Source organism: Capricornis sumatraensis, chromosome 1 (genome assembly GCF_032405125.1).
Source record: "Capricornis sumatraensis isolate serow.1 chromosome 1, serow.2, whole genome shotgun sequence".
Taxonomy (NCBI): domain Eukaryota; kingdom Metazoa; phylum Chordata; class Mammalia; order Artiodactyla; family Bovidae; genus Capricornis; species Capricornis sumatraensis.
In genome coordinates, this window is record NC_091069.1 from 77,369,091 (window position 1) to 77,513,269 (window position 144,179).

Consider the following 144,179-nt stretch of genomic DNA (forward strand, 5'->3'; position numbering starts at 1 on the left):
AACTGCTTTCAAAACTGCCCCATTTTCTGCTCTCAATACTTTATACAAGTGGGTGGTGACCCACTGAACAGGTAAGGACATGGAGAAATGTTACATGACTTATTCTCCATCACACATAAATTGGTGGCAGGGCTGCGACATTTGCTTAATGCCTTTAGCCCTGGTCCCGCCATCCTCACCAGCCTCAGAGGACTCACAGCTGGAGCCCTAGAAACCCCAAGTTCCTCAGTAATAATCCTTAAGGTATGAGTTGGAGTGTATACACCTGTTATGACCCAAGCTTTTAATTTTTTTTTTATTTTTAAATTTTTTGGCTGCACTGGGTCTTCACTGCTACTCAAGGGCTTTCTCTGTTTGTGGCGAGTGGGGGCTTCTCTTCATTACGGCGTGTAGGCTGTCACTGCAGTGGCTTCTCTCGTTGCAGAGCATGAGCTCTAGCTGCACGGGCTTCAGGAGTTGTGGCACATGGGCTTAATGGCCCTGAGGCATGTGGGATCTTCCACCACCAGGGATTAAACCCACGTCCTCTGTATTGGCAGGTGGATTCCTAACCATTAGACCACCTAGAGAAGTCCTCGGAGAAGGCGATGGCACCCTACTCCAGTGTTCTTGCCTGGAGAATCCCATGGACAGAGGAGCCAGGTAGGCTGCAGTCCATGGGGTTGCCAAGAGTCGGACACGACTGAGCGACTTCACTTTCACTTTTCCGTTTCATGCATTGGAGAAGGAAATGGCAACCCACTCCAGTGTTCTTGCCTGGAGAATCCCAGGGATGGGGGCGCCTGTTGGGCTGCTGTCCATGGGGTTGCACAGAGTAGGACATGACTGAAGCGACTTTAGCAGCAGCAGCAGCAGACAAGTCCTAGAATTGCATTTTAAGATCTGAGATAATACAGCCTTTCAGTCATTCATTCAGGAAGCATTTATTCTATTCCGAGTTCTGTATTCTAGGAGACACCAAAGAATTACGTGTCTCGCCTCTACAGCAGTCAGTTATTCAGGGGAAAGGACCCAGAGAATGAGAATGGGGATCAGGATATGGTAAAAGGCAGCCAGATAAGTGCGGAAGTCTGGAAGGCCCTGGGGAAGAATGCATGAAGTCATTCCCCTGGGGAAGAGGGGTGAGGGCAGGGGAAGAGTGGGAATGAGGAGCAGGGAAGGGCAGGGGCGGTGGAAGTGGAGGCAGCCCAGGAGGGTTGTGAGGGCGCCTTCAGGAAACTCGCTTCTGGGGACTTAAGATGGTCTCCCTGGGTGTCTTGTCCATAAGTCAAGCATTTCTCTTCTTCAGTTGCCAGAGACAATTTTAGGAAAACAAACTCAATCTCTGCCTAGAACGGATGCCTCGGCCCAAGGGATTCTGAGAGCAGGATCTGTCTTTCCAACTCCACTTAGCTCGGCTCAGCCCAGTACAACCTGCTCTTCACACTACCTACCTGTCCTAGGTCAGCCCTCCCTATCTTCAGCTGGCTGAGCTAGTGAAGTAGTTGAGAAACAAGCAGAATTTTTCTCTCTCTTCTCTGCACCACTCACAACTCACAACATCCCTTCCCCTTTACTTCACCTACCCCCATGCCAGTCCCTCCCAACAGGAACCAAAGGCCCAGCTCCTTTAGTGAACTGGCCCTGGGGGTGGTTGGCGGTCCCCAGCACTGGTGGGAGAGCCTCTGGAGGACACAGCTGAGCCTAGAATGTGACTCTTCTCCCCTCACAAACAACCCACAGTGAAATGGGCAGAAGGACAGAAGGGGTCATTGTAGGTACATGCACCCACCAGACCTGGCCACTGGGGCTGTGCTGGCATGCCAGTGAAGCTGTCAAGTGCCCTAGGTTGGCTTTAAAGGTGCCAGGAGGTTCTAGAAGACCCGGTGCATGAAAGCCTCATGAGAGAGCAGGTCTAGCAGGCCCGTTCCCTATTACCTCTTTCAGACTCAGGCCTCAGGGCTGGCTGGGTTACCAGGCAGGGATCTACTTCTTTCGTTGTATCCTTGGGTAGCACTAATGCATCTCAGCAGCTCTGTAACTTCAAAGACCCGTGGGTCTCTGTGGAGCAGATCACACACAGAGCATCTCTGACTGAGCCCACTGGCCTCATCACAGTTTCCTTGAGCTATTCGTGGCCGGTCGAGGCCATTAAGTAAAAGCTCATATGGACCCATATGGGTCACCACAGGAGCCAGTCACTGATGAAAACACCTATATATTCCAACAGATTTCCTGGGGAAAGTTCACCATCTCTTTTCATAACTTTTTTCTTTGTTCAGCTTGAACTCAAATCTAATCTACTACAACACAAGCCTGTTCTTTTGGTTTGATCTTTAGAGACAGCCCATTGAGTGAGAAAATCCATACACTGCCGTTATACTGGGAGGGAGAGTGGGGAAAAAAGAGACAAGAGAGGAAATTCCTACAGCCATTCCAAAAAACCAACAAGCAGAATTGGGGTAGATATAACAATAACCATGATCACTGTCATTTAGTGAGCAATCTCTCTGTATTAGGTACCCTTTATGGAGTTAACAGACATCTCCTTTAACCATTTCTACCTTAAAAATAAGACAGCCAGTTATTTTTACTAGCAAAATTGGTTTATTTGGGAATAGCAGAAGAATTGCAATGCAGGACCTGCAAGCTATGGCAAACCATGCGCAAGTCTGGAGAAAAAAGGAGAGGAGTGTAACTTTTAGAGATAAAGGAGGAAGTTGAGGGGGGCTTCTTTGAATGAAAGTCCATCCAAGGAAAGTGAGGGGTCAGGATGGTGACAGTTTCTCGTTGGCTGAGTTATCGGACTTTTTCATTGGCTGGGCTGTTATTGGGTGAAGAGAAAACCTTACTTCCTTCTAATGGAGTGGTAAGGTAAGCTTCTTCCTGCCCAGAATTGTAAATAAAATGCAACTGGTGGTTTGCATGTGAAAGATCCCCCTTCAGGACTTCTCAAGTCCATTTAAAATGAGGGTTTCCTGTTTTAATTTTCACAGTCATCATGTGTAGACCTCATTATCTGTTCTACAAATGAGGAAACTGGAGCCCAGAGATGAAGTTGCTTGATGTCACAATAATTGAGGGCAAAGTGCATATCTAAATAGAGGCTTACAATTTCAACCTTATAGCATTCATCTGTTTAAAAAACATGTGTGAAGTGTCTGCTACATGCCAAGCACATAATTGGCATTGAGAACATGGACAGATACAAACACATAGACAAATACCTCTGTCTCATTTCAGAGACATTCACAAAATCACAGCTGCAGTGGAGACATAAGTGATTATGCACAGATGGGTAGCAGAGACCCACAGACACTGAGCAACATGCTCTTGGTCACTCGGGAAATCTAAAGGCAGAACCAGGTGTCCTGTCTCTTGACTTCTCCTTGCTACTCCTCCCATCTTTGGAAGTAAACCTTTACTAGATGGTCAAAAGAACGTCTTGTTTTCTGGATTCCTTGCCCTAGAAGTCCTCCTCACTGCTTTGGAGGGGTTTTCCTAGCCGAAGATGACTAGATTGGAGAAGGAAATGGCAATCCACTCCAGTATTCTTGTCTGCAGACACCCATGGACAGAGGAGCCCAGTGGGCTACAGTCCATGTGGTCGCAGTCGGATACGACTGAGTGACTAACACCACCACCACCACCAGCAAGACCACTAGATTCAAGTCCCAGGGATGCTGGTGTGCCAGCCCCTGGTGTGCAGAGCTGTCCATGTGCCTGCCGCTTACAGAGGGCTATGCTTCTTGTCCTAGACATCCTTTTTTGGAAGGATGTAAATGCATGGCATTCATTTTTCTAATGCATGGTATTTACGAGTTTTTCCCCCTTGGGGCTGCACCATGTTCAGAAATGTGAACATGGCAAGAAGGATGGATACATTTTTAGATCAGTAAGTGCAACCAGATGTGTGGATGGGACTAAAGAAATACAATAAGCTTTTGTGAGGGATGCAGAGCTCTTAGACACAGCCTGGGGAAATGAGTTCATGACACAGCCTGGGGAAATGAGTTCATAGCTGGCACAAAAATTCACAAGTCTAGGTGTTCTCTGAATGCCTACCAGCTCCATGTACCCCATGAAAGACTGGAACCCTGTGCTACATTCATGAATCCAGCTCTCATGACAGCAGGTAATAGCCAGGGACTTGACACAAGTCTCTGTTTTACTCCATCACATCCATGAAACTGATAAGGAAACTGGGACTCAGTCTGGCTAAGTAACTTGGCCACAGTTATATAGAAGGAAGCAGGCAGGGTTGAGATTTCCACCAGGATGGTTGGTCTCCAGAGTCCTTTTTCCTTCAGAACACCACAGTGTCACTTGGGAGCAATTTCTTTCCCCAGGGAGCTGGCTGGCCAGGGGCAGGAGGTCTTTGGTGCTCCAGGATGCTTGGGAGGCTCTGTCACAAGTGATTCACAATGAGAAACACTTCTTGGCACTGTTGGAGCAGGCGGTGATGATGTTGCAGGAGGAAAAAGTATTATAGTACTCATTCCTGAGGAATTCAAAATCAAAGGTGAGGCAAGACACAGAAGCACCCTTGCACTGTGAAAGACGCGTGTCAATATACAATAATGCTTAATTCTGGGGAGGCAGAAGGTGAATGCTTAGACCTGAACTGTGACCTAAAGTAACCTGGAAAATGTTCAGGGTGGAGGGATTCAAACTGTGCCTTGAAGGATGGGAGGAATTTGGAGAGGCAGAGGGGTGTGAGAAGCGAAAGAGGCAGAAGTGTGTAAACTGGATAAAAAGAGCAGGAGCACAGAGAGAAATTAAAGAGGTGAGGTTGGGGAGATGAAAAACAGTATTTATTAATCACCTATTGTGTGCCATAAATGGTGCTGGGTCTTGTATATAGTCTCATTGATTTAAATCAACTATATTTGGTTTTAATTTATATATAAGAAAATGCATACATTTAAAAAGTGCAGAGCACAGTTCCAATCACCTGTGCAATAATATCAAGCAGTCTGGTGTCCATGGAATTGGACTTCCAGAAAGATGGAAAAGAGGAGTAAACAGATAAAGTATTTGAAGAAATTATCGCCAAAAAATTTCCCCAAATTCGTTGAGAACTATAAATCTACAGATAGAAATGTCTTACACCATGACACAATATGATCAAGTTTCTGAAAAACAGTGACAAAAGAACATCTTTAAACCATCCAGAGAAAAAGACACATTTTGTACAGAGGAACAAAGATAAAACTTGTCACAGATTTATTATAAGAAACAGTGCAACCCAGAACACAGTGGAATGCATCTTAAAGTGTTGAAAAAAAAAGTCAACCCAGAATTTTAAATCTAGCAAAGATGCAATTGCAAAATGAAGGTGAAATGATGACTTTTTCAGACAGACAAAAGATGCAAGCATTTGTTGCCAATAGGCCTGAACTTAAAAAATATTAAAGTTCTTCAGGCAGCAGGAAAATAATGCCAGATGGAAAGTTGGATCAACACAAAGGCCTGGAGAGATTGGGAAATGGTAAATAATGTGGGTAAAAATAAAAGACATTTTTTACCCTTACTAAAAAAATTTAAAAGACTAATGACTTAAAGCAAAAGAATGTATTGTGGTGTTAATAGCATATACAGCAGTGAAATATATGCCAACAGCAGCACAAAGTACAGGAGCGGGGCACAGGAGCGTACTGTCGGAAAGCTCTATATGGGAAGGAGTATAATATTTGAAGATACCCTGTGATACATTAATTACGCATATTTTAAATCCCAGAGCAACTATTGAAAAAATAAGACCAGGTGATATAGTTAGCAAACCAATATTGGAGGTAAATGGACTACTAAAAAATGCAAAATTAATGCAAAACAAGACTAAAAGATTAAAAAGAGAACACAATAAAAGGAGCAAGTAGAAAGTAAGCAGCAAGATAGCATAGAAACATGACTCTAGCAATAATTACATTAAGTGTAAATGATCTAAACACTTTTTCTGGTTTCAGAGAGAGACCTCCCCACCCACCTTGAGCTGGCTCAGGGAAGAGGAATTTAGTGCAAGGATCTGTGAGGAAGGGATGGTGACCCCTGGAAAAGAAGCCTTGACCCAGCTGGCTCCCACGGAGCAGGAACTGAGGTGGGAAAGCCGTCCCAAGCTAAGGCCACACTCCCGGTCTTTCCAGGAACTCAGGGCCTCTAGTTGCTGCTGTGGTCTGCTCCAATCTCCTGCCTCTGCCCCTGGCTCCTCTTTGCCCTCCTCTGGTATGTGACCATCTCGGCGATCACCTCCTTCTCTCCCCTTTCTGCACCACAACCGGCTGCTTTGGTTTCCATTTCCAAAATGTCAGCAGCCTCTCTGTCTCCCCTACTTACGGCCTGAAGAAGGCATCTTAGAGGATCTTTTTTTTTTTTTTTTTTTTTAACCAGGCCACAAGTCAGTGGCCTTGGGAAAGGTAACCTGAGGTCAAAGCCCCCCCCCCCGCCCCTCCCCCCCAGTCTAGGCAGCTGTACCTGAGATGGGCAGAAGGGCAGGTTCTCATAGGTTGAGGGTGAAGGGTGAAACAAGATTGGCTTCCCAGCTTACATCTTTTTCCTTAGTGGAAACACGAGAGACAAAAGCTATTCTTTTGAGCATTCAGGGTTGCCCTTCTCATAGTATTCTCCAAAGAGAAGAAAAATGTCATCTCTAAACTCCAGATTAATCCCATGGCAATTGGGATGTTAAAAAATTCACAGAGAAAAAAATTTCTGTGTAATATGATGAAAGCAATCATAATAAAGTGTGGTCAGTTAACTACACTCAGATCTTGAAGGTTTGAAAAGCACCTGAGAGAACAAGAAGGGGAGCTGACTGTGGCTCAGATCATGAGCTCCTTATTGCCAAATTCAGACTTAAATTGAAGAAAGTAGGGAAAACCACTAGACCATTCAGGTATGACCTGAATAAAATCCCTTACAATTGTACAGTGGAAGTGACAAGTAGAATCAAGGGACTAGATCTGATAGACAGAGTGCCTGAGGAACTATGGATGGAGGTTTGTGACATTGTACAGGAGGCAGTGATCAAGACCATCCCCAAGAAAAAGAAATGCAAAAAGGCAAAATGGTTGCCTGAGGAGGCCTTACAAATAGCTGAGAAAAGAAGGGAAGCTAAAGGCAAAGGAGAAAAGGAAAGATATATCCATTTGAATGCGGAGTTCCAAAGAACAGCAAGGAGAGATAAGAAAGCCTTCCTCAGTGATCAATGGAAAGAAATAGAGGCAAATAATAAATGGGAAAGACTAGAGATCTCTTCAAGAAAATTAGAGATAATAAGGGAACATTTCATGCAAAAATGGGCACAATAAAGGACAGAAATGGTATGGACCTAACCGAAGCAGAAGATATTAAGAGGTGGCAAGAATACACAGAAGTGAAGTGAAGTGAAGTGAAGTCGCTCAGTCGTGTCCGACTCTTTGTGACCCCATGGACTGTAGCCCACCAGGTTCCTCCTTCCATGGGATTCTCCAGGCAAGAATACTGGAGTAGGTTGCCATTTCCTTCTCCAGGGGATCTTCCCGACCCAGGGATCAAACCCTGGTCTCTCGCCTTGCAGGCAGACGCTTTAACCTCTGAGCCACCAGGGAAGCCCCAGAATACACAGAAGACCTATATAAAAAAGATCTTCATAACTCAGATAACCATGATGGTGTGATCACTCACCTAGAGCCAGACATCCTGGAATGCATAGTCAAGTGGGCCTTAGGAAGCATCACTATGAACAAAGCTGGAGGAGGTGATGGAATTCCAGTTGAGCTATTTCAAATCCTGAAAGATGATGCTGTGAAAGTGCTGCTCTCAATATGCCAGCAAATTTGGAAAACTCAGCAGTGGCCACAGGACTGGAAAAGGTCAGTTTTCATTCCAATCCCAAAGAAGGGCAATGCCAAAGAATGTTCAGACTACTGCACAATTGTACTCATCTCACAGGCTGGCAAAGTAATGCTCAAAATTCTCCAAGCTAGGCTTCAGCAATACATGACCTGTGAACTTCCAGATGTTCAAGCTGGACTTAGAAAAGGCAGAGGAACCAGAGATCAAATTGCCAACATCTGCTGGATTATCGAAAAAGCAAGAGAGTTCCAGAAAAACATCTATTTCTGCTTTATTGACTATGCCAAAGCCTTTGACTGTGTGGATCACAATAAACTGTGGAAAATTCTGAAAGAGATGGGAATACAGATCACCTGACCTGCCTCCTGAGAAATCTGTATGCAAGTCAGGAAGCAACAGTTCGAACTAGACATTGGAACAACAGACTGGTTCCAAACTGGGAAAAGAGTGTGTCAAGGCTGTATACTGTCACCTGCTTATTTAACTTCTATGCAGAGTACATCATGAGAAACGCTGGGCTGGAGGAAGCACAAGCTGGAATCAAGATTGCCGGGAGAAATATCAATAACCTCAGATGTGCAGATGACACCACCCTTATGGCAGAAAGTGAAAAAGAACTAGAGAGCCTCTTGATGAAAGTGAAAGAGGAGAGTGAAAAAGGTGGCTTAAAGCTCAGCATTCAGAAAACTAAGGTTACGGCATCCACTGTTCCCATCACTTCATGACAAATAGATGGGGAAACAAAGGAAAGAGTGACAGATTTTATTTTCTTGTGCCCCAAAATCACTGCAGATGGTGACTGCAGCCATGAAATTAAAAGACGCTTGATCCTTGGAAGGTAAGCTATATCCAACCTAGACATCATATTAAAAAGCAGAGACATTACTTTGTCAACAAAGGTCCGTCTAGTCAAAGCTGTGGTTTTTCCAGTAGTCACCTATGGATGTGAGAGTTGGACTATAAAGAAAACTGAGCACTGAAGAATTGATGCTTTTGAACTGTGGTGTTGGAGAAGACTCTTGAGTCCCTTGGACTGCAAGGAGATCTAACCAGTCCATCCTAAAGGAAATCAGTCCTGAGTGTTCATTGGAAGGACTGATGCTGAAGCTGAAACTCCAATACCTTGGTCATCTGATGCGAAGAACTGACTCACTGATGCTGGGAAACATTGAAGGTGGGAGGAGAAGGGGATGACAGAGGATGAGATGGTTGGATGGCATCACTGACTCGATGGACATGCGTTTGAGCAAGCTCCGGGAGTTGGTGAAGGATAGGGAAACTTGGCGTGTTGCAGTCCACAGGGTCGCAGAGTCAGACACAACTGAGCGACTGAACTGAACTGAGAGAACAGTAGTTCTCATGTCATCTGTGCCCTGATGGAAAATTAGGCTTAATGGTGTAACATCCATTATTGATTCTTTTATTAAAGATCTTCCTTTTTGTCTGATTCCAGCAAAGGAGTTTCATAGTTTCCTTTGTTAAATCCTCACTTTTCTAGAAAGAAATTGAGAAGGTTACAGGAAAATATTGATCAAGACAGGTTGTAATTCCCTGAAGGTTTCAGCAGAAAGGATATCAATCAATTCCCACCCCTGGCCCTCAGTCCCCAAAGCAGGAGACCTCAGGCCACCTCTGGGGTTCTTAGTTCTCCTATCCAGGAGGCAGGCCCCACGCCACGTGGCCAGACCTGGAAGGACTTGGAGTCAGCAGGGATGGGGCAGGGTCCCTGCTTCTGGCTCCACTGCCAGTCCTGCCAAGAAGGCTTGGAGCTGCTCCTTGATCTGGGACCACCCCTGGGAGGGGTACAGAATTCTGCCAGAGTTTTACATGGCTGCAGGGCAGCCTATCTCACCGAGGTCAGGAGGGCAGGGAGCCCAGCCCTGTTCACAGAGCCTCTGGGAGACTGACCCTACTTTATTATTATTACTTTCATCATATTAACACAAAGAATAACAAGTGTTTTCAATATCCTAAACACATACTTGGAAGCTGCAATGCGCCATAAAAATGCAAAACCTACAAAGAGTTGGCTACTTGTCTGTGCTCTGGGAGGCTCAGATGGACTTGAGACTGGTCACCCTTGACCCTGAGCTGGCCACTGAGTCACCAGGTTGCCCACCCTTGGCAAGGACTGACAGTGGTCAGGTGCTAGTGTTCTAGACAAAGGTTGCCATCTGCAGAACCGCTTGCAAGAACTAGGACTTGGAAAGCTTGGTAAAGAGAACTTTCTGTTAGAAAGTCTAGCCAGTTGCAGTGGGAGCCTGAAAGGACAGATGTTATATAAGCAGGGTGGCCAGCACTGTCCAGACCTCTGATGTCTGCATTCAGGCACTGGTTCTCCATCCCCGGGGAGACCGCCCTGCCCACGATTGTCATAGTGCTGACTGGGCCCAGTGGAGGGGCCACACTCACAGGGTCCTGCTGAGCTCCCCACTCCGTCTTGCAGGAGTGAAGCCAGGCTCTAGGAGCTCCCTCCCACTTTGGTAGGTGTTGCCACTTACAGCTGGGTCACACTGGGGACATTAGCCAGCATCTCAGAAATGGAAATTCTAGCCTCTGCCTTTCTGACCTCAAAGGGCTATTTTATCAGTGCAAAATGAAAGAGCTATGTAAATGGCCAGGCGCTGAAAAATGTGATGATGGCACTTGGTGAAATGACATTTAACTTACAGGACATATTTTACTACCCACAAAAGTCTAGTCTCCTCTAAGGAGCAAGGACAATGGAAATTCCAGAGGAAAAAAATGTAAAACAAGAAATACTGGGCCAATAGCAAACCAGAAAATGGCATTTCCAATTCCAGCGCTTAAAAGCCTTGACTGAGTCAAGGGTGACTGCGGCCTCCCTGGCATCTGCTTGGAGGCCTGTGGGTTCAGTCCGCTTTGCTGGAAGATTCAGGGTCTCATCCCTGATTTCCTTCCTGCCACCCCTAGACTCCCATTGCCCATCCCCCCCCCCCCACCATCACATTACATCCCACATACCCTCCAGAGTAGGCTCATGCCCGACCCCTTACCTGAAATGCCATCTGACCTCACAGTCCTTCCCTATCCCTCCTTGAGCCACCTGAAGGGGTCTCCCAACTCCTCTGGGCAGAGGGGTCCAGCACTTTTGGATGGGATTGCTGTCTGTCCCAGTGTGGGTGCCCCCCCCCCAAAGCAGACTCTAGACAAGGATTTAGGTACAAGTTGTTTATTTGGCCTGGAGAATTCCATGGACTGTATAGGCCATGGGGTTACAAATAGTCTGACAGGACCAAGCAACTTGTTTATTTGGAGATGATTCCCAGAAGCATGGAAAAGGCCAGAAGGAAAGAGACAGGGAAGGGAGGAGACCACTCAGGGTTACGTCAGTGAGTTCTGGGCCTTGAGCTTGGGCAACTGAGAGGCAGTCCTGCTGAGGATCTGCTGAAGTTCAGTGTACAATTCACCTTGAGTCACCCTATTGAGGGCGAGGAGGCTGGAGCAGAGAGGAAGCTAGGGTATCTCTGCCTACTCTGGTTCTTTGTATTTTGAGTGGGTGCCCCTAAAAAAGCATTAACTCCCTCAAACTTTCAGTCTGACCTGTTCACAGGCAAAGAGTGCTCAGGGTTCAAGACAAAACCCTTGGGCAGAGTCTCAGGTGTTTGAGGCAAGAAGTTATCTGCACATACTGTTCTCTGAGCCTGCAAGGAACTTCCCCGTGGGCTGGGGGGTCACAGACAGTGCAACCTTGAGTGACCAAGGCTCAGAGGTGGGCTCTCGCTGCCTGTGCTGACATTGTTGCTATTGACTTGAAAGCTGGCCCTGCCCCCAGAGCCAACCCTGAGCAGCTACCCCCACCTCTAAGCCTCACACTCCTCTTCAGTCGTAATGGAGGTACTTGTAGTCCCCCTCAAGAATGCTGTAGAGTCCAAGAGGGAACGGATGGGGATACTGGAGGGGATTTTAGAAACATGAATGGTCATGGAGAATAAGCAAGTCCCCAGCACCGGAAATAAACAGCAAGGTGTCTGCCACCCTCCAGGCTGTACTCTTCCCCCAGCTCTAAACTCCCCTGCCCAAACCAGACAAATATTTTGAAATGGCATTGTTGTGTGGTTTTGGAGATAAATGACACATGCTGAAATGTATATTGTTCATTTACCACAAGCTGCAGTTACTATTACACTCTTGATCAATCATTATGGAAGTTTTAGTAATAATAATAACTGGCCTGGCAATACTAGCATATTCCTGCTGATTATCCCACCAACATCTTGCCTGGCCGATTCCAAATGTTTTCCTGGCCTCCAGCTCATCTTGTTCCTTGTCTTTGCCCCCTTTCCTACCAGCACATCCTGTACCCTCCCAATAGGAGGCTTTCCTAAGATGTAGTTTCACCTTAACATTTACTTGCTGGTAAATCAAGAGAGTTTTCTTCATTCTTCTCTTATTGAACGAAATACCAAATGAGCTGCCTTTCTGCCTACTTTGTAGAAACTGCCTCCCATCAACTCATTTGGTAAAAGCAATTGGTCCTGGTAGCTCTTTTATGCACTTATGCATGGTTATGGCTAATTGTTTCAAGGGTAGACAAATTGGGGGTGGCAGGAGATGAGATGGTTAGATGGACATGAGTTTGAGCAAACTCTGGGAGACAGTGAAGGGCAGGGAAGCCTGGAGTGCTGTAGTCCAAGGGTTCGCAGAGTCAGACATGACTTAGCAACTGAACAGCTTAGAATATGGACTGAGCAAGAGAGAAGTCAGACTGTTTCTCGGTGGCTGGATGTGTAACCCCACTCGAGAGCCAGTCTGAGGCCCACGGTTCCCACCCTGCTCCCTGCTCTAAATTGGGGCACTAGACCACCAAGGCAGAACTTGCAGAGGGGCTGGGACAGACGTGCTCCACCAGCACAGTCTCCTCCTCGCTTTTACTCTCTGCCCCCAGCAGTCTTGTAGGTTTCAGTTTTCCCTGAACATTTTTTGTTAGATTTATTCCTAAGTACTTGATGTTTTTCATCCTACTAAAAATGGTATTTAGTTTTCACAGAATGTTGTGGGTTGTTTGGAAACCTGGAAGTCTTGTCTCTGACTTTTGGGCTACTGGAGGGGTTTGGGCCAAAAAAGAGGAAGCAGGTTCTAATGCTGCCTAATCACTTCTTCTGCTTCATTCCTTTCTGATGATTCGAATTTCATGCCGGTATCATTTACCTTGTTCTGAAAAACTTCCATTAGCATTTCTATGTGCAGGTCTGCTGGTGTCAAATTCTCTTAGTTTTATCTGAAAATTTCCTTATTTGACCTTCATTCTTGGAGGATATTTTTGCTAGATATAGAATTCAGGGCTGATAGATTTCCTTTCCTTTCAGCACTTCAGGAATATTCTTCTATTCTCTCTTGGACTTCATAATTTCTGATAAGGAGTCAGCCATTTATTGAACTGTTCTTTGAACGTAGTATGTTTTTCTTTTCTTGCTACCTCAGCAATGTTTACTGTTTGTATTTGGCTTTCAATATCTTGACTATAAAATGTGCCTTAGCATGCTTGATATTCTTTGAATACTTTGAATCTATAAATTCAAGTTTTCAACACATTCATGAGATTTCCAGTGATTATTTCTTCAAATATTTTTTTCTGCCTTATTTTCTTTCTTTTCCCCTTCAACTACATATATTTTTGACTGATATTACCTAAAAGGTGTCTGAGGCTTTTGTTTTTTCAGTTGTTAAACTCTGTTCTTCATATTGGATTATTTCTACTGATCTATCTTCAAGTTCACTTACCTTTTTCTCTGTTTTCTCCATTCCGTTAAATTTATCCAGTAGATTTTGTAAAACTTCAGCCATTATACAGTTTTTATATATCATACACATATAATTTTAAAGAATATCTTAAAATTTTTTATTTGCTGAAATTTTCTGTCTTCATTGTGAACATTTTCTTTTACTTCATGGAGGATAGTTATGATAGCTGCTTTAAAATCGGTCTGCTAATTCCATATTTCATTCATCTCAGGCTTTTTCCTCAGTGGATATTCTTTTCTCTTGAAAATAGGTTCCATTTTCTTGGATCTTTTTATGTTGAGTAATTTTGGACTGTATCCTGGGCATTATGAATTTTAATTTATGACTGCAAGGAGATCCAACCAGGCCATTCTGAAGGAGATCAGCCCTGGGATTTCTTTGGAAGGAATATGCTAAAGCTGAAACTCCAGTACTTTGGCCACCTCATGAAAAGAGTTGACTCATTGGAAAAGACTCTGATGCTGGGAGGGATTGGGGGCAGGAGGAGAAGGGGACGACCGAGGGTGAGATGGCTGGATGGCATCACGGACTCGATGGACGTGAGTCTGAGTGAACTCCGGGAGTTGGTGATGGATGGGGAGGCCTGGTGTGCTGCGATTCATGGGGTTGCAAAGAGTCGGACATGACTGAGCGACTGAACTGAACTGAACTGAGGATTATGTTATTTTACCCTGATAAACATTCTTTCTTTTCTTTAAAAATTGTTTTCTTTCTCCTTTCTCTTTTCTTTTTGAAGCAGGCAATCATCTTTGTTGAACTCAAACTGCAACACATCCTTTTTTGGCCACTACCTCCAAATCAGATTGTCTGCCCTCAGCAGAGTGCTTTCAGTTTGTTCTGTGTATGTGTGATTCAAAGCCAATAGCGATGTGAACAGACAGAATTGGGGGATCTCTTCTCCAGCTCTCTCTCTTCCGGAGCCCCTTCTAGCAGCTGTGGTTCCCCCATATCTAGTCTTCTGGTTCCCCAGAAAGACAGCAGTTGTTCCATCAGCACTCCCACTGCCCCATGTGCTACAGTGAGTGACTGCCTGGCTCTAGTCTAAAATGGCAGCTCACTCCGTACAACTCCTCTCCTCCAAGCATGGACCCCTCACCAGAATTTGCCTGCTTTTGTTCACTCTCCAGTGCCTGCTGCTGCTGCTGCTAAGTCGCTTCAGTCGTGTCCGACTCTGTGCGACACCAGAGATGGCAGCCCACCAGGCTCCCCTGTCCCTGGGATTCTCCAGGCAAGAACACTGGAGTAGGTTGCCATTTCTTTCCCCAATGCATGAAAGTGAAAAGTGAAAGTGAAATCGCTCAGTCGTGTCCGACTCTTAGCGACCCCATGGACTGCAGCCCACCAGGCTCCTCCGTCCATGTGATTTTCTAGGCAAGAGTACTGGGGTTGGGTGCCATTGCCTTCTTTGCTCCAGTGCCTGCAGATAGCTGTTTTACTTTAGTTATCACCTGCATTCTGTTGAGAGTTTATAGTTATTATAGAAGCTCATATCCTAGCTGAAACTCAGGACAGAGAGCAGCACAGGGTCTTAGGAAACACAGATACTAAGTACAGGGGAGGAGAGGAGGCAGGGGTCTACACCTGAGCACATATGTTCCTTCCAGAGGTGCGTAAGGCTCTCTTTTCTGCTTCAGCAGGCAATTTTACCATGATGTTTTAAGTAACAGTCTTGTGTGGTATAAATTTAACAATTTCACAGTTTGGCAGCAAATATGTTTGTGCTGGATGAGCTTCTCAGACACATTTTCCCACACCTCCTTTTTTCTTAGTCTAGTCAAAGGCCCGTCTTGGAACCTCCCTGTAGCCCTCCTTGACAAGAGTCAAACATTAATCATACCCATGAAACATGTGGATGAGGGAGACCCTACCAACCTCAGCTTCACACAAGCATTCAACCCCAGTTCCCAGGGTTTGCTAACATATTTCACTTTAGTTTACTAAACTAATACCTGCAGAGCCCAGACCATACTACGTCCTGGAGAAGAGCTGAATTTCCTTTTTAAGCCTCCAGGAACCATATTTAGCCAGGTGTATGAGCAGGTGGTCCCCTGCCTCAGTCCACTGAGGCTGTTTTAACAAAGTGCCAGAGACCGGATAGCTTATAAACAGCTGAAATGCATTGCTTGTTGTTCTGGAGGCTGGACGTCTGAGACCAGGGTGCCAGTGTAGTCAGGTAAGGGTCCCTTCTGGCTTGCAGACTTACAGCTGTATCCTCACTAGCACTCAACTCCAATTTCCAGGGTTCACGAACACATCTTACTTTAGTTAACTAAACTAATACTGCTATCCTCAGAAGGTGCTAGGGCTCTCTCTGGTGTCTCTTTTATAAGGGCATGAATCTCATTCATGAGGATTCCACTGTCATCACTTACACACCGCCTAAAGGCCCCACCTCCTAATACCATCATCTTGCGGGTTAGATCTCAGCATAGGAACCTGAAGGGGACACAAGCGTTTAGACCACGGTAACCCCCACAGGCCATGACTTGAGGCCACTGAGAGGCCTGCTTCTCCCTCCACTGTATCCCTTCCTGTTAGCCTGCAACTGAATTACCAATGAGTTAGAAAAGAGAGGCATAGCGTTGCCTATCAATGGGGGTCTCCAGTCATTAATTTAGTGACATTTTAGTCCCTGTTTATTAGATGCTGGGCATTGTGGTTAGCGCATGGTTTGTCTGGAAGTCACTCTTTAGACTTCTCCCGTTGGTTGGAGATGCTTTGGCCAGAAGGAAAGAAAATAGGCAAACAACACAAGACCAAAACAATTCTTTCAACAGAGCTGGATGGGGGATTCAGTGGCAGGAAGCCATTAATTCAACTTTCTATGTGAAACAGTGCCTGAGGCCCAGTGTGTATCAGGCCCTGTGATGGCGCTGGTGATGCAAGGGTGAACTGGATTCTGCTTTTGCTCCTCAGGCATCACATTCAAGTGAGGTGTCTGGTGTGAAAAATAAACGGTTTCGAATGCAAAAAGCCTGGTTGCAGTGAACTTATAAACAGAGTAGATGGGTATCCAGGAAGAGTCAGAGGAAATAACAGAGGGAGGCATGGGGCAGGGCTTTGCCAGGCAGGTGAGGGTGGCAGGACAGAGGGCAGGGCCAAGTGAGGAGAAAGAGGAACGTGTGCAGAGAGGCAGAGCTGAGAGTGAGCAGTGTGTTCATGGACTGTGAGGATTCCAGAGCCACTAGAGAGAGTGCATGGGTAGGAGGGGGCCTCCAGGGCAGTTAGAAAGGTGGCCACTGGTCAGACCACAGAGGGCGTGTATGCCAGCCTATGGGATCTGGCTTGTGTCTTATGGCCTCGGGGAGTCAGTGGAGCAGCGACTGTAGAAGTGATACTGGGGAGCTGTGGTGAGAGGAGCAGGCTGGCAGGAGTCACCAGGCAGGGCAGAGAAGAGACTGGGAAGAAAGATGCTTCTGCTGGGCTTCCAGTCCAGCCCAGGGCTGCCCTCCCACCTGGGCTTCATGAAAGAAAGGCTTATTTCTCATGACAAATTTTAGGGCTGCCACAAATGCTTGTTGTTGCTTTATATAAAAAGTCTTGCCTAAAATAAAAATTTTAAATCATAGTTTAATCTGCTTCTCAGGACTCCAAATAACCTATGTGACAACACAGCACAGAACTTGGGGCCTGGGATGTTAAGAAAAGAACCACCTTAGGGGTCCTCTAGCCCATCACCTTCGGTGGAAGGTTTTTCAGAAAGGGCATGACTTTGCTTGAGTTTCCTGCAAACAGATTGAGTGCAATCAGACCTTGGTCCTCTGCCCTGCACACGAGGCTGAAGGACCTCAGAGTGTGCTACTAAATAGAGGTGTCAAGACTAAGGCTTACACCCCACACTGCTTAGAAAGTGACTTTCAACCTTCCACGTCATATTTTTGAAGTTACAGCTGGAATATTTTTCCTTCTTACTGGGAATTACTCTCAGTTGTTGACTGTGCTCGCGCTCAGCCATGTCTGACTCTTTTGTGACCCCGTGGACTGTAGCTCACCAGGCTCCTCTGTCCATTGGGTTTTCCAGGCAAGAATACTGGAGTGGGTTGCCATTTCCTTCTCCAGGGGATCTTCCCAACCCAAGAGTAAACAGATAAAATGCCCACTGTTCTGAACAAATTATGTATATTTAGTATCTTAATATCTCCAAAATGGGCCAAAATTACACAGGGATTAGTGGGAAAATAAATAATTTTGCCATTATAAAAATTTTTTGGCAACAAACATTTTCATTAGAGGGAAATAATGGCTATATTTAGAATAAATAAGCCAACAGATTGAAAACACAGTTTGCTGATAATTTGTGGGTAGTATACTGTATGAATGGAGAAAGTAATTTAAAAATAATATGTATACATAGACATATGTATATATACTTAAACATGTACATGTGTAGGAGATGTGGGTTTGATCCCTGGGTCAGGAAGATCCCCTGGAGGAGGAAATAGCAATCCATTCCAGTATTCTTGCTGGAAAATGCCATGGTCAGAGGAGCCAGGCAAGCTACAGTCCATGAGGCCACAAAAAGTCAGACACGACTGAGCGACAGAGCACACACACACGTATACATAAACATATGCATATATATACATATATATGTACTGATGAGCAAGAGAGAATGTCACAGGTTAGATTTTCCAGAATCAGGTACCGAGGCAGAATTTGGAGTGCAAGAATTCTCACAGGGGATCCCACCTGTGAGAAGAAGGAAAAGGAAGGATGGATCAGAAGGAGTTGATTTGCATTAAGCCCTCAGCCAATGTAGCAGGGAGCTTTGGAGGGAATACCGTCTGCAGAGTTGTCTAGAATGGCTATGCTTTTACATCCCTGCCCCTGTCTGTTAATGGATATTGACTGTCCTGGGAAGGGTATGACCTTGAGCAAGGTAGCTTTTTTGCAGAGAAGTGGCTTTTTGCACCTGAGGCCGACCCTAAAGGGACTGACAGTTGGAAGTTGATTGCCAACACTTCCTATAGATGGATACCTGGTTCTTTCTAGGATGGCGATCTAAGCAGTGCATCTGGTCTACAACAGACAATGGTGCCCTGATAATCTGGGTCATTAAAAAAATTTTTGTTCTTAGTCTTTATTGAATTTGTTACGATCGTGTTTCCATTCTGTGTTGCTTTTTGGCCCCGAGGTGTGCAGGACCTTAGCTCCCCAACCAGGACTGAGCCTGTGCTGCCTGCACTGGAAGTCTTAATCACTGGACCACCAGGGAAGTCTCACTCTGTCCCTTTGACAACCCCTTTTGGCTGTGACTCACTCTAGAGTTGCCTCCCCCATGTCTTGGTTTACTTAATAGTCTCCTTGCTCAACTAAAGGCAATTGGAGGGTAGGAGGGTGAAGAAGAAAGAGCTATTCCAGCCCTTTCTCTTCACCTCTCCAGCTCTGGATGTGGCTGTGTACAAATATTTACAGTCCCGATTACCTCCAACCCCTCAGGACTGGCTCCAGTTTCCAGCTTCAGTGTGTGTGTGTGTTTGTGTGTGTGTGTGTTTGTGTGTGTGTGTGTGTTAGTCACTCAGTCATGTCCAACTCTTTGCAACACCATGGATTGTAGCCCACCAGGTTCTTCTGTCCATGGAATTGTCCAGGCAAGAATACTGGAGTAGGTTGCCATTCCTTTCTCCAGGGGATCTTCCTGACCCAGGGATTGAACCCAGGTCTCCTGCATTGCAGGCAGATTTTTTACTGTCTGAGCCACCAGGGAAGCCCCAGCTTCAGTACCTTTGTCCAAACCATGGATTCCTTGGAGTAGCTCCTCTATCCATCAGCTTCTCTTTGAAATCCCTAAATCTCTATTTTTTATTACTTATAACCTACATCTGAGGCAACATTTAACCATACAGCCTTTGTTTCATGCAGTAAGCCTTTGCAAAAATTAATAATTGAGGAGTAGGAATGTGTACTTGTTTTATTCCCTAAAGTGCCTAGTTAGTACTGAGTGCATGATAGGTACTCATTATTTTGTATTGAATTAGAGGAAATTTCTTTTAAAAGGAATGTTCCAAATGTAAAGTGTAAATTTAACTGTATACAGATGGTTTTAGCTTTTGTAGTTTCTTATTTGAAAGAAAATTAATGATTATGAAGGAGTCTGGAGGAATAGCATGTGGGAAGTTAAATTCACTAATTTATCAAATAGCAAAAAGTTATTTCTAGCTTCTTTACCAGAACTGACTAGGCTTCCAGAGTCATACTGCAAAGGTGGAAGGAGTTGCTGGATCCAAGTTTGAATCCATGGCTCTTGGACTGTTAACCTTGGGAGCCACTGATTATTTCATTTGAGGCATCAGTAAATCCTTGACCTAATTTTAGGATTTTAAAGGTATTTTTCAAATCTCATGGTTTATTCTATACAACTGTGTCAAAATTTGCATTGATGGTGCAAAAGCCATGGTGGGCAAAAATGGTGCCCTTGCGTGAATCAAGGCGTTGATACCAAACTGCACTAGAAATGATTGTGTTCTGTACTGCTATGCACTGGCGAAACAAAAAGAGCCAGCTCCACCTAAGAAAGTCCTTGATAAAGCAGTAGAAAGGATGTTTTATTCAATTTCAACTCTTAAGTACACATCTTTTTAATATTATGCGTGCCAACAGAGGAAGTGAAAAAAAAAAAAAAACATTCTGTTGCTTCTCGAAGTAAATGGTTGTTTCCATGAAAAGCACTTGTGTGACTGAGTTTCAAGTTGAACTAGTCACTTCTTAATGAAACACCATTTTTATTTGAAAGAATGGCAGACAAACTGTGGTGACTCAGATCTCTATCTGGCTGACATTTTCTTGAAAGTGTTACTTCAAGGTAAATAATTGAAACGATTTGTTGCTAATGATAAAATTTGTTTTCAATCAAAATTTTGAATATCAAATATTATAAGTTTCCTAGTTATTTATCAATGAGATTAGGGGTGCTGTTATCAAATGTGATTTTATAGTATTATATATTAAAATGCATAAATATTTGGAAGAACTGCATAATTCAGTGAATTAAGACTTTCCAAATGACCAATGTATGATGCTGCAAAACTCATTCAAAGTGGAAGACAGACCATTAGTTCACTGATACAGTTGCAGACTCTGCTTTGTAACCCGCCTTTAAGAAACTATCATCTGCTGAGTTTTACTCTAGTATTATTGAGGAATATCCACAATTATTTGAAAAGGCTGTTAAAATACTCCTATTCCAACTACATATCTATGTAAGGCCAGAGTTTCTTCAAATTCTTTAACCAAAGCAACATATTGCAATAAATTGAGTGGAGATAAGAATATTCAGCTGTCTTCTATTAAGCCGGAAATTTAGGAGACGTTCAAAATTAAAACAATTTGGCTCTTCTCACCAATTTCTCCAAAATATGTTATTTTTCAAAAAATGTTATGTATTTAACGTATAATGAATTTTTTAAAAGAAACAAACATTTTATGTTTCAATTTGTAAAATGGTAACTATTGATAGATAAATCAGTAAACAAAACTTTTGGGTGGGTCATCAATAATTTGATAGAGTGTAATAAAGTCTTGAGACCAAAAGTTTGAGAACTGCTGCCGTAAACTGATGGGAACTTAGGATTTCAGGGAAATGGGCTCAAATGATGTGAGGGAGCTGACTGTGGCTCAGATCATGAACTTATTGCCAAATTCAGACTTAAATTGAAGAAAGTAGGGAAAACCACTAAACCATTCAGGTATGACCTAAATCAAATCCCTTATGATTATACAGTGGAAGTGAGAAATAGAGTGCCTGATGAACTATGGATGGAGGTTCGTGACATTGTACAGGAGACAGGGATCGACCATCCCCATGGAAAAGAAATACAAAAAAGCAAAATGGCTGTCTGAGGAGGCCTTACATACAGCTGTGAAAAGAAGAGAAGCAAAAAGCAAAGGAGAAAAGGAAAGATATAAGCATCTGAATGCAGAGTTCCAAAGAACAGCAAGGAAAGATAAGAAAGCCTTCCTCAGCAATCAATGCAAAGGAATAGAGGAGAACAACAGAATGGGAAAGACTAGATTGCCAGGAGAAATATCAATAACCTCAGATATGCAGATGACACCACCCTTATGGCAGAAAGTGAAGAGGAACTAAAAAGCCTCTTGATGAAAGTGAAAGAGGAGAGTGAAAAAGTTGGCTTAAAGCTCAACATTCAGAAAACTAAGATCATGGCATCTGGTCCTATCACTTCATGGGAAATAGATGGGGAAACAGTGGAAACAGTGTCAGACTTTATTTTGGGGGGCTCCAAAATCACTGCAGATGGTGACTGTAGCTTTGAAATTAAAAGACACTCCTTGGAAGGAAAGTTATAGCCAACCTAGACAGCATATTCAAAAGCAGAGACATTACTTTGCCAACAAAGGTTCGTCTAGTCAGGGCTATGGTTTTTCCAGTGCTCATGTATGGATGTGAGAGTTGGACTGTGAAGAAAGCTGAGCGCCAAAGAATTGATGCTTTTGAACTGTGGTGTTGGAGAAGACTCTTGAGAGTCCCTTGGACTGCAAGGAGATCCAACCAGTCCATTCTAAAGGAGACCGGTCCTGGGTGTTCATTGGAAGGAATGATGCTAAAGCTGAAACTCCACTACTTGGGCCACCTCATGTGAAGAGCTGACTCATTGGAAAAGACTCTGATGCTGGGAGGGATTGGGGGCAGGAGGAAGAGGGGACAACAGAGGATGAGATGGCTGGATGGCATCACTGACTCGATGGATGTGAGTTTGAGTGAACTCCAGGAGTTGGTGATGGACAGGGAGGCCTGGTGCGCTGCGATTCATGGGATCACAAAGAGTTGGACACGACTGAACGACTGAACTGAACTGAACTGAACGCATCAGTTAGAGGAAGGAAGCGTTTCTGATTTCAGAAAGAGACAACAGAACAGAGACACAAGTAAAAGTCCAAACAACTGCCACTCCGAAATGTCTGGTGGAGACTGGAGCTGAGCTTCTGTGAGGGTGGGCGCTGTATCATTTCTTGAAGGAGTCACTTATTGGACACAGAGACTTCTGGTAAGCATGGAGATATTCTTTTTCCAAGATGTGAGGTTGAGAGATCCAGGCAATTATTATTTTTAAACACTTAAATTTAACCAAAACTTACAAATTAACATACATTTTGAATCATTCAGCATTATTCTTTCATTCAATAACACAATAAAAATAATCATAGGATCAAACAATATAAAGTTTTTAAACTGAAAGTACTAGAATCACTCAAAGAGATTGGAACTATTCTCTCCTGAAAAATGTTTCTGGTTTGATTATGTATTATTAGCTTTCCTGAACTCAGCTGACTTAAGGTAGAATTTAGAATCAATGAACTTAAGGTAGAATTTAGCTTGAATATACGGATATGGTCAAAGTGGTTCGTTTCACCTGTCTTCACCTTGACTTTCCTTCCCAAGCTGACAGACATAGAGAAACAAATGCCTCTGCAGTGAAGCCTACACACAATGTCACAGCAGCCAGGACCCAAGGACAGGACACACAGTAGAAGTCACAAACCATTAAAATCAAAACCGTGCTTTCTTTGGCTTGGTCTGCATAATGGCTTTCAGACATTCCTTAAAGTGTCATAGAGTTTTCAAAATTTTCCGTTAGAAACTGCTCCAGCGTAGGTCCCAAGATTCTAAACATTTTGCCTTAGAGAATGAAAGCACCACTGTGATAGCCATGTGTAAACAGACACGTTCAGGAGGGGCAGCTCTATGGCTGTATCTATGTCCCCGCCTCGTCTCTCTTTCAGGAAATACTTGATGTTAATTGGGTGGGAGCGCTTTCTGCCTTTTACTGATGCATTGCAGGGCCTCTGAGACTCACTTCTCAACAGATGGTAGGCACTGCAACCTCAAAGCAAAACTGGCTTCTAAACCTCCAGCCGTTGGAGAATCAAAAGATGTGAGTTTACAGTTTCAAAGAGTTACCTCACCTGAGTTACTCTACGGTTTCAAAGAGTTACCTAAGCAGCAGAAAGATGCAATAAAGCCTAAAAAGGTGAAGTCTCAATTTCAAAATTAAGAGACTTTTAACTATAAGACAGTAAACTAATTAAGTCATTGGGTTAGAATAAAGTACAATGACTTATTAATGTTTTGACATGTTAAAACTAGCAATTACACGATGCTAGCTTGCTTTTTAATTCCTTCATGTTTTATAAATGCATCCACAATAGATATTAAACTACTTAATTTTGGGGAATCCACTCTTTGAACAAATATCTCCTGAGCACCTGCCATGAGCCACGAGGAGAGCTAGGTTCTAGGGATCTAGCTAGGAACTTGGTGGTATGGTCTCTACGTCCACAAACCCACAGGGATACACTGCAATGACTCTGTGTAAGGGTTTCCCTGGTAGCTCAGCTGGTAAGGAATCTGCCTGCAATGCAGAAGATCCTAGTTTGATTCCTGGGTCGGGAAGATCCCCTGGAGAAGGGGTAGGCTACCCACTCCAGTATTCCTGGGCCTCCCCGATGGCTCAGTGGGTAAAGAATCTGCCTGCAATGCGGGAGACCTGGGTTCGATCCCTGGGCTGGCAAGATCCCCTGGCAGAGGGCATGGCAACCCATTCCAGTATTCTTGCCTGGAGACTCCCCATGGACAGAGGAGCCTGGCGGGCTACAGTCCATAGGGTCACAAAGAGTTGGACACGACTGAGCGTCTAAGCACAGCACCGTGTGTCAAGTGGGGAGGCAACAAACTAGGTGAGAAAGGACAGGGAGATTTCCCCGGAAGCCTCAGTCACGAAGCAGCCACACGTTTCAACATTTGGATTATGTCCATCAGCAAAACTCCACATTAAGCCAACAGTATATAAGAGAACTACTGGTTGAATTTACATTTCAGTCAAGCCTTTAACAGAGAAAAAGAAAGACTGGTTTTGATCAGAAGCTCCAGATTCCAGTTCTGCACATCTGCTAATGTAATCAACGATGGATGGAAGGATAAGAAAACAGTATTTACCGAAAACTTACTATGTGCCAGGCACTGTGCTTTGTGTTTCTCAAGGATTAGTAAATGTATTTCCACACCACAATGGGGGTAGAGATGAGCCTGAAATGAGGAAACGGAGCCTGAGAGGCAGCTTACCAGCTAGTAGGCAGCTGAACTGAAGCACAACCCAGGCAGTCTGACAACAGCTACTCAGCTAAAGTAAACTTGAGTTCTTCCAAAGAAAAACATTCTATAGAGGACTTCTCTCTTAATTGTTTTAGGTACATCTCTGTCTTTATATTAAGTCACATATTACAAATTTTTTTCAACTGCCAGAGTTCTGAAAATTAATGGTTAGTGCCTTTCCTATCATTTCTTATCTGAGATAATTTCCAAAATGTGATTCTGTGAAATGGGCAGATAATTCCTTTACAATGAGAAGAAGCAAAAGCCAAGAGAAACTGTAATTTGACTGAGGTGACGTGAGGGGTCATCTCTGAACCTGAACCCAAGTCTTCTAACTCCATCACATCCCACCTCTCTGGTTGGTGGTTTAGTCGTGTCTGAATCTTACTCCCCATGGACTGCAGCCTGCCGGGCTCCTCTATCTCTGGGATTCTCCAGGCAAGAATACTGGAGGGGGAAGCCATTTCCTTCTCGAGGGGATCTTCCCGACCCAGGAATCGAACCTGGGTCTCCTGCATTGCAGGCAGATTCTTTACCGACTGAGCTGTGAGGGAAGCCCAATCACATCAGACCTCTCTAAGATCTCATAAACTGTCGTACAGTTTTTCTTCAAGGACACCGTTTTCTAGTTTTTAAAAAGATGACTTTCAATGCCATAAAACTTAGGGTGGGTGGTTTCACAGATAGAGTTACCTCCAACCATGTGAAACAACTGCCTTAGTTTTCCTAGCATTCATTTGTTCTGTGTATTACCTGTGGGTTTTACCATTCACCACAGGAGGGTCATCATATTAGTTACCTCATCTTTTTTTTGGTATTTTTTTAATTGAAAGTATTAGTTGATTTACAATGATTTACATGATTTACAATGTATGATTTACATAGTTGATTTACAATGTTTCAGGTATATTTTAATAAAGTGTTTAGTTAAACATCTGTAACTATTCTTTTTCAGATTCTTTTCCATTATGGGTTATTAGAAGATACTGAATATAGTTCCCTGTGGTATACAGTAGATCTTTCTTGTTTATTTATTTTATATTTAGTAGTGTGTATCTGTTGATCCCAAGCTCCTAAATTATCCCTTCTCTTGCTTTTGGCAGCCATAAGTTTGTATTCTATGTCTGAGTCTATCTCTGTTTTGTAAATAGGTTCATTTGTATCATTATTTTTAATTCTGCTTATAAGTGATATCATATAATATTTGTCTTTATCCATCTGACTTAGTATGATAACCTCTAGGTCCATCCATGTGCTGCAAAAGGCATTATTTCATTCTTGCTATGGCTGAGTAATATTCCATCACACACAACCCCCCCGCCCCGACATATTCTCTGTCCCTTCACCTGTTGATGGACATTTCGGTTGCTTCCATGTCTTGGATATTATAAATAGTGGTGCTGTGAACAGGTTGCTTCCATGTCTTGGATATTATAAATAGTGGTGCTGTGAACAGTGGGATGCATCCATCTTTTCAATGAGAACAGCTTTGTCTTTTCTGGATGTATGCCCAGACTGGATCATATGGTAACTCTACTTTTAGTTTTTTTTTTTTTAAGGAACCTCTATACTATTCACGGAGAAGGCAATGGCATCCCACTCCAGTACTCTTGCCTGGAAAATCCTATGGACGGAGGAGCCTGGTAGGCTGCAGTCCATGGGGTCGCTAAGAGTGGGCACGACTGAGCGACTTTACTTTCACTTTTCACTTTCATGCATTGGAGAAGGCAATGGCAACCCACTCCAGTGTTCTTGCCTGGAGAATCCCAGCGATGGTGGAGCCTGGTGGGCTGCCATCTATGGGGTCGCACAGAATCGGACACGACTGAAACGACTTAGCAGCAGTAGCAGCAGCTATACTATTCAATGGCTATATTGAATAGCCATTCAGTGGCTATATCAATTTACATTTCCACCTACAGAGCAAGAGGATTCCCTTTTCTCCATATTCTTTCTGACATTTATTATTTGTAGATTTTTTGATGATAGCCGTTCTGATCAATATGAGGTGATACACTTCATTAGAGTTTTGATTTGCATTTCTCTAATAATTAGCAACATTGAGCATCTTTCCATGTGCTTTCTGGCCATTTTTATGTCTTTAGAGAAACGTGTATTTGATCTTCTGTGCATTTTTTTTTTTTGATTGGGTTGTTTGCTTTTTTTGATATTGAGCTGCAAGTGCTGTTTGTATATTTTGGAGATCAATCTCATGTTGGTCTTATCATTTGCAAATATTTTCTCCCATTCTGTGAGCTGTCTTTTTGTTTATGGTTTCCTTTGCTGTGCAAAAGTTTTTAATTATGTGCAATTTGTTTATTTTTGTTATTTTCATTACTCTAGGAGGTGTATCCAAAATTGCTGTGATCCATGTTGAAAAATGTTTTGCCTATGTTTTCCTCTAAAAGTTTTATAATATCCAGTCTTACATTTAGGTAGTCTGTTTTATTTTTGGTTATGGTGTTAGAGAATGCTCTAACTTTATTCTTTTACATGTAGCTGTCCAGGCTTCCCAGCACTACTCACAGAGGCTGTCTTTTCTTCACTGTATCTTTGTGCTTCCTTTGTAGTAGACTGGGTGACTGTAAGTGTGAGCGTCATTTCTGGACTTGCTATCCTGTGCCATTGCTCTGTACTTCTGCTTTGTGTGCCAATACCACACTGTTTTGATTACTGCATCTTTGCAGTTTAGTCTGAGGTCAGGGAGAATGATTCCTCCATCTGTTTTCTTTCTCAAGATTGTTGTGGTTATGTTTTCACACAAATTTAGAAGATTTTTGTTCTGGTTCTGTGAAAAATGTCATTGCTAACTTGGTAGGTATTGCACTGAATCGGTAGATTGCCCTGGGTAGTATAGTGACTTTGACAGTATTGATTCTTCCAACCCAGACCACAGTGTGTCCTTTCACCTGTTTGTGTTACCTTTGATTTCTGTCATCAGCATCTTACAGGTTTCAGAGTACAGGTGCTTTGTTTCCTGTGCCTTGCTCTCTGCCTTTACCAGTGAGCTTTCCCATTCATAATTTACCAGTGAGTTTTCCCATTCATAATTTACCAGTGAGCTCTCCCATTCACAATTTTCCTGTTTCCAGTCGTGGCCTTCTCTTTTCCATCTGGAGGAGTTCCTGCAGCATTTCTTGTAAAGCTGGTTTGGTGGTGCTGAATTCCCTCTTTTGCTTGTCTATAAACATTTGATTTCTCCATCGAATCTGAACAAGAGACTTGCTGGGAAGAGTATTCTTGGTTGTAGGTTTTTCCCTTTCATCACTCTAAATACATGATGCCACTCCCTTCTGGCCTACAGAGTTTCAGCTGAAGATCAGCTGATAACCTCATGGGGATTCCCTTGTATCTTTTCTCTTGTTGCTTCTTTAAGATTCTTTCTCTTTAGTATTTGTCCATTTAATGTCTCAGCATGTTCCTCCTTGGATTTATCCTGTATGGGACTCTCCACACTTCCTGGACTTGAGTGTTTCCTTTCCCATATTAGGGAAATTTTCAGCTATTATCTCCTCAAATATTTTCTTGGGTCCTTTTTCTCTTTTCCTTCTTAGAACCCTAGAATGCAAATGTTGGTACATTTAATGTTTTCCATAGGTCTTAGATTGTCCTCATTTCTTTCCATTTTTAAAAAATTCTCTTCTGCAGCAGTGATTTCTACCAATCTGTCTTCAAGCTCACTTATTTTTCTGCCTCATTTATTCTGCTCTTGATTCCTTCTCTTTTTCATTTCAGATATTGTATTATTCAGCTCTGACGATGATGCTGACTTCATAAAGTTCAGTAGTTTTCCTTCCTCTGCAATTTTTTGGAGTAGTTTCAGAAGGATAGGCATTTAACTCTTCTCTAAATGGTAGAATTCACCTGCAAAGCCATCTGGTCCTGGACTTTTGTTTGTTGGGAGTTTTTAAATTATTGATTCAATTTCAGTAATGGTAACTGGTCTGTTCATATTTTCTGTTTCTTCCTGGTTCAGTCTTGGGGAGATTGTAACCTAAGAATTTGTCCATGACTTCCAGGTTGTCCATTCTATTGGTGTATAGTTATTTGTAGGTAGTCTCTTATAATTCTTTGTATTTCTGTGACAGCAGTTGTACTTTCTTCATTTTCACTTCTGATTTTATGGATTTGGGTCCTCTCCTTTTTTTCTTGATGAATCTGGCTAAAGACTTATCAGTTTTATCTGTTCAATGAACTAGCTTTTGGTTTCATTGGGTTTTGTTTTTTGTCTCTGGGTGTGATCTCCTTTAAATGACATAATCAGGTCTCTCTGAGGAGGTGACATTTAAGCTTAAGAGATAAAGAATGAAAAGAACCTATCTTGCTATGTGGAAGACAGTGAAGGTGAGAATTTCAGGAGGGAGGAACCAGTGCAAAAGTCCTGAGGTTGGAAAGATGTTGGAGTGTTGAGGCCACTATAAGAAGCCAGCATGACAGCAGAGGAGGGAGCAAGGGGGGCAGCAGTGCTAGAAACAGTTGGAGAAACAGAAGACTCCCTAGATAATGAACTGGAGTAGGAATTAAGGGATTCTTAAAAGACGCTTACTCCTTGGAAGAAAAGTTATGACCAACCTAGATAGCATATTTAAAAGCAGAGACATTACTTTGCCGACTAAGGTCCATCTAGTCAAGGGTATGGTTTTTCCTGTGGTCATGTATGGATGTGAGAGTTGGACTGTGAAGAAGGCTGAGTGCCAAAGAATTGATGCTTTTGAACTGTGGTGTTGGAGAAGACTCTTGAGAGTCCCTTGGACTGCAAGGAGATCCAACCAGTCCATTCTAAAGGAGATCAACCCTGGGATTTCTTTGGAAGGAATGATGCTGAAGCTGAAACTCCAGTACTTTGGCCACCTCATGCGAAGAGTTGACTCATTGGAAAAGACTTTGATGCTGGGAGGGATTGGGGGCAGGAGGAGAAGGGGACGACAGAGGATGAGATGGCTGGATGGCATCACTGACTCGATGGACGTGAGTCTGAGTGAACTCCAGGAGTTGGTGATGAACAGGGAGGCCTGGCATGCTGTGATTCATGAGGTCACAAAGAGTCAGACACGACTGAGCGACTGAACTGAACTGAGGGGCCTGCTGCCTGGACAATCCCATGGGCCGAGGAGCCTGGTGGGCTGCAGTCCATGGGGTCGCTGAGGGTCGGGCGTGACTGAGCGACTTCACTTTCACTTTCATGCATTGGAGAAGGACACAGCAACCCACTCCAGTGTTCTTGCCTGGAGAATCCCAGGGACAGGGAAGCCTGGTGGGCTGCCGTCTGTGGGGGTGCACAGAGTCAGACACGATTGAAGTGACTTAGCAGCAGCAGCAGCAGCAGCAGCAGCAGGGGCCTATTACCTCAACACTTTTATGAATGGTTTAGAATCTATTTTTATCAGTTGTTGAAAATCTATTGTCCCCTTGACATGAAAATAAGGGACAGAGTACTGAAACTTGGTTCACAAAATTAGGATCCAGAAAATTAAGGTATCACTGATAAGCGCTTAGGTTCTGGCCTCAACCCAGGTTTGACACCTAGCTCCAACATTCACTCTCTCTGTGACTCTGGACAAGTTCTTAACCCCTCTAAGTCAAGTATCAAGACAAGCAGAGGATTAGACACAGCAGCTCAAGTAAATCTTATGTATTACACAATAATTCATCTGCTGCATCAGGTTATATATGGCTTGTTTCTTGGGCCAGGAGGCTGTTCTGATGGCTTCCCCTCTAGGATTATTTTAGGTACATCACCCAGCCTCTGACAGAATTCATAGATTAAATGTAGACCCTTAACATTTATTTTGTTCATGTCACCAATATACTGCCTCTCAGATTACCTACTTGAAGGATGGAAATTTAGTATAGCCAAATTTTAGAAATTAATTTTAGTTTTCTAATCCTATTACTCAGATAGAAATTGCTAAAAGATATTTTACAATACAGTTTGCAAATTTTATCATTCAGTCTTGTAACTACTACTATATACTGAAATTTTTTTCTATTCCTATATAATGTCATTAAAATTCAACACTTCCTCTATTACACTCAAGGGCATCTTAAAATATTTATAAAATTAGATAAATTATTCCAGTTCAATTTTAAAAATATATTCAAGTGTTTACAAAAAACTATAAAGTAATTCATCTTTAACAGAAGCCAATAAAAAGTAGGATTAAGTGCATAATTGTATGTATTTTAAGACAGATGAGAACATATTAGACTGTTCAGTGTAATGCTAAGTTGTAGTGTTTAAAAAATACCCTAAACTCTCGGGTTCTAGTTAAAAATAAGAAATATTTTCTTAGAGAAAAAAGTATCAGAAAGTGCGTGCTATACATTTATAAATATAACCCTGAGTACTAAAATAAGAACTTGATGCAGTCTTCACTTACTAAAATTAAAAATGAGAAAAATTCCATCAATTAGAATAGCTTTTGGGGGGTTTAAATTCAGTAACTCCCTCTTAAATCTTATTTTGACGCCTGTTCTCAGCATTTTTGTCAGGCTGAAAAAAATTTTTGATGTTTAGATTTTCCATAATTTTCCTATTCTCTATATAAAGCTGAGTGATGACCTTTCCCCTAAATATTACTTCTTTGCATTAAAAATGTGCCTTTCAAAAATACACTATCCATATTTTATTTTAAAACAGGATACATATTCATATTAAATGGGAGATACTAGCTTGGCTTTCCTATAATTTGCTTACATTTGGAGAAATTATGACATACCTAACAATCTTCTAGGCAAGCAAAAATGGTGGGGTTCCGTGCCCCTTTGCCAGTTTCTTTCAGATGTGCTCCTCAGCTTAATTCCAGTGGTATTAAGGGACCCAGGCAAATTTCACAGGGCATCCTTTCTCCAGTCTCTCTAGGTTATAGTCCATTTTATGGCTGCTGGCATAATCTCTTAATCTTTAATTCTACCTTGCTATGAACCTAGATAAATTCAGACTCTTCAGTCTAGTATATTCAAAAGTTACACTCAACAGATTCTTCTACCTCACCCTGCTTTCATCAGTTGCCACTTACCACTACACCATCACACCTAACTTCTCCACTATCTGCTAATCAATTTCTTAGACATTCTTGTGATGAAATAAACCTAAGACACCAAATCACCCTACCTCCAAGTGGGTCACTTTTCTATTTTTCCTTATCAAGCATGCAACGTTTCTGCTGAATTACTTTTTCATTAGTCTATTTTCATCACTCCATATTTATATACTTGCCTCTGTCCCCATTAGTTTAAAAGTTCTATGAGATGAAGATTCTCATGTTCTACTGACATTTTATTTCAAGAAACCATCATGACTTGAATTCAATTCATACCATTGAATGACCTGTCTCAAAAATCTGAAGAAAGTTAGGTCCACACTGAATCAGGACCTAAAATTTGGACCATATCTGAGTATGCCCTAAAAGTGATTCAAGGTCCACAGCTCTCTTCCTCTCTTGGTATGTTACCATCTATCTTTATCCATATTTCAAAAACTTTCATCTTTTGTTAGAAATGCATGGATAATATTGGAAGAGAAAAATAATAAATGTTAATAGCAGTTACCTCTACAAAATGGGAGTTGGGAGGGTCAAGGTCAGGGTTGATGGTAGAGGAAATGGTAGTATGGGTTTTGGTGGGGTCCTGATTATTTTTAAAAGTTTTTAGACTACACTGTGCAGCATGTGGGATCTTAGTGCCCCAACCAGGGATTAAACCTGTGCCCACCCTGCATTGGGAACATGGAGTCTTAACCACTGAACTGCCAGGGAGGTCCCATCTGAGGTACCAATTCTTTATAATCTTAGTATTTTCTAAGTATTCCATAATGAACTTGCTTTTTCATATAAACACTTGTACTAAAAAAAGACATATTAACTTGACATGGAAAACATGACAATTTGACATGGATGAAGTTTTAAAACTGGATACAAGGCTTATGATTCCAGTATTTGAGAAGTTTTTGAAGCACAAGTCCTCTATTGAAAGTAGATGGCTTAAAAAACAAAAGTTAATGATACAGAATCTTGAATTGACAAATTAAGGTAAGTACTGCCATCATTACTTCTTCCAAAGAAACTCTTGCTTCCCTGGTGGGTCTGCCCTGGTGGCTCAGATGGTAAAGAATCAGCCTGTAATGCAGGAGACCTGGGTTCGATCCCTGGGTTGGGAAGATCCCTGGAGAAGGGGAAGGCTACCCACTCCAGTATTCTTGCCTTGAGAACTCCATGGACAGATGAGCCTGATGGGCTATAGTCAATAGGGTCTCAAAGAGTCGGCCATGACTGAGCAACTAACACTTTCACTTTTTCCAAAGAAACACTTAACCCCTGCAGAATTCCTAGCTCTTGCCATCCTGTCCTGTAGTTTTAAGTATTATTCATATAGCAATGCCCCATATTTTCTTTTCCCCCTTAACTCTACATTCAGACATCCCAATGTCTCCACTGAGATAACTAATAGTAATTCATACATCCCAATGTCTCCCCTAAGATAATTAATAGTAATTTCAAAATCAACATACCCAAGGTCAAGATTTGACTTATACTCTCCAATTTGCTCCTCCAATGTTATTCTAAAATCACAGCATCACCATCCTTTGCTCAAAATCAGTCATCTTTGATTTCTTCTTTCTTCACATCCAACCTATCACCAAATCCTGTTATCTTTTTCCAGCAAAAGACTCCTCCCTATGACTACCACTCCAATCTAGGCTCTCACCGTCTCTCACCTAGATGACTACAATTTTGCTCCACTGCAGCTTGTTCTCCATCTATTAAAGGAATATAAGGCAGAACATGTCACCTCCTTATTACCATCAGACTCAGAATAAAATTTAGATTCCTTAGTTTGGACCCATAGCCCTAAGTGGTCAGGCCCCTGTCCATCTCTGCAACGTTATCACCTATCATTTCCCACCATACTCACTGGGCTTGGCTTACTAGCATTCTTTTTCAGTATAAAAGCTCATTCCTGCTTTCAGATCTTTAGTTTTATTGTTCATCAAAATACTTTTCTTTGATATTGTTGATTTTCTTCTCATCACTCAAGGTCACCATTCCCCAATGACCCTATAACTTTGTCTGATAACCCAGTGTGTACCCATCACTAAAATGGTGATGGGCGCACATGGGTCTTCAATGAGTATTTGTTGAATGAATAGCTGAAATGAGTCTTAATAGTTAATCAAGCTTCCTGGGTATGGAAAGTTGTTCCAACTGATCCTTACTTTGTAAGGACAATTCATCCACACCCCGCCCTCCCCGCCCCAAACCACCAACCACCTCCCACAAAAACTCCATCCCAAACCTCCTTAGAAATATACCACAATGTGAAAGTCTATGTTCTGTATTTGGCTACTGCAAAAATATGAAATAAAACATGAGCCTAGATATGCAGTTTTTATGCACCAAGCACTATTGCTTCCTTTGGAAATAATATTTCCCATCTTTAAGTCAGCCTTTAGTGTGCTTGTTTATCTAATTTCATCTAGGTTACACTGTACGTGTTGTGGTATGGAATATGAAGGAACTCATGTGATCTGCCCTGTGTTAACTCTTAACACACTCCCGGAGATGAACATAGGCTCTGCATCTTTCCAAGGAGAGTTCTGACTCATCCAGACTCTTTGCCACTACCAAAAAGCAACTTTATAGCTTTCTTTGTTATAAAAATAAGGGATCTAAGGGAAATTGCAATAAAACTTACCAAACTAATATTTACTGATATGGAGCAAGAGAAAACTTAGGATGAAAATGAACAGCAACAAGGTCAAAATGTCAAATTGAAATGTTCATAAACTCTGAATTTTGTCAAAATGAGTCTTAGAATTCAAGTATCAATTTTTATGGCTCAAGCCACTATAAATCTTATATAAATCTTCTCATGGACCATAAGAATACAAGTCAGTTTGTGAGGTGTGATTATTTGGGCTCAACTTTTGTCTAAGAAATATAAATTTAATTATGACTCTTAATAACTATATTTAAACCAAGCTGTTTCTTCAAAGAATCTTTACTGTGTTTAGCCAGTAAAGAAAATTCTAATGAATGCTTTCTCTTTACAAGGTATTACAAATAAGATTATGGTTATAAGTCTAAACTTCAGGTGCAGATAATCAAATCTGAATGGTACAAGGATAGAGTGTGTGTATGTATATATATATATATATATATATAAAGCCTTTAAATGATTTTGAATCAGATGTCAATATTAATGTTGAAAGTAATATTAACATCATAAACACATATGTATGTATGTGTATATGTATACAGAGAATATGAATGAATGGATAATGAACTTAATGAGAATGTATATGAACCAGAGCAATCTTTCTTTGGGTTAATTATAATTACTTCTATATGAAGTCCCTAAACTTCTAAGGAATTTCCCAGTTTGTATTAAAATGCACTTGAAAAAAGCCATGAAAACATAAATTTAGTTGACAGACTACAGCGGGATTCAGAGAAAGACACAGTGAATATAGACTTAGGTGCAGTTTCATGCTGGTGGTTTTTCTTTTTTTAAAATGTAAGCCACTAATTTTTTTAAGAAAAAAATTTAAACCCAAAGTTGCATATGAATATTACACACAAACTGAAACATAAGTGACTTTTAGCACAGTGTATACATGCTTACATAAACTCAAATATTTACACATTTAAAACAATTTCCATTTAACATAAGACATTTCTGAAATACATAAAAGCATTAATACTTTCTATAAAACTACAATTAAAACATCAATTTCCTACCAGCATATAAAACATCAAGTGCTTTCTTGGAGTTTCAAGTTATCTCTTTAAAACAAGATCTTGCTTGCATATATAGTCTTTCTCCAATTATCAGTATGAACTCTTTATTTCCCCAAGAGATTTATTTTTCAGGTACATTATAAGTTCAAGAAAACGGACCCAACAATTATGCAATGTAATTATGTCATAACAACTTAATTGCACATAATGCTTTAAAGTAGGTTTGGATGACGTTCTCAAACACTTTGGTATTTGTTCTTCAGGGACTTGTATTAGAAATGACAGGAATTATAAGTCCCTTCAATCCCCATTTTGCTTTAAAATGGACAAGTCTTTGGTTAAAGTTTCTACATCTTGGGCATTTATCGTTAATTAAAATGGTCCCCAAACCAATAAATGGTGCTACTGTTATTAATTCACAAGACTTCATTTAACTTGCTTCTGATGCAGGAGGCTACAGATATTCATTTACTATAACATGTCATTGATAGTTTCAATCTTTCACTTATAAGCAGAGAAATCAATAGGCTTAGTCAGTATTTCTCTGTTCATTTTCTGTTATAACCTAGACTATACAGTAATTTTCAGTAACTAGAGAGATACTGTTCCACAGTATATGTGAGTATGATTGGAAAGATGTACAGAATTAAATTTAGAATTAGCTTACTTGGAATAAGTCAATATTAGACTGTTCAGTAATTCTGCATTAACTATAGTAGGTTGCCAGGTAATGCTTATTTAAAAACCCCAAACCATTCCATTTACAAGAGAAATTGTTGCAAATGTATAAAACAGCAGATATACAAGGAGAACACCAAACATACTTTATTAGCACAAAAAAGCAGCCGTAACAAGGCACAGCAAGCAGAAACATACATTAGCAGTCAAAGGGTTAGTGTTGCATACAAATATAGCTTTTCTTTTTTGTGGCCTTGGCAACAGCCATTGGGATGTAAAATAACTTTCTGTAGCAGCAGGTAAGGAAACTAGGGAGCACTCACCAGTGGTACAGAGCACGTTAACAGAAAGACACAAGAACGGATTTGACTACTTTAGTGCAAAATGTCTAAGACGGACTGTAAATTCGGTTCAATACTAAGAAGCAAACACTAGAACTTGGTATTACGTCCAAAATAGCTCACTCAAGTAGTACTGCATACTATTCTAAGTGACAAAAAGGTGCTAAGTAAAGTTATTTACAGATACAATGGTTGTACAGTACCTTTTAAATCAGCAATTTAGTTTTCAGATTTTCCATTGAAAATTAAGTGCACTGAAATTCTGTAACTTGCACTTAAGCAATTCAGCTATGAGAGTTTACAACAAAGAGATAAATACTGCCATCCAAATTATGAGTTACAGTTTAACAATAACTTCAAAGACCAGCAACCACTGTAGTTAGTATCACCTGACTTGTCTAGGTATCTTCTCGTCTCACTTTCTTCATGGTTCACAAACTCATCATGGGCATAGAAAAAGATCCAACTTTAACAATCCAGCAGATCGACTGCACATGTCAACTTTAAAAAATCACACGCAGGCCTACCTTGCAGCAGCTATTTCCAAGGCGTTTTAAGTTAAAGCACTCATTAAAAAATGAATACCTAAGACCTTAAATAAAATTCTACTACCAACTTTTTATAAGTCTGAAATTTTAAGAACTACTACTTAGAAAACCTGGTTTACTTAACAGTACCTTTTGCAGAAGAGAAAAGGAGACTGACTATAAACTATATCAACACTTGCGTGAACTGCACTATGCCCTTGTGGCCAGAAAATTGCATTTTTTTTTTTTTTCTAAAAGGAAGGCAGTCTTTATTTTTTTGGACTTCCAAACTTGACTTACAGTAACTATAAACATCACTACTTTTGGAAGGTTATAGAAAAATTCTTAGAAAAAATAATAATTTCAAACAGTCATACTGTTCAAATACTCATTCAATATTAATAATTTGTTCTTCAGTAAGAAATAGAATTCTTCATAGCAAATGCTCCAGAGTTGCTTCACTCAGTTATTACTACAGCCATTAAAAACCAAACTGTCAGCTAAATCGGCAGAGTGTTTTTGCAGCCTTACTGAATACCTGTGGCTCTATCCCCTGTTGTCTCAATAGGCACCACATTTACTGAGTAAAAGTAACAGCAGATTGCGCCTGACAGATACTAACACTAAGCTTACATACTGTACTGGAAAAACCTAACACTGATATGTGTGCTTGCTATAGGTATACTGCCCGATGCACATAAAAGCAGATCTAGTTAATGCCCTTTGGGGACAGGAGGGTTTACTTTGCTTTGACTGGTTCTCGTTCTAGCCAGCGAACTCTAACTTTCTGTTTATAATGATACTCTTTTAAAAAATCCTGTAACATCGATGGTAAAGGGAGCCCATCAATTCCATCATACGTCGTGCATCTGCAGATGACTGCACGGCAGATGTACTGCAGGCTAAAAGGGAAAGTCCTGTTGAGTGATATTGTAAGCAATGGTTCAAAAAACATGCAAGAGCTGGGGTCTTTGTAATGTTCCAAAAGTCCTGTTACAGTGGAGGAGTGAAACACACATGGGTCATGGGCATCAAAACTAAAGTTGTGATTCCACTGTTCAATTCGGGCATGCAGGGACCTGTTGTAGCGACGGAAGCTCACAGAGAAGAGGTAGTCCTCTTGTGCAGAGTCCCTGAGCAAAAATGTCCCTTCAGGTTTCCCTTCCAGGAGGGCTTCTGCTTCGTAGCGGTCCATCACTCCCCAGTAACAGGGATTACCTGTGATCTGGAGCAAGTCCGGCACGAGGCAGTGTATGTAATCGATCTGCGTGTGGACTTTCCAGGCTCCCTGTCTGCTAACGTGGGCATGGCTGTCTCCAGATACCTGACGTTGCTTCTGCCTCCGTGACTGCAAACACAGCGTGGTTGTGTCCTCTTCTGAGTCACAATTAGCCTGTGGAATTGCAGAACTGTCCCCATTTACTTCAGTCATTCCAGGAGCTAACTTTGGTCCCAGTTTATATAACGGGTTAACCTGTGCAGTGGCTTCGAATGTATGTATTTGTGCGTTGGGAGGGGGGTCTACCCCTTCTTCAATACTAAGCCGCCTTCTCTCTCGAAGCCGATCTTCTTCATCTTCTGTAGAAACCAAGGATGGGTCAAATGTATCAAAAAATGTTGAATGTGGGCTCACAGGGGCCGTATGCTGCTTAATCAAATGCCATTTTTGGGCCAAATCTGAGCCAGCAGGAAAAGGGCATTTCTCAAGCATTAATTCAGAAAGATGTATTTTTCTTTTATTAGAAAATAGGGGCTTTGACTGCTTGGTGTAAGTTCTCATGGGAAAACATAAGCCCACAGTATCCTGCAACCTCTGTTTCAGAGAGCGACTTCCTACAGTCCTGCTGGACATGCTGTCCATGTCGTGCACGGAGCTGACACCGTACCGCCGCTCTCTCCTTTGAAGTCCATTTCGAGTTCTACCAAACTTTTTATCCGTATCCAGGGAACTCTGTGTCTTTGTAGAACAGGAATGTTTCTTCTTCCCACCCCAAGGAGCATGTCGAGAGTAGGAATCTCTTCTTGCAAGTCTTGTTCCTGGGGTGACACATGAGTCATTATCCTTTTCAATGCTTATTTCAACAATCTGAGGAATTTCAGCGGCACAGTTTTGGTTTCTCCTTGAAGAATTCTTTGAAGGGCTTAACCCTAGTTGTAAGGCAACGTTTTCTCTTAAGGGGCTGCTTTGCTGCTGAGGAGCTGAGTCTCCTAAACTGATGGTTTTCTCTTTGACAGACAAACATCTGTTGGAGTTCATATCCACATTTTCACTACGGTTTCCGCCCTCGTGACTGAAGAGATTCTGACATCTGTACTTGAAGTTATTCCACATTTTCCCCACTTTATCCATTGATTATAAGACCTACAGACAAAAAATAGAAGAAAATAAGTTAATCAAAGGAGTGTGTGAAAACAAAAAAGGCAGTGAGTACCCACCCCTCTTTTTCTCATGGGAAACATCAGTGGTTCTGGTCAGAAATTTACATCACATCACCCCATTACTGTGGTAAGGGCTATGAGATCCTACTGTGGCACCGTTATTCAAGCAAGTCCTCACCTTCTACTTCCCTTCAAATAGAATACAGAACTCAGAGGAAAGGAAACAAACCCTTTCCATTAAACTCTGGTGGCTTTTTCACATGTGTTGTTGGTAATCACTAAGTTGTGTCCGACACTTTGCAACCCTATGGACTGTAGGCCACCAGGCTCCTCTGTCCATGGGATTTCCCAGGAAAGAATACTGGAGTGGGTTGCCATTTCCTTTTCCAGGGGATCTTCCTGATCCATGGGATCTCCAGGAATCAAACATATATCTCCTGCATTACAGGTGGATTCTTTGCCACTGAGTCATCAGGCCATTTTGACATTGGTTTCTGTCTCCTTACTTTGAATAATTTAGGTACTGCCTCAAGTATTATAAAGGGAAAATATGTTCTGCATTGTTGAAACACATCTTCATTCAACTTCTTAAAAGTGATAATCAGGACCACATTTGTGTAATACATCAAAATTAATTAAAAAAACCTCTAAGCAGTAATCTAATTTCACTTACCAACTAACTCTACTCCACTCATTAACAATCTAAGCCTTACAGGTCAATCACTTGTAAAAATCCCTAATCTGCCCTCCTCACCCTATGACATAACTTTTTTCTGTGATTTTAAAGTAGTTTGAGTGTAAGAGAAAACAGGAAAAAAGAAAGATAATACAGTGTTTAAATAGAAGTTAAGTGTCTCGATTCTTAATCCTGGAAAAACTTGGAAATAACAGAGTAATAGAAAAAAAGTTATGATACTATAGTAATTTAAAAACAAAAACTATGCAGTTTGGGTTTTTTATTCTTGCTCCTTTAAAAAAAATCTAAAGCAGTTCATGGCGCTTTACAAGTAAATTATTGTAAGACTATGACATTTATAGGCACACTGTCTCCTTTAGTAACCTAAAAATCAACATTAGATGAAGTAGAAAAGCCTAAACTTAAACTTCAACCAGTTTTATCACAATATGACAGCAGAATCTTTTTCTTCTTCTATTTTGACATGTAATATTTATGGTACTTTATCCCCAGAATTTTTTGTTCATGTTTATTTACTATCTCATTGTGTACTATTCTGTGCAGTTCAGAAGCAGTATTGGAAAACTGAGTTTTAACAGTGATAAGAGTCATTAGAGCTGATCTTTCCATAAGTGACTAAATCTCTTGGTCAGAAATACTTCCATTTTCAAGAAGCTGACTAGGAGCAAGAGAAATAAACTTTCTTAGGAAGAATTATGTATCTTCCCTTTAGTTTCCTACAGAAAGGGTCTTGAACTAACAGTGCTCTTGGAATAATGACAATGCCAACATAGATAATTAATGTCTCTGAAATCGTAAAATGTATGGTGAGAGTCCTCTTTATTAAAAGTATACTGTTAAGTACATAGAAATTTGCATGATAGGTGGTATATGTTCTAATAAAATGTTAGATGGGACTGTTAAATCTATCAAACTCTGTCAGAACATTTTGCTTCCTCCTCCTTGCAAAGAAAATCTTTTGTAAGCATTTTTTGAGTCTTACACCATTTGAACATGTTTTGTTTTTATTATTTATTCTTTATATATTAAGATTTCACTTTTGACCCTATTATTTTTAGGGCTAATTCCTGCTCCATTTTTGTTGACTCTAGAATTTGTAGATATACTCTTCCAAAATCCTAGCCCCTTTTAGCCTGGCTTCCGTCTCATTTCTTAAAGTTGCTTTTTATTTTTACCTAATTCATATATTTACAGTTTCAAAGGTCAAACACTACTACAAGGCTTGTATCAAAAAGGAGTACTGCCTGATACACTCTCTCCATTCTTGATTTCCACTCCCAGGGGTCAAGGAGAGTTACTCTGAATTTTGTTAAGCTGTTTCTGCTGCTATTTTCCTCACTGTTTCTAGATAATGTATTCATATCAGTTGATAACATTCTAGGATGGAAATAATTCACCCTCAGAATTTTGAGGGCCTTATTCTACTATTCTAATGGCTTCAATTTGGCTGTTGAAAAGTCTAATGTTATACCAGTTCCCAGTCTTCTGCATGTGACCTGTTTTTATTTCGTGAAACATTGCAGCTTCTTTATCCACACTTTATCCATAGTGTGGGACCTTTTTCACACTCATTGTGCCAGGCCCTTTCAATTTCTTTTTACTCCATCATCTTCCCTCCCTCCCTCCTTAAAGTTCATTAGACACTACACCACTTAGATTCCTCTTCTGATTATCATATATCTCCTTTTTAAGATTGTCTTTCTTTTCATTTTCTACTGGTAGATTTCTTTGACATCACTATCCAACAGTTCTAGTGCGGCTACAGTTCTCTGTATTACAGTTTTAATTTTCAAGACGAATTTTCTTGTTCTCTGAATGTTCTTTTTAATAGCATCCTGTTCCAGCTTCCTGGATAGAATACCTCATTTCTCTAAGGATACAAAGTTTTAAAACGTTGTTTTCCTTTTTTGTTCTTCTAACATTTTAAGTATTTGTATCTGTTTCTTCTAAGTATATTGTGTTTTCTCCTTAGATCTTTAGGCCTTTGTTTCTGCCTTCAGAGGCTTTCTGTAAGTGTCTGATGATGCATCAGCACTGACACACGGGTCCGAAGCTCTGTTCGCTGGGCGGGTGGGGAGGAGGGGGCAGATAGGGGGCAGGGGGGTGGTGCTTGCTGACTGGTTGGCTTTATTACAAGGTGATGAGACAATGAGTTGGTTTTTTATTAGGGAATCCTCAAAAGTTACTATCTGTAAGCTTTGTCTCCTGGCTGCTCATCCCGGAAAGAAAGGCTCCAGTCTCCTGTGTGGGGCATACACGCCTGACTGCCATGTTCTGAGTACAGGGAAGGCAAGTTGCGAGGTCTTAACTTCAATATTCTCACTTTCATTTAGTCTCTGTTTTTCAAAAGTGGCGCTTATTTCCAAAAGATATCCCAACTTCAGTTAGGACTAAATTTCCTAAACTCCTCCCAGCTCTGGCCTCTAGTTTTATCCAAGGTAAAAGAACAGTCACTTCCAGGCTGCTCAGGGTGAGAGGCATGGGAGGCTGACACACAGACTGCTCACTGTTCTGTTTTCAGCTCCATACTCTGCCCTTACCACTGCAGGTAACTGGTTCCTCAAGTTTTTGAGCCAGCAGCATAAACTGGGTGCAGAAGCACTGAAGGGGCCTCTTAAATTATCTCTAGTGAAAGCAGTTTCTTTTTAATTTCATAGACTGATTCTTTTGTAAAATATAATAAAATTGCTTTAAAAATGAAATGTAAAAAAGACATGAAATATAAGTGCCAAGTTTCTTACTAACTGAACAGATATAAAGTAACCGTTAAATTACTATAAACTATTTTAAATGCTTGTTTTTAATTTCTACACTTAACCTGTCAAACACTGGTAACAAACTGTAGGCTGACACCAGTTCATGGTCCATACTTTGCACAGCTCTAGTGTGGAACTGTGCTGTCTGGCACATGTGGTTACTGAGTCTCTGAAATGTGGTTAGTGCCACATATTGAAATAACAAGTTTGGATATAACTGGTAAAATATTGTAGTAGAATTCATTTCATCTGCTGCTTTTTATTTTTTAAATGTGGCCACCAGAAAATTTTTAATTACATATATGGTTCAAATTATATTTCTACTGGACAGCGCTGATCTAGAGCAGGGGTCAGCAGGCTATAGCCCAAGGAGGAAATCTGGCCTGTGGCCTGCTTCTGTATAGACTCAAGCTAAGAATGGTTTCTACATTTTAAAAGGGATTAAAAAAAACAAAAACAAAAAGCCCAGAAAGAACATTCAACAAGATCACATGTAGCCTACAAAGTCTAAAGTATTTTCTATCTGGCTTTTTACAGAAAAAGTTTGTTGACCTTGGTCTAGTGTGTATAAGATAATAAGCCATACCACCGCGGAAACTAGAACAGTAATATTCAAAAAGTACAGAAATCTCTCATCTCCATGTTTATAATATACATTTGTAGCTATCTAAAGATACTTCTTTGACAAGCAAATTATACCTAAAAAAATAACCGTTCATTTTAGAAAGTGACCAACCTTAAAACCACTGATTCTCACATACAGGTCTTTGTAAGCTGTATGAACAAGCTGCATGACAGGCCAGGTGGCAGCAGGCAGTTTCTAACACTAAACCTCTGGTTTAGTTTCACAGACAGGGCATGAAATTTAGTGATCTCTCTATTCTAATGTGGAAGGCTGCTGCTAGATTCCACTGTGACAAAATATCCTAACTTAAAAGACTAGTATGCTTCCATACTCCTTGGGGACAGAAAATGGATTTTTTTCTTGATGTGGGGAATGCTGTGTGGGTGGCTGTAACAGTGGGAAGAAAATCCCAATAGTGATTCACAGAACAGTCCATATAAGAATCAGGAAGACATATCAACTGTCTTAGTATTTACAATGTCAGTTTTGAGGCTCTTTCGTTTTTCTGGTTAAATTTTTGGAAATACAGCTGAAACCATTTAAGAACTAAATTACAACTCTATTACTTTATGGCTTCATATAAAGTTACACAGGGCTTTTTTTATGAAAAAGTGTTAAATTTCGATTTTATTGATTCTAGATTGAAATCATCCATTAACAATCTTTCACATTTCTATACCTGCAGAGTTATCTTTAAACCTATCCAAAGCAAAATTCTAAAAAGTCATTCCTTCCCTGAAGGACAATCATAATTTAAATTCGTTTTATAATACTGTAGTAAGTTAAACAGCTTTCTTGAAAAGTGATAATTAACAGGATAAGCTATAAATCAGAATTATGAAAAATGAGAGGTCAAATTCCATTACTAAAAAATTTATATATATTAACAAAGTAAAGACTGTAGTCAATGGCTCTCTTAATGCCAAGTAGTATCTATTACAAAATTTCCACAAAACAAAGTCATTGAAATAGTTCCCAGGAGTTCATTCCAGTGGAACTGAATCCATACTTTATCAGAAATGAATTAAATTCAACAAATTTTAAGACTACATGGCGTGCCATAGTGGGCAGACAGGAAACATGTGACCCAACTAAACCGCTCCTGTACTGTTTAATCTATCTAGGCTACTAATCATAATACCTTTCCAACAGAAACCTCTTCAGTTACAGTACAAAAACTGGGACGCAAGGACTGACTGAAGCATTTCTGTGCCAAAGTCAAGTACAAGAAGCAGTTTAGGAGATTTCATTTTTGATTGATATTTTGGTGACATTTCAATAACTTGAAAAAAAATACAGTGTTTAATATTAAAGGCTGATCCAGAAACCCAGGGATGCGTGGCTGTCACAGCCCTAGTCCCTTAAAGAATCTGAGAACCACTGGGGTTTTTTAGAAAATTATTTTAAAATATTTTTTAACATACTTTACATTAGTCTGTGACATGATCTACATTATCCAACTGTATGCCTACATATCTTTTACACTGTTATTTAATGTTATATTCAACCATATAAAACTGCTGTTTTGTGGGTAATAAATGGTCATATAATTCAGTTACAGTATTATACTATACATAGCATATTAATATAGTAGAGCATGTACATGTGGGATCCTCTGACCTAGTATACTCAGACTTCTTCCCATCAGCTGAGTTTTACTGAGTTCTAGATATGTTCATGTCATTTACATTTATTATTGTAATTAGGTGATTTAATTGTTAATTAACCTAACAAAATATGGGGGAATGTGAACACTGAGTTAAATAACTTTTGATATACTCAATAAAAGTGAGATACTTCTGTTGCTGAATTAGGTACAGGCAAGAAAATAGTTTCAAAAATTAGAAAAAATGCTACAAATGCATCAGAAAAGTCTAAACTCTTATGCTACTTAAAAAACCCAAACTATAAATCTTAAATGATATATTAATATTCTGAGTATAGTTTCTAAAAGATAAAGAATATGGAACTGGCAACTAATGGACCTAGTCTCAAAGAAAAGCCCTTTGTCCCCTAATAAAAAGCCTGACAAATGAACACAGAGTCATGTTCTGAGAGTAAAATACTTAAGGCATGCACCCCTTTTAATGATTTCTTGCTTTAATAGACTTTGTAGACTACTGGTCCCTGACTGAATCAAAGGAAAGGTCTTCCTTAATAACCAGTTAATCAATTTTATAGTCATGCCAGGTGGGAGTGGTACAAAGTCCTAATGATAACAGGGAGTCATGAGCTAGATTCAGGGATGGTAAGGAAGACTTCTCTCTGAGGAGGTGGTATTTCAAAATCCTGTCAGGAAGGATGAGTGAGAATGAACAGTGCTCCACGCTGTTGTAGAATACTAGGACAGTGTTCCACAGGCAGAGGAGCAGCATTTGCAAAGGTCGTGAAGCAGGAAGGAGCATGGCATGAACAACGGCTGAAGCTAACAGAGACTAGCAAGTGAAGGGAATGAGGGCCAAGAAGCAGCAGAAGAGGTAGGGCGGTAATCCACAGAAAGAGAACAGGAAAGGATGCTGATGCTGCACAAAGACCACCTCTAAGGTGCAGGCAGGGACTCTGCTAGGCTGGTAACAGTGGAGACACAGGTTTGCAATGATCAGGAGGCAAATCTACAGGATTAATGACTGCCTTCACGTGGTGAAAGCGGAAGAGAAAGGTGTCAAAAACGAGTTTCCGGCTTGGGTAAATGGGTGGAAAGAAATGCGATTTCAGAAATAGAAAACACAGTCGATACAGCAGTTTTGGCACGTGGGAGGCTGAAGAGAGTTAATAAACTCAGTTTAGGAAACACTGCAGTTGAGGCTGTCACTGAGACATCCTAGTGAAACCTCATCAGTCCACGAGTGTATATCCATATGATGGATCACTAGACAAGCAGGAGTGATAACCCACTTGCATCTATGCCATGAAACTCAAAGACAATGCTTAGAGAAAGATATCATACATAAGATATATACATTATGAATCAATTTATCTGTTAAAGTCCAAAATATGTTGTTGAGATAGGCATACATATCTAGTAAGAATATAAAAAGCAGGTAAATGGTTACGTTTGTGGTGAGGGATACAGAGTTAGTGAAAAGCACTTAGGGCGTTTCTAAAGCACTATTAATTTTCTACTTCTTTGGTTGGGTAATGGCTACAATGGTTTTTATTTATTAAATATTTTTTAGACTTCACTTACAATTATACAGTCTTTCCTGTACACAATACACTGCATAATAAAAGTTTTAAAATTATACAGCCACAGTTTGACCACAATGGGAATTAATAAACACTATTTTAAAAGCCACTAGGAAAATAAAAGGCTCTCATAACTCTTTGGCAGATGAATTCAAAACTGAAAATTACAGATGATTTAGACAATAGCATATTAACATTTGGGAGATTTTTTTCTATATGCAATTTGGTGATTTATCAAAATGTTCCATTAAAGGATGGAACTGATTTTAAAATGTGACAAAGCCAGCACTCAGAAGAAAACCACTAGCTTGTTCCATTTTAAGTGCAACGTGTGAAACAACACTGACCAAAGGAACCCAGAGCAAAAGGTGTATCCACAGGCCTACTTTGAGTGTTTGGTGTCTCTATTCTATGCCTACCTACTATGAAAGTCATGACTCTATCTGTAGGCTTGTATACCACTCAGAAATGTTCTGATACTATTATAACTAATGGATCTATCAATATATGACTAAATTTCACTTCTTTTCTAGAATACTATTTTCAAAGATCAATTAAGAATATGTTTGGATATACATTACCATATGTAAAATAGATGACCAGTGCAAGTTCGATGCATGAAGCAGGGCACCCAAAGCTGGTGCTCTGGGACAACCTAGAGAGATGGGGTGAGGAGGAGGTGGTAGGGGGGATGGGGATGGGGTGGGGGGACAGACACATGTATACCTATGGCCAATTCATGCTGATGTATGGCAAAAACCAGTAATTGTCCTCCAATTAAATAAATTTTAAAAATATACATTTGGAACCACATGCTTAATTTCAAGAGATGAAGCTTAGTAATTTCTTGTATTTCTTGCTGCATATTAAGGTAAATACAATAGCACATCTTAAAAAAGAAGAAAAAATGGACATTAAATCAAATTAAGAGTCACAGTGTTATATAGACTGCCTTAATAAATCCCCCAAAAGACAATTTAAGAGCTATTTTTCTGATTAAAAAAAAAAATATCTAAAATTTGCATGTTTCTTAAGTTTTACTCACACAATTCTAATTTCCAGTGTCATACAGGAGGGTGCTCCAAACCATCAAAACCCCAGATTCTTAAACACAGAGTACTTGTAGTGATTCTGCCTGCACTTTGCTTAGGACAACATAGTGAAAAGGGCATAGGCGTGAGATAGTCAACTGAGGGGGTGAGTGGGGGAGGAGGTTGAGTAAGAATAGCCCTTCACATTTCTGAACCTAAATGTCCCTCTTGGTAAAATGAGGATAACAATATCTACCTCATGGGTTGGATGTGAGGATTAGAAACCGTGTCTGTAAAGCCTCTGGTTCACGGGAGACACTCAAAAGACAGTGGCTGTTACCAGTACTATCTAGCATGAACCTTTGGCTTTCCTTTCTTCTTAAAAATAATCCTCCCTTTCAGTTCTTCTAGGTCATGCCACAAATGGCAGTTATTTTCCTACGTACAAAATCTACCAGACTGAAAGTTTTATCATTAATCATTTAAGATTCTATATTATTTCCTAAGAAATATTACAGGGATTTCAGTATTCCTTAGCAGTTGAAGCCATAGTTCATCTACAACCTAAACTAAGCATAGCTAATCTGTACAGTACTAGGCAAGGCCCAGGAACATAGTCCTCATTCATTTTTTTTTGGCGACTCAAAATTTCTTTTTAGTTTATAACACTGCCATCATTTAAATTCTACCATACATATACTGCATGTTAGGGAGGCATAAAATCCTAGTAAGTTATGCTACATTTTCTATGGAGAAAGTATCTTATGTAATATACTAACAAACATACTATTCATTGAAATGTTTCTTATCTGGCCAGCATTATTGGCAGACTGTGGTAGAACACAAAGAACATGTGCTTTCACTTCAGAAAGCCTGAAAAGCAAATTCAAGCACTCACCAGCTGTGAAATCTGTCTCAGCCTTTCCATCTAAAAATAGAAAGAACTACCCCTCTCTTACAAGGGTTTTTAAGAGGATAACATGACATAAAGGTAAGTAGAGCTGAGTATATATAACAAGGGCCCAGAAAAGGTAGCTTCTGTTATACAAACTACAGGGCAGCAGAAAGTACGTGCTGGTAAGAGCAGCAAAAAGCAAAACTGTTTACTAAGCATCAAAGCAGGATGCGACTAGTTGCCGTTTAGTTGCTAAGTTATGTCCAACTCTTTTGCGACCTCATGGACTGTAACCCACCAGGCTCATTCTGTCCATGAGATTTCCCAGGCAAGGATACTGGAGTGGGTTGTCATTTCCTTCTCCAGGGCATCTTCCCGACCCAGGGATTGAACCCGAGTCTCCTGCATTGGCAGGCAGGTATTTACCACTAAGCCACCACGGAAGTCCAATTTAGTACCTTCTCAGAAATGCCTGTAACATTTCCTAGAGCACAGGGCCAACCCCCTACCCCCAACACACATACACAAGTCTCCCTTCATACCAAAAAGTAAACTAGAAACAAATATCTGCAAAGGAAAATAGCTCTCGGTTGAGGAACTTAGTGGATCAAGCTACTACACTGGTTAGCCTTCACTGCTGACTGGGGCCTGTTTAACAATGAGCTCACTGCGGTCCTGCTAATAATTTGCAAAGAATATTTAGTTACCAATGGTAAGCGAGCAATTGTAATCCGGAGCATTCCTTCTCTAGGAAGGATATCCATTTTGTAACTCCAGTAGTTCAGTGTCACAAGAAAGACAAAGATTCCAAGGACTAAAATAAAATGATTTTTAAAATAACACTTTCCTTCTATTATCACTATTACCTAAACTAAAGGATACTACTTCCTTCTATGCCAAATTATAGGCCTGAAGATAATCCATGGTCTTCATATAATTTGACAGCTTGTAATGAATGAGTAAAAGAGAGGAAGAAGCCCCATAATCAGGACAACTTCTCTGTTTTTTTTATCTAGATCCTTAAATTGGCCTAAGTAAAAGAAATTTTAAACATCTTGAAATGAGTTTATTCTTCAGAAAGATATTTGGGAGCAATACTGGGAGAAGTAAAGACAAATAGGATACCTTTTAACCATTTACAAAAACTAATTTCAAGAGAAGCACTCTGACTAAAATTATAGACTAGAAACTCCAAGTAATATACCTCACTTTTATATATTACCACATTACATACAATTTTATTTTTTTTAAATAGGACAATCAAAAAACCTTTAGTTTGCTAACAACTGAAATAAAACCTCATCTATCAAAAGATTAAAAACAAGTAATCTGAAAAGACAATAAAAATATATATTCATTTTAATGTTTACTGATACTACATGCAGAAGCGCACAGCAGTTTGGAAACTGCAAATGAAAAAAGGGTGGCAGGGGCAGAGAGGTTTAAAGGGAAGTGCTGTGAGGAACTAAGCTGGCCAGAGCAAGAGACTAAAGAACCTTAGAAAGCGTAACAGCCTGGGGCCAGAAACTACAGGCACACACACTGTAAGACAGTTAAAAGGAGCAAACAGATGTAAACCATGAGGAATTTTAAGCCAACAAATTAAAAAGGGTTTTAGAAAGGCTAGATTTTTAGAAAAACATACAATTTCAAAACTGACTCAAGAAAAAATAAAAAAAACACCAAGCCCATAACTAAAAGATTTTGAATCTGTAATGAAAAATCTCTGCATAAGGAAAGCACCAACCCAGGCAAGTGTTCCAGGCAGAAGTCAATCTAACAACTATGACTTCTAAATCACTGGTGGCCCGAGCAAGAGATTAGGGTTAAAAGAGAAGTGAAAGCCACCACAATAAAGCAAGAAAAAGAAATGTTAATTGATTGGGCAGGAAGAAATAAAACTGCCCATTTTCAGATGACATGATTCTCCACATAGAAAAACCTAACGAATCCTACAGCCATGAAATTAAAAAACGCTTACTCCTTGGAAGGAAAGTTATGACAGACCTAGATAGCATATTCAAAAGCACAGACATTACTTTGCCAGCAAAAAGGCCCGTCTAGTCAAGGCTATGGTTTTTCCTGTGGTCGTGTATGGATGTGAGAGTTGGACTGTGAAGAAAGCTGAGTGCCGAAGAATTGATGCTTTTGTACTGTGGTGTTGGAGAAGACTCGTAAGAGTCCCTTGGACTGCAAGGAGATCCAACCAGTCCATTCTAAAGGAGACCAGCCCTGGGTGTTCACTGGAAGGACTGATGCTGAGGCTGAAACTCCAATACTTTGGCCACCTCATGGGAAGAATTGACTCATTGGAAAAGACTCTGATGCTGGGAGGGATTGGGGAGGAAAAGGACGACAGAGGATGAGATGGCTGGATGGCATCACCGACTTGATGGACATGAGTTTGAGTGAACTCCGGGAGTTGGTGATGGACAGGGAGGCCTGGCGTGCTGCGATTCATGGGGTCGCTAAGAGTCGGACACGACTGAACTGAACTGAACTGGATGAATCCTAAAAAAAAAGGAAAAGAAAACCCAGCAGGGTTGCAGGATACAAGATCTACATGTTAAAACAAACACGTGGAAACTGAAGAGATGCAACAATGAACATGACCTTAAAGGGTTGGTAGGTCATTTCTTCACTCTTTAGGCAAAGCCCTAACTTTTGTATGCTTTGGAAGTATGAGATTCAAACTGCACGGGAAGAAATATAGACATCCTACTTACCACTGCCTTTATACTTCTGCTAGGGAAGGGTGAGCTGGAAAACGCGTCTGCAGTCCACCCGAGAGCCCCATAGGTCATGCCTCCCTGCTGTTTTCCACTGCCCTCTCCCAGGTTCAATCTTCATCATCATTTGCATACACTACTTGAAACAGCTACATAAGTAAGGCATCTTCCTTCACTCTCACTCCCCTCTAGAACACCTGCCTTAAGACTGATCCCAGGATTTCAAGCAGCGAAGAAAAGTCAAGGGACTCTATGTCTGGCTCTTCCTCTACATTTTAAGATCTCAGCACAAAAGGAGCAACAAATCAACAGTTATCAGTATTATAACTTAGGAACAGAAAGATACAGCTGAAACCATATCACGTAGAGAAATAAGATAACCAGATGGTTGTTGTAGGGATATAAAGAGTCTTTCTCCAGGAAGAATTCTGAGTGGTCACTTTTTAATCCTTAGGAAGACAAAAACAAAGAAACTCTTAGAAAAAAATTAGTATTTCAAATAGTTAAAAATGTAAATAAACAACCAGAAGAAGGTTGTAAGGAGTCTTTCATGGGAGATGTTAAAGAGGATAAGCAACCCTCTGTCTCCAGCCAGCCCAGGGACTCCTCTCTCTACAAGCAACTACATTAACTAACCTCAACGATCTGTGATTTTTTAAAATATCAGAACTTAAAATATAAGCATGGCATTCCACAAATGGAGTCACGTTATTTAAGATCTACCGGTAGCAAGCACATCAGATACAATTCTGAGTCCTAATCATACTACTGTGTGATTAAGGTATAATCCCCGAATGTCCAACATACTGAACTATTCTAACAGTCTTGTACTCTATGTAACTAGTCAGGTTTCAGTCAGGTGCTGATTTAATGTTCAGTTTAGACTCTAAAGGTTCAGGGTCACCTGAAAAGTAACAACAAAAATCCTCATAATAGCAATACTATTCTGTCACAAACTTTCTCCTTCCTGTCTTCCCTTACAAAAACCTTCCCAGCACAGTTTAAGAGATATTTACTTGCCCTACATACAGCTGAAATATGAGGGTTATTTTTACAGATAAAGTAAGTTTAAATTGTGTCAAAGATAAACTAAGCAATTTGAAGTACAGTTAATTCTCAATATTCTTTGATAATAAAGAAAGCAGTACTTTATTAAAAATATTAGATATTCTGTCAGATCTGAAATGAATTAAGATTTACTATTTACTTAAACTTCACATTTTAACTGTCTGAAGTAAAAATAGCAAGTAAAAATAGTTTGTTATTGCTTGCAGGTAATTTTGGAAACCTACTTATATGAGATAATTCTTCACCCTGTCAAATAATTAATTGGCTGATTTTCACAATGAAATGTCACACTTTCCAGTTAAACACTTGCATCTAATGTGTATGAACCATTCTACAATTGCTATTTCTAACTGGAATCACAAATACACACAAATCAAAATCTAATTTTTAAAAATCTCAATTATTATGCTGAAAGAGTTAGAGAAATATCTAACCAACCACAGACATTTTCTAAACTCTCCCCCTTATCAAATAACTTAACCAGAAACATACCTATGTGGTTTGTGTTACTGACTCCTGCAGATATAGTATTTTACCAGAATTAAAACTTAATATTATGCCCTTAACTTTTACTAAGAGTTTATAAAATAAATGGCCTTCTATTATTCTATGTCCTATAAAAATGGCATCAAAGACATCATTCCTCATGTAAAGATCCACACAAAAAATTCCTCTGACTTTACTGCCAAGATTTCTCTCTTAGGAACATTGCTCTGCTTCCTTTGGGCAGACAATGAGAACATGTAACTCATGTTCCTCCTCTTTTCGCTGTTACCAACAGGAAACCTGAATGGAAGGCCCACTCCCTTGCCTAAGTATCAGTCAATCATCACCATACTAAATGTCCAAGTGTCGACTGATTGTTAAATCATTTTTTTCCCTTAAGGAGATGGGAGTAAAAATAAAGCTAACAGATTTTCTTAAACTAGAAAACTCTATAATTCTGAATCTAAAATTTTGTTATCTTTCCAACGTAAAAGGAATGTGGATGAGCATTTCAATGGACTGTAAAAGCAGACTCACCATAAATAAAAAAATAAACATAAGAGACTGTCTAACCTATCAAAGAAGAGATAGGAAAGTCTATTTAAACAAAATGCTGAAGAAAGAAACCAAAAGGAAATTATCAAAATACTTAATGGCTGAATATTTTAAACTTTTACATGTCAAAAAATGCCATAAACAAAGGACAAATGGTATGCTACATAAGAAACTTTCAACATATGACAAAGTATTAATACATTTATAAGAAAAAGATAAAGCACAACACCACAAATAGAAAACAGCAAAGGATATGTCCAGAAAAAAAAAAATCACCAAATCAGATAAAACACTTGACCAATGAATGTATGAAAAAGGTCATTCTTAGAATTCACTAGACATCCAAAGCAAAGTGAAATGTAAGATTTTTTACTTATCAACTCAGCAAAGTTTGCTTTCTTTATTTTACATTTTAATGGTACTATCTAAACATGGTATTGAGAAGCTTGTATTCTTACAAACCTGAGGACATAAACCCACATGGCATTTCAAGAAGGAAATTTTATGTTATCAAAACTTTAAAATAGACGTGTATACTTTTTGACAAGACTTCACAATTAGAAATATATTCCAAGAAAATAATCAGATAAAGACACAAAGGTTTATATACAAAGAGATATTCATCATAGCCTAAGTAATATTAGCAAAAATTGGGGGAAAACTGTATTGTTTGAGCCACCAGGGAAGTCCAAGTAATATTAGCAAAAATTGGGGGAAAACTGTATTGTTAAGTTAACAGAGGACTAGTTAAATAAATTGTGGTGCTTTCATTGACTGGAATAATAGACATTAAAACCATGTTTCTGGAGCATTTAGTGTTTTGGAAATGTTCATGATATGAAATAAATATGGTAATAAAATATCGTTAGTATGTAAACTAACCTCAACACATAAATACAAACATTTTAATAAAAAGATTATGGATAGGAAATACCCCTATAGTTATTTTGGGTGGTTTTCAATTATTATAATTTCATTTTTTTCTTTCTTTTCTGTATTCCTGTTTTCTTTTCTGTCTTTTCCAAGATATTACTTTCAAATGTAATGTATTAATTACCTAGTTGGAAAAGTGCTATTTCAAAAGGCAGTAGATCTTGAAAAACACCAATCTGATTTCATATTATAAAACCCAAATTATGTGTAAAATGCAGAAGAAATAAAGTATTTTTAAAAGCTTCTTAAAGAAAAGGTGGGGGAACAGTGAGTTAGAAAAGATACAAAGAAATGGGGGTTGAAGGGGCTGATAAACACAATCAGTAGAGAAAGGAATAACAAATACAGAGCTCTCCATTAAAGCCAACCTGATTATCAGACAGTATTTGGGATCAGCAGTAAATAACACCTGACTGGGAAGTAGGAAATACCCTTTGCCAAAGAGTACCGATAATAATAGGCATGCTTTTGTGTACGGTAATACTATTTATAGGATAACCAACAGAAATAGATTATGTGATGCAATACAACTTTAACACTTCTAGTACAGCTGAGCTTAGAAGATGAGTTTCCAACATGTAATAAAAAGAAGACAAAAGGCAGTGGTAGGAATTGTGGGAATTCTATTGCTATAAAAATATTAATCAAAAAAGTAGCACTCTGATGTGAATTCAACCCTATCACCTTAGTATCTTCAGTGAAACTCCAGTCATCTCTATACTAGTAGACTATTTCTCCAACTATATTACCTTTATCATTACTGTAACATATTGTATCTTAAGGCAATTTCTAATTATAAGAGAAACACTTTATCGCCAAGGTTTTTTTCTACTTAACTCCATATGGTTATAAATGTTTTGCTATATACACAAAGAGCCATTCTGAGACAGAAAGCCTACAAACATTTGGCATAGCAGCTTCAACTAAATGTTCCACTAAAGGAAAACATGAAACATTCAATTATACACTAGTAGATTACTTCAATGTTATAAATCAAACAAATTAAATAGTTAATTCAGTAGCTTATAAAATTTAAGAATATAATGCTCCTTGGCAAGACATTATTGTGCCACAATATTTATTCTAAGATGTTTTCCTTTGTGAAAGAATCTATGTTTTTGTCCCTGTTCTTCATCCTTCTATGTAAGGCATAGATTCTGCTTTCTTATTTAATAGTATGGGAGAAGAAATCCAGTGTCCTGGATGTGATTTATGAATTACATCTATTTAACTAGTCTCATCAGTTGAAATGAAGCTAATTGGGGCAAAAAAAAACCTTATTTAAGGGGTGGGAGGTGGGAGGGAGGTTCAAGAGGGAGAGGACATATGTATACCTATGGCTGGTTCATGTTGATGTAAGGCAGAAACCACCACAATATTGTAAAGCAATTATCCTCCAATTAAAAATAAATACATTTAAAACACTTATTTAAGAGCTTCTCAGGTATGTAGAAATTAGGAGAAAATGTGCTCTCACTGTTACTGTTATAATCAGTGATCCTATTTTCCAGGACCAGTTCTCACCTCCTTGAGTACAGCTGGATTTGTACCACACATTCCACCCACTTTTCAGTCCACTACGAGTCTAAAAAAAAAATCTGTCTCACTTGGCTATTCTCCTTCGCGACTCAAATTCACCATATCTAAAGTTAATTCAAGAACTTTCCCCCAAATGGGATACCAGCCACATTTCTATGGAATTTCTCAGAAAAATTTTTATTTTTGCTCTTCCACATGACATAATTATACTTATTGTTATTCAGTTCAATAGATCCCCCCCCCCCCCAGAATGGCTCTCAAATTTACCTTTTTTCCTGCACTTTCACTGCCAGTAACCCTGTCCAAATTTCGATTGCCACTTTCCTAGATTTCTGCAACACCTTAGTCTCTCTTCTTTTCTTGCCAGACTCATTTCCTTTCAGGAACATTCAATAGTCACACACACCTCGTACTTCACTTTCACTCACTGCCATCCATAATCAGGCCCCATTTTATTCGAACTTATTTCTTACTCTAAAACACCTCCACTATTTTGACCTTTACTGTTCACTTCGATTTTTAATGTCTATATCAATTTCTGATTTCCCTAAAAGAATTCAGAGCTAACACCCCAATGTGTTCTTTTCTCCTCAGATCCTTTCGGGCGTGTCAACTTTATCTCTGTAACTGTACTAAAAGATTTAAATGACAAGGAAGTCTGAGACTGCCTCTTCTAACTCAAAACACCCTAGGGGCAGGATGGAAACTTACATTCAGACTTTCAGGAAAAAGACAAAATGTTAAAACAGAGCCAAGGTTCTCTATTCTATTCTGGTGCTTTGGTCTTGGTTCACATAAGTGAATAAATCAACAGCTGGTCTGTGGTTGGCTGGAGAAGTATGACTCACCAGTTTGCCAAACTGACCAAACAATCAGCTGCAATGGGAAGGTATCTGTGAGATTCGGTTTAAACCACTGGACATGTACTTTGATATTTATGTAACTTTGAAAGTTTAATCAGAATTTTAGTAAAACAATTTAATTGCTAATTTGGACATTGTATCTCGTGGGATAGAGGTCGATATCCAGAATTTTCTAGGCATCAGACATGCTGTAGTTCCGGTGAGGGACGGTGGTGATGACTCCATAACGTGCGTGTACTTACTGCCACAGAACAACAGTCTTAAAAATGGTTACAACGGGAACGCTTAGGTAAATTTTACCACAATTTTTAGAAATGGCATAATACAGAGAATACACAACCTTTTATTTTTCATTGTGCCTGACACTAGTCATTTTTATTTGTTTTCTTTGTCAGAAACATAGGAATTCTATTACTCATGGCACATCAAGAAGCATATTCTATATGGAATGGACAAAGTTCTACTGTATAGCAGAGAAATATATTCAGTATGCTGATAAGCCGTAACAGAAAAGAATATATATAAAAATGTATATATATCTATGTATAACTGAGTCATTTTGCTGTTCAGCAGAAATTAACACAACATTGTAAATCAACTATACTTCAGTAAAAATTTTTTAAACAAAGCATGATTCCTGTTTATATACAACATTTTAAATAACTCTGTGTTCTAATTTTGAGGCATTCCTGAAAAGAAGCCATGCCCTCTACTATTGGCAGTGTCCACTTCCTTCTACAAAATGGCGAAAAAAGAAAAAAAACCAACTTAGGTCTAAGAAATCAGTGTCTATATAAGCAGTTTCCCTTGTTGACATGGATATTTAAGTATCATTGCCTGCTGTTGTCTCTGATAATTTTGCTATAATTTTCCTGAATGCCTTTAGAAGTCCACAGTCTGGTGGAGAAGATACATGAATTCTAATACAACCTAAATGCTAATTTGAGTGCTGCTCAGAACACAAAGCACAATGCAACCAGCTCTAGCTGGGCAACTGTGGCACCCTGCGAGCTATATTCCATACATGTTCTCCCTTCCTTCCATAATAATACGATTAGCTGATACAGAGCCACCAAGAATACAGACTGTACTTCCAGATCTTCCCTGGGGCCAGTGAGATGCAAGCAGATACATCATTTGGCAGCTTTAGGGAAATTTTATGAGACGGCTCACGAATATCCTTAGTCCCTTTTTGTGTTCCTTTCCTCTGTACATGACAGTACATAAAATAGACTACCTCCATTTTGGATGGTGAGCACAAGGGTTAAATCTGAGAGATTCTGCCACCCTGAGGGAGACATCACCTCTCGAATGACATCCTGAAGCAGAGCTGTCATTTCAGCCCTATGCTTCATAGTCCACTGTTAGAGAAGAGAAATAAATCCTTTCTTTAGACTGTTGTTATTTGTAGGTTCTGTTGCTTGCCACTGTACCTAATCCTAACCAACACAGGGGGTCAAGGAAGACTTCACAGAAAAGGTGATATGGAGCTAGGTTTTGAAAAATGAACAGCTGCCTGCTGACTGAGTGGAGAAAGGTATTTAAGGCAGAGACAGAGGACAGGATCTGGCCTCCCAAAGGAGAGGCGTGTTCAGGTGGCTGAAGGACAGGGTAGGTGGCATGAAATAAAAAGAAAACGCAACCTGAAAAGCTGGAAATAAAGACTCTAAACATGATATGCTTAAAAAGGGCGCTTCTCTTCCTGTACTTGGTTGTCCTGAATGACTATGACTTCACTGAAGATTCTCTCCATATTCTAGAAGAGCCAAATGGCTCAGGGAGAAAACAAAGCATTATTTCTATTAGAAAAAGGACACATTGTTATTTCGGTAAATCCTGAGGACTAGAAGAAGTAATATTTGGCACCAAGATTACGAGTTCTGAGAGTGTGAAGGGAAAACATGGACAGTACAAAAAAAGTCTACATACAACATGGCAACGTCTGGGTGAGGCAGAGATTAGAATCTACCTTTTAAAGCAGACGGAGGCCCGTGAACTACAGCATAAATATGGCCATCTGATTGTAACACACTTTATTTTTATTGTACACCTATACCCATGGGTTCTTTTCAAAGTGGCTCTCAGAGACTACATATAAATAATAACTGAACAGCATCTAGTCCACAGTGAGAACTTGGTATTTGATGGTCAAACTCCTTTCACCATCAAAGAAGAGTTATAAAAATGAGAAGGGAGCAAAAACAAACAAACAAAATAGCATTAAGGTTATTATGAGTTTTAACTTTTATTCATGCAAGTAGTATTATTTTCTGCAATAATCATATATTATTTTTGAAAAATTTTAGTTTTATAATTAAGGAAACAAGCAACCACCAATGCCTCATCAAAAAAATAAAATAAAAAAGCAGCAGCAACTATCTTAAGTATTACAGACAGAACACTGAGAGAGTATACGGCCTCCATGAATCCATAATCTAATAATTATAGTCTCTGAAGTCTCAAAGATCCCAAAATTCTTTTAAGAAGTCTCTCAATGTTTCCATTATTTTTGCCTCTAGTTCTCCCTAAACTTAAATATAGCATTTTAGCCTCCTAATAAATGTTTATTACTTGCTGACCAGACCCTAAATACTGTATGGAATACTGGAATTTATTAACTGGAAAACTGCAGGACTTGTTTTTTTTTTTTTTTTAAATATATATTTTATCCTGATATTCTTGTTGTCAATTAGTTTTAGAGTATCTTTGGTATCTTCAACCAGATTGTGAGGTTTATCAGTATCGTCCTCTGGTAACTGGCATCAAAATATGCTATGGAATCCTGTGAGGAAGGATACACTTTCTTAAGGGGTGGGCTAGATGGCTTCCTTTATTTAGACTTGTAATTAAAATAGTTTGAATCTAACTTTTGCTGGGAAGACTCTAGATATATCTAGTTATATCTTAACCCCTGAATTTCATCTGATAATTACTTGTCCCTTACAATAGTTATCCTTTATTATAACATAATTTGGACAAAAACAGGAATTCCAACGGGCAAAGAGACTTTTGGCCCATGTAATTATTTCTCAATGAATGCATGACGATACAACTTCTGCAGGAGTGATTAGCCACGTCATTTTTAAACGGTATATAAATAAAGCTAACAGTGAAACTAGCTACTGTGGAAGCTGGTTATATTAATAAATTCACTGGACTCCTCACCATACAGAAGACTAACTTTGAAGGTCCTAGCCCTTAAAACCAAGAAACGGGTTACAGTAGTAATGACTTCTAGGAACACAGAAAGGACACAGTTGCTGGTAAGCATCTACAGCTTTGATAATACTCTCAAAGGGGTCAAGGCTATCAAACAGCCATACTATTTTCTCCCTGTCCCACGAGATTCCCAGATTCCAGCTGAGTCTCCTTCAGTCTACCTGCCTTTCTGTCACAGTGAGTGCTACATAAACTAGGGATAGAAAACTACAATTCACAGCTGAAAATTTTCCAGTGTTCTCTACCCACTAAGGGATAAAATGAAAATTCTTTAAAGTGGTATTCAAGCCATTGAGAATTTGGCCCCTGCCTAACTATTACGTTTTATTAACTATGTTTCCTGTCTTTCCCTCTCCTTCCTTCCAAGTTCTAACCTTCTTTAACACTGAACTACACAGGAGTTTCTCAAGCATGCCAGGCTTCCATCTGCCTGTTTTTCAGGTGCTGCTGTTCACCCTGCTTGCAGTGCCCTCCTTCCACCTGTGTCGCACCTGGCGAAACACGCCTCAGCTCAACGGTCTTCTCTGTCGAGGCGTCCAGGACTCCTCCAGGTGGACCAAAGAGCTCCACTTCCAGAGGTGTGGTGGTAACCAGGTCTCAGAAGGGGAAAAAAGCCCCATTACACTCAGTTCTGTGCTAACATTTGTTTAGAACACTTAAACTTGTTTCACTCCCCTTGTTTCACTACGGACAACAAGAGCACCGCGGGAATCCCATTTGCTTATGCGCGATTAAACGCTAGATGAATGCAGAAAACTGCACCCAGCTGCACTGAGCCCTGTACATACACACACCTCCAACATCTCCCAGCTACTTCAGCCCACCTCCTCCCGGGAGCCTCACCCATCCACATCAGGTGTTACTCTGCCTCACGTATCAGACGCCTTCCCTCCCCCACACCCACTTCACAAGCAAACAGGGAAAAGCACCCTATTTACAATAATGTTTATTTTTTCTTAACCATTTCCATTTTAATATGCAAAACTGTTTTACTGTTTTAATTAGTTATCTTTTCTTTTTTAAACAAAGAAATGTGTGGCTGAGGAAGTTTTCGAGTAATGTGTCCCAATCCCATTTTTCCCTATACTTAGTGATTTTTAGGAATGCATTTGTACTGTTATAGCAGAACTGACTATATACACAACACTTCTGATTTCTGTGGTGTACATACCACCACAGTTCAGTCCAGTTCAGTCCAGTTGCTCAGTCGTGTCCGACTCTTAGCTACTTCATGAATTGCAGCAAGCCAGGCCTCCCTGTCCATCACCAACTCCCGGAGTTTACTCAAACTCATGTCCATCGAGTTAGTGATGCCATCCAGCCATCTCATCCTGTCGTCCCCTTCTCCTCCTGCCCCCAATCCCCCCCAGCATGAATCTTTTCCAATGAGTCAACTCTTCCCATGAGGTGGCCAAAGTACTGGAGTTTCAGCTCTAGCATCAGTCGTTCCAAAGAACACCAGGACTGATCTCCTTTAGAATGGACTGGTTGGATCTCCTTGCAGTCCAAGGGACTCTCAAGAATCTTCTCTGACATCACAGTTCAAAAGCATCAATCCTTCAGCGCTCAGCTTTCTTCACAGTCCAACTCTCACATCCATACATGACCACTGGAAAAACCATACCCTTGACTAGATGGACCTTTGTTGGCAAAGTAATGTCTCTGCTCTTCAATATGCTATCTAGGTTGGTCATAACTTACCTGCCAAGGAGTAAGTGTCTTTTAATTTCATGGCTGCAATCACCATCTCCAGTGATTTTGGAGCCCAAAAAAATAAAGTCTGACACTGTTTCCACTGTTTCCCCATCTAGTTCCCATGAAGTGATGGGACCGGATGCCATGATCTTCATTTTCTGAATGCTGAGCTTTAAGCTAACCTTCTTTCACTTTCATTAAGAGGCTTTTTAGTTCCTCTTCACTTTTTGCCATAAGGGTGGTGTCATCTGCATATCTGAGGTTATTGATATTTCTCCTGGCAATCTTGATTCCAGCTTCTGCTTCTTCCAGACCAGCGTTTCTCATGATGTACTCTGCATATAAATTAAATAAGCAGGGTGACAATATACAGCCTTGACGTACTCCTTTTCCTATTTGGAACCAGTCTGTTGTTCCATGTCCAGTTCTAACTGTTGCTTCCTGACTTGCATACAGGTTTCTCAAGAGGCAGGTCAGGTGGTTTTTTTTCAGAATCTTCCACAGTTTATTGTGATCCACACAGTCAAAGGCTTTGACATAGTCAATAAAGCAGAAATAGATGTTTTCTGGAACTCTCATGCTTTTTCGATGATCCAGCAGATGTTGGCAATTTGATGTCTGGTTCCTCTGACTTTTCTAAAAGCAGCTTGAACATCTGGAAGTTCACGGTTCACGTACTGCTGAAGCCTGGCTTGGAGAATTTTGAGCATTACTTTACTAGCATGTGAGATGAGTGCAACTGTGAGGTAGTTTGAGCATTCTTTGGCATTGCCTTTCTTTGGGATTGGAATGAAAACTGACCTTTTCCAGTCCTGTGGCCACTGCTGAGTTTTCCAAATTTGCTGGCATATTGAGTGCAGCATTTTCACAGCATCATCTTTCAGGATTTGAAATAGCTCAACTGGAATTCCATCACCTCCACTAGCTTTGTTTGTAGTGATGCTTTCTAAGGCCCACTTGACTTCACATTCCAGGATGTCTGGCTCTAGGTGAGTGATCACACCATGCTGATTATCTGGGTTGGGAAGATCTTTTCTGTACACTTCTTCTGTGTATTCTTGCCACCTCTTCTTAATATCTTCTGCTTCTGTTAGGTCCATACCATTTCTGTCCTTTATCGAGCCCATCTTTGCATAAAATACTAACAGCTCAGTTCACAGGTCCAGCCTGTCTCCAACACACCACACTCACAATACTCTACATATCTTTGTCAGAGAAACTATTTTTTTTGGAATAGCAACTGTTTCTCTGTAAGCTTCTTGAAGGCAGGGCCCTTTTCCCTTACAAGAGTACTCAGTGATTATTATGTGTCTTGCTAATGCAGATACCATGGGGTAACAGACTTAAAAATCTGATATAAATAGTAACTATAAGACCTAGTTCAACAATAGAGAATTTATATCTACTCTACCCCAATCCCCAGCTATTTTGCCAGTAAGAGGGATTATCACAAAAGAAAATGTTCCATAACTAACCTACTAATCTAATCAACTAATCCACATACCTCAAAAGCTTAGGTGGATTGTAGGCTAATTTAACAAATTCTGAAGATGTGGTCTAATAAGATTTTTTTCTGATTGGTAAATTTATATAAAATGTTTTCCCATATTGATGGCAATGGGTTCGCAGAGTTGGACATGACTGAGCAACACAGACAGCCAACAAGCATATTTAAAGATGCTCAACACTGCTAATTATTAGAGAAATGCAAATCAAAACTACTACAAGTTAGCACCTCACACTGGTCAGAAAGGCCATCGTTAAAAAGTCTACAAATAATAAATGCTGGAGAAGGTGTGGAGAAAAAGGAACCCTCTTACACTTGTTATTGTTTAGATCACTAAGTTGTGTCTAACTCTTTGCAACCCCCTGGACTGTAGCACACCAGGCTTCCCTGTCCTTACTATCTCCTGAAGTTTGCTTAAACTCATGTCCGTTGAGTCAGTGACACTATCCAACAATTTCACCCTCTGTCACCCCCTTCTCCTCCTGCCCTCAATCTCTTCCAGCACCAGGGTCTCTTCCAATGAGTTGGCTCTTCCCATCACGTGGCCAAAGTAATAGAGCTTCAGCATCAACATCAGTCCTTCTAACGAATATTCAGGGTTGATTTCCTTTAGGATTGACTGGTTTGATCTCTGTGTAGTCCAAGGGACTCTCAAGAGTCTCCTCCAGCACCACAATTCAAAAGCATCAATTCTTCAGCGCTAAGTCTTTATGGTCCAACAGCACTGTCTTTCATGTCACATCTGTACATGAAAAACCATGGCTTTGACTATACAGACCTTTGTCAGCAAAGAGATGTCTCTGCTTTTTAATATGCTGTCTAGGTTTGTTATAGCTTTTCTTCCAAGGAGCAAGCGCCTTCTAATTTCATGGCTGCAGTCACCATCCACAGTGATTCTGCAGCCCAAGAAAATGAAATCTGTCACTGTTTCCACTTTTTCCCCTTTTATTTTCCGTGAAGTGATGGGAATGGATGCCATGATCTTAGTTTTTTGAATGTTGAAGTTTTAAGCCAGTTTTTCACTAACCTCTTTCACTTTCATTAAGAGGCTTTTTAGTTCTCTTTGCTTTCTGCCATTAGGGTGGTATCATCTGCCTATCTCAGGTTGTTGATATTTCTCCCGGCAGTCTTGATTCCGGCTTGTGATGTATCCAGCCCAGCATTTCACACGATGTACTCTGCATGTAAGTTAAATAAGCAGAGTGACAACAGATAGCCTTGATGTACTCCTTTCCCAATTTGGAACCAGTCTGTTGTTTCATGTAAGACTCTGACTGTTGCTGCTTGACTCCCAGGAGACAGATAAGACAGTCTGGTACTCCCATCTCTTTAAAGAGTTTTCCAGTTTGTTGTGACACACACAGTCAAAGGCTTTAGTGTAGTCAATGAAGCAGTTTTTCTGGAATCCTCTTGTTTTCTCTATGATCCAAGGAATGTTGGCAATTTGATCTCTGTTCCTCTGCCTTTTAAACTCAGCTTCTACATCTGGAAGTTCTTAGTTCACCTGGCTTGAAGAATTTTGAGTATTCCCTTGTGGCTCAGCAGGTAAAGAATCCGCCTGTAATGTGGGAGACCTGGGTCGATCCCTGGGTTGGGAAGATCCCCTGGAGAAGGGAAAGGCTACCCACTCCAGTATTCTGGTCTGGAGAATTCCATGGACTACAGTCCATGCGGTCTCAAAGAGTTGGACAGGACTAAGCGACTTTCAGTTTCACTCACTTTGGTAGCACGTGAAATGAGCACAATGGTATGGTAGTTTGAACATTTTTTGGTATGCCCTTCTTTGGGACTAGAATGAAAAGGGACATTTTCCAGTCCTGTGGCCACTGCTGAGTTTTCCAAATTTGTTGACATATAGAGTGCAACATTTTAACAGCATTATCTTTTAGGATTTTAAATAGCTCAGCTGGAATTCCGTCACTTTCACTAGCTTTGTTTCTAGTAATGCTTCCTAAAGCCCTCTTTACTTCTCTCTAAGATGTCTGGCTCTAGGTGAGGGACCGACCACATGGTCAGGCAAGTCATTAACATCTTTTTTGTATACCTCTTCTCTGTATTTCTGCCACTTCTTAATTTTTCTGCTTGTTAGATCCTTATCATTTCTGTCCTTTGTCGTGCCCATCCTTGAATGAAATGTCCCCTTGCTATCTCTAATTTTCTTGAAGAGATCTCTAGTCTTTCCCATTTTGTTTTCCTCTATTTTTTTGCATTGTTCACTTAGAAGGCATTCTTATCTCTCCTTGTTATTCTCTGGAACTCTACATTCAGTTGGGTGTATCTTTCCCTTTCTCCCTTGCTTTTCGCTTTTCTTTTCTCAGCTATTTGAAAAGCCTCCTCAGACAACCACTTCCCCTTCTCACATTTCTTTTTCTTTGGGATGGTTTTGGTCAGCACATCCTATACAATGTTATGAACCTCTGTCCATAGTTCTCCAGGCAGTTGGTCTGCCAGATCTAAGTCCTCCACTGTATAATCATAAGGGATTTGATTGAGGTCATACCTAAATGGTTTAGTGGTTTCCCCTACTTTCTCCAATTTAAGTGTGAATTTTGCAATAAGGAGCTCATGATCTAAGCCATAGTTAACTCCAGGTCTAGTTTTTTGCTGACTGTATAAAGCTTCTCTATCTTTGGCTGCAGAGAATATAATCAATCTGATTTTGGTACAGACCATCTGGTGATGTTCTTGGGTTGTTGGGAGAGGGTGTTTGCTATGACCAGTGTGTTCTCTGGACAAAACTCTGTTAGCCTTTGCTCTGCTTCATGTTGTACTCCAAGGCCAAACTTGCCTGTTACTTCAGATATCCCCTGACCTCCTACTTTTGCATTCCAGTCCCCTATGATGAAAAGGACATCTTTTTTTTGGTGTTAATTCTAGAAGGTCTTGTAGGTCTTCATAGAACCATTCAACTTTAGCTTCTTCGGCATTAGTGCCTGGGGCACGGACTTGAATTACTGTGATATTGAATGGTTTGCCATGGAAATGATTCTCACCTCTTACACTAGTTGGTGAGAATGTAAACTGGTACAGTCACTATGGAAAACAGTATAGAGGTTCCTTAAAAACCTAAAAACAGAGGTGCCATATGATCCTGCAGGAGGGGCATACGTCAGGAGAAAACTACAACTGGAAAAGATACATGTTCATCGCAGCACTCTTCAGAGTAGCCAAGAGATGGAAGCATCCTAAATGTCCATTAACAGATGACTGGATGAAGAAGGTGTGGCATATAGATGCAATGGAATATTAGTCATAAAAAAGAATGAAATACTACCATTTGCAGCAACATGGATGGCCCCAGAAATCATCATACTACGTGAAGTCAGGTAAAGAAAGACAAATAGCATATGATACTACTTATACGTGGAATCTAAATTATGATATAAAGGAACTTATTTACAAAACAGAAACACACTTACATACGTGGAAAAGAACTTATGGTTACCAAAGGGGAAAGAAGGTGGGGGAGGAATAAATCAGGAGTTTGGGATTAGCAGATACAAACTACTACACAGAAAACAGATAAACAACAAGGTCCTACTGTCAGCACAGGGAACTATATACATTCAGTATCTTGTAATACACCATAATAGAAAAGAATGTGAAAAGTAATAATGTGTGTGTATATGTATGTATGTGTATATAAAAACTGATCACTTTGCTGTATACCAGAAACACAACATTTTAAATCAACTACATACTTCAATTAAAAAATATAAAATGTTTTATAAGGACATGCAAATTAAACTTAGGTGTACATTTAATCTTTTGTGAGAAAGATAAAATTACACAAAACAGGACTATCTGCAAATTTGGGCCATTTTATCTAACCCAATCTTAGTCTAAACCTGTATAACAAGTTACCCTGAAATCTAGGGAAATAAGTGTTAATATCCTAAACTTTAAAATACAGACCATGGACTTCCCTGGTGGCTCAGATGGCAAAGAATCTGCCTGCAGAGTGGAAGACCCAGGTTCAATCCCTGGGTTGGGAAGATCCCCTGGAGAAGGGAATGGCAACCCACTCCAGTATTCTCGCCTGGAGAAGTCCATGGACAGAGGAGCCTGAGGACAGTCCATGGGGTCACAAAGAGCTGGATACGATTGAGAGACTAACCCTTTCACTTTCTCATATAATATAGTAACTATCAGAGACTAAGTGACTTACTGGCTGAAAAATCACCTCTAACTGGTATCTTGGCATACACACACATTTAAATTTTTTAATTTATAGTATTAGTATTTTAAGTACTGTAAACTTGAATAATGAAGTGTAATTTTAAAGCTATATGTTATTTACATCAGTAAGAAAATTAGTTCTCATTCAGCATACTACCATATGTCTCAAACAATGGTGAAAAGCTACTTCTGTTTCTTAGAGTTCAGAAAAGAAACTAAAACATACTTAGTATTGTGAAGTCCTATAGCGAAATGGTCCTCAACTTGAGCATCCTTCAGGTTAACAGAGGCTCATCAAAACCAATTACTGGGCCCCCTTCCTACAGTTCAGCTTTAGTCGACCCGAGGTGAGGCTAGATCATTTCTATCAAGTTCTCAAGTGGATCTGATGATGCTGATCCTGGGAACACACCTAGGCTCCTCTGTTCAATTCCCAGCCTGTCACTTACTATCTTTGAACCTAGTTTAAGAGTTCACTCCTCAATTTCCTCATGTCCAGAGACAGACAGGTGTCAGAGAATTAAACAAATAATATATGTAGACTGCCAAGCACATGGTCCTCACTCAAATGATAAGGACATATACACGTTGAATAAATAATAACCTGCTTTAAAGTACACAATACAGGGTTCCAGCGGCAATTAAGATCAAGTAAAAACACACCACCCTGTCCCTTCTACTGAATATACCTATCAGATCTAAACAAAATGTCTGGAACAGTTATTCAAAGACTCTAAAAATTGAATGGTAGCAGGTAGCTTGGGCAAGACCAGAATTCAAAGTACCATGGAATCAGAGGTGGGTTTCTTTTTTTCCCTCTTGTATCCTACCACTCACCTAGACTGGGAAAAACCTGGAAGTGGGCAGTAATGCAGACTGTGTTTCACATGGCAGCCTTTAGCTCAAGGCTTTGGCAGAAAAAGGGAGGCAGTAACGGCAGGGGACCACAGGTACTTTAAAGCATGAGCAAGAGAATCTTCCTCTCTTAATCCCAGGAGCTATGGTTTCAACAGGGTGGGGCAAACCCCTCTCCTAACCCTTCCTCCCCTGCAACTTGGTCCTGGCATGTGGGCACAATCACAGGAATAGGCATAGTAGGCAGCGTTCAGGGAGATTCCAGGGAAGCAGAAAGGGTAGGGGAAATAGACTGAGTGGGAGGAATTCAGAAAAGCAACCCCATAGGTTGATTATGAACACCTGGGGTCACTCCAGAGCTGAACATAGCATTGAATTTATCCTAAATAACAAACCAAAAAGGTTGAGAATCGAACAAAGACACAAAGTCACCTATCTCAAACTGGCCAATGGGCAGGTACACACAGGACAGATCCAAACAGCAGAGCACTACAGGCTCTGAAAACCAAACTGATACTGAAATCTCATTCCACAGAAAGCTAGCTGCAACTCGCAGCCTAAACCAACAGGGTCCACTGCCTGCTAAAACACAAAAATGAACATTCTCCACTGAATTTAAGCAAGATCTAGAGTCTCATATGGAGAAGGCAATGGCACCCCACTCCAGTACTCTTGCCTGGAAAATCCTGTGGATGGAGGAGCCTGGTGGGCTGCAGTCCATGGTGTCGTGAAGCGTCGGACACGACTGAGCAACTTCACTTTCACTTTTCACTTTCCTGCATTGGAGAAGGAAATGGCAATCCACTCCAGTGCTCTTGCCTGGAGAATCCCAGGGACGGGGGAGCCTGGTGGGCTGCCGTCTACGGGGTTGCACAGAGTCGGACACGACTGCAGCAACTGAGCAGCAGTAGCAGCAGCAGAGTCTCATAATATTTCAGGATGTGATTCAAAATCACTTGGCATATGAAGAACCAGGAAAATCTCAACTTGCTTGGTACAATAAAGAGCCATCAACACTGAAATAACATAGCTGCTGGAATTACCTGACAAACTTTAAAGCAGCTGTTATAAAAATGCTCCAAGAAGGGCAAACACCTTTGAAATAAACAGGTCTCTAAATATTTCCAGTAGTCTCTTGTTCTTTGACAGGAGAAACACAAATGTTTTATTCCTGAGTTTAAATTCCATAGTTATAAGTGTAAATTTATCATCAAGTCTTTGGAACATCAATTTACAAATTATGAAAAAAATTTAACATATTCATAACACTTAACATACTAATTCTAGTTCTGCAAAGCCATTTCACTGAATAGTTGGGTTTTGCTTTTTTTTTTTAGAATTTATACTAGCGTAAAACCAAAACTAATCTTCACACTACACCTCAATAGGGAAAGATGTGAACTATTTTGTGGGTATTAAAAATAATGCCTACCTAGAATTCTACTTCTAAAAATTTACAGATATACGAGTGAGTATGTGTGTGCATGAAATGCCAACCCACTCCAGTACTCTTGCCTGGAAAATTCCATGGACAGAGGAGCCTGGTAGGCTACAGTCCATGGGGTCACAAAGAGTCGGACGCGACTGAGTGACTTCACATGTGTGTGCATGAATATACATATACAAATGTGCATGTTGGTTTGCACAGAAAAAAAAGTAAAAGCAATTTATATGACCATTAATAGTAACATCCATACAATGAAATTTTAAAATTCCATATACTTCCACATATATCTATTTTACAACAAGCATATACTGTTACATAAATTAACTAACATAAAACTAAGTTATATTAAACTAACACTTTAAAAGGCTAAAAGAAAACGTCTCAGCAAAGAAACCAAACCAAATGTAAATTTTAGATTTAAAAAATAAAACAACTGATAGAATTCACTGGATGGGCTCAATAAGCAAAACGGAGGTGACAAAAGAAAGTCAGTGAACTTGCAGACAGACTGATACAAATCATCAGGTCTGAACAACAAGGAGGAAAAAAACCACAAACAAAGCCTCAAGGACCTCTGGGATACTAAAAGGTCTAACTTTGGTGTCACTGGCATTGTAAAAGGAGCTTGAAAGAGTTCACTTCAGAAAAGCAGTTGAGAAAATAATGGCTGAAAACTTTCCAAACTTGGTAACAGACACAATGTACACACAGATTTGAGATGCACAGAGAACCCAAACACAATAAACCCCTAAGAAATCTGTGCCCAGACACGTAACAGTAAAACTGAAAAAAACTAAAAACAAAGAAAAAAATCTGAAAGTAGACAGAATAAAAGTGATTAATTGCTTATGGGGAAGAACAATTTGAATGGATGTGAATTTCTCAACAGGAACCATTAAGTTCTGAAAGAAAAGGCATATTTTTAAAAGACTGAAAGGAAAAAACTGTCAATGCAGAATTTCTATATCCAGTGAAAATATCCTTCAGGTGAAGGGACAAGCCAAAAAAATTCACTACCAGCAATTCAGCTTTGAAAGAATTACTGAATGGCACAAGGGATATTATGCCCCAAGGGAAAAATGGAACATTAGTAATAAAAAAGAATTAATAACCATATGGGCAAATAAAATAAACTGTTTTTTCTCTTCTTGAATTCTTTAAAATGTTTAGTGGTTAAAAGTATAAGCTGTAGCATTGTTTGATGGAGTTTTCTAGGTATGCAGACATAATATATGAAAATACAACAAAAAAAAGAGGCAAGATATATAGACAGTAATAAGGCTTCTACACCCCACTTAAGTGGGAAAACATTTATCCTAAGTAGACTGTAAGAATTTAGATATAATCCATAGAGCAAACACACATACCCAAACTAAAACTAGAATGAGGTATAATAAAAAAATAATAAAATTAAATGAAACACTAAAAGCTGTTTTAGCTTCTGCCAAAAAAAAAGCAGAAAGGGGTGAAAAAAGAAAAATAAAATTAAAAAGAACAGAAAGCAAACAATAAAATGGTACACTAAATCCAAATATATAATTATATTAATTGTAAAGCACCTAAACACACCAATTAAAAGACATAGACTATAAAATGGATTTTAAAAACAGGATCCACTTATATGCTACCTATAAGAAATTTATTTCAAAACTTATAAGTAGGTTACAAGTAAATGGATAGGGAAAGATGTATTACAGAAATGTTAATCATGAGAAGGCTGGAATGGCTGTATTAATCTCAAATAAAGTAAACTTCAAAGCAAACTCCAAGACATAAAAAGTGGCATTATAAAATGATAAAAGGGTCTATTCACCACAAACATTATAATACTCCTACATGAGCGTGCACAGAATAGAGCTTTAAATTACATAAAGTGAAATTTGACAAAACTGGAAGAAAAAATACAGAAATCTCTAACGATAGTTGGAGACCTTAACACTCTATCTAAGTGATCTATATGATTAGTAGACTAAAAATCAGCAAGGATGTAGAATACCATCAACCAACTGCATCTCACTGTCATTTATACAACACTCCACCCAGTAGGAGCAGTGTACTTTCAAGTACACACAGAATATTCATCAAGGCAGACTTTATCCTAGGTCAGAAAATAAATCTTAACAAATTTAAAACAACTGAAATAACACAAAATACGTTCTCTGACTCTAATGAACTTAAGCTGGAAATCAGTAACAGAAAGATAACAGGAAAATCTCTAAAAACTGGAAAGTTAAATGGTGCACTTACAAATAATCCATAGGTCAGAGACAAAATCTCAATGAAAGCCAGAAAATATTTTTACTTCAAATAAAATTAAAACACATCAGAATTTGTACAATGCAGTTAACAAAGCTCAGGGGACAATTTATAGCATTAAATGCTTATATTAGCAAAGAAGAAAATTTTCAAATCAATAATCTTAAGTGTCTACCTTGGTTAGGGGAAAAAAAGAGCAAAATAAACCCAAATCAAATAGAAGGAAGGACACGCTTACAGCTAACATCATACTTAACAATGAAAGAATGTTGAATATAGGTCCTATTTGCAGACACCTTGATTGTCTACACAGAAATCTCAGAGAATCTACACAAAACCTCCTGGAATTAATAAGTAAAATTATAAAAGTTATAAAATATAAGGAAAACACAAAAAAAAACAATCATAATATATATCAGCAATGAACAAGTGGAAACCAAAATTTTTAAATGCCACTACAATAGCTTCCCAAAATTTTAAATACGGAGGTATAAATCTAATAGAACAGGTACAAGATCTGTATGCCAAAAACTACACCACTATTTAAAAATTCAAAGATCTAAGTGGAAATTCATATTATATTCATGAATTGAAAGTGCAACATAGTATAGGTGTCAATTTTTCTCATTTAATCTGTAGACTTAACACAGTTCTGATCAAACTACCACCCTCTAGGACATTTTTTTGTATATACAGACAAACTTACTCTAAAAACAATAGCAAAGGAGCTAAAAGAGCCAAACGATTCGTAGCTACAGTAGGAACGAGGGTATGGCATTGGGTTAAAACACACACATAAATCAATGGACTAGAGCTGAGAAACAGATCCACAGGAATACAGCCCATATGATTCTGGACAAAAGTGTCTGCAAAGGCAATTTCTTCTTCTCTGTTTAAAATTTATTTATTTTTTAATCGAAGGATAATTGCTTTACAGAATTTTGTTGTTTTCTGTAAAACATCAACATGAATCAGCCACAGGTGTCTCCTCACTCTTGAACTTCCCTCCCATCTCCCTCCCCATACCAGCCCTCTAGGTTGATACAGAGCCCCTGTTTGAGTTCCCTGAGACACACAGCAAAACATCTATTTTACACATGGTAATGTAAGTTTCCATGTTACTCTCTCCATACATCTCATCCTTTCCTTCCCTCTGCCCCCGTCCATAAGTCTGTTTCTCCACTGCTGCCTTGCAAATAAATTCATCAGTACCATCTTCCTATATTCTATTTACATGCATTAGTATATTATATTAATCTTTCTCTTTCTGACTTATTTCACTCTGTAATAATAGGCTTGGGTCATCTACCTCATTAGAACTGACTCAAATGTACTCCTTTTTATTGCTGAGATGAGCGGCGCTGGAGCAGCGAGCAGCTGAGAGGAGATACTCTTTGTCTAAGACAGTAGCGGAGGCTGCATGGTGCTGGAGTGGCGAGTGGCCCAAAGGAGATAGCCTACATCCAAGGTTAGCAGCGGCAGCCTTGAGGAGATACCCCATGTCCAAGGTAAGGAGCAGTGGCTGCACTGTGCTGGAGCAGCTGTGAAGAGATACCCCATGTCCAAGATAAAAGAAACCCCAGTAAGATGGTAAGCACTAAAAGACGGCATCAGAGGGCAGACAGACTGAAACCACAGTCATAGACAACTAGCCTATCTGATCACACGGACTACAGCCTTGTCTAACTCAGTGAAACTAAGCCATGCTGTGTAGGGCCACCCAAGATGGACGGGTCTTGGTGGAAAGTTCTGACAAACTGTGGTCCACTGGAGAAGGGAATGGCAAACCACTTCACTACTCCTGCCTTGAGAACCGCATGAAAAGTATAAAAACACAAAAAGATAGGACACTGAAAGATGAACTCCCCAGGTTGGCAGGTGCCCAATACGCTACTAGAGATGAGTGGAGAAATAACTCCAGAAAGAACAAAGAGACGGAGCCAAAGCAAAAACAACACCCAGTTGGGGATGTGACTGATGATAGAAGCAAGATCCAATGCTGTAAAAAGCAAAACTGCATAAGAACCTGGAATGTTAGGTCCAAGAATCAAGGCAAATTGGAAGTCATCAAACAGGAGATGGCAAGAGTGAACCTTGACATTTTAGGAATCAGCAAACTAAAATGGACTGGAATGGGTGAATTTAACTTAGATGACCACTGTATCTACTACTATGAGCAAGAATCCCTTAGAAGAAATGGAGTAGCCATCACGGTCAACAAAAGAGTCTGAAATGCAGTACGTGGATGCAATCTCAAAAACGACAGAATGATCTCTGTTTGTTTCCAAGGCAAACCATTCAATATCAGAGTAATCCAAGTCTATGCCCCGACCAGTAATGCTGAAGAAGCTGAAGTTGAATGGTTCTATGAAGACCTACAAGACCTTTTAGAACTAACACCCAAAAAAGATGTCCTTTTCATTACAGGGGACTGGAATGCAAAAGTAGGAAGTCAAGAAATACCTGGAGTAACAGGCAAATTTGGCCTTGGAATACAGAATGAAGCAGGGCAAAGGCTAATAGAGTTTTGCCAACAGAATGCACTGGTCATAGCAAACACCTTCTTCCAACAACACAAGAGAAGACTCTACACATGGACATCACCAGATGGCCAACACCGAAATCAGACTGATTATATTCTTTGCAGCCAAAGATGGAGAATCTCTATACAGTCAGCAAAAACAAGACCGGGAGGTGACTGTGGCTCAGATCATGAACTCCTTATTGCTAAATTCAGACTTAAATTGAAGAAAGTAGGAGAAACCACTGGACCATTCAGGTATGACCTGAATCAAATCCCTTATTATTATGCAATGGAAGTGAGAAATAGATTTAAGGGACTAGATCTGACAAGAGACAGAGTGCCTGATGAACTATGGACGGAGGTTTGTGACACTGTACAGGAGACAGGGATCAAGACCATCCCCATGGAAAAGAAATGCAAAAAAGCAAAATGGCCGTCTGAGGAGGCCTTACAAATAGCTGTGAAGAGAGAAGTGAAAAGCAAAGGAGAAAAGGAAAGATACACCCATTAGAATGCAGAGTTCCAAAGAACAGCAAGGAGAGATAAGAAAGCCTTCCTCAGTGATCAGTGCAAAGAAATAGAGGAAAACAACAGAATGGGAAAGACTAGATATCTTTTCAAGAAAATTAGAGATACCAAGGGAACATTTCATGCAAAGACGGGCTCAATAAAGGACAGAAATGGTATGGACCTAACAGAAGCAGAAGATATTAAGAAAAGGTGGCAAGAATACACAGATGAACTGTACAGAAAAGATCTTCATGACCCAGATACTCACGATGGTGTGATCACTCATCTAGAGCCAGACATCCCGGAATGTGAAATGATATTGAAGTCAAGTGGGCCTTAGGAAGCATCACTACGAACAAAGCTAGTGGAGGTGATGGAATTCCAGTTGAGCTATTTCAAATCCTGATAGATGATGCTGTGAAAATGCTGCTCTTAATATGCCAGCAAATTTGGAAAACTCAGCAGTGGCCACAGGACTAGAAAAGGTCAGTTTTCATTCCAATCCCAAAGAAAGGCAATGCCAAAGAATGCTCAAACTACTGCACAATTGTACTCATCTCACACGCTAGTAAAGTAATGCTCAGAATTCTCCAAGCCAGGCTTCAGCAATACATGACCCATGAACTTCCTGATGTTCAAGCCACTTTTAGAAAAGGCAGAGGAACCAGACATCAAATTGCCAACATCCACTGGATCATCGAAAAAGCAAGAGAGTTCCAGAGAAACATCTATTTCTGCTTTATTGACTATGCCAAAGCCTTTGACTGTGTGGATCACAATAAACTGTGGAAAATTCTGAAAGAGATGGGAATACCAGACCACCTGACCTGCCTCTTGAGAAATCTGTATGCAGGTCAGGAACCAACAGTTAGAACTGGACATGGAACAACAGACTGGTTCCAAATAGGAAAAGTAGTACATCAAGGCTGTATATTGTAACCCTGCTTATTTAACTTCTATGCAGAGTACATCATGAGAAGCACTGGGCTGGAAGAAGCACAAGCTGGAATCAAGATTGCCAGGAGAAATATTAATAACCACAGATATGCAGAGGACACCACCCTTATGGCAGAAAATGAAGAAGATCTAAGGAGCCTCTTGATGAAAGTGAAAGAGGAGAGTGAAAAAGTTGGATTAAAGCTCAATATTCAGAAAACTAAGATCATGGCATCCGGACCCATCACTTCATGGCAAATAGATGGGGAAACAGTGGCTGACTTTATTTTGGGGGGCTCCAAAATCACTGCAGATGGTGAGTGCAGCCATGAAATTAAAGGACGCTTACTCCTTGGAGGGAGAGTTATGACCAACCTAGACAGCATATTAAAAAGCAGAGACATTACCTTGGCAACAAAGGTCCGTCTATTCAAGGCTATGGTTTTTCCAGTGGTCATGTGTGGATGTGAGAGTTGGACTATGAAGAAAGCTCAGCGCTGAAGAATCGATGCTTTTGAACTGTGGTGTTGGAGAAGACTCTGGAGGGTGCCTTGGACTGCAAGGAGATCCAACCAGTCCATCCTAAAGGAGATCAGTCCTGAGTGTTCATTGGAAGGACTGATGTTGAACCCGAAACTCCAATACTTTGGCCACCTGATGTGAAGAGCTGAGTCACGTGAAAAGACCCTGATGCTGGGAAAGACTGAAGGCAGGAGGAGAAGGGGACAACAGAGGATGAGATGGTGGATGGCATCACCAATTCAATGGCGATGAGTCTGAGTAGACTCCAGGAGTTGGTGATGGACAGGGAGGCCTGGCGTGCTGTGGTCCATGGGGTTGCAAAGAGTTGGATGTGACTGAGCTGAATTGAATTGAATATTCCATTGTGTATATGTACCATACTTCTTTATCCATTCATCTGTCGAGGGCCATCTAGGTTGCTTCCATGTTCTAGCTATTGTAAATAGTGCTGCAATGAACACTGGGGTGTGTATGAAGGTGCTCAGTCGTGTCCGACTCTTTGCGACCCCATGGACTGTAGCTTGTCAGGCTCCTCTGTCCATGGGATTCTCCAAGCAAGAATACTGGAGTGGGTTGCCATTTCCTTCTCCAGGGGATCTTTCCAACCCAGGGATCAAACCCAGGTCTCCTGCATTGCAGGCAGACGCTTTATCCTCTGAGCCACCAGGGAAGCCTAAATAGTGCTGCAATGAATGCTGGGGTACACGTGTCTTTTTCGATTTGGTTTTCTCAGGGTATATGCCTAAGAATGGGATTGCTGGGTCATCTGGTGGCTTTATTCCTAGTTTTTTAAGGAATCTCCATATAGTCTTCCATAGTGGCTATATCAATTTACATTCCCACCAACAGTGCAAATGCAACAACTGACAAAGGATTAATTTCCAAAATATACAAGCAGCTCATATAACTCACTGCCAGAAAAACAAACCACCCAGTCAAAAAGTGGGAAAAACACCTAAGCAGACATTCCTCCAAAGAAGGAATGTCTCCCTTTTCTCCACATCCTCTCCAGCATTTATTGTCTGTAGACTTTTTGATGATGGCCATTCTGACCAGTGTGAGGGGATATCTCATTGTAGTAATGATTTGCATTTCTCTAATAACGAGCGATGCTGAACATTTTTTCATGTGTTTGTTCAGTTCAGTTCAGTCGCTCAGTCGTGTCCGACTCCTTACAACCCCATGAACCAGAGCACGCCAGGCCTCCCTGTCCTTCACCAACTACTGGAGTCCACTCAAATCCATGTCCATTGAGTTGGTGATGCCATCCAACCACCTCATCCTCTGTTGTCCCCTTCTCCTCCCGCCTTCAATCTTTTCCAGCATCAGGGTCTTTTCAAATGACTCAGTTCTTCGTATCAGGTGGCCAAAGTATTGGAGTTTCAGCTTCAGCATCAGTCCTTCCAATGAATATTCAGGACTGATTTCCTTTAGGATGGACTGGTTGGATCTCCTTGCAGTCCAAGGGACTCTCAAGACTCTTCTTCAACACCATAGTTCAAAAGCATCAATTCTTCAGCACTCAGCTTTCTTTATAGTCCAACTCTCACATCCACACATGACCACTGGAAAAACCATAGCCTTGACTAGACGGACCTTTGTTGACAAAGCAGTGTCTCTGCTTTTCAATATGGCTGCGTAGGTTGGTCATAACTTTCCTTCCAAGGAGTAAGTGTCTTTTAATTTCATGGCTGCACTCACCATCTGCAGTGATTTTGGAGCCCCCAAAAATAAAGTCAGCCACTGTTTCCCCATCTATTTGCCATGAAGTGATGGGACCAGATGCCATGATCTTCGTTTTCAGAATGCTGAGCTTTAATTCAACTTTTTCATTCTCCTCTTTCACTTTCATCAGGAGGCTCTTTAGCTCCTCTTCACTTTCTGCCATAAGGGTGGTGTCATCTGCATATGTGAGGTTGTTACATTTCTCCCGGCAATCTACTCCAGCTTGTGCTTCCTCATGTGTGTGTTATGTCATGTGTTCCTCATGTAAAAACAGCATGTGTTTGTTAGCCATTTGTATGTCTTCTTTGGAGGAATGTCTGCTTAGGTGTTTTTCCCACTTTTTGACTGTGTTGTTTGTTTTTCTGGCAGTGAGTTATATGAGCTGCTTGTATATTTTGGAAATTAATCCTTTGTCAGTTGTTCCATTTGCTATTATTTTCCCCCATTCTGTGAAGAAAATTAAATAAAAAGAATCCAGATTGGAAAAGAAGTAAAGCTCTCTCTGTTTGCAGATGACATAATACTATACATGGAAAACCCTAAAGATACTATCAGAAAATTACTAGAGCTAATCAGTGAATTTAGCAAAGTCTCAGAATACAAAATCAATACACAGAAATCACTCGCATTCCTATATACTAACAATGAAAAATCTGAAAGAAAAATTAAGGAATCAATCCCATTCACCATAGAAACAAAAAGAATAAAAGATCTAGGAATAAACCTACCTAAGGAGACAAAAGAACTGTATATAGAAAATTATAAGACACTGACGAAAGAAATCAAACATGACATAAACAGATGGAGAGATATTCCATGTTCCTGGGGAAGAGGAATCAATATTTTGAAAATGACTATACTAACAAATGCAATCTACAGATTCAACGCGATCCCTATCAAATTACCAATGGCATTTTCCACAGAACTAGAACAAAAAATGTCACAATCGATATGGAAACACAAAAGACCCCGAACAGCCAAAGAGGTCTTGAGAAAAAAGAATGGAGCTGGAGGAATCAACCTTCCTGACTTCAGGTTGTACCTACAAAGCTACAGTCATCAACACAGTATGGTACTGGCACAAAAACAGAAACACAGACCAATGGAACAAGACAGAAAGCCCAGAAATAAACTCACACACCTATGGGTACTTTATTTTTGACAAAGGAGGCAAGTATATACAATGGGGCAAAGAAAGCCACTTCAATGAGTATGCTGGGAAATCTGGACAGCAACATGTAAAAGAATGAAATCAGAACAGTTTCTAACACCATACACAAAGATAAACTCAAAATGGATCAAAGACCTAAATATAAGACCAGAAACTATAAAACTCATAGAGGAAAACAGGCAGAACACTCGACATCAATCAAAGCAAGATCCTCCATGACCCTCCTCCTGGAGTAATGGAAATAGAAGCAAAAGTAAACAAGCGGGCACTGCTGCTGCTGCCAAGTCACTTCAGTCGTGCTCGACTCTGTGCGACCCCATAGAGGGCAGCCCACCAGGCTCCCCCGTCCCTGGGACTCTCCAGGCAAGAACACTGGAGTGGGTTGCCATTTCCTTCTCCAATGCATGAAGGTGAAAAGTGAAAGTGAAGTCGCTCAGTTGGGTCCGACCCTTAGCGCCCCATGGACTGTAGCCCACCAGGCTCCTCCATCCATGGGATTCTCCAGGCCAGAGTACTGGAGTGGGTTGCCATTGCCTTCTCCGCAAGTGGGCCCTAGTTAAACTTAAAAGCTTTTGCACGGCAAAGGAAACTATAAGCAAAGGCAATTTAAGGACAGACTTTTCCAAAAACAGTGTTGTAACAACTAGACATCCAGTTGTTACATGGAAAACCCTAAAGATTCTATCAGAAAATTACTAGAGCTAATCAGTGAATTTTAATCTAATCTTTTGTGTTTCCATATAAAACACATGGCAAAAATATAACCTAAGCCTCATATCTTCTAGAAATTAAGTAAAACTGGATTACAGATCTTAATGTAAAATACAAAGATAAAAAACTTTTAGAATCTGCAGGATAAAACTGTTATGAGATGGAGTTAGACAAAGAATTTTTACACACAACACCAAAGCATGATCCATAAAAGAAAACAATTATAAATTAAGACTTCAATTTAAACCTTTTGCTTCATGAAAGACAAAGAAAATTAAAAGCAAGCTGTAACTGGGAGAAAATATTTACAAATGGCATATTTGACAGAAGATTTGTATTCTAAATATGTAAAGAACTCTCAAAACTCAGTAGTAAGAAAACACAGACACCAATTAAAAATTGGGTAAAAGACTTGAACAAAAAGTTCGCCAAAGAGCTAGGGCACCTGGCCACACTAAAAGACGTACAATAATTTTAGCCATTAGGTAAATCCAAATTAAAGGCATAACAGTATTATAACAGCTAAAATTGTTTTTAAAGAGTGACAATGCCAAATGCTGGAGAAGATACACAGCAACTACAATTCACATATATTGTAAGCAGGAAGGCAAAATAGGACAGCAGTTCTGAAAAAGTGTGGCAGCTACTATAAGGTTGTTAATAAATATACACTTACTATATGACCCAGAAATCCCATTCCTTGAATCTATCTTAGAGAAATGAGTATCTGTGCTCACACAAAAACCTGTACATAAATGTTTATAATAGCTCTATTCATAATCACTCCAACCTGGAAATAACCCAAATGTTTTTCAACAGATGAACAGATAATCAAACTTTAGTATAGTTTATCAGTGGAACACTACTGAGCAATAAAATGGAATGGATTACTGATACATGCAATAGCTTGGATGAATTTCAAAAGCATTATTGTCAGTGAAAGAAACCAGTCTCAAAAGAGTACAGACTGTATGATTCCATTTATATGACATTAGTGAATCATCAGGGGCTACGAGGGGATAGCCAGGGGTTTGGGGTGTGACACAAAGGGACAGCATGAGAGAGTTCTGTGGGGGATGGAACTGTTTAGTATCCCGACTGTGGTGGTGGGTACATGGATGTATATGCAAGTTAAAATTTATATAGCCATACACCCTCATTTTCTTGGGCTCCAAAATCAATGTAGACAGCGACAGCCATGAAATTAACAGACACTTGCTCCTTGGAAGAAGAGCTAAGACAAACTTAGACAGTGTATTAAAAAGCAGAGACATCCCTCTGCCAAAAAAGGTCTGTAGAGTCAAAGCTATGGTTTTTCCCGTAGTTATGTATGGATGTGAGAGGGACCATAAAGAAGGCTGAGTGCTGAAGAACTGATGCTTTAGAACTGTGGTGCTGGCGAAGATTAAGGAAAGTCCCCTGGACAGCAATGAGATCAAACCAGTCAACCCTAAAGGAAATCAACACTGAATAGTCACTGGAAGGACTGATGCTGAAGCTCCAATACTCTGGCCACCTGATGCGAAGAGCCAACTCACTGGAAAAGACCCTGATGCTGGGAAAAACTGACAGTAAGAGGAGAAAGGGACAATAGAGGATGAGATGGTTTGATGGCATCACGGACTCAATGGACTTGAGTCTGAGCAAACTCAGAGAGACACTGAACGACAGGGAAGCCTGGCGTGCTTCAGTTCACGCGGTCGCAAAGAGTCAGACCTGACTGAACAATACCCTCCCCACCAAAAAAGTCTATTATACTGTAGGTTAATCAAGATTTTTTTTAAGCTTTTAAAAATATATAGTTTAAGTTATCTTAGAACTTTTCTAGTTAGTCATGAATTAAGGCTCAAAATAAATGTTTTGAGCATGTGAAAACCAATGAAATGGGAGGACAAAGAGATAGTTGACAGGAGACTTAAATTTTTTAAAATTATACAACGATATGGCAGATATACAAAGATATAAATTCTAAACTCAGAAACTCAAATTCTATCCCTCAACTAACCATAGAGGCTGTTAATACATAGTAATAACTAAAGACAAATATTTAACATCACCATGTAAAAAGGATGATTTAAGATGAAACAAATAGAGCATATATTAAGTCAAAAGAAAGATTCCACATTCGTACTAGATACTTATTTGGTCCTTGAAATAAAAATGACATTGTTTATTATTAGGGTGGTATGTCCCTTGTTTTTCCTAGTAGCAATTACAGATTTACAGTGGTTTATCCAAATTTTTCTCAACTGATTCTGTTTGATATTAAAAAAAAACTCTTAAGAATGCTGACATGATGAATAAAGAAAAGGTGACATACATAAAAACAGAAAGTAGAATGGTGTTTGCCAGCAACTTAGCAGCAGCAGCAGCAGGGTAGGGAGGGGGTGGGCGGGTAGGAGAAACAGGGATATGTTGGCAAAAGGGTACAGACTTTCATTTATAAGATGAATAATTTCTGTATGGCATGGTGACTATGGTTAATATTACTGTATTCTATATTTGAAATCTGCAAAAAGGGTAGATCTTGAATGTTTTCGTTTCCCCCTGCAAAAGAGGATAACTATGTGAGGCAATGGAAATGTAAATTAGCTTGACTGCAATAAGCATTTCACAATGTATAGGTGTATCAAATTACCATGCTGTATTCTTTAAATATATAGCCACTCCAGTATTCACGGGCTTCCCTGGTGGCTCAGATGGTAAAGAATCTGCCTGTAACGGGGAAACCTGGGTTCAATCCCTGGGTTGGAAAGATCCCCTGGAGGAGGGCATGGCAACCCACTCCAGTATTCTTGCCTGGAGAATCCCAATGGACAAAGGAGCCTGGTGTACTACAGTCCATGGGTTGCAAAGAATTGGACACAACTGAGCTACTAAGTGCGCATGCACACACATACACTTTTAACTACATACAAATTTTACTCATCAGTTATACCTCAATAAAGCTGGGAGGGAAAAAAAAAAAAGACTGCTGACTGAGACCACATACTAAGACTGTCATAACTACCACTCTGAACCATCGTAAGGAGCCATGAAATAAAATTTATTTTTCTTCTCAAGAAATAAACCCAGAGCAAATCAATCTACTAAAACACAGAGGGTTGTAATTCGAGACAGCTATCCTCTGTTCAATTCAGTTCAGTCGCTCAGTCGTGTCCGACTCTTTGCGACCCCATGAATCGCAGCACACCAGGCCTCCCTGTCCATCACCATCTCCCGGAGTTCACTCAGACTCATGTCCATCGAGTCCGTGATGCCATCCAGCCATCTCATACTGGGTCGTCCCTTTCTCCTCCTGCCCCCAATCTCTCCCAGCATCAGAGTCTTTTCCAACGAGTCAATTCTTCGCATCAGGTGGCCAAAGTACTGGAGCTTCAGCTTTAGCATCATTCCTTCCAAAGAAATCCCAGGGCTGATCTCCTTCAGAATGGACTGGCTGGATCTCCTTGCAGTCCAAGGGACCCACAAGAGTCTTCTCCAACACCACAGTTCAAATGCATCAATTCTTCGGCGCTCAGCCTTCTTCACAGTCCAACTCTCACATCCATACATGACCACAGGAAAAACCATACCCTTGACTAGATGGACCTTAGTCGGCAAAGTCATGTCTCTGCTTTTGAATATGCTGTCTAGGTTGGTCATAACTTTCCTTCCAAGGAGTAAGCGTCTTTTAATTTCATGGCTCCAGTCACCATCTGCAGTGATTTTGGAGCCCCCAAAAATAAAATCTGACACTGTTTCTACTGTTTCCCTATCTATTTCCCATGAAGTGATGGGACCGGATGCCATGATCTTCATTTTCTGAATGTTGAGCTTTAAGCCAACTTTTTCACTCTCCTTTTTCACTTTCATCAAGAGGCTATTTAGCTCCTCTTCACTTTCTGCCATAAGGGTGGTGTCATCTGCATATCTGAGGTTATTGATATTTCTCCCGGCAATCTGAATTCCAGCTTGTGTTTCTTTCAGTCCAGTGCACCCATCACATATATATCATTATCATATCATGTATCCTCTGTCATGATATATATGTGATGGGTGCCATAAAATTAGACCTTAGGTTTTGACTGTAAAAAGCAAAAACACAGATGACCACAAGTCATTTACTCAAATAAGTAACCAACCTCACCATCCACAACTTTTCCTAGTTCTTAAAGCATTACAGTTATCTGTAAGAACACTCAATTTCTTCCAAGTGATAACAGCACTTTTGTAACTCTTTTCAATCTTAACTCTTCCAAGGATATAAACTTTAAGTAGCAAATACTGATCTTTCTTGAGTTGAAAGTACTTTAAAATGTAAATTTTGGTGTATTTAAAAAATTGATAACATATTTACCCATTGATCAACAATTTACTGAATGCTTAAAATATTCCAAGCCCTAAGGGTCACAGAAAAGAGATCAACGCCAGTCAGCAATGGCTGCTATCCAAAAGTCGACAAGCAATAAATGCTGGAGGGGGTGTGGACAAAAAGGAACCTTCTTGCACTGTTGGTGGGAATGCAAACTAGTACAGCCACTATGGAGAACAGTGTGGAGATTCCTTAAAAAACTGGAAATAGAACTGCCATATGACCCAGCAATCCCACTGCTGGGCATATACACCGAGGAAACCAGAATTGAAAGAGACATATGTACCCCAATGTTCATCGCAGCACTGTTTACAGTAGCCAGGACATGGAAGCAACCTAGATGTCCATCAGCAGACGAATGGATAAGAAAGCTGTGGTACATATACACAATCTCAGCCATCTGAATCAGTTCTAATGAGGTGGATGAAACTGGAGCCGATTATACAGAGTGAAGTAAGCCAGAAAGAAAAACACCAATACAGTATACTAATGCATATAGATGGAATTTAGAAAGATGGTAACGATAACCCTGTATGTAAGACAGCAAAAGAGACACAGATGTATAGAACAGTCTTTTGGACTCTGTGGGAGAGGGTGAGGGTGGGATGATTTGGGAGAATGGCATTGAAACATGTATATTATCATATATGAAACGAATCGCCAGTCCAGGTTTGACGCATGATACAGGATGCTAGGGGCTGGTGCACTGGGATGACCCAGAGGGATGGGATGGGGAGGGAGGTGGGAGGGGGGTTCAGGATGGGGAACACATGTACACCCATGGTGGATTCATGTCAATGTATGGCAAAACCACTACAATATTGTAAAGTAATTAGCCTCCAATTAAAATAAATAAATTTATATTAAAATAAATCAAAAAGAGAGATCAAAATGGCACAGATCCCCAAGGATTTAGCTGAGGATACAATACACACCTGTGAGATAATAAAACACCAGGATTTTAAGTAAGAAAGTACTATGTATAACAATTAAAAAATAATATCTAAAAAGATGTCAAAACACTCTCTAACAAGTCTTCTATATACGTCAAACGGTAATTCAAAAGAAAAGAAAAAATTCATCTGATGTAAGGAGGACGGGGGTATGGCAAAAAGAAGAGTGTGCTGGAGTCCAGAGGCTTGTTTCAGCCCTGCCGTTAACGCTCCGGGGTTAAGTCCCAGCCGTTCCACAGTGCCCAGGGAGTAGTCACGGTACCTGGCACAAAAAGCACATCTGTTCATTCACTGTGATTTTCTGGCTAAGCAAGCAGGAGGGGCAAGCAGGGGCTCCTTTTAGAAGGGAGCTGCTCAGGATGTCTGCTACTCAGGCAGACACCACAAGCTCCCTGCTTGCATTCAGTAATACCTTCTCACAACCATATGAAAGAAATGCTGACTCCTAAAGGAAGGAGCTAGCTGCTCTCCTTATCTCCTCCAGAGTACAAACTCATCAAGGGCTACACTGTCCTGGACCCAGCTGTACCAGCACCTCACAGTCCCAGAGACCCACTATGATGCATCAGCTTAGTCTGACTTAGTTTCAGGTTGGTTCTTGGGGTCTCAGTAAGCTCATCTGCTACTGCTGCTACTGCTAAGTCGCTTCAGTCATGTCCGACTCTGTGCGACCCCACAGATGGCAGCCCACCAGGCTCCCCCATCCCTGGGATTCTTCAGGCAAGAACACTGGAGTGGGTTGCCATTTGCTTCTCCAATGCGTGAAAGTGAAGTCACTCAGTAAGTGTCCGACTCTTCGTGACCCCATGGACTACAGCCTACCAGGCTCCTCTGTCCATGGGATTTTCCAGGCAAGAGAACTGGAGTGGGTTGCCATTGCCTTCTCCAAGCTCATCTGAAGGAAAGGAAATGGGATCAAGTCCAACATTATAATCTATGAATGTAATAAATTAGAAATATTAACTAGAGAGTATAAATCTTACTACGTTGTCAGCAACAAGTAAAAACAGTTTATTAAATTCGTTACCTGGACTTGTTTGTTTTACAAGAAACACCAAGCTGTTTAGAAACGACAAATTAAGAAGAAAACACTACTGAATTCTTTAAAAGAATGAGTCTTACCTTAGTCTCAAAATATTAAAATAGGGGCTTCCCTGATGGCTCAGTGGTAAAGAATCCACCTGCTAATGCAGAAGACATGGGTTCAACCTCTGATCCAGGAAAATCCCACATGCTATGGAGCAACTAAGCCCTTGCGTCACAACTACAGAGCCTGTGTTCTAAAGCCCAGGAGCCACAGCTATTGAGCCCATATGCCTTCACCCACTGGAGCCCACGTGCCCTGAAGCCTGTGCTCCACAACAAGAGAAGCCACTGCAATGAGAAGTCCGCATACCACAACTGGCGAGTAGCCCCTGCTCTCTGCAGCTAGAGAAAGCCCACGCAGCAACAAAGACTCAGCGTAGCCAAAAATAAATCAGTAATATTTTTTAAAAATATGAAAATGGTTAGATCTCACAGTAGAACATAACTTATGTAAAGATTCATCACAGTTCTTCAATAAGTTGAATTAACTTTATCACTCAGAACAATATTCTTAGAAATCAAATAGTGTTAGTACCTCAACACCACCTAGCCTCGAGTAGAGTTCCTATCAATGCCTGCAGGGAGCAAGGCAAGAGTGCCTGTCTTAACTCCCAGACCGCAAATCTAGAACTCAAACACAACAAATCATCTCAACAACTACTGAACGGCAACTCTCTAGTAGGCACTGCAGTACCTGGATGACCTTATTTCAGTTCAGCGCAGTCGCTCAGTCGTGTCAGACTCTGTGACCCCGTGGACTGCAGCACGCCAGGCCTCCCTGTCCATCTCTCGGAGTTCACTCAGACTCACAGCCATCCAGTCAGTGATGCCATCCAGCCATCTCATCCTCTGTCGTCCCCTTCTCCTCCTGCCCCCAATCCCTCCCAGCAGCAGAGTCTTTTCCAATGAGTCAACCCTTCCAATGAGGTGGCCAAAGTACTGGAGCTTCAGCTTTAGCATCATTCCTTCCAAACAATACCCAGGACTGATCTCCTTTAGAATGGACTGGTTGGATCTCCTTGCAGTCCAAGGGACTCTCAAGAGTCTTCTCCAACACCACAGTTCAAAAGCATCAATTCTTCGGCGCTCAGCTTTCTTCACAGTCCAACTCTCACATCCATACATAACCACAGGAAAAACCATAGCCTTGACTAGACGGACCTTTGTTCACAAAGTAATGTCTCTGCTTTTGAATATGCTGTCTAGGTTGGTCATAACTTTCCTTCCAAGGAGTAAGCTTCTTTTAATTTCATGGCTCCAGTCACCATCTGCAGTGATTTTGGAGCCCAAAAAAATAAAGTCTGACACTGTTTCCACTGTTTCCCCATCTGTTTCCCATGAAGTGATGGGACCGGATGCCATGATCTTCATTTTCTGAATGCTGAGCTTTAAGCCAACTTTTTCACTCTCCACTTTCACTTTCATCAAGAGGCTTTTTAGTTCTTCTTCACTTTCTGCCATAAGGGTGGTGTCATCTGCATATCTGAGGTTATTGATATTTCTCCTGGCAATCTTGATTCCAGCTTGTGTTTCTTGCAGCCCAGCGTTTCTCACGATGTACTCTGCATAGAAGTTAAATAAGCAGGGTGACAATATACAGCCTTGACGTACTCCTTTTCCTATTTGGAACCAGTCTGTTGTTCCATGTCCAGTTCTGTTTGTTCCTGACCTGCATACAGATTTCTCAAGAGGCAGGTCAGGTGGTCTGGTATTCCCATCTCTCTCAGAATTTTCCAGTTTATTGTGATCCACACAGTCAAAGGCTTTGGCATAGTCAATAAAGCAGAAATAGATGTTTTTCTAGAATAGTCTTGCTTTTTCAATGATCCAGCAGATGTTGGCAATTTGATGTCTGGTTCCTCTGACTTTTCTAAAACCAGCTTGAACATCAGGAAGTTCACGGTTCACATATTGCTGAAGCCTGGCTTGGAGAATTTTGAGCATTACTTTACTGGAGTGTGAGATGAGTGCAATCGTGCGGTAGTTTGAGCATTCTTTGGCATTGCCTTTCTCTGGGATTAGAATGAAAACTGACCTTTTCTAGTCCTGTGGCCACTGCTGAGTTTTCCAAATTTGCTGGTATATTGAGTACAGCAGTTTCACAGCATCATCTTTCAGGATGTGAAATAGCTCAACTGGAATTCTATCACCTCCACTAGCTTTGTTCGTAGTGATACTTTCTAAGGCCCACTTGACTTCACATTCCAGGATGTCTGGCTCTAGATGAGTGATCACACCATTGTGATTATCTGGGTCATGAAGATCTTTTTCGTACAGTTCTTCTGTGTATTCTTGCCACCTCTTCTTAATATCTTGTGCTTCTGTTAGGTCCATACCATTTCTGTCCTTTATTGTGCCCATTTTTGCATGAAATGTTCCCTTGGTATCTCTAATTTTCTTGAAGAGATCTCTAGTGTTTCCCATTCTGTTGTTTTCCTCTATTTCTTTGCATTGATCGGTGAAGAAGGCTTTTTTATCTCTTCTTGCTATTCTTTGGAACTCTGCATTCAGATGCTTATATCTTTCCTTTTCTCCTTTGCTTTTCGCTTCTCTTCTTTTCACAGCTATTTGCAAGGCCTCCCCAGACAGCCACTTTGCTTTTTAGTTCTCACTAAAAGTCTGTGAAGTAGCTAGTTATTATCACAATTTTAATGATGAGACAACTGAGAATGCAGAGATTAAAAAATTTGCCCACAGCTATATAGTCTTTCACAAAGTCTAAAAATAAGGTAATCAAAGAAGAATGTACTGCCTTGAGCATTCAGGAAAACACAGTCTGATTAGCTGGACCCTAACTGTTCATATCTGAATGCAGAGTTCCAAAGAATAGCAAGAAGAGATAAAAAAGCCTTCCTCAGCGACCAATGCAAAGAAATAGAAGAAAACAACAGAATGGGAAAGACTAGAGATCTCTTTAAGAAAATCAGAGATACCAAGGGAACATTTCATGCAAAAATGGGCACAATAAAGGACAGAAATGGTATGGACTTAACAGAAGCACAAGATATTAAGAAGAGGTGGCAAGAATACACAGAAGAACTGTACGAAAAAGATCTTCATGACCCAGATAATCAAGATGGCGTGATCACTCACCTAGAGCCAGACATCCTGGAATGTGAAGTCAAGTGGGCCTTAGAAAGTATCACTACGAACAAAGCTAGCAGAAGTGATAGAATTCCAGTTGAGCTATTTCAAATCCTGAAAGATGATGCTGTGAAACTGCTGCACTTAATATACCAGCAAATTTGGAAAACTCAGCAGTGGCCACAGGACTAGAAAAGGTCAGTTTTCATTCCAATCCCAAAGAAAGGCAATGCCAAAGAATGCTCAAGTGAAAGTGAAAGTGAAAGTGAAGTCACTCAGTCGTGTCCGACTCTTTGCAATGCCGTGGACTGTAGCCCACCAGGCTCCTCTGTCCATGGGATTCCCCAGGCAAGAATACTGGAGTGGGTTGCCATTTCCTTCTCCAGCGGATCTTCCCAGGGATTGAACCCAGGTCTCCTGCATCGCAGGCAGACGTTTTAACCTCAACTACCACACAATTGCACTCATCTCACACTCCAGTAAAGTAATGCTCAAAATTCTCCAAGCCAGGCTTCAGCGATAAGTGAACCGTGAACTTCCTGATGTTCAAGCTGGTTTTAGGAAAGTCAGAGGAACCAGACATCAAATTGCCAACACCTGCTGGATCATGGAAAAAGCAAGAGAGTTCCATAAAAGCATCTATTTCTGCTTTATTGACTATGCCAAAGCCTTTGACTGTGTGGATCACAATAAACTGTGGAAAATTCTGAAAGAGATGGGAATACCAGACCACCTGACCTGCCTCTTGAGAAATCTGTATGCAGGTCAGGAACCAACAGTTAGAACTGGACATGGAACAACAGACTGGTTCCAAATAGGAAAAGGAGTACGTCAAGGCTGTATATTGTCACCCTGCTTATTTAACTTCTATGCAGAGTACATCATGAGAAACACTGGGCTGGAAGAAGCACAAGCTGGAATCAAGATTGCCAGGAGAAATATCAATAACCTCAGATATGCAGATGACACCACCCATATGGCAGAAAGTGAAGAACTAAAAAGCCTCTTGATGAAAGTGAAAGTGGAGAGTGAAAAAGTTGGCTTAAAGCTCAGCATTCAGAAAATGAAGATCATGGCATCCGGTCCTATCACTTCATGGGAAACAGATGGGGAAACAGTGGAAACAGTGTCAGACTTTATTTTTTTGGGCTCCAAAATCACTGCAGATGGTGACTGGAGCCATGAAATTAAAAGAAGCTTACTCCTTGGAAGGAAAGTTATGACCAACCTAGACAGCATATTCAAAAGCAGAGACATTACTTTGTGAACAAAGGTCCGTCTAGTCAAGGCTATGGTTTTTTCTGTGGTTATGTATGGATGTGAGAATTGGACTATGAAGAAGGCTGAGCGCCGAAGAATTGATGCTTTTGAACTGTGGTGTTGGAGAAGACTTTTGAGAGTCCCTTGGACTGCAAGGAGATCCAACCAGTCCATTCTAAAGGAGATCAGTCCTGGGTATTGTTTGGAAGGAATGATGCTAAAGCTGAAGCTCCAGTACTTTGGCCACCTCATTGGAAGGGTTGACTCATTGGAAAAGACTGCTGCTGGGAGGGATTGGGGGCAGGAGGAGAAGGGGATGACTGAGGATGAGATGGCTGGATGGAATCACTGACTCGATGGACGTGAGTCTGAGTGAACTCCGGGAGTTGGTGATGGACAGGGAGGCCTGGTGTGCTGCAATTCATGGGGTCGCAAAGAGTCGGACACGACTGAGCGACTGACCTGAACTGAATTGTTCACATCCCATCTGCAGAGGCAGCCCTACAGTGAAGATGTGAGCTCAAACTATTATGGCTTGATACTATTAAGAAATAATTTGCTTGTTTCCCATAGGAGTCTTCAGTAATTTAGCGTAGCATGAAATCAGTTCCCCTGACCAAAATAAGTTTCTGGATCTGCAACTGCTAAGGAATAGACACCAGACTGTCCAAGTTAAGGTCATTCTCTGAGGTCTGATATAAATGGTACCTCCCTGGAAGACATGTCTAGTTCTTTATTCACAAACCACAACATTCCTTTGTTTCTTCTTGGGTTATTAACTTTCTCCACTGGATTTCTAGCATGTTCTATATATAGCAAAAAATGTGAAGCTGAGTCACTAGAGTGAGTTCCTAAAGAGCACCAGGTCCATACACTTTAAGACGCCAGGGACTAAGACAGCAAATGTAGTATTTTATTGAGAAAAGTAAAGACTACGACTTCTTTTTTATACCATACGGGTATCCACATCTGCAAGGAGGTGCACAGTAACAGGTGGCTAGGAAAGCAAGACAAAAACTTTAAAAAAAGGAGGGGGGAGGGGAAGAAAGGGATATTAATCTCTTCAAGTGTACAAAGCAGTGCTTGATAGAAATCCACAATTTTAAACTATGAAACATGGGAGACCGCCTTAAAATAGAAAAAGTTAGGATATATATCATACATATAATGTAAGAATAAATAAATGTTCCACTAAATCTATACTGATAAAGCTCAAGTTAAAGTATCTGCAAAAGTGGAGAAGAGGCATGATTAAGATGAGAAAAACTACAATCACTTAAATCCTTCTGCCCTTATCCTCCCATTCATTTTATCAGAATTTTAAAAATTAAGTTTTTTGTATGAGTGAACATAGCACATGCTTCTTGTAGAAAAATGTGAAAAATATTAAATAAGAGATAATTGGAAAATAACCTATAACTTAACTGCTTAAAGTCAGGATTTTTTATATTCATTTTGATAAATATTTCCTTTATAAGAAACTCAAAAGTATCACCTTAGTTTTTTCATTTACTATTGAAATACTGAAAACAATATTTTCTTATACTTAAACATCTTTAGAGTTCATGATTTTTGTCACCTGCAATTTTTCCTTTTTAGTATATTAAACACAAATTTAAACATAATTTACATTGGTTTTATGGTATTTGGTTATGTGGCTGTAGCATAATTTAATCATTTAAGAGGCTTCTAATTTTTAAACTGTATAAATAGCATGGAAATTAATACTGCACACACTCATATATACATATACATCTCATATTTCATTAGAATAAATTGCTAGAAATGGAATTGGGGGCAAAGGATATATATATTTTGCCAAACTGCCATTGTAACGGACTGTATGTCTGTGTCTCCCCAAAATTCATATATTGAAATCTAATACCCAATGTGATCATATTTGGAAGTGGAGCCTTTGGGAGGTAACTAGATCACAAGGATAGAGCCCTCAAGAATGGGATTAGTGCCTTATAAGCAGCAGTCAAAGAGCTAGTTAGCTCGGTTTCTTCCATGTGAAGATACAGGAAGTCTGCAGTCTGCAACTCTGAAAAGGGCATCACCAGAACCCAGCCATGCTAGCACCCAATCCTGAACTTCAAGACTTCAAAACGGTAAGAAAAAAATTCTGTTGTTTATAATACCATAAGTTTATAGTATTAGTTACAGAAGCCTGGGCTAAAATAGCCATTTAGAAACTTGTATCAATTTATGCTCCTAACAACAGCAAGTATTTGCCAATATTTGATTTTTTTTTTAATATGAGAGACCTATTGAAGCATGCTGACTATGACGTAATGATTCTAACCTCTTGGGCTTTTTCCCATAATCTTATTTCATAACCTTAGAGAAAAATCTTTCATGAAGTATCTCTTGCACTAAATAAATATTCCAAAATCACTGCAGATGGTGATTGCAGCCATGAAATTAAAAGACGCTTACTCCTTGGAAGAAAAGTTATGACCAACCTAGATAGCATATTCAAAAGCAGAGACATTACTTTGCCAACAAAGGTACATCTAGTCAAGGCTATGGTTTTTCCAGTGGTCATGTATAGATGTGAGAGTTGGACTGTGAAGAAAGCTGAGGGCCGAAGAATTGATGCTTTTGAACTGTGGTGTTGGAGAAGACTCTTGAGAGTCCCTTGGACTGCAAGGAGATCCAACCAGTCCATTCTAAAGGAGATCAGTCCTGGGTGTTCTTTGGAAGGAATGATGCTAAAGCTGAAACTCCACTACTTGGGCCACCTCATGCGAAGAGTTGGCTCATTGGAAAAGACTCTGCTGCTGGGAGGGATTGGGGGCAGGAGGAGAAGGGGACGACAGAGGATGAGATGGCTGGATGGCATCACGGACTCGATGGACGTGAGTCTGAGTGAACTCCGGGAGCTGGTGATGGACAGGGAGGCCTGGCGTGCTGCAATTCATAGGGTTACAAAGAGTCAGACACGACTGAGCGGCTGAACTGAGACATTCTTCCACTGTTGATTTTGCTTAATAAATTTACCCTTGTTAATTAATAAAAAATTATTTTTCCACGTGCATTTTTGCAATAAGAAATCTGAATTGGTTAAAGGTAACCATGGAAACCTCATTTTGGGATGTTAAGCTTTCTTCCTTTCTTTTGAACTTTCTTCTTTATAGCTTTCAGTATGGCTTGAAAATTAAAATATGATGATATGCTGTACCAAAAGTTACAAAGGTTTTTAGGGAATTCCCTGGTAGTCCAGTGGTGAGAACTCTGCACTTTCACTGCTTAGGGCCTGAGTTTGATCCCTGGTGAGAGTACTAAGATTCCACAAGCCATACAACAAAAAAAGTTTTTAAAAAGAAGCAAAATTAAAATGAAATTTTACATTTCCATTTCCAGTTATGATGGAGTAACTGATACAGGGCTAGACCTCCTGCTGTGAAAAACCATCAAACTGGGCAATACATATTGAGTATTATTTTCAGATGTTGGACAACAGGTAGCATTAGACTGTGATTCTTCAGAAGACGGAAACAAAGACTCATGAACACCCTGGTTTTCCGCGTGCACCTGGGAAGGGAAACCTCCAAAGAACAGAGATCTCACTGAGCTGAAAAAATAGAACATGTTTGAAGTCACTGGAATTTAAAGAAAATACAAGAAAGAAGGGAGCTATGGTGAGAAAATGTTTCAAAAACCTGTAGAGAGATCTCCTAATTCTTTGACAAGACTAAGCTGAATATGCACAAGGCAAGACTCCATGAGGCCAAACAAAAAACTCTGGGGAAAGAACAGCTATGGAGCAGGTGCTGAACAACTACCTGGAAGACATTCAAATTCCTGGCAGCTGGAGAGGAGGGACCTCAATGAATATTACATGCATTTGGTAGAGATCTCAGAAAGGCCATGCCTTGGTATTAGGGCTTAGCTAGTCCTAGAGTAAATATAATTGCTGGAAACCAAAAATAAAGAGAAAATCTGTAAGGCAGCCAGAGGAGGGGGAAAAGACATATTACATCAAGTGAACAATAGTAAGAATGACCACTAACTTATCAGAAACCAATTAAGAGAGTAATGAAATGATGGTTTTAAAATGCTACAAGAAAAAAAAAAAGCTGCCAACTTAAAATTCTACATCCAGCGTAAATATCCTTCAAAAATGAAGGCAAAAAGGAAGAACAAAGTCCAGAATTGTCCTCCTGACACAAACAAGTGGACAACTAGACAAAACATAAATCAATTATTTTCAGACACTAGGTAACAAGCAGTATGGAAATATGACCTCTGAAAGAAGGGAAACAAATGAGGTCAATCCAAAGATTGCCCTAGTTTTCTGTTTGGAACAACAACAAAAGGAGGGGGAACCCAAACAGAGTCAACAGTCTCACCGAGTCCAGGTTACAGAGCTCGGAATTTATGGAGTCTGAGATGAGCAGGATCTGCAGGGCATATGATCATAAAGCTAGAAACTAAACAGAAACCCTCAACAATGTACAGAAGAGGCCTCGGAGTTTCTGGCTAAACACCAATCTGCATATGTGTGTTATGTAAACCTATGAGACTCTCAGAGGAAAACTTCTAAGAAAAAAACAAAGATTAGGGAGCTCTAACAATTCCCAGAGTTCACACAGGGCCAGGATCATTCCGTTTCCACCAGCCAGGATGAATAAACCTTGATGAACACATAAGGCAATCAAGTGAGACACAAGAAGGAACATGCCTCAGTAATGGGCCCAAACTAGCCCTAAACTAAAAGCTGTTCTAGAACCGCCCAAAACCAAAACCCAAAAGACCCCGAAAACAAAATTCAAAAGATCAAGCTGATCAACAAAGTAACTGCCTGCCAGAATTAAACTTAATACTCAAAAAAGGAAAAAAGAAAAAAACAAATATTCAATACCATAATCTCATAAGAAATTACCAAATGTATGAAAAAATAAGAAATGGTCATCTATAATCAGGATCCAAGAGTGGCAGGGATAAAGAGAATTTTAATAAAAGGACTTCAAAATAGCTATTAGAAGAGTTCAAAGGCTTAAAGGAAAACACAGACATAATAAAAAGAAAAACCTTAACAGAAAGGTGGAAATTATTTTTAAAAGATCAATGGTAATTCTAGAATTATATTTTAAAAAAAGTATATCTGACAGAAGAATTTAATTGGATGGGTATAACAGTATGTTAGACAAAGGAGAATTTTTAAAAATCTGTGTCCTTGAAGACTGGTTAACATAAACCGTTTACAATGAAAAAAATATTGGAAGAAAAATGAAAATAGCTTCAGTGATCCTGTGAATTAATATTAAGTGGCTAAATGAACATATGTAGGACTGCAGTCTTAGAAGAAAAGAAATACTTGGGAACTTAAAAATCTGAAGTTAGATGGCTAAAAATTTTACAAACACGGTGAAAACAATATACCCACAGATCCAGAAGCTCAATAAACTGCAAGAAGAAACATATAAAACCACACCAAGGAACATCATAATAAAGTTGCTGAAAACCAGCAATAAAGAGAAAAATCATAAAACCAGCCAAATGGAAAGCACACACTACATATAGGGAAACAAACATAAAAATCACCACCGAATTCCTATCAGAAATTATGCAAATGAGAGGACAGGAAAATAACATCTTTAAGGTACTAAAAGAGGGGAAAATCCTAAAAGCCTAGAATTCTGTAACTATTAATATTAACAATAACTTCCCAAACTGAAGGCAAAATGAGAGAAAGCAAGAGAGAGGGAAAGAGAGAATGCTGCACTAAAGGAAATGTAACCGTTTTCCAAACAAAAGGAATATGATGCTAGATACAAACTCGAATCCATAGAAAGAAGTGATTAAAATGAGAGAAATATGAAAGACATTTTTCTCACCTATAATGGTCTAAAAGGTACAACTGCCGGAAAAAAGCAAAAAAAAAAACCAGCAACAGGGTTAAAGCAAAATGTATGACAAAAATGCACAAAAGATGGGAAGGAGAAGTTGGAAGTGTAATATCATGTATGATTCTTACTTATGAAGCGGCATGATATTATTTGATGGCAGCCCTTAAGTACAAGGGCTACCACTAAAAAATTTTAAGAAAAATGTTATAAACCAATAGAAAAAATAAAATGGAACCATAAAAAATAACCCATCCAAACAAAGACAAGGACATCAAGGAAAAAAAGAATGAATAGTAAACAAATAGTAACATGATACATTTTAATCCAACCTTATCAATAATTACATTCAGTGTAAACGGTCTAAGCTAGTTGTTAGCAATCTTTCTCTATGAAGAACCAGACAATATTTTATGCTTTGGTCTCTGTCCCAACTACTTAACCTTGCCACCTGCAGCACAACAGCAACTACAAGCAATGGGTAAATGAATGAGCATGATTATGTTCCAATAAAACTTTATTTACATAAACAGGTGGTAGAGTTTGATTTGACAGCCAAACTTTACCAACTCCTGGTCTAAACACACCAAATTAAGAGAGACATTATCAGACTGGATTTAAAAAGTTACATGCAACTACACACTGTTTACAAGAAACCTACTTTGACTATGGTACAGATAGGTTAAAAGCTTTTAAAGGATGGGAGAAAATATATCATGCAACAATGGTAAATATACCATTAATCAAAAGAACACAGAAACTTCACAAGGGAAATTACCAGGAATAAGAAAGGACATTTCATGACATGGAGGCCAACTCATTAACAAGGCTTAACAATCCTAAATATGTATGCACCTAAGAGTGCTGTAACAATGCTTGAAACATGAAACAAAGTCTGATAGAACTGAAAAGAAAAGCAGAGAAATCCAGAATTGTAGGTGAAAACCTCAGCTCTGCTCTCAGTAACTGATATAACAGGCAAAAAATTGGTAAAAATGTAAGAAGATTACAAAGACCAGTCTAACCTAGTTGACATTTAGAGAACATTCCACACAGCAATAGGAGAATATATATTCTTCTCAAATACACATTGAACATTCACCAAGATATACCATCTGTTGGGCCATAAAAATTATAAAAAAGCCTAAGTTGCCTCGAATTATTAGGTTTGTTCTATAATCACAATGGCATTAAATGAAAACACAGTAACAAAATAGCTGAAAAATTCCAAATATTGGGAAATTATTTGACAAAACTCTTTGAAACAACCCATGGGTCAAAGAAAAATTATAAGAGGAATTAGGAACTATTTTGAATGTAATGGTAATGAAAATTTATGGCTTTAAATATTGATCATTTTCCAAAAAATTAAAAATCAATTAAATTTTCACTTTAAAAGCTAGAAAATGTCAAGCAAATTAAAACCAAAGTATAGAGGAAGTGAGGAATTAGTAAAAGATAAAAAAATCTTAAATCATGAAATAGAAAACAGATAAATTACAGAGCAAATCAACAAAACCAAAAGTTGATTATTGGAAAGGACTGATAACCCCAGCTAAAGCAATCAGGAGGGAAAAGAAAATAAATCCAATAGCCAGGAATGAAGGAGGGAACACCAGTACATATCTTACATTAAAAGAAAATACGGTTTCATAAAATGTGTAATTAATTTTTCAAGCTGATAAATTCGACAAGTTAGGTGAAGCAAATTCCTCAAAAGACACAAATTACCAAAACAGACACCAAAAGAAATAGAAAATCTGAAGAGTCTTAGACATATCTTTTAAAAAATTACATCCTTAATTAAGAACCTTTCTACAAAGAAAACTCCCAGGTCCAGATGGCTTCACTGGTGAGGTCTATCAAACACTTGAGGAAGAACATCAATTGTACCCAAACTCTTCCCTTAAAAAAGGAAGAGGCAGGAGTGTAAATTGGGAAACCCACCTTGGAAATCATTCTGTTAGTTTCTCATGTTAAACACACCTATCCCATACACCTAGCAATTCCACTTCTAGGTATTCACCCAAAAGTACGGAATACATGTGTCACAGAAGCCTGTACGGGTATGTTCAAAGCAGCTTTCCTCGTAACAGTTGAAAACTGCAACAATGCTTTCTTCCATAATAATAAACCACAGTATATCTATACAGTGAAACACTAGTCATCTAACTGAAAAGAATTAAACACTATTACATGTATCAGAATGAATCTATATTTCAAACAAGAGCTTTATATAATTTTTATGCCCAGGAAAGTTTGAGAACTACTGGTAAAGAAGTACATAATACAAAAACAATAAGAAAATATAAGGAATTTGGATGGTATATAAATTAATCACTGCCACATACATTATAATTACATCATAACCTATATATAACAGTTGTCATCTTCCGTAATTCCTTAATTGCTATTTAAATCATGTTATGATACCCGTCTGTTCACATTCAACTTTCTACTTATGTAAAGTACATAAAGTCTGCTGCTGCTGCTGCTAAGTCGCTTCAGTCGTGTCTGACTCTGTGCGACCCCATAAATGGCAGCCCACCAGGCTTCCCCGACCCTGGGATTCTCCAGCCAAGAACATTGGAGTGGGTTGCCATTTCCTTCTCCAATGCAGGAAAGTGAAAAGTGAAAGTGAAGTTACTCAGTCGTGTCCGACTCTTCACAACCCCATGGACTGCAGCCCACCAGGCTCCTCCATCCATGGGATTTTCCAGGCAAGAGTACTGGAATGGGGTTGCCATTGCCTTCTCTGACTTATGTACTTTCAGGAGTACTAACTTCAAATTTTAGTTTTCAGTCATTTAACACTAATTTCTCATGAACCACATCCCAAACTGTGCATTTTAGATAAAGGATCCTGTTCACCAGCTCCTTTGCTTTTCTTGAAGTCCTACCTTCTTGGTGCACACTGTTTTCCCTAGCTCTTTAATAGTGTTCTTCTTACTTTTCGCCGCACAGCCTTGTCTTGCTACCGCCTTTAAAACTGAACCAAAAACTCATCTTTTCCACTAAGTACTAAACCACCTCAGATTCTTTCCAAATTCCCTCGGCACTTGAAGACCTAGCTCCTAATAGATGTATTTATTTTACTGAATTTGGACATCTCTTCTTAATGACTCACCAACTCCATCCCCTGGATTAGAGAGTAGAACCTTGGGGGAGAACTGAAAAGATTACAGTTCTCTTCAAGGCTCTTTCTCTTGTGCTGTTTTTGCTTTTCCCTCTTAAGAGTGCCATTCTATTGCCAGAGCCTTGAGCTCCATAGGGCTGGAAAAGTAGGAGAGAGAGGTAAAGAGATGGTTAATTAGAGCTGCTCTGGGCGAGACTTCAAAGGTAAAAAAAGCCTTCGGGCTTTAGTATCTGTTCAGACAACCCCACCAGCTCAAGGAAGCAAACAGGATTCCGAAAGAGACTAAAGTGAAGATTAAGGAAGTGCGTTTGTCTACGAATCCTATGTCATGCTGGATGGCCAGACAGGATGTGGTACACTATTTCAAGGACACTAAAATATTTCTGGCTTGCCAGCAGTAAATATTTCTATGTATTCTTTGTAAGGCTACGTGGTTGGGTGTTTGACTAGAGGTGGGCAAAATTTCAAGCAAAAATTTTAAAATGTCTACATTCTTGAGCTTAGTGTTAACACTGGCAGTTACTTTTTGTTCTGCATGCATTATTATTTAGGAATTATGGTCATGACTTGTCTAATTTCAAAACTTTCAACTACAAACGTTATACCTTTCAAATCATATCTATAAACCTGACCATGCTCCTGAGCTAGACCCATTATTTCCAACTGATCACTTATTACCTATCTAAAAAGCATAATTACTTATCTGAAAGCAAACTCAGTGTTTTCCTTCTCTCACCTGCACATGTTATTCTACCGCCAAGTCAGGAACCTTAGACTCATCTTCAACTTCCTTAAACTCCAAACACAAACCAAGTCTGGAGGAGTTAAAACTCCTGTGTATCACTGAAATCAGTGCCCTTGTTTCTACCCCTACTACAAATTCAGACCACCATAATCTCATTCTTGAATGACAATTATAGAGCCTTACGTGGCATCTTTGACTGTGATTTACCTACCAGAGGCCTGAGAAAACACCTCATTCACTCATTCTACTGCATGTATTGTTGGTTGTTCAGTGGCTAAGTCGTGTCTGACTCTTGTGACTCCATAGACTGAACAGCCTGCCGGGCTCAGGAGTGGGTTGACATTTTCCTCTTCAGGGGATCTTCCCAACCCAGAATCAGGTTTGATCCTGCACTGCAGGTGGATTCTTTACCACTGAGCCACCAAGGCAACATCACTGCTGAATAAACGTCTCCATTACCTGCTCCTCTAGGCTGCTTTCTTTATTACACCTATAACTGTTTTTAAAAGACCAAACTATTTTTTTACCACTTCCTCATCTATAAAAGAAAATAAAAACCCTAACTTGTAATATTGCATTTTGTTCCCATTCTACCTTGCTTCTAGTCTGATTCCCAAATTTTCTTCTGCACTCATTCTGACAAATCAAACTTCACCCTTTTCCTTAAACACACTATGCCTTTTATTTTTAAGAATCTAGAATAAACAGTAACTCAATCCAGCTTATTTTATTTTTATGAGCACCCATATACAATTTAAAGCCATTAGCTAAACCTATATAGAAGTGGAGAAACACAACGGTCAACTCTCAATTAGCCTATTTTCATAGCCTTATTAACACGGCCAGTGTAGACTACCTGCTGAGCTACTTCCTTCTCATAAGTCACGGTTAAAAAGCCCTCAGTTACAGGTGTATTACTCTTCTTTTGATCAACTGGCACAAAGGGAACTACAGCTCAATCTTCTTCACATTCATTGACTTCCTTTCTTTCATCTTGAACATCTTCCTTCACCACTTCTGCTGTTTCTTTTGTACTTTTCTCTTCCTAAAGTTTTCACAGCATCCTCTTTGTGCATCCTTCTCAAGAGAATCAGTATTCCTCTATCACTCTTACTGATAGAACACTTAAAAATTTACAAAGTACTTTCACATTTACTTACTCATTTACTTGGTTCTTAGAACCTCATTTTTTGAGGGTGCCAAAATCAATAAATACAAAATACGTGTAACAGTTTATACACGATAGATGTCATCCTTCTAAGTGAAATATAAAATATTTTCTTACATTTTAACTCACATTTAAAGAAACTACAATTTCTCTCTTCACCTTCTCATCTCTTAAAACAGTTGAAGCCTTCTCCTACTTTCACAGCAAGAAAATTAATGCCTGTTTCAATGTTATCTAAATGTTTTCACACCCCTCTTTCAGACCACAGGGAGAACCCCGGTCTCTGGACTCCTACTCTGCTGTCTCTTCCACCCCAAAACTGTTTTTTGTTAATGTTTCCTTTAGTAATGCCCATTAATAATCCAGCATGTTATAAAGTCAACAGGAGAAACATTTTATGGGCAGCCAGCACTAAGAGTAAGACTATACAGTACACTAAAACATTTTTATTGTTGCTGTTTAGTTGCTAAGTTATGCCCAACTCTTTGCGACTTCACGGAATGTAGCTCGCCAGGCTCCTCTGTCCATGGGATTTCCCAGGCAAGAACACTGGAGTTGGGTTGCCATTTCCTTCTCCAGGGGATCTTTCCGACCCAGGGACTGAACCCCTGTCTCCTGCTTGGCAGGTGGATTCTTTACTACTGAACTGCTTAGGAAACCCAAAACATCCCTACTTTTTCTTAAAAGTCAATAATTTAAGGAACCTCTTTAAGTCCTCTCAAAATATCTAGACACTTTCTCTTCTGATAATGACATCCAAAGCTGCCACAGGAAAGGAGTAAACCGCATTCCATAAAACCTAAATGACGACAAGTTTGAAGAGCTGCCCCCTAATATATCAAGAAATGTTTAGGGTCAACAATTAAAAAAAAACCAGGACCTCAGTCCCAATTCTACCACATACTGACCAACTTGGGAAAGTTACTTAACTTCTCTGAATCAAATTTCCTCTTTGGTAAAACTGAATGCTACCTACATTTCGAAACAGTTAAAACAGAATTAAATCAAAGCACGATGGCAAATCTCTTGGCCTGGAACATAATAGTAAAAATGGTAACCCCTTGTGTAATTATTTTCATATACAACAACATTCTTGTTTTCAGAACCTGGCCCCACAACACTTAACATGTTCCTCCTTGGACTCTGTGGCCAAGGAGTAACTACAATAAACGCCTTCAAGGAAGTTATCGCCATGACTTCTGGATCCCCTTCCTGGGTCACAGCTCAGGCTATAAATATAATTTGGACTATCTTCTCCTAAATGCATTATCTTGTTCTCTGCCACACAAAAACTCATCGAAGGATGTTCCGGTAGCTTCTTCTTGTTGGCTTGGCTTTTAACTGCTTGGAACGACACACGGAGTCAGCTGCAAATCTGGCAACTTTCAATGCCAGTATGTCTTTAAACCATTTATAAAAATGTTAAATAAAATTAGTCCCAGCACCAATCATCTGAAGAGTAATAAGGATGGCCTACTTCTCATGTTAATAACCAAGGTCAAAGACTAAATAAATAATTAGATAAATTAGCTCCCCTTTGACTACAGGCATATTTTAACTCTTACAATACTTGGACTTCTCCCAACAGGTTATATTTAATATTTAGTAAGTTTATCCTTCAGCAGTTTTCCTGATACAAAGACACACCTAATACATAGAACCTAGGATCAATGCTAGGGCTAAACTCCTAACAAAGCCCAGTTTTCTTCAACATGTTCTATCCAACCTCTAATTCTTAACTTTCTTCCTCTGACTACCTGCCACATATGCAGGCCTGAAGTTCAGTTCCCAAATCATTTTCATTCCATCATTTTATCTTTCATGTTCCATTTTAAGCCTATGTATTTATATGTATAATTTAAATAAGCTTCTATCCTTTTCAATTGCTTGAAATACCACATATGAATACTTGATTGCCACCTCTAACTGAAGACTCTGGCTCAGAATAGAAAGACTGGGTATTATTCCTGTATGCAAGCATGGATGCTTAGTCGCTCAGTCTTGGTGAGCTCTTTGTGACTCCGTGGACTGTAGTTCCACCAGGCTCCTCTGTCCACGGAATTCTCCAGGCTAATTCTATACTAGAATGGGCAGCCATTCCCTTCTCCAGGGGATCTTCCTGACCCAGAGATCAAACTCTACCTCCCCAGTCTCCTGCATTGCAGGAAGATTCTTTACCATCTGAGCCACAAGGGAAGCTCTGTAGTTTTCCAATAAAATAAGGAAGTTATTATTTGAAGACAATCCCAGAGCAGATAAACTCTTTTCAAAAATAACTATTTCAAAATTATTTTCATCACTGCTTCTTATTTTTGATAAAGATACAGTAACTGAATGACATCTCACCAAAGGGAAGGCAAATTTAATTTTGACGTGAACCAGCATGTAAGTAAAATGCTTATATACTACTAGTGAACTTGCAGACATATATTCTCCCTATATCTATTTAGCAATCCTGTCACTACAGTTTCCCTCAGGGCATTCCTCAGAATCTGTCACCTGCACGGAGAGTTGCTGTCTAGCTGCTAAGTCATGTCCAACTCTTTGCGACCCCATGGACTGCAGACCACCAGGCTCCTCTGTCGATGGGATTTTTCAGGCAGTAATACTGAAGTGGGTTGCCATTTCCTTCTCCAGGGGACCTTCCTGACCCAGAAATCAAACCCACATTTCCTGCACTGCAGGCGGATTCTTTACCACTGAGCCTACAGGGAAGACCAGGTGGAGAGTAAAGACAGGTAACTTTCACTACTCAGATGCAAACATGCCCAACACCAACAGTCCAACTCAGCCAATTACCCTTCAAGATTACTTCTGCTCTAACCAGATACAAAAGCCCTTTCCCCCTTTAAAAGTAGGATAGCTGGATAACTCAGATGAAAAATTCATTAAGTTGAGCAAGGCAAATGATTTACATTTTCCCTGTCACTCTCTAACATCTACCCTGAGGCTAAGAAAAGTAGTTTGCACCGTCTGTATCTACTCAGTCCATATACCCATGAATTTTCAATATGACTAACTGGCAATTCACAACACCATAATTATTTTTAAATACATGGAGAAAATCAACTTAATGAAAAACTGAATAATGGTTTGTTGTTTTTTTATTAAAGCATGGTATTTACCATATCTTTTGAAACCATATTTAACTAAATATTTTTTTCACATAATTAGATTAGATGTGAAGAAAAGATCTGTATGTCTAAGTTCTCCGAAATTCCTAAAATTATGTCATAAGGCCAAAAATGACCAACAAATTGTAGTAATTTCATAATCTTTCTTATAACAGTTTATCAAAAGAGGACTAGGGGTTGGTCACTCTCAAACAGTAAAATTCTGTACCAATGAAAGGAAAAAAAAAAAGACTCTGGAAACTTCTGGTGACTCCATTTAACTCTTCGCCCTGCTGGTCAGCGTTACTTCAGAGTAAAGGGATGACCCGTGTGTTTATCATCTGAAATATCACCAAAAGAATGCCTACCTGAGATCCAAAACAAAACAGTCAAAATCAAGTATTGGCATAATAAAAATGCTTTTGAGCTACAATTTATTTCTTATTTTAATCTCAAACGTGTAAAATAGGCTCAATTCAATGAAATTCTAAAAATAAGGGCAGTTTTAAAATATGTGATATAACTTAAAAAATAATTAAAATTAATGTAAAAATAAAAAAGGTGTTACCTTAATACCTCCTCCACACAGGAGTAAGCTCCTGCGTGACTGCTCCCTAGCGGCTCAGCAGTAAAGAACCTGCTGCCAATGCAGGAGACGCGGGTTCGACCCCTGGGTGGGGAAGATCCCTTGGAAAAGGAAATGGCAACCCACCCAAGTATTCTTGCCTGGGAAATCCCATGGACGGAGGAGCCTGGCAGACTACCGTCCACAGGGTCTCAACGAGTCAGACACGACTTAGCGACTAAACAACAACAAACAGAAGACAAGCTGCTATAACATCAACTGAAGAACCGGATGAGGACGAACTCCAAAATGTCCAGGAGAAAAAATCCACCACCGTCACCATAAAACACATTTGCTAAACCACATGTTCTTGAGACTAGTGAGATCTGGGCTACAGCAAATCAAAAAGAATTAAATGCTATAAAACTGGAGCTAAACATATTTTATCACTAAAACCTAAGCATTCAATGAATGAAGTCATCAAAATATTCACTTAATAGAAAACAATGTTCAATGGTTTTCTCATGGTTCCATTGGGAGAAGGGGGTTGCAAAGAGTAAAGACCTTACAGAGACCTGGTTTCCTCATCTAAGATTAACAAGGAGGCCGGCAGAACTCCCTGTATTTTCAACAGAATATCTGCAAATCAATTGTTAACATTTTAATTCTAGAATAATGAAACTTCTACAATGGTCTCCCAGTGACATTCAGAACAGCCACACTCACTATAACTTGATAGATATATCTAACTCAAGTTCCAAGGTGAGCAGACTAATGACTAAAAATAAATAAATAAATAAAGGAGGGCATCATTTGCTCTAAGTGTCCCTTAAAGCAGACTGTTATTTGATCATGCATTTATCTAGGAAATTTGTGTAGCCACAAAGTGACTTCATTAATAGCAAGTAAACAATTGGACACATAAGTGCTCGTATGTACCTAATGAACATTACAAATGATATGTAATATTTGTTGTACCCTTACTCTGTACTTTTAATCCTCACCAATACCCCATGAGGGGGTATATTTACTAACCTCACTTTACATGTGAGGAAACTTAGGTACACAATGGTTAATATAATTTGCCAGGGATCATGATGTTATTATACAAATCTAGTCTTTACTACAACTATGATCAAAATCATGTTTTTATAATTATGCAATTCTACTACTGTTCTTTTTAAAGGTACTAAAATCTATTTTAACAAAACCCCCCCCACTTACTTAAAATAATAATTTTTGTATAATTTATTTTTAAAATATCTGAGTCTACTGAACTGAAAAATTTTTAAGCAATTAAGTTTTAGCGTAAAAATTATACAACACTAGCCTACCCTAAGAAGTTCACCTAATATTTCAATCTAGATGACAATGAGAGGGAAACATCAGCACTTGCACTTACAATGCTGCATACTGTTTTAAAAATTTCAATAAAAGCTCATCTTATTGTATATCATTTCATGTATCATAGTAGTCAACCCAAGTTTCCCCATCCTTCAAAGGGAACATCACCACCCATAATCCTAAAACCACTTATAGTGGGCACCAGAATGCTTTAGAAATTAACAGTGTGAACATGATAAAGTAGAAAAACCCTGCACTAGAGTCCAGAGACCTGCCCACCAATCGTGGCTCATCACTAGCTAGCATTTTAGACCCTTCCACTGGTCTGGGTCTCAGTTTCCTGATGTGCAAAATAATCATATCCAAATTCTACTCTTCCAGCTCTAAAAGAAATGTGACTCATACACATAAATCTTTCTTCCAAGCTTCCTATTCTCACTCTGTTTAGTTATTACCATTACTTTGCAGGCATTATGCATTATTTTTCCTTATTTTTACAATGGGAGAATAGCCCATTCTAAACAAAGCTAAGAGGAGAAAGCCTTTTTGACCACTGGTTTGCCATAAATGAGTCCGAAGGTGAATAATGTAGGAGCTATTATAACGTTAAAAGGTGTTAGGTTTCAATATTTTAGGCTACTGTTTTGTGTGCCAGTACATTCTCCCTAAGGACAAATAGTAAAATTCAAGGACAACAGGGAGAAAAAAATTTAATTTTCTATTATTTATTCAATAACTAAGAAGGTGCCAAGTGAATATAACTAACAACCTTTTGCAGAAATGTTTTCTCTAACGGATGAATTACATTTTACATCAAAGTGAAAATATGATCTACAAAATTTTCTCTTATACTTAAATACTCCCTTAAAAAAAAAGCTCTTATTTTATAAATTGTGATGAATCAGTAAGATATATGATTGTGAAAAAATTAAAAATCTAGCTGTGAAATTCTTAGCTTCCTCTTCTAACCGACATGAAGAACCTCCGTGGGCTGCCACAGAGGTGGATTCTGTGGACTAACCCTGGTATGAATTTTCTACGCTCTTAACCCCTTTTGAAGAGTGTTATGCAAATACAAGATTATTAAACTAAGCTTCAGACAATAAAATTCCTAACTGTTAGAAAAATCAAGCTAATTTTCGTATTGCTGCTAGCCTACCAAACATCTTCCCAGTTCAACAAAGTTAAAATATTTTAAACTTCTATAAAATTTGTGGTTCATTTTTATATGACCTTGTAAAGAAACAATTTAAAACAAGGGAAAGAAAGCCCATGAATTACTTATTAATCTTATAGAATAAAAGTCATTAGCAAACTGTAATAATAGTACACATCAGTCTAAATATTAAACTGGAAGGAAGTAAACTACTGCTATGGATGGAGAGACCTGAAGGAGGGATCTTCAGCAGATGGAGAAGCTGCTACAAGAGGTGCAGTTTGTGAATTTCAAGGTGCAGTTTGAGAATTTCCAGCAAAAATAATAACCGGGAAAACACCATAGAACGCATACATACATTTTAGAAGATAGCTGCCAAGGTCCACCTTTTGGTTGGAATGCCGAAAGAAAATGTCAAAAATCACCTCGCGACTCCAATCCTTCAGCCTTTCAAAGTTCAGAACCAAGCCAACATGAGCGCTTAAACTGTTTCTGAGCATCCTTCTTTAAATACAACGCCCTCTCCAGAAAGTCACTTCGCCTCAGCTCCTTGAATCCCCAAATCCCAGTACCAAAGAATCTTAGGACCCCAAGTAGTTGCAGAGGGTCTTCCAGCGCCCGCCTGAGCATCCCTTTCCACCTCGGGTTAAACTCCGGAGGTGCTCCAGCCACTTCCCCCATCCAAGTTTCCCAGTTCCCTCTCATCTCCCGGTGGACCTTCTCGTCGACCTTGAGGACCCCCGGATTGGAGCCTCAGAGCCCAGTATCTTGACGGATGCCCTCTTCCATGCAGCGCGCGCAAATGCCCCACAGTCTCTGGTGACCCCCGAGACTGGCCACGACCCTGATCATGAACGCCCTCCGACTACCCTGGAGCGATCCCTCTCCCCTTAGGCGCCCCACATTCCTCCAACCAGAAAAATAATTCAACGAAATGCATCGAAAACCTACCAAGGGCAAGCTCCCACTATGCGCCGCACGGTCTGCACCCGGCTCGCGGCCCGGGGTCCGCCGTCCCCCGCCCGTCGTCCTCTTCCCGGCCGGAGGGCTGGCGCTGCCTCCGCCCGGGATGTGGAGGCGCCGGCTGGAGACGGACTGCGCCCGGAGCGAGCACCTGGGGCCGGAGAGGCGGCAGCTAACGGCGGCGCGGGGGCCGGGGAGCGCTCACCAACCAGGTCGGCCGCGGGGATACTCACCGGTCGGGGCGCGCGGGGCGGCCTCATCCAGGGGCACCTGCGGCCAGGCAGGACGGGCCCGGACGGCGCAGTCACCGAGAGCGAGTCCGCCGGACAGCCCGCCGGTCCCGTCCGGCTCTCAGGGACTGCCCGAGCGAGCGCAGTCTCGCTTCCTTCGGACGGAGCCCGGGGACCCCAGCTCCGCCGGATGCCCCCTCCAGGCCCCCACCCCTTTCCCGGGCCGCCTCCCCCTCTTCACCCTTTACCCCTCCCCCCACCCCCAACCCCCACCGGAATGGAAAATACCTCCCGGGGCGGGGGGAGGCGGCGGCACGCCTCTCTGAAGGGCAGCCTACCGTGACCAATAGCAGGCGGGGCTCTGGAGGGGCGGGATTCCTAGCGGCCAATCCGAAGACGTGGAGGTGAAGGCCGAAGGAGGGAGGCTGGGAGCTAGAGTTAAGCGGCCCGGGAGTCAGGGAGGTCCGGCCGCTCGGGTACGCTCTGTGCGCGGCTGCCATTTTGGAGTCGGGCCGCAGCGACGGCGGCCGGGTCCGGCCCGGGGGTAAGGGAGGAGCCAGTCAGATGGGAGATATGAGGTCACGTGGGCTTGAGGGGCGGAGTAAAGCGGACCCAAGGGGAGGGGTCGGCGGCGGCGAGTCCCTGGGTCTGAGCAGGGTCACGTGGTCCGAGAAGGGGCAGCGGTGGGCTTGAGGGCGGAAGGTCAGCCTTGAAGTGGTGGGAGGAGGAACGCTTTGTCCCTGGTTTCAGCTCTGTTAGGGAAAAGGAAAGGAAAAATGTTGAATGGAGGCGTGAGTTCCTTGTCGGAAAATGTGAATGAGTCTCCCTAGATACCTCCAGCAAGGAGCGTATTACTAAATTCCAAGATCCACGGGAACCTAGGCACTTCGTTTAATTCAAGTAATGCCATCCCTATTGCCGGCTGTCACAAACATAACTCAGATCGGATGGAGGGTTGTCTCTCACTTTTTGCTTGCAGTTTGGCTGGAAGGGCTCCCCAACCCTAGAAATGGTTAATAGGATAAAAGCATAGTTGAGGCAGTCTGACTCCACCAGGACAGGCCTTCTGGACTTATAGAAGCCTTGTCACTCACAAACTTACTGGCCACTTTTGTGTTAGACATACCCATGGTCGTATTATAACACCTCCAAACAAAACAAACAATGAAACCCTGTCTGGCTCTCAGCCGTATTTCAACTCGTGCTTCCAGTACAGACTAAATTATGTTCCTTACTAATCCACTGAAAGTGCCCCTCTCAAGGCCGCCAGTGACATCCGTATGATCGAGTTCAAGGGTCGCTTGTATAAAGTGATCTCTTTTGCAGTAGTTTCTAAGGTCTCCCCTCACTCCAGTTTCCCTAAGACTATAAACTCTCAGATTGCATTTTTTTCAGTTAACCTAATTCAGTTGTGTTGGCTTTTTAGAAGAGTCCCAGGATCTAATCCTTAGTCCTCTCCTTAGTAGGTACAGAGTCATTCTGCTGCACTCTAAGGTAGTCTAACCATTCTGATGACTGAGTGTACCTTTAATGAGGTTCCCATCTGCCTGTCTTAGTGCTTTTGGATATCTCCAGTTAAATCTAATCTTGACACATCCAAATCGGAACTGAAATACCCTAAGAAGTCCACAAAACCTGCTCCTCCCTGTCTGTTATCTTCTCTGATAACATCACCATTCATTCATTTCACCAAACCAGAACCTGGGAGCAATCCTCCAGGCTCCTGCCTCCTTGCTGTAACACTTCTGTACCCCTCTGAGCTTTGTCCTGTTGGTTATCTTTTCTAATTGTTCTTTCCTCTCAATTTCAACAGCCATTGCCTCACCTGGGCCATTTATTCATTAGCCCAGTATTTACTAAGCATTTTACAATGTGCCAGCTACTGTTTGAGGTGCTTAGGATATAGTGGTGAACAAAATTGACAAAGTTCCTGAATAGGGTGAAATAAAGCATATATGAGTAAAGTAGCAAATTAATAATTCAGGGGGTGATATATACTATAAAGATCTCCCACCAAAAAACAGAGAAACATGCAAGAACCTCCCGAAGTTGTTGCCCAGCTCTTCACCTCAGTCTCCCCCTCCATCCTGTTCCCCCAGCCTCCCCACCCTGCTTAGTATCTTCTCATCCTTCCTTCTCATTCTCAAAGAAAAGATGGCCCTGATTGTTTGATCTGGAGCGGTTTTACTTCCTTTCATCTGTGAGGACTTCCCTCTATCTTTTTGTTAGGGCTGCCTCAATACCAATCCCCCGGCTAGGAGATAAGCTACTTTGAGGGCAGGAGTCACACCTTAAACATCTTTGGGCCTCCACAGTGTCTTGACTCAGAATAGGTACTCACAAAATGCAAATTGACATGAACTGGTGAAATCTCCTGACCCCTGAAGCAGGCTGCCACAAAAGCATCTTGAGCCCAACAGAATGGAAGATCAGTAAGCTCATCTATTAGAATGTAGAGGCTGTGATGCCTCCTGGCAGGGGGCAGGGTAATAAATGAATGAGATTACCTCTGTTGGTTCCTTCCAGGCCTGGGATTCCATGATGCTATGTTCCATGTGGGGCAGGAGTTGCATCATAAACACTACTTTACTTGACAGTGCCAAGTACACGTGGGCAATTTAAAAATACTCTTTGTTTCTAATGAGGAGCTTCAAACCCAGAGCACTCTGGGTAAATTGCCAGGAGAGGCTCTGCAGGAGAAGGGTTGCAGTTGCCACTTGACTCTATTTCCAGGCCCTTGGGTGTTGCACCCCAACAGGGAGTGAGATGTTGCCAGTTCCGTCATAGTCACTGTAATTAAACCCAAGTTCTGGCAAAGGGCAGTGTGTAATTATGAAGTACTATTATAGTTTTTATCATTATTAGGCACCCAGCTGCCCAGCCCAGAAAACCACAGTAGTAAAACATGGAGAAGCCAAGCTCCTCTCCCAACTGGCATGAATCAATACCAGGTGTATTGGCACATAGTCCTGCAGTTCTGCTCATCAAGATGAAACCTTCTGTCCCCTCTTCTTGGCAAGATAAAATTTTAAATGAATGAAAAGAGGAAATGTAAAGAAAGACCTTTGCCACCTCCTCTAAATGGAGTTCCATTTTTTCTGTGTCCCCAGAATGATCTCTTCTCATCTACATATTTATTGTGTAAATCTTTTTCAACTTTATCCTTGACCTGCCAGATTTCTAAGCGTCATTCACCTATGTCTCTGGAGGATGTATTAGTTAGGGTGGGAGTGCAGAGTGCAGAAAAGAGTGCTTTTACTTTCAAGAAACTTTTAATACAGACCCAATAATTCAGAAAGTATAGTCAGGCTTGACAAGGCATCTGCCTTTTATTGAGCGCCTACTCAATGCCATACTTGGCATTTTCACATATGCTAACTGACTTGATCCACATCACCCTGCAAGGTGCCTCTTATAATCCTTATTTTCTTCAAGATCTCAAAGACTTAGTGACAGAACTGAGATTCCAACATAAATGTACAAATTTGGTGACTGTATATTCATGGTAGATGTGTTCACACTGGGTGGTGAATACAGGTGTCAGACTCCTCCTCCTGTCAAATTAAACATGTTTTTTTGAACAAAGTAGATTTTAAGCTGAACATTGAAAGAACAGTTCAGAAGTGGTGCTGAGGGAATGGTGCCAAACAAGGAGGCCAAATTGGCCGTAAGCCTGAAATCAATCAATATGGGAAGATTTCTCGTTCAGCAGTGAGTCATATTGTATTCTTCAAGTACCTTTATTATCTCAGCTCTTCCAAATGGGGAAGTCAACCCGGGTGGTACAAGGGTGGGCTGAGGATGAAAGAGGGTGGTTTGGGGAGGGAATAAGTCTCTGAATGGAGGTCTCCCAAATGGCCCATAAACTGGCAACTCAGGCACTGGCTTCTGGAATCAGTGAAACCATGGCAGCTTTCCGTGCTTCCTATCAGTTGTTTTTAACTGATGTGTGAACAGTTTCTCATTCTCTTCTTTCTTATAAAACAATTAACAGTTTTTGAAAACAATTTAGCAGTATGTTATACAAGGCAGTTCACTTTTATTTTTAGCAGTTTTTTTTAAGGAATTCGAGATTATATAAAATGAACCCATTTAAAGTGCATCATTTGATTTGTTTCGAGACATGTATACCCTTGTAATCACTATCATAATCATGAAATAGAATATTTACGTCACCCCCAAAAGTTCCCTTGTGCCCCATTCGCAGCATAAATTTTAATACAACTTATATTTTGATTACTCCAAAATCTAGTCTCTAACTTCAACCTTACTTTCAAATTCTAGACCCATTCTAGACCCATATTTATAGCCATCTACTCAACATATCTGGGCTTCCAAGGTGACACTAGTGGTAAAAGAAACTACCTGCCGATGCAGGAGCCGGAAGAATGGATTCAATCCCTGGATTGGGAAAATACCCTAGAGGAGAGCATAGCAACCCACTCTAATATTCTTTCCTGGAGAATCCCATAGACAGAGGAGGCTGGTAGGCTCCTCAAACCAAATAGGACTAAAAGCTTTATCTTATCTACAAGAAAACCCCCATCTCCTCCAATTCCCTTTTCAAATCATTTTTCTGCATTCTTCAATTCTGCTGAAGCCGTCATCCACCTAGTCATATAAGCAAGAAAATTTTAAAAATAATCTTCACTCTTCCCTCGTTTCAACCTCCCAAAAAAATGATTCTATTTCACACAAACATTTTGTAATCAGTCCTTTCCATTTCTAATATCATCATTCAGATACATCTTGCTCACATGATCACTCTTTAAAAAAAAACCTCCTAACTAGTTTCTTCATGATCCAATTCATCCCCCAATCTGCCACTCTAATTTCTCTTGAAAACCCAGAGCTGACTGTTTCAAACGTCTGCGTTCAGAGATTGCCCAACGGCATACAAAGTAGCACTGAAAATCTTTCACAGTATGGCCCCAACCTCCCCTCCTGGATTCCTCTGCTCCCTGCTACATAAAGCATGCTATCCATTTTCATCTTTCTGTGCTTTGTATATGATCTCTGTCTGAAATGTGCCTTTTCCTCCACCTAGAAACTCCTCCACCTTTCATAGCCCCATTTATATGGCTTTCCTCAATAAAGCCTTCCCAGACCTCTCCAGATAAAAATAGTCATTCCGTCTGTTACACTTGACCTCTCATAGCATGCTGCACATATATTTATCACACTGAACAGACACAGTGATGAAGTAGAACAGGAGATCACTGTGGACGGTGACTGCAGCCGTGAAATTAAAAGATGCTTGCTCCTTCGAAGGAAAGCTATGACAAACCTAGACACATTAAAAAGCAGAGACATCACTTTGCCAACAAAGGTCCATGCAGTCAAAGCTGTGGTTTTTCCTGTATTTGTATACGGATGTGAGAGTTGGACCATAAAGAAAGCTGAGTGCCAAAGAATTAATGCTTTTGAATTGCAGCGCTGGAGAAGACTCTTGAGAGTCTCTTGGACTCCAGGGAGATCAAACCAGTCAATCCTAAAGGAAATCAACCCTCAATATTCATTGGAAGGATTGATGTTGAAGCTGAGCTCCAATATTTTGGCCACCTTATGTGAAGAGTTGATTCATTGGAAAAGACTCTGATGCTAGGAGAGATTGAAGGCAAAAGGAGAAGGGGGCAGCAGAGGGTGAGATGGTTGGATGGCATCACCCACTCAATGAACATGAATTTATTTGAGCAAACTCTGGGAGATAGTGGAGGACAGAGGAGTCTGGCATGCTGCAGTCCATGGGGCCACAAAGAGTTGGACATGACTTAGCAATTGAACACTGAACAACAACAGAAGAACAGGAGAGCTGAGTCAAAGGACCTGGGTCTAACTTAAAAATCTCATTCACCGCTTGCTGTGACATCTAAGGCAAGTCACATAACCTCTCTGAACTTTGGTTATTTAACTATAAAACTGAGATAACACTTTTAATAATACTCCCTCATAAGGCTGTTCTGGTGATTAAATGAACTAAGTATAATTATAAATGTGAATGTATTTTGCACTATACAGATATTAGAGATTATAATGACAAAGCTATATCTCTGCTGGGCTTCACTGGTGGCTCAGATAGTAAAGAATCTGCCTGCAATGTGGGAGACCTGGGTTCAGTCCCTGTGTCGGGAAGATCCCCTGGAGGAGGGCATGGCCACCCATTCTAGTATTCTTGCCTGGAGAATCCCCATGGACAGAGGAGCCTGGTGGATTACAGTCCATGGGGTAGCAAAGAGTTGGATACTACTGAGCAACTAAGCAACTAAGATATTTAAAATATCTTCTGCTAGATTTTGAGCTCCTTCAGTGCAAAATTAACACCTAGCCATCTTTATAGTCCTTCTGCTTAACATAGTGCTTGAGCTGCCTGTCGCCTAGATTGGCTTATGACCTAAGTTACTATTTCTTACATTAATAGAACCATATTCTCTTCATTTATTCTCTTAGCCTACTTTGTACAATATAAAAGCAAATCATGACACTTTCTTTTTTTGTCGTGTCCACCTCTTTGAGACCCCATGGGCTGTAGCCTGCCAGGTTCCTCAGTCCATGGAATTTTCCAGGTAAGAATACTGGAATGAGTGGCCATTTCCTACTCCAGGGGATCTTCCTGACCCAGGAATCGAACCCATGTCACCTGCATTGACAGGCAGATTCTTTACCACCAGCAACAACTGGGAAGCCCTTTATAATTGTTTATTGCCTTTGTAATTAAATAGTTTCATCAAAAGATCTCTGAGGAAATAAACTATATAGTCTATCCCTGATTAATTTTAAAAGTCTTTATTTTTATTCAACAAAAACTTTTTAGAGCCACTGAATGATATTTAATCTATATAGTTAAAGATTCTACAGAAAGAGCATGGGGAGTTGGTACTGACGTAAGTGGAGTGGTCATAAAAAGCCTCTCCAAGAAAGTGGCCTTTGAGCATCAATAATGAGAAGGAGATGATCCTACAAAAAGGAGGAGGAATAGCCTTCCAGGCAGAAGGGAGAGCACAGACAGATAGCCTGGGACAGGGGAAGCAAAGTCTATGTGAGCAACTGAAGGTAAGCTGATATGGTGTGGAGAGAGGGAGGGGAAGTGGTAGGAGGTGAAGCCAAAGAAGCAGACAGAGCTTGGACTGGCAGAGTAGAGAGTTTAAATCATATTCAGATTGTAATAGAAACCACTGGAGGATTTTAAGCAGGAGTATGATATGACCTGGTTGGTTTTTTAAAAACTAGCCCTAACTACATATGGAGAATGTGTTCCGGGGGAGGTGGGAGTGAGGATCCGAAGGGAGACTAGTGATTTCTGTCCGGATTAGAGATGTTGATCTTGATTAGGGTGGTAGTGCTGAAGATGGTGAAGAGTCGTAGTTTGGGGGTATGTTTGGCAGATAGAACTGATGAGTCTAACTGATGGAGTTAATGACAGCGAGTGAGGGAAAGATGCTAAAAGATGACTCTTAGGATTAGGAGCTAAGCAGGCAGATAGAAGTTCAGCTTACTGAATTTACACAATGCCTATGGAGGTGCTGCGCTAGGCTCTGAAAAAAGCCCATTGAGTGAGACACAGTACTTGTCCTCAAAAAAACCCAGACTAGTGGGGAGGACTGCCTCTACCAGTTAATAGAATTACCCTGGTAATTTCTACTGGTAACTTTTCTGTTAGTGTCATCTTCTGGGATCTTGGATTTTTCTTTTTCTTGAGAGAAGAGAAAAGAAAGATATGGAAAAAGAACCACAAGGTTAAGATACTGGACAGAAGCAAGGTGCTCTGCCAACAGGAATGGGAGTCACTGTGGTCTGAGCTTCTGCTGTCTCCGCCTGTTCATACCTGACCAACAGTATACCTATGGTTGAGGATAAATTCAGATTTCTTTGTCTTTTTATTGTAAGTGTAACCTTCATGAAATTACTGTATGACTCCTGAATGACTTCTCTCAAGCTTTTTTCTTTCTGGTATTTATTTAATTTTAAATATTTGACCAGTTGATACATTCATATGTTTCAAAAATCAAAACAGGACTTCCCTGGTGGACCAGTGGTTGAGAATACACCTGCTGATGCAGGGGACATAGATTTGATCCCTGTCAAGGAAGATTCCCACACGCCATGGAGCAACTAAGCCCTTGCGCCACAACTGCTGAGCACACACTCTGGAGCCTGTGCTCCGCAACAAGAGAAGCCACAGCAGTGAGAAGCCTGCGTACCACAACTAGAGCGTGGCCCCTAGAAAGTCCGTCTTTACAGCAGCAAAGACCCAGTGCAGACAGAAATAAATACGTAAATAAATTAAAAAAAAAAAGATTTCCACCAGAAAAATTTTAAAAGGTCAAAACAAAATAAAAAGGTATATGGTGAAAATTCTCCCTCCCACCCTGCTTCTTCCATCCCTTCTTCCTGCCCACCCACCCTCATAGGTAGAGATAGTTACTTATATTGCTTTTCCCATGTGTCCTGACAGTGATTCTCCATGCACATGTAAGCAGTTCTTCTTTCTTTTCTTCTTCCCTGCTTACACAAAAGGTGGCATATTATATCTCCTGATCTGCATATTGCTTTCCCCGTTGACAAAGGCTCTTCGAGCTCTGTCATATCAGTACTGAGACAGCTTCCTCATTCTTTTAAACAGCTGCATAGCATTACACTACAGTTTATTTAACCATTCCCCTATTGATGAACACTTGAGCTGTTTGCAATCTTTGCTATTTATTACAAACAGTGCTGTGATGAGTAACCCGGCACATATGTCTGCAGGTATATCTTTAGGATCAATCCCCAGAAATCTCCTAAACACTTTAATGAAATCTTCCAAAGGAATCTTCTAAGGTGGTGTGACAAGGTTTCCAAATTAGAACGTCAACTTTCAAAGGATTAGCTCTCACATTCCATTAAAAATAATTCCTCATTCTTTGGTCTGAAAATTATAGCTTTTATCATTTCCTAATAAATATTTTTTTAAAATTTCTGCAATGAGTATTTATTGGTATTTTATCTGTTTAACTATTTTTTAAAATTATCTATTTACTTATTTATTTTTGACTGTGCTGTGTCTTTGTTGCTGCAAGCCTGCTTTCTCTAGTTGCAGTGGCACTTGGGCTTCGGGGCACTTGGGCATAAGTAGTTATGGTTCATGGGCTCAGTTGCCCTGTGGCATATGGAATCTTCCTGGATCAGAGATAGAGCCCATGTCCTCTCTATTGGCAGGCAGATTCTCAACCACTAGACCACCAGGGAAGTCCAGAAAATTTTAAAATATTTAATCTGCTTCTCCTGTAACCAGTAATGGCTGGCATATTTTTAAAAAGAAAAGAAAGAATAATATTCAACTTCATTATGTGCCAGTTAATAAATTGCAAGCTCTAGAAAATACTTGAGTTTTCTTAATTCAACATATAGAAGCATCTTTTGAATGAAGTCTATGATGGGATTAATGGGTTTGGAGTGAGAACTTGTAAGGTGGCTGGATGGCATCACTGACTCGATGGACGTGAGTCTGAGTGAACTCCGGGAGTTGGTGATGGACAGGGAGGCCTGGCATGCTGCGATTCATGGGGTCACAAAGAGTCGGACACGACTGAGTGACTGGACTGAACTGACTGAGGTGTAGACTGCCCCAAACAGCTCTAGTGCTACCCTAGCCCCAGGTTCAAATATCCTTCATTCGTTTTTTTTTTAAATTAGCCTCCCTTTGCATTTGTCTTTGTAATTCTTCAATTTCCCATGGTTGCTTTTGGAGAATAGGTTTAAAGGCCTGGTAAAATGGATAGACTTTGGTAAATGTGCTTTATAACTGAGCCGTGTAAAGTGAGCATCCTATCTTTACATTAGGCACCTCCCTCCATACTTTTTTTTATTTATTGGATTCCAGATACATGAGATCAGGATGGAAGAATCCTAGGGTATTTAATTTACATGAAATATTTAGAACTATTTAGGGCATCATCTGGAGAGGCAATGGCACCCCACTCCAGTACTCTTGCCTGGAAAATCCCATGGACAGAGGAGCCTGGTAGGCTGCAGTCCATGGGGTTGCCAAGAGTCAGACACGACTGAGCGACTTCACTTTCACTTTTCACTTTCATGCATTGGAGAAGGAAATGGCAGCCCACTCCAGTGTTCTTGCTTGGAGAATCCCAGGGACGGGGAGCCTGGTGGGCTGCCGTCTATGGGGTCACACACAGTCGGACACGACGGAAGTGACTTAGCAGTAGCAGTAGCAGGGCATCATCAACTCAATGGACATGAGTTTGAGCAAACTCCAGGAGATAGTGAAGGACAGGGAAGACTGGCGTGCTATAGTCCATGTGGTTGCAAAGAGTTGGACATGACTTAGTGACTGAACAACAAAATTTAGGAGAACATATAGATGTAGAAATATGTACAAGTAACATGGCAGTGAAAGCTGCCATTGAGAAATACTTGTAAATATCGTAAGAAGCTGGCCTAGCCATATTACTATCACTATTAGAAAATAAAATTATTTTCCACATAGGACTTCTCTTTGGTTCCGTTCCATTTCATGTATGGGGAAGTTTGTTTGTTTGTTTCAATTATAGAATGAAAGTATTTAAAAACAAATCATGAGTTGACAAGTTTCAACAAATAGCCACCTATAAAGCTTTCCTTAGCTCTAAAGCTCTCTTTCTCAGAAACTGCAAAATCTACAAATCATGAAGCTAGAACTGCCCAATATCTTTGAAGAATATCTACTCACAACTCTAATTGAAACTACCTTCAATTTTTAAAATGTCTCACGTGAGGATTCTATAGTCTCTTGGCCATTATCTTTTTCTTTTTTAAAATGGAATCCACTTCTTTTTTGGTTTTAAATTAATTAAATTTAAATTGCTTCTCATATATTTTGGTTTCTGTATTTGTAATATTTATCCTTCAACTTTCATTAAGCACTAACTCTTCTATGTAAACATTAGGAAATGTCAGTTATACATTCTCCTTTTTTTCTCTTCAGCTGGTAAGACTTGGATTCTAGGAGATATCCAGAATTCCTTCTTAAGTGAGGGATAATATTCAATAAATTTATTTGTGCGTCTGGTTCCTGAGTGTTTGTGCAGAACATCAGTTCTACTCACCACACTCTTAATTTTGTTCTGTGGACTATGGTCCTCCCTACTCTCAGGGCTTGGTGAGAATAGTGATGTCTCCACCCCCATGCTGTGGGGTGACACATGTGACCTTGGTCTAGGTCCTCTAGTATATCCTACTCCCCTGGTCACAGTGATCCATTCTAAATCTGCTGGAAAAGTTGGTCCTGGATTTGAACCTGGGGTAAGTAGTGGCTCGCATCCGTATCGGGTACAGAAGGTGAGAGCTTGTCCAAGAGTGGAGCCCATATGGAGGATGCTGAGCTGAGAAATGGAGAGAGAGAAAGCAAGTCCTAGGTCATATGGTTTGAGGCCTGGATCAAGCTTCACCTACACCAGATACTCTAAATTATCCAGTAACATGGGTCAATAAATTTACCTTTTGATTCAGCTACTTTGGGTTATGTTTTTTCAACTTTGGTGAGCAAAGGATTTTTGATTGATGTAACATCTTCAAACAAAATTTGGCAAATTAAACTCATATTGTGCCCATGGTTTGCCAAATTTTGTGATTTCCCCAGCTAATTTCCAGACTCCTTTCTTCTCACATCTAGAGTGACTTTAGCCTTGCAGCAAACCCATCTAAATACCAAACCAGAGTCCTCTTTCCCATCCCTGAAAGACTCCTCCAGTTCTATGCTTAAACACAGGTCACTGGGGAAGTTAAAGGAGGAAGGGAACAGACGGCAACCTGATTCATATTCCTCTTATAGGAATTAAGCCAATTTCTTTTAGGGGTCAGTTCCAGTTTAGTTTCAGCAGTGAATGAGAGTTGTTTGAATCCATTTCTTGTTTAGGCCTGTAATCATTTGCAGTAATCCAAAGTCCTTCACTGGGGAAAATATTTGAGGGAGTTAAAATTTTGTTCCAGTTTGAGGGAACCATGTAATGTAGAATCAAGTTGCACCTGTCTTATTAAACCTTTTGTGCTAACAGGGGCAGTATATGGGCAGGATAGGGAGCCAATTACTAGTATACTTAATACAAAAATAAATCAGCCTAGACTGCATCCATAATAAGCTGTGTCATAAAATCTACTTTTTGGGTTTGCTTTTAATAATTCTAATCCATGTGAGAGTAGACTTTGAAATATCAGATTGTACCTACCAAATGACTAAAAGATAGGTTAAGACAAACTTTAAAATTTTTGCCTCTTTTAGAGGAGCAGATGCCTTATAGGTGAAATACTTATGGTCTCTGTTTGAAAATTATTTCTAATTAAAGTGATAGACTTAGTGAACAATCTGGGGACATGATTATCCTCTAAAAAGTAAAAATCTGGTTCAGAATATCAACTGGACCTTTGTGTATATATATATATATATATATATATATATATAATATAAGCAATATTATATTAATAATATATAATATAAAAATCTTATCTATAATATAAATAATTACAAGGCACTTACAGAATGCTCAGCTTGTTCCAGGATATTTTTTGTTAGTGAGTGGTGTACAAACAAGAGATAGAATGACAGGTGCCATCTATATGTTTTACAAAAGCACTTCTTGCTTGTGCATGTGTAAACAGAGTCAGGTTTGACAAAATGCAAAGAGATGTCTTACAGATGGCACGTGTGAAGCAGACAGGTCTTCTCAAGCTGATGAGGCTGTAAAAGCAGTCGTCATGAGTGTGTGCAAGTCTGCCACACCTGTTCTTCAAGGAAATTCCCACTGGTAAATATGAATCTTCAGAATCAGAGACCAAGGCTAGCTGAGGTTAGTTCAGTTTTCCATTAGTTCAATAGAGACTATGACCACCAAAATGGCTTTTTGTGAGTCTTTCTGAGACTTTTCTATTTCTCCTGGCTCTGTGTTATTGTGGTTAAAGTTTAAGATTAAAATCCTCTTACTTGGTCCTTGAAGAAATAACCATGATTAGTCTTATAGCATTAAATTCATCGGTGATGTGTTTTGAAGGGAATAAACTCCTGCAAAAATCAACTACAAAAAGGCTTGGATATACAGAATTTCGATGCTTCAAATGATGTAATTTTCTATAATATTTAGCCTGCCATTTTTAGTTTGGTATTTGTATAATAGGAGACTTCGAAGAAAAAGCTAAAGAGAGGCTAATTTGCTTGGTACTGCTTCTGTTCTTTTGTTCTTTTAGAATCTAAAATTAACCAACATCTGCAGTGTCAACAGGGACTCCATATGGCATTCAAGTTTGTACTTTTCCTAAATAATGCATTTGAAGCAATGTAATCTGAGAGGAATTCTGAGGTGATAATGAATAGACTGCCTTTTACTATATAGCACTTGATAGTTTCAAAATGTTTTAACAACTAGGACTTTATTTGATCTTCACAACAATGTTAAGAGGCAACAAGATCAGGTATTTCTTATTCTTGTCAAACAGACGAGAAGACAGAAGTCCAAAATATGGAAGAGAGATGACCACGGTCAAAATCTGGTGAGTGCCAGAGTGAGAATGAGACGCTGGCCATACTCTAATCTCATGCCCTCTCACCAAATCGCTAGCATCAAGTTACTGACTCAAGTTAAAATAGCATGTTTTCAAAGTATTAGATCCCGCAAACAACTCTGTAGGGAAATGGAAAGGACTCAATGCCAGAAATAAATAATAAACATGCACGTTTAGTTTCCCAGAGTTTAATGGATTTCATTTGCTCAATTAAATTCACAGAGGACTTCCAATAAAGTTCATCTAGTTACTCCTGTGAGTTCCTATTTTACCTACCAAAAAAAAGTTTTTACCAAAATGTTTTTTCTTCTGTGAAATCACACCTCATAAATCTTTATGTCATATCTAGAAAATTCAAAAGCTTTCCAGTTAGAGATGTTGCAACTAAGAGTGTTTTCCTCCCAATAATAAATTATAATTTACCTCTACCTGAGTTTTGAAACATTTTTTCTCAAGCCAAATTTCTGTGAATGTCCACAGTGTAACAGCATTTCTAGGACAAGAAAGAAAATAAAGTCAAAAAACGTATTATCTTGTGACTGATACACAGGCATAAATTTCGAAGAACCCTATTTTTGAAAGCATAAGTAACGTTATTGCCAATCCACTTTACAGAAATTTCTAGCTATGTAATACTACTATTTCTACTTTTAAATGAAGAGAAATTCAGTTGCTTTCATTTCTTTAAAGTTGGAGGCTTAAAAATTATGAATGCTGGCTTTCTTGAAGCGGAACACTGTGAGTTTGTTATATCGAGAAAGGTATTGGTGTTCACAAACACTGACAGGCAGATGGATTTCCAACAAGTGGAAACACAGAGCTACACTGGCAAAAGGAGCAGCCAGCAAGCATTTTAATCATGATTTGGCTCATCTGTGCTGGTTCTGACTCCACAGAAGTTCATCTTTAGGAAGCACCTTCTACCAAATGGAAAGCTGGCAAGAAGTAATGCTTGAGATTGCTGACACTGAAACAACCAGAGCTTACTTAAAATTGAAAAAACATTTCCCCCTATTATTTGTTTGGATATGTTTCAAAGAACCCCAAACAGAAAAGCAATATTTAAATTTGATTTTGTCCAAAACATTCTTGCAATTCCAATACCCTACCTATTCTGTGTCCAGGATTGGTGGAAATACACTAAGCATTTTTGAAAAGATTATCTAACCCAAGTAGAGGAATGCTATCCTTCCATAAAGGAGAAAATTTAGATATGGGAGTGATGAAAAAGAGAGGCTGAGAGAAAGAGACGAAGGGAATGACTGGGAGAGTACTTCACCAGGAAAAAGCAATTGGGAGGAAGTGGGTGGAGTTGGAGAATTTGGGTAGAAAAGCTTTCAGAGAGGGGAGGTTTAAATTATTTGACTAGGCAATAACTCCATCTGGATAATAATGGGCATCTGTAAAGCAAGAGCCAAGGGTGATAGAAAGGAATGCCTATGGTGGTACCATTTGGTGGTAATCTCACTGCTTAGTGACAGCGAATGCAGAGATGGGAACAAGGTAACAAAAGAAAGGGAAGTGCCCAAGATGCCATAAGAACCCAGACTGCAGGCGTTTTTTTTTCTTCTTCAGTCAAATCTAGTTTTTCTCTTCGCTTTCCACCATCTCTACACCTCTGCCCCACACTGCAAGAAAAATCTGTGTTCACAGGCCCAAGTTTGTTTAGCTTAATCCTCATTCACCACTGAATGATTTGTGGAAACTGAGACTGGTAACCATTTTTTAGCAATGACTTCAGCATTAATCAATCAGAATTGGAATGATATAACTTTGTTCCCAGTCAACCCAATTACAACCACAGACCTCTTTGAGCTACAGCACAGTAATGTGGTGTCTTGGCGATTCTGCTGCGGATTAATGGACTGGACAGAGAAGCGTTGGAAGGGCCAGTGCAACTCCTGCAATAGTCCACTGCTTTTCTGCCAGATCTGCTTTAAAAAAAAGCTGATCATATCAAACCATGGTAGCCAATACCTGTATTGTTTGCCTGAACTATAAAGCACAACAGTACATCTTGTTCTTTCGCAATTCATTATTAGAAGAAAGAATATAAAGAAGAATTAGACCATGCCTATAATATTCAAGATAGCTAGACAAACATGCATACTCCTACACTGCCCATTGGAACATGTCGTTTGCACACTGATATGGTAATGATTATTCTCAAAGTTAGATGCAGTATCACTCCCTCTTCCTCTCCCTGCCAAGATTCAGTGTCTCTCAGGGGCAGTGGGGCAAGGACACGGTCTTGCCAGCTGATGCTAAGGAGAACCAAAGACTCAAGGACCAGCTGTACATGTAGCTCATTCAGCTGTCTCTCACAAATCACCCAGTCCACACACATCATCGCCACAGGAAGAATCAGGATTGTGGAGGGTAGCTGGACCCATGGGATTTTGCCTTGTTTTCTCCACAGATACCTTTACGATGGCTTTTGGGGGCCTGTGCACTCTCAAGAAACTGATTCCTCCTGTGTGAAAATGTAGAGAGCCTGGAAGAATGGAACATATCATGACTGGTCTCTGAATACCTCATCCTGGAGGGAGTTTTCTTGCTCTCACATATAATTCAGCGCTCAGTCAATCAACACATTTAAAGGAAGTTTCCAAACATGTCTGAAACTTTAGGTGCAGAGATTTTAGTGCCAACTGACAGGGGCAGTTTAGAACAGAACAGAGGTGGGAAATCAGGAAAGTGAAGAAGCAGTGTGATTGAGTAGAGACAGCCAGCTCAGTCAGCAACTAGCTGGATGCCTCTGGTGATTATGCCCACACCTGAGTTTTCCAACTCTGAAACGAAAGGAACTTTGCGAGAAAAGCACATTTACGGTGTCTCCCTGTATGCTCCCCCTGACATTGAATTCTCTGAGGGTATACTGCTGCCAGCCCTCCTCGTCATGCTTTTCCCTCACCAGCCCTTTCTAGCCTCCACGTTTTTTCACTAGGGATGTTTTATTGAGAAAGACTGGTGGCACCTGGCAAAATATCATATGCTGTCTCCCAGATTCCTGAATAATTTCTTCTAGGTTGGAAAGGAGTATCTTTCATTTTCAAATACCTGTGTCTAATGTCAGCCTTGCCCTGAGGAGCAACACCGCAGAGCTAGAGGGTGGGATCTTTAGTTAGCTTCTCTGAGGCCATGTGCTAATAAAACAAACAAACAAAATAAAATTTAACAAATCTTTTATGCATTTGTCTTTGTTGTTGTTACTGCTGCGGGTTGATTGTCGAAGAATATGTTTATTATGTCAGGACCCTAGAAAGGGGTAAAACACTTCAGTTCAGTTCAGTTCAGTCGCTCAGTCGTGTCCGACTCTCTGCGACCCCATGGATCGCAGCACGCCAGGCCTCCCTGTCCATCACCAACTCCCGAAGTTCACTCAGACTCACGTCCATCGAGTCAGTGATGCCATCCAGCCATCTCATCCGCTGTCGGCCCCTTCTCCTCCTGCCCCCAATCCTTAGTGCAAGTCAAAACCTTGCTGGATAGGTTGCCAGCTTTTTTGATCTCTTATTTGACACAATCTCATGTGTGTTTTTCATGGCAGAAGATATATATTGCTATGTTCTTCTAAGGCCATTTTCCTCATATAGAGTGTGTCTCAAATATTTTGAAGGAAAAGTGATGTATTTTTTGTTTTGTTTTGTTATTATTGTTATTATTTGTAACTTAGAGAGCCTATAATTTTCATTCATTCAAAATAAATCCTCAAGTCCCCTTGTATTTCACACCAACTTGGTAAACAAAGGAAAATGGTATTCCTTGGTAAACAAAGGAAAATCTTTCCCTTCCACTTATCTTTCTGAATTCTCCTAAATAGCTGAGGAACTGCCATTTTCTGAGAAGTTGGAGGAGGGGAGGGAAGAGCATTCCTCTAATTTCAGGCCTCCTAAATCTGGGATTCCTTATGTTGCTCAAAGAACTAAGCATTCTGAAAATTCTGCAAAAATTAATGCAAATATTGTTCTCCCGATAGAATTACTAAATGTGGTCATATGGTCTATATCTTACAGGAGGATTTATTCCTTCTTTCTTAATTAAATAAGAAATAAAAGGAAGTCATGCACAAGCTTTCAGAGCAATGACTATAATATAAAAAATGTAGTTCCACGGAGAAGAAGAAAAGAAACAATGTTGAAATGTGGAAATAATAGGAGGGCTTACTCAAGTAGACTCTTATGCTCCATCCAAGCACTGAAAGAATTAAGAAAAGCTCTAAAGAAAGGTAGAAGGCAGACAATGGAGCAAAGCAGTCAAGGACAGAAAATAAGAAGTATATAGAGTAATAAATTGGAATCTGGGATGATTCTTAACTAAATCACTTGCAAACTGCAATTTTCAAATAAAAGATGAGATTGAAAAAACTCACTGCTAGAAAAGAAAACAAAATGAATTTGTAAAGAAAGCCCATTTTGAATAAAGTCTTCAGAGAGAAGGTCACCTGGCTAGAAAAGAGTTGAAACAAAATGAAGTGGCACAGGTGAGGACATTTGCTAAAAGAAACCAAACCATCCTGACTTGGCATCATCCACCCGATGGACGTGCTGCATCCACCCAAATGCACCCTCCCAGAGGCAAGTGTTTCAGCACACGTGCTCTACTTCCAGCAGGGGCTGGATTTAGTCAACTGGGTCAGTTCCGTGTTCCTGTGTAACAGATATTCCAAAACAGAGCTTACAACAAAATTTATTATCTTACAGTTTCTTCTGTCAGAAAGACAGGTATAGCTTAGCTGGTTTCTCCCGCTCAGGGCCGTTCGCAATCTGCAATCAAGGCGCAAGCTTTTTAAAAATAACTATAAAATACACACATACTTTTGAAAAATACAAAAGCACACAAAATGACAATTGAATTCTCACCCTTTGACTCCCTCCCTACTCCCACTCAACTTTGAGGGTAAAGATTTTTAACTGTTTCTTAGATATTCCTCCAAATATTTTAAATGTGAATGCATTGTGTGTCTGTGTATGTATTTACATATATGGGGTCATAATAATATTGCTGTACATCTTGGTTTTTAGAAAAAACATAATGATATGTCTGGGAACGTGTATAGATGAGACCCATCTCAATTTTTCTCTTGACTGCATAGTATTCTTTTAAATGGCTGGCTGTTTCATAATTTATTTACTGAGTCTCCACCTAATACACATTCATATCCACCCCTCCCCCAACTTTCTGGCTATTTCAAACAATGCTGCAATGGGCATGCCTATCTCTGCATACTTTGGTGAGTTTCTCTTACAGACATATCCCTAGCAGTGAAATTCCTAGGCCAAAGGATATGCTCATTAAAATTTTTTAAAGCCTCTTTTTTTATTATAAAATACAAATACAGAAAATCAAACAAAATAAAGTGCAGAGCTTAATGGATTGTTATAAGGCAACACCCCCTTAACCATCACTCAGGTCAAGAAAGAGAACTTTGCCAGCCTTCCATGTGCTCCATGATCACAACTGCCTCCCTCCCTGATAATAACCACTATACTGATTTTTATAGAAATCAATTTATTTTGTGGTTTTACCACCCAAGTGGCATCCATAAATATGATAGTTTAGTTTTGTCCATTAAAAAAACTATTGATAAATCTTTCGAATCTCTTTAAATTTGCAGTTTTCCCTTCCAAACTTTTCTTTTCCATGCAAGGGCTGTTATCACATGAGCCCAAATGCTTTTCAGCAAATACCTCTTGGCTGTTATTGAACTTTTCTGTCCCCTGATCTTTTGGATATACTTTCTCATGAATTTCTCTGCTTCTTCATGCATAGGTGCTGATAATAGGCAGGTCTTTTGGCTATCCCATTTGGCTGGTATTTTGATGTTCACAGAGCTACTTTATCACCTAAGCTTTACTGTAAATATTTTCAAGGGTTTTGAGTTTTCCTATCCAGTTATTTATTTTGGGGAAGGGATCTGGGGAGATTCAAAGCTATGCTACCACTTCCTCCATCTTCCCAGAATTTCCTCCTCATTTTAAAATTTGGTTCAGTTCATTTCAGTCGCTCAGTCATGTCCAACTCTCTGTGACCCCCATGGACTGCAGCACGCCAGGATTTCTTGTCTATCACCAACTCCCAGGACCTGCTCAGACTCATGTCCCATCGAGTTGGTGATGCCATCCAGCCATCTCATCCTCCATTGTCCCCTTCTCCTGCCATCAATATTTCCCAGCATCAGGGTCTTTTCCCAGCATTAGAGTCAGTTCTTCGCATCAGATGACCAAAGTATTGGACCTTCAGCTTCAGCATCAGTCCTTCCAAAGAATATTCAGGACTTATTTCCTTTAGGATGGACTGGTTGGATCTCCTTGCAGTCCAAGGGACTCTCAAGAGTCTTCTCCAACACCACAGTTCAAAAGCATCAATTCTTTGGTGCTCAGCTTTCTTAATGGTCCAACTCTCACATCCATAAATGACTACTGGAAAAACCATACCTTTAACTAGATGGACCTTGTCCGCAAAGATTACTTTTTAATATGCTGTCTCAGTTTGTCATGGCTTTTCTTCCAAGGACCAAGTGTCTTTTAATCTCATGGCTGCAGTCACCATCTGCAGTGATTTTGGAGCCCAAGAAAATAGTCTGTCACTGTTTCCATTGTTTTCCCATCTATTTGCCATGAAGTGATGGAACTGGATGCCATGATCTTATGTTTTTGAATGTTGAGTTTTAAACCAGCTTTTTCACTCTCCTTTTTCACTTTCATCAAGAGGCTCCTCAGTTCCTCTTCGCTTTCGCAAATTAATTAAAATTTGGTAGATGTGATCAAATTACCTGGAGGATGATGTGCTTTCTGTGGACATTTGCCTAATTTTTTTAAAGTACTTATTTACTTTGGACTGTGCTGGGTCTTCATTGCTGCGCAGGCTTTCTCTAGCTGCTGTGCACGGCTTCTCACCACGGTTTTGGTGGCTTCTCCTGTTGAAGTGCACACACTCTAGAATGTGCGGGCTTCAGTAGCTGCAGCTCACAGGCTTAGTCATCCAGTAGCATGTGGAATCTTCCCGGACCAGGGATCAAACTCATGTCTCCCGCATTGGCAGGCAGATTCTTAACCACTGGACCACCAGGGAAATCATGGACATTTACTTTAAATTAATAGACTTCCTATTCCTAAATAGCACAAAGAAAATAGTGAAATCTTAGGAAGAGACTGTATGTCGTGCATTCTCATTCTGAACCAACGTCTGTGAATAGATATAAAAGAGGTTTGTAAATAAGAGCTGGTAGGATCTTCAGTTCTGTAGGATCTTTATGCACTGCTCTGAGATGAACAAGGCAGCTGGAGGACAGGGGGACACACTGCCTTTCAGAGATCAAATCAGGAGGAAGTGCCTATGGACCCTTCCATAAGCCACAGTGTCTTTGAAGCAGAAACTGAAGATCTCATGGGGTCAAGTTTTAATATTAATATGTTAGAGGAGTCTATTTGGGCATCTCTCAAACCACAGGTCACATGTCTGTGTTTTTTTCAGCTTTCTTAAGTCAGCTGGGAGGGACAGTTGGCTTTTATTATATTCTTCTATTTCAACAGGGTTCTCATGAACTATGTGCAGCCACTGACAGGGACTTTTGTTATGTTCTCAAAAAAATATTGCCGTTTTTGTCCTTATATTTTGTTTATGTCTATGCTGTTGAATTGAGTCCAAAACCTCTAAAATTAGTAACTCGTATAGTATTGACTAGTCAACTAGCGCAGTTATCTAAGAAAAAGAAAACATTCTGTATTTGACTATCTTTCCAGACTGATGTGAGGAAGGCTTCCTAGTCATTGACTAATTACATATTTTAGAATATTAGACTCAGCCATCTTCATATGTTTGGGTCAACATGCTTGTCCCTGTGAATTTCATGTTCACTCCCAATTCACTGAAATACGATGCCACCTACTCACTGGCTTGAGTATGTAAAGGTGAAGATATCATTTACATGTCCATGGAGCCCTGCTGGCATTGAACCTGTCACTAGAAAACTCAGGATGAAACTTCAGTAGAGGCTTTTTTGGGGAAGTTTGGAGTGCAGTGATGAGTCCTTAGAATAGAAGTACTTAGAGTGGACAGTTCAATGAAAGATTAAAGACACTCTGGACAATTTTCTAATTTTAACCTGCTTTTTTTAAAAAAAAAAAAAAGCTTTTCCTGAGTGAATGGGTGCAATCCTGCCTTTTTGGAAAATACACCAATGAAACATTAAAAAGCATCGTTTTCTAGAACTAATTAATTTCCTTAAATATATATCCCTGTCATATTTGTGTTAATTCTGCAGAGTACTAGCCCACAAACTATCTGCTGCTGCTGCTAAGTCGCTTCAGTCGTGTCCGACTCTGTGCGACCCCATAGACGGCAGCCCACCAGGCTCCCCCGTCCCTGGGATTCTCCAGACAAGAACACTAGAAGATCCCAAAGGGACTATTACCTTCTAAAAACTTAAACCCATACACTCCATCCATTCCTTATCAATCCACTACGTGATTTCTATCCATCCATCAGAACATTCATAAAGCTAACTAAACTGCCACCAGACATCTGCATTAAGTAGTATAACCTACAGGACAGTAGGCATTTCTCGTATAGTTATCAGAGTAAAGCCTCATCAATTATTTACAATACATTTCCTATACCCAAGGCGCCATGCTAAATCATATTCAATGTTTGTGGAGTAGTTTAATAGTTAATTATTACCTAAGTGCAAGTCTCACAATTGACATTTGTGAAGTATGAGATGTCAAAAGCTGCATTTTTAAGTATGACGCACAGAAGATACTGTTAGTTGCTAAAATTTATTTGGCCTAAGAGACCTCTTTTCTCCTCACTGCATTGGCTACACATTAACTGGAGAATGGGAAGTCTTTTCTTTTTGTTGTGTTTTCAACATATACCCTGTGACGAGAAAAAGATGACAAAGAATGAAGAGAAAAGAGAGTTTAGTGAGGGTGTAGAAATAGGGTGAAGAGAACAATGAGGATGGGTAGGGAGTAACAAGAGGGTTTGTAGACTGGGATTCAGCAGGAGGAAAGGAAGGATGTATTGCTTGGTTTGTTTTGCATCTGTTTGTTTGGAGCACATAGGTGAGTGCTTAAATGTACACAGAAAACCAAAATCAGGGACAAGAACGCAGCAGCAGACAAGGAGTTTTGAAGGAATGTTCTAGACAGGTGTTTGCTTCAGTATAGCTGTTTTATTTTTTCAGGAAGGACGTTTATACAGCAAGAAATATCTGGATAAGAAGCATGGATTAATGACAAATGGTGATGTGAAATCCTGACCTGTTTATTATTAAAGAGCCATGTAAACATCAACCTGGATATTTGTAGAATCATGGCAGTCTAAACCTCGAAAAGTTATTGCTTTCTCGCCTGGAAACAGTACACATCAATACAAGTCTGAAAATCTAGAAAAGCTCCAGAAGGGTCTCGGAAATGACTTGAGGACTGATGACTTACTGAATGGGGTAAAGCACATTGGAAGGAAGACTGAACAGGAACACGATTAGATTTTATGAAACTATGAAGTTTATATACTGTGTAATCAGGAGTGATTCACCAGATTTTCCACCACTAAAACTAAAAGGGAGAAGGAGCTTTTGAACTTTGAAAGGAGTAATTTTAGAACACGTAAGAGGGGATTCTACTTTTAGTCTCTGAGTTATAAATTCATCATACCAAGAAGCACTAGAGACATGAACAAAATAAATGCTACTGCAATGTAGGTAACTGCATGGATAAAGAATTCATAATGAGTTGTTAAAGGAAGCAAGAGCTGCTTAGGATGTGTCCATAATTTTGTAAAGATGATGTATTGAAGACTATTTTTATCCTTCTATAAAAACAGTCCTTGGTTTGTCTTCTGAATAAGCCAAACTAGATCCAACCTATCGTACTATCCAGTACCTAGCACAGTGCCTGGTAGGAAGTAGGCTGTTAGTCTTTGCTTGGTTTGTCGATTCTCTTTTGTACATCAGAGGGGTATGGCCTTCAGAAAGGCCACGTTGTGACCTAGTATCCTAATATTTAATTTGGATGAGGAAGTCATTTGAGCAATGCAGATAATTGTCATTAATAAATAAACAAATGGAATGAATTGTTATTTAGCAATGGGATGTGAATGATAGGATGCAAGGCTGGCTTAAGATTCCCGAGTCCCACTGTGGTTTCTGTGACTGTTCAAGGAGTGGTCCATTCCCTTTGCTAAGTAAAATGACACTGATAAACAAGGCTGGGCCAAGACAGACAGATGCCTTAATGGGACAACTCTGTATTGCTTCAAACACATATAGTTAAATATGTGCTTAATATTTATTCAAAGACAGCTTCACAACCACAAGTGGAAGAGGATAGATTCTGTCTCTCCTCTATTGGCTTGAGCCATTTAATTCTGACCTAAACTTGTACCTCTGCTCAGCAGAAGAAGAGCTCTACAGCTGACCACATCCCACCTGACTCTAAAGGCAGGAGAGTGAAATACCATTGTCACTTGTGCAATTCCCTTGGGAGTCTCCCAACCCAAGCAGCTTCCTGAGAGGTTCCAAGTAAGCGTAATTATTTCTGTTTTATTCCATTCCATACAGATTGATTGAGGATACAGACTCAGTGTACATTTCATTTATAGAATGAGGCCTGGAGTTCTACCCTTAATTCAACTCTTAAGATAAAACAAAAAGAAGAGAGACAAAAGATATCCGCTAAATCTAAGCTTTTTACTAAAATGACTTGCAGGAGAAGGCGATGGCACCCCATTCCAGTCCTCTTGCCTGGAAAATCCCATGGATGGAGGAGCCTGGTGGGCTGCAGTCCATGGGGTCGCAAAGAGTCAGACACGACTGAGTGACTTCACTTTCACTTTTCACTTTCATGCACTGGAGAAGGAAATGGCAACCCACTCCGGTGTTCTTGCCTGGAGAATCCCAGGGACGGGGCTGCCGTCTATGGGGTTGCACAGAGTCTGACATGACTGAAGTGATTTAGCAGCAGTAGCAGCAGCAGCAATAGATGATCACAAGATTGGCATTCGATGAGGCATTTCTGTGTTATTTCTGTATCTACATAAATTCGTCCACTGTGGGCAGACAGAGTGCATGCTTAGTCAATGGAGATGGAAACAGTGCATGCATGACTGCCCTGGTGGTCCAGTGGGTAAGAATCCACCTGTCAATGCAGGAGACACAGGTACAACCCCTGGTCCAGGAAGACCCCACAAGCTGCAGGGCAAGGAAGCCTACACGCGGCAACTACTGAAGCTCGCACTCTAGAGCCCGTGCTCTGCAACGAGAGAAGCCACGGCAACGAGAAGCCCATGCACGGTAACTAGAGAAAGCCCCAGTGCAGCAACAAAGACCCAGCGCAGCCAAAAATAAAATTAATTACATTTTAAAAAAATGATTGAGAAAAAAGAAAAAGATTGACAGTGGGTCACTCTCAATCTCCTCTTTCTTTGGCCCATGAAGCCAGCTTAATGACCACCATACTTTATTCCCACATTGACTCATGGCGAGAATCCATTTTCAAGTTTCTGAGAGAATGCAGCATCCTTGAAAGAAGGCTACTCATTCACCGCTAGCCAACAACCCAGGAATTTGAGGGTTTTTGTAACCTATCTATTTTTTTTAGAATAACTCAATATGCATTGTATTAGACTGATCCACATGAAGTAGCTTATTTTCAATCATTTTTGACCTGCAAAGAGGCTAATCATAGTGAAAACTGCATTGTTTTCTTGGTGGAAAGAACATGGAGACCAGTTTCTGGGATTTGGAATTCAAGTCTCTGTACTGTGACTATGTCGAGGAGCGAGCTAACCTCCTCCAGGTCACATGTGCTCATTCAATAAAGACCGAGCTTATAGTCTATGTGAGACTCTCCAGAGAACACAAGATGTGTGATGCACAATTTCTATCTTTTTGGACTCACAGTTTATTTGGGGAGAAAAAAATTCACCTGCAAAAAAAGCTATAATCCAAGGCAGTATATGATGGCTTTGTACACCTTTTTTAATTAACTCTGTCCCAAGCAAGAACAACTACTTTTGCTGCTATAATCAGAAGAGCAATATAGGAGAGAAGACAGTTAAGCTTGGGCTTAAGGGACAGTTAAATTTCACTAAGCAGAGAAATGAGGGAGGGCTGTTCAAGCAAGTGAGGGCAGGAGCAAAGGTGCAGAGGCTGAAATACGGTGCTATTTTTGTGTGACTGGACAGGCGGTTTCTGTGGGCAGGCTAGGAGATAAGACTACAGACCTGTTTCTACCATGGCATGTAGGGGCAATTTTTTATTTCAATCGCTACACTGAATGAATGAAAAGGGCTTCCCAGGTGGCTCACGGTAAAGAATCTGCCTGCAGTACAGGAGCCTCAGGAGATGAGGGTTCAATCTCTGGGTCAGGAAGATCCCGTGGGGGAGGGCATGGCAACCCACTCCAGTATTCTTGCCTGGAGAATCCCCTAGACAGATAAGCCTGGCATGCTACAGTCCATAGGGTTGCAAAGAGTCGGAAAAAACTGAAGTGACTTAGCACACATGCACAAATGAAATAAGCAAGATTGGTAAAAAGAACCCCAGAATGGAAACCAGGAGACCAGACATCAGCTTTGTCACCAATTACCTGGACTCCCTCAAACAAGTCACTGTGGAGCTGACTTGTCCTCAGCTGTCAAACAGAGGTATTCTGACTCATCTCTACATGCTCCTAAGAGTTACAAGGACAAAATGAACAATCAGAGGGAAAACTCTTGAAAAAGGAAACTGCTGTGCCTTTCCCCCTGACATGAATTGCTATGGACTAGAGTCAATTTAGATACTCTTGGTAACAGCAAACCTGTGTACCTTTTTCTTAGAGTACTTACAACATGATAATCTCATTGCTCAGTTACAAGTGGAAGAAGCTGGAGGGAAAAACTCAGAATTATGATCATTTGGGTCAGCCAAGAACACAACAAAATCTCGGATGAAGGCGTGGACAGAGATGGTATGGAAATATTAAATGAAAGCCTCAATATCAAATCATAGGTTCATCACAGTACATGGAGAGAAGGAGGAGAAGAAGCCTCCTGGAAGTAGCAGATCAGATGGAAGAATTCACTGAGCCCCAGGATTATAGACTACATAAACCTCTGGCACCCTTCCAGTTCCACACAGTGCCCTTCCTGCTGCAGCACACGACCCATGCACAGGTTACTGGTGCGGAGCAGGAAGAAGCATTGTTGTCCTTGCCAGTGACTTACCTGGAGCCAATCTCCTTTGGCAGCCAGCCACCAGGGCAGAATGGGCGTTCCTCCATTACAGCTTCTTAAATGAGTCTTGCTCGTTTCAGCCAACTTTCCTTGGCTCACAGTTCCAGGATGGACTCTACCAGGTCAGAGTCTAAAAACAGCTCTGCATTTCCCAGATGAGACCTGGCTTGACAGCTTCTTCTCTGTGGACTCAGATCAGGTCAGATGCCCACAGAGGCACCCCCTATGCAGATCCCAAGAAATGTGGCTGCTCCTGGTGTTTACACTCTGTGGGTATGAGAAGGCTACAGGCAGACAGACCCATCCATGTGGCGCTGCCACCAAAGCCACAGGGAGGAGCAGCCATCTTCTGGGGTGTTTTCCTTGGCACTCTTGACCAAAGTCATTGCCATCTGTCAAGTCAGGGACTAGATGAACTCATTTCCTCTGGTGGGATGAGTTATCCTAGAAAATCTAGAAGAAACTCCTATGGAATACTCAAGGACTCCAGTTCATCAGGGAGTAGTTCCCCACGCATCTCCTTCCTGAGCAAGCACCAGCGCTTCGGCCTCAAGTAGAGCTCGTGGCAACTCCAGGAAGAAAAATGAGGATGGGATGGCCGTGGAGTTTGGGCTGGGTAGCAGTGCCCTTCACCTGTTGTTTCTGTTCCCTAGGCAACCTGATTTAGGGCCAGGCTCAGGTTTCACTGACTGGGAGAATCCCAGGCTCCCTCATCAACTTACTGTGGAGAAGCAGGAGTCGCAGAGGCAGAGATCCAGCCACAGCGGGAAAGGATGTAACTTCATGCAGAAGAGTGATGCTGGTTAGCAAGCGTGAACAAGACGAGCACTAACGCCGCTCTGGGTAAAGAACTAGAGCAACACTTATCTGATCCCCCTGAGAAAATTTCTCTTGAAATTCAAGTGAGCAAGAAAGATCCAGTCCGTGGAAGTTCTCTACTATGTAAGTCTCCTGGTCTGGGAAACCATATCAAAACACTCCCGTTTAAATCTGGAGGTGAAACAGCGTGCCTGTCACTGACATCAATATTATTTCAGAAGGATTGGGTGATGCTCATGACGTGTTTTATTGTTACGGCATTTGAGAATCTGTCCATGTTCTGGGATCATAAAAGGAAGATAAAGGTTAGTCCTGAGGTTACGACTCCACGAAGACGAGCGCAGAGCCTGACGGTGAGCTATTCACAGGACTGGCATTTCACAGCAGAGCTGCCATGAGTGAGATCAGGGTTCATTAATAACACCTTGGCACACAACGGGAGCTGTCTGCCCTGTCAAGACAAGCGAGGGTCTGGGCCTCGGAGCTAGAGATTTTCACGCTGAGGCATCTGTGAGGCCCAGGGTCAAGTGAGGTCTCTAAATAATGGAGATAGCAATCCTCTTGACTGATTCCTAAGGACAAAGCATGAATAAGAGTTAGGGGCATGGATACACTGCATAGGGGCATGTCACCACAAGTTTGCAGTGTACAGATTTGTGTACTTGATTACTTCTGGTTTGTTCATGTATAATGATGTATCTTTACAGTAAACATTTATGTCCTGAATGTCATCACTTTCTCCCAATATAGACTAGGCTGAAAATTTTAGGAAGGCTGCTTTTGCTATCACAGGTAGTGCCTGGAGCTAGGAGATACATAGAGAAGACATTTCCACCCCTCCAACAGGATACTTTCGGGGATTGATTGGATGTGAAAGATTTTTACTTTCTGGTATCTACCCTCTAGAAATGTGTCCAAAATAGTTTGACTAAAGCACAGTTTTCAAAGCAACAGAACAGACATTGGGACGGTTGGGCAGGATCTGTCCTTGGGCTTCCTCTGATTCCTCTGGGTAAGGTTATTAGGTTGGAAAGGTTTTTCTTTGGTGGCAACTCTTCTCCTTCCAAAACATCCCAACTGTTCTATTCACTCTGCCCTGTAACTCCCTTCCCTTGCAGTTGGTTATTCCATGGTGCTTTGCAATTATTCTCTTTCTAGTAAGCCAGAAGCTCCCTAGCACTGGGGCCTGCTGCCTCAGTAGGCAGGATTTCCCCAGAGCTGGGACCACTTCTCTTCCAACCAGCCTGGGACACTCTTGGGTAGAAGCTCATCCGTCACCTCCTGTCTCTTCCTTAGGCCCCTTGGGAAGTGGGCTGCTCTTAGCTGCTTGCCCTCAGGTTGCTGGCCAACCACGTGGTTGCAATAGGACCACAGGTAAACAGGCCTTCTTTCCATGCAGCAAATTCAGTCACGGCTAGAGCTGATTCACAGACGCTGGAGTCCACAGAGAATTTTCAGTGGTTCATCTCGTTTGCTCCTTCTCTCTATTCTCTCGCGTGTTCTTCCTGCCCCCCCCCTTCTGTCCGTCTCCTGCTTATTTTCAGTAACCTAATCGGAAAGCCTTCGATGTGGAAGAAAAGGTTCTTCATCTGCCTCATACATTTTGCACAAAAACAAAAAGTAAAATACACTGCAAAACCCTGGCACTGTCCTGAGTTTTTGCCATTGGTGGGGTCATTGCCTGTGAACTGGTGAAGTTGGGAGGTTGGAGTGGAGGTGGTGGTTGGATGCTTGTTAGCAAGGTTTGGAGCCCCTTTTCTGAGCCACCCCATATCACAGCCCCAAGTTATTTGGATCCCTTTTGGGGCAACTGCTTGGCCCCCAACTGCTTTTTGAAAAAAATGAATTGGCTGCATTTAGCAAAGTAGAGTTAGTGTTTTTAATAGCCTGAAAAATGATATCCAGATGCTCGACACAAAGGAGGGGGGCCCTTCCCTCTAATTTTGAGCCTGCCACAGTGATCCTCGGCCTGGTCCCTCCCATCTGGACAGTTGCCCTATGCTCTCTGGGGGTCTACCTTGGGAGACCGCCCAGGAGCACCAACTGGCCCCAAACCCAAGGAAAAAAGGCAAACCATCTGGAATGCATCGTCCAGATCAACTCCACACAGCCCAGGCACCCTGACAGCTTCTTGGGACGGTTGGCGGCTTGGATTTAATCCATCAAGCTCTCCAGTCAGAGGCCTCCAGACCTCTCTTTGTCTCCTTCCAGAATTTAGATTCCACAGAGGCACAATTAGACCTGCTAGTCACTTCCAAGTTTGGCTTTCTCAGGAAAAGGACCAAGGTGTGTTCTGAGTGACTCATTCCAGCTGCTCTTGGACTAAGAATAAATGAAGGGAAGGGAATGGTTTCAGCAAGAACCTTTTCCTCGCCTCCCTTTTCATTCCCACTGGCACATCCTGACAGTCTACTGCAGCCCTGATGGTTGACACTTACTTGGAGGGGAGAAGGAAAAGCTGTCCCATTCTAGGAAGTTTGAGGGACACTTTAAAATGGCAGCCTGACTCCCCACACCATCTTCTCACCAGGCAAGGTATGCTTGGGAGAAACAAAAGAATCAACTCTACAGAGGAGGGAGCCACTAGAAAAGAGGTTTGGAACCATCCTTAAATCAAATTGTAAAAAAAAAAAGAAACAGAATGAAGTGTTTAAAAATTTTTTTCCCTAAAACTGTAAACCCCCATCAACTATCAATGCATTTATTGCATTTTCCCGCCAAGGCAGTAAGCCAAGGATTACTAAATTTGCATAGGCTAAACATGTTCCCTACTATCTTGTCTCTACTTCTGATTTGTTTCTTCACAGACAAGAAAAAGGTAATTTCACCCAAACCCCTGACCATGGGAACGCAGATTCCAGGTTAATTGGATCCAAATTTAAGAGACTCTAGAGTTTCTGATATCAGTCAGGCTAGCTCTCTCAAATGGTGAGAGTGGAATGACAATGAATCCCAGAATAACCCAGCACAGTCATCTAAGAGTTGCCTTCAAAGCCTCTGGTGTGTTTGGCAAACAGGGGCTATGTTTCCTGTCCCTGCCTAAGTCTACCTGGCAGTTGCTTCTGTATCAGGCACTTCTCCCTGCTTTTCCCAGACCCACGTTTAGCTTCTGCTCACCCCGCTAGCAGGGGTTGACCAACTGGAACTAGCAGTTTCCGGCCTAAAATCGAGGTCCAACACTCCTAGCTACGTAAATCTCAGCAGAGATGAGTGGAGCAGACCACGTTTCTCTATATTGTCCTGTTGTCTCACTCCTCATGTCTCCATCACAAAAGCTATAGAGGTGTATCTAGATTTGGAGTAGAGAAGAGATCATCTTGCCTGACAGCAGACAAATTAAAATTCGACAGCAGAAGTCCTCTGGTCACGTCACATAGGTAATCTCTTATTGGCTGCTTTCCCCCTAGGTTCCAGCATCTTTCTATGTCACTCAAACTACTCCAGACTTCTCCAGGGTCCTCTCTTTTGTATTCTTTCCTTCATCTCCAGTATCTACCAACTCCTTATGCAAAATAAAAGAGCCAATTCTTTGTCTCCTATAAGACCATGTCTTTGGAGCATCACTTCCAAATGAAAAGAGGCCTGTAAGGTACCATTGTGGATGGGTCAATGTATCCCTTCCCCATGGTGGGGAAAACCCACTCAGAGCACTTGTCCTCTTTAGGACATCCTTGTGGGTCTCACTGGGCAAACCAAGGAATGTGGCTAGGGTTATATGGGGTTGGGGAACTGATCCAAGGGAGAAACTGGCCCATGATAGGTAGACAAGCATCATCCCAAGGCTTGATGAAAATCTCAGCTTTGACTTATATCAGGTCAAACCTGGGATTTCCAATCTGGCAGGGAGAGCACAGACCCTGGGGATATTGAAGATAATTAGTGCTCAGAAGACCTCTGAATAGACAAACACCATGTAGGAGGCTGGCCCATGGGCTGCAGGACTCAACCACAGGGTTTGGGTATAGGCCAACACTCCAGTCTAGGAAGGGGACCAACAGAAGGATAGTCCCCCAGTCAGACTGAGTCATTCAGTGGTCATTCAGAGTGAGCTCCAGCCTCAGAAGGGAACTTAGTTGCTAAGCAGAATAAAGGGCTTAAATGTCAGATACTAAGGTCAAAGCTCTGGTGAACGTGGGAAGATGTAGAAAGAGCTATTCCTCAGGGCCAATATGCACGACCAGCGGTCACCAGAGGCCCCAGATCTCAGCTCAGTTACCCGTGAGGATATGAGGGGAGTGAGCAGGCGCCCTGGCTGTGGGAATACGACCTGGTTGTCAGTCCCACTGGATGGTGCAGCAAGTGGGCTGGGCTGGGCTGGTCTATTTATGTCCTGAGCCAGCAGAGCCAGTGATGTTGGGTTTTGGAGGACAGCAGAAGTCAATGTGGACACGGGTTGTCTTCAGCCATGAAGGCTAACATGTTTATCGTTGGAATGGCACCTCCCTGGCACTCTGACCACGCACCAGCTTGAAGCAGTGGGAAAGCACCAGATTAGAGGTCAGGTATCTCTGTTCTCGTCCAGCTTTAGCTAACAATCAGTTATGGGCCCTTAAACATGTAGTTTTAATTCTTGAGCTTCAGTTTCCTCATCGGTGATCTGGACATTGGACTAAATTCGTGGTTTTCAAAGTGTGGTCCTCAGACTGGCAGCATTAGCGTCACTTAGCAGCTTGTGAGAACTACAAATTCTCAGGCCCCACCCAGAGTCAGAAACATTAGGTCAAGACCTAGTAGTCAGCCCTTTAACAAGCCTGCAGGTGATTCTGATGCACAACCAAGTTTGAGATGCCCGGGGCTAAGTAATTTCTAAATCCCTGCATGCTCAAATGCCTTTGGATCTGTTAGGAGGGATGAAATCAATCTCTCTGCTTCTCTCTGTCTCTCTCTCTCTCTCACACACACACACGTGCACACACAAAACACAAGCCACATATAACTTGGCCAATAAAATACCAGTCTTCAGATTTTATAGTTAAAAGCCCTGTGAGCAGGTCTTCACTACATGTTCCAGAAACCCAGCCTACATCATTTTTCTCCCCAGCCTGTCACTAAAATCAGAGCCTGCCTCTGAAATGGAGACATCAGTGTTTCAGTCAGCAGGTGGCAAATTGGACCATAAATTCTTGTCTCCTCTACCTCCTGCCCAATTAGCCAGAGATAAGATAGGAAGATTTAGTCTTTTCTACAGGCAAGGTCACAGCCTGGAGCCCTAATAGAAGCCAGTTTCCAGCCTGGCTCTCCTGAGGCTCCTGCAGCGGATTGGCTAAGAGGCAGGTGGATCTGCCTGGTAGCAGGGATTTAATAGGCAAAGCGGTGCAGGAAGGAGAACCAACAGGGAAGAATAGCTGTGCTAAGCCTGTTGCCTTCTAGTTAAAAAAATTTACAGATCTATTTATAACCTGTCTTGCTCCACAAAGGATTTGAGGTGCTGCCTTCTTGCTGAAAAAATCCTTGATGCCGTGGACATCTCCGCCAGGAGCAGAGGGTCCAGTGTTACTCGTACAGCCTCTGTGAAGGATACAATGGCTGCTCCAGGCAGCCTGTTCTAGAGTTACCCCCCCCCCCTTCCTGCTCATCCCCTTCCTTCTACCTGCTTCCTCAGAGAAAACATAGTCACCACGATCCTGTTGCTTTTTGTTTTTAAACTGCATCACTTGACACCTGGCTTTACAATTTCCCGTTTAGGTCAAATAAACAGGACCCGCTAGAAAACGTTTGAAAGCCTGGTTTGAGGAGTGGTTGTGGACGGTCTATACCTAGAATTCTTCAACTTCCCTCAGTGATCTATTCCTTAGGGGAAAACACCAACACAAAAAGCATCAGCTGGATACATACTCTGAGTTGATTTAGATTGGAGTAGGTGAGATTTAAATAAATTACTACATGGAGTAAGTAAGATTTAAATAAATTACTACATGGAGTAAGTGCCTGGAAGAGAGATAGGCCCCTAGTAAATGAAGGGTGGTGTCTAAACAAACAAATACAAATATCAGTAAATGGACATGGATTCATACCAGAACCATCTATGTTCTTTTTGGAGGAAAACGGGCTGGTGCTATGGGTTCAGCTAGGTTTGCCTCTTGTGATATTAATTGATGCCTACGAGTCTGAATCCCCAATTCTGGCTTCTTTCCCAATTTCTATTTATCTCCTTAGCCTAGAACAGTATTCAACAATTAAGTCACTCCTAGTTTTCCTTTTTTTTCAGAATAAGTAATTCCAGTTCTTCAGTGTGTGCATGCTTGCAAAGTCACTTCAGTCATGTCCACCTCTGTGCAACGCTATGGACTGTAGCCCACCAGGCCCCTCTGTCCATGGGATTCTCCTGGCAAGAATACTGGAGTGGGTTGCCATGCCCTCCTCCACAGGCTCTCCCGGCCCAGGGATTGAACCCGTGTCTCCTGCACTGGCAGGCGGATTCTTCACCACTGTGCCACCTGGAACACCTGTGCCACAGTTCTTCAAGAAACCTCCCCAAACGTGGAGGTTTAGTACCTTTATGATATCCCTGGGCCACCGGGTTAATAAAAATAAGCAGAGATAGCCTCATATCACTTTTCGACATTGGCTGAGCTTTCCCATGCTAGGTGGTACTCTGGCTCCAGAGGCCTTGGTTTCTGGATTTCAGATATGCTGTGGTGATTGGTATCACCTTTCATCACCTACTCTGCCTCAAGTGGTCCTCACTGGTGTGCATGTGGCTACCCCCCCTACTCCTGCTTCTACCCATGACAAGACCTTTCAGGAACTTGACAAACCATTTAAAACTCTTTACAGGGAAGAGCCAAGAGCAAAGAATAGATAAGATACTTCTAAAAAAGTAAAGAGACTTATTCTACTAGATATCAAGACTTATTATTAAGCTTATAGAAATTAAAACTGTTACTGGTATGGGGATACATTACTAGACTAATGGAATAGAAGAATGAACCGAGAAACAGACCCCCACACATATAAATACATGACTGAGAAAGCACTAAAGATAGGAAAGGGAGATGAGGGGTCTATTCAGTAAGTGAGACTGGAAAATTAGTTTCCTTTATCATAAGGAAAAAAGAAACTTGATCCCTACTATGTACAAAAATGGACTTCTGATAGAATAAAAATTTAAATGTAAAAGGCACAATTTAAAAGACCTTAAAAAAGAACTACAAAATAAGTTTAGAAACTCAGCATTGGAAAGAGTATCTCAAATAAGTCACAAAAGGCATAAACCATTAAGGAAATGAATAGTACATTTTTCCTACATTGCATTTTTAAATTCCTATTAATCAGAATTCACCTTAAAGAGAGCAAAAAGATAAGTCACAGTCTGGGAAAGTATTTGCAACATATATAACAGGTAAAGGATTACTGCCTGCAATATAAGGAAGATATCAATGAATCAAGAAGAAAGAGAAACACCTCAATAGAAAAATGGACAAAAGTCATAAGCAGGCATTCACAGAAAAGGAAAGACAAATGGCTCATGAACAAGTAAAAAGATGCTACAATGAGATACCCATTTCATACCCAACAATGAGCAAAAAGTTTAAAGTCTAACAACAACAAATGCTGGAAAGAATGTGGAGCAAGCAAAACTCCTTATTAGTGTGAATGTACTGGTACAGGTACCGGAAAATAATTTG

General features: G+C 40.5%; 1 protein-coding gene across 1 annotated transcript; it reads right to left on the reverse strand.

Moving 5' to 3' along the window:
• Positions 1-37,674: 37,674 nt before the first annotated feature.
• SOCS5 (suppressor of cytokine signaling 5) lies at positions 37,675-109,088 on the reverse strand. The gene is made up of 2 exons (XM_068972421.1): positions 108,985-109,088; positions 37,675-39,335 (listed from the first exon to the last, which is right to left on the reverse strand). Exon 2 carries the CDS (start codon positions 39,321-39,323, stop codon positions 37,713-37,715), a length of 1,611 nt encoding a protein of 536 aa, XP_068828522.1. The 5' UTR covers positions 39,324-39,335; positions 108,985-109,088; the 3' UTR covers positions 37,675-37,712.
• Between the last annotated feature and the right edge of the window lie 35,091 nt (positions 109,089-144,179).

Coding starts and splice junctions, on each gene's coding strand:
- SOCS5 (XM_068972421.1), bottom strand. CDS start 39,323: ATGGATAAAGTGGGGAAAATGTGGAATAACTTCAAGTACAGATGTCAG.